This window comes from Hibiscus syriacus, unplaced genomic scaffold, assembly GCF_006381635.1.
Source record: "Hibiscus syriacus cultivar Baekdansim isolate YM2019G1 unplaced genomic scaffold, ASM638163v2 tig00112205_pilon, whole genome shotgun sequence".
NCBI classification, from domain to species: Eukaryota; Viridiplantae; Streptophyta; class Magnoliopsida; order Malvales; family Malvaceae; genus Hibiscus; species Hibiscus syriacus.
In genome coordinates, this window is record NW_024063266.1 from 188645 (window position 1) to 331892 (window position 143248).

Here is a 143248-nt window from a genome sequence, read left to right on the forward strand (position 1 = left end):
CTAATCCGTCTAAGCTGATTAGTTGTACCTCTTCCTAATTTACAATTATCATTTGCATACTAACTATATAACTAGTCCATCTCCAATATTACTTCTAATCCCTTGAAGAATAACTCCATTAGGTTAACAAAGAATTTCATTCCTTAAATCTGAATGGAACATCTCCAACATATCTAATTTACTTGTGCACTGTGCCTTACTAAATTTGTCACTTTAATATTACTACAAATAACTTTTACCTACAATTCTCAATTCTCTCACCCATTCACTACTCATGTATATATATATACAACTCGGATTAACCGATATCATAATGCATTTACTGTATAATAGAAAAATACTTGCTATTATCTCTGGATCATCAAAATCTTCATTGGTATTAATATTATACATTCGAGCAGTGGAACGTATGTCCTGTTGAGTAGAGGATTCAGGTTGACTTCTGCCTCTTCCTCTACCCCTTCCTCTTTGAGACATAAAAGTAGATCAATCCAATTGTGCATGCTCTTCTGTCCCCAATGGACAATCTCTCATAAAATGTCATGTTTCCCCACATCGGAAACAAGATCCAGATTTAACTCTACACGTCCCACCGTGATATCTTCTACAAGTCTGACAATGTCTCTATTGTGCTCTTCCATCACCAGACCCTACTGATTGGGTCTGTCTAGTTCTTGTCTGATTTGATTCTCTAACGGAGGATACCACCGATCCAGTCCTTGCCTGAGACTGAAAACCAGTATCTCTACCTCTCTTGGGTGGTGCAGAACTCGATGAAGCCCCTGTTCTTTTAGAGGGTTAGATTCTTTAATCCCCAAACCTTTTATTCTGAGCTCTTTCTAAAGCTTTAGCACGATTTACTATTTCTTGAAACGAAGACAAGTTCAGCACTATTAACATTTCTTTCAACCTCAGGCGTAAACCCTCTACAAACCACTTACACGCATCCTTCTATGTTGGGACCAACTCAGTCGCAAAACGACTTAACTTATTAAACTCGCACTCGTACTCATACACTGTGCGATTCATTTGTTTCAGATTCAAGAATTCTTGCTTCATTTTCCGAATAAACTGGTCTCCTATATACTTGTGCTTAAATTCTTTTAAAAATAAAGACCAGGTCACTTTATCACTTGTCAATCTCAGAGTAACATTAGTTCACCAAATTCTAGCTTGCCCACGAATCAAAGAGACCACCCCATCTAATTTCTCCACATCAGAATAGTGAAGTCCTTCTAACATAACATTTACATCATTAAGCCAAAGGTTTGCGGTAACAGGACCTTCTTCGACTTCACCCCTAAACTCTGGAGCTCCTAAACCCCTCAACTCCTTTGCAACATTCATTATTGGAGTTGAAGTAGCAGGATGTTGGAAACGCGTCAATATAACATCTAATGTTCTAAAGAACACATCTTGATCAGCTATAGGCACTCCAGAAGGTGTCAGTTCTTCACCTTGTCGGGCCAGGGCAGGTGAATTACTACTTTCAGCGGGTCGATCATCTCCCGCTTGACTTCGAGAACTATCATGTCCGGACATCTATAAAAACATACCCATATCATTCTATAAGCAAAACAACACACTTTATAAGACACTCTAGACTTCGGTTTATGCCGAGAATCGACTAAACCGTAGCTCTAATACCATTAAATGTAACACCCTCTACCCGTACCCGACCCGGATATGAGTCCGAGGTGTCACATTGACTTTTCAAACTTTAACTCTTGACGAAAACCAAGAAAATTTAAAAACTTTATTAAAATAACATTGTTACTGTACACAAGTTAACCAAAACAAGACAAAACTGATCAGAGCATTTGTAACTAACACTTTTCTTACATGCCAACACTATACAAGACAAAAGACATACTTTATCCGTTACTTCTGATCTGATCTTCTAGCAGTGCTGCTGTTTTTGCCACTCCTATTTCTGTTCTTCCAAATTCTTGGTACCTACGTGTAAATCACTTACACGTTAAGTCACAGACTTAGTGAGGCAATAAACATATAATGTGACTTTAACTAGTAATCATACATAAACAATTACTACCATCATTTCACACAACTCACATACTTTTACATATAACAAGTACATACATACATACATACATACATATATGTTATTATCATTCATATCTCTTATCTCATATTCCTATGATCTTTTATATCCATATCATATATCACACATAACATTTCACAAGGAAACAAACATATCATCATATCCAGTTTATTAATATTATCTCTTTATTAGCCTATGGTACACATGCGAGAACTGTAGATACGTGAGTCTATTGAGGTTGTGCACCACTATGATGTCACTACAGCTCGTATAAATGTCCCGAAGAACCTATCCAAAGGTCATAAAGATCCTCGGTAACTATCCAGAGGTCATAAAGATCCTCGGTAACTTTCCATAGGTCCCGAAGAACCTAGGTAAACTATACATATGTTCCTTAGAACATAGGTAAACCCTCGACTCTTGGCATGCCAACTATACCTCTAGCTCTCAATAAACATAACATGGGCATTTTCACTTATACACTTTCATTGCTCTTATGATTACATATTACTCTTCTTCTGTCACAAATCACATGTGCATATAGTCACATAGTTTACTTTCATGTAATTCATGTCACTTTTCATGTAAACATATGATTCACTTTCACGTATCACATATACTTTCTCTTTCGTATAACTCATGTCACATATACTCATGCATACATACAATTCACATATCAAATAACATTTGATGAGTTACTTATTACCATAGTAACTCCGTCACTAGCTCATCGCAAGCCAATGCTTATTCTATAACATAAGTACAATGAAATTGCACTCACCTTAGCCTTTCTTGATTTGATTTGATTCTAATTCTTCAATTGATCCGGAACAAGCTTTTATTATATATCTACATAATAATAACACATTGATACATATCAATATACTAATTGATATATTCTAAGCTATCACTTCATAGGCTAAAAGAACGCCATTTTCATCTTTTAATAGAGGCATGCATCGATGCACTACACTATGTATCGATGCATCCCTTGACAGGTGCATCGATGCACTATCCATGCATCGATGCATAAATCATATTCGATGTTTGCATTTTAAGCAGGTGCATCGATGCACTCCTTATGCATCGATGCACTAATTGCATTCGATGTTTAATTATTTGAGAGTGCATCGATGCACACAACCCAGAAATGATACTTGGAGCACGAAAATCCCTTCTTTATTCTCTTAACTCTTCATATTTCATCTCTTTTTCTATTCTTAACTCTTATACACCTATTTAAACTAATCTATACTCATTTATTTCATCTTAAACCCCAAAATCCTATCCTCCTTATGAGATTCAAGAATTATACCAACTTTGCAACATGATTTAATTCCAATTCTAACACTTCATATGTCTTAACTAGATTGATGACAAGTTAAATTTAACTTTCAATTCTTATTATAAACTCTATTTCAAGATTTCACTCTAGAACTCCAAATCTTTAATCTTCTCTAACTCCTTTATCTTTTGATTTTAAGATAACTTAAGCTTTCCTTAAACTTAGTTATCATCTAATGATCAAAACCCATACTTAAAATCAACAAATAATCAACTAATCAGAAAATTTACCTTTGCTATGGAGACACGGGAGGAAATGAAGAAGAAGAAGAAAAGAAGAAAGCTCTGGAGAAATCTCTCCTTTCACACGTATATAAATCCTTACCATATCCTATTTTTAATTCATTTCTTGGTCAAATGACCCTTTTGCCCTTTAATACCTTTATAATTACTAACATCTTTAAGATAATATTTCCAAATAAATCATTTAATTTTTCAACTATTCCATTTTAATCACCAAATTCTGAAATATTACAATTTGGTCACTAACCCGGTATTGAGGATGTTACACTACAAGTTTACTTGAAAGATGGTTTTGTGTTTTCTATGATGATGATGAGTCATTCAGACATGAGGTGATGAATATTGTTAAAAAACACAAATGGGAGAAATTGCGAGACACCCTAAGGCCATGGCACTGGAGATGGTCAAAGAGTTCTACGCGTACCTAGGAGACCAATCCCAGTACTCGGTATACGTCTGAGGCATGCTCATCTAATTTACCCCTCAGTCATCAACCGCTACTTTAAGCTCAAGAAGGTTGAGGACCTGCACAAGAAATTCATTGTCGGAGAAAACTCTGAAATGTATGATGGGGTGCTCAAAGACCTATGCTTTGGTTGGGCTAAATTTAAAGAAACTGCTCCCAACTGATTTTCTCAAGGGTAAGTTGATGCCCACATTCCACAATTCAACTGTGTTACTGAGGCAACTGATGCTCTTTCATTCCATTATATATAGACGACCAATCAACATCGACAAGATTATCTTCGAGAAAATCCACGCATATGCTAAGAGGGCTAGAGGTAGTTTAATTTTCCCAAATTTAATTATTGCCTTGTGTAGGGGGGAAAGTCCCCGGGAAGCCCCTTGAGGAATTCATCAAGTCAAAAGAGGGCATTATAAAGAAGAAAGTACCCAAGTTAATGAGCTTTGATGATGCCCTAGGCGAAATTTTAGAGCGAGGGGTGAAAACAGTTGCAGCGGCAAGGATGGCTGCAATTGTGACTTTCACTCAAGAGACCAAGGAAAGGCTGAAGCGTCTATAGGGCCATATGGAAACCTTCTTTACATATGTCAAGGCAAGGGATTCTATGCTCAATGATTTCTTGAATGAGCTTATACCAATATCTAATGAAAATTTGCTATCATTCCCTGATGAGATTTTGCCGAAGCCAAAACCATCAACACCAGAAGGCGAGAAAACATTTTATACCTAAACAGAAAATGTTATGTCCAACTATCCAATAAATTCATCCCCAATTGCTACTTGTTGAGTTAATCGATCGACAAAATAGCCAAGAGGGGGTGAATTGGTAATAAAAATTTTGGTGGAAGCTTTTGTAGAAAATAGAAAATAATTGCACAGAGATTTAGAATGATTCAACTTTCTCAACCAAAGTCTACGTTCACTACGTTAGCTATCCACACTAAGGATTTTCCACAAATTCACTAATTTGTCTTTCTTTTGAGGACAAAGAGTAACCATACAAATCCCTCAAGAATTATACCCCAAATTCTTGAGAACATTATCTCCCAAAAAGAACAATACAAATTTCGCAAACTCACAGAAAAACCTCACAAGGCAAGATGTTTGCACAATTCTAGAACAAAGAAAGAACACCCAAGAATAATATAATTGAGCGCAATAAGTGTTCTTGAAAGAAAAAATGAATATCGAATGAAATAGGCTTAAAAATGCTCAAACTTAAGGTTTGATGCTTTCTCTTTGATTCTCTCTCAATTCTTCTTAATTGTTGTTGATCCATGGCTCCTAAGCTTGTTTAAATACACCTTGTGTAACACCCCAACTCATATCCGACCCGGATATGAATCCGAGGTGTCACATTGACTTTTTAAAGCACATACATTTATGAAAACCATAGTAAATTTAAAACTTTTATAAACACAAAACTATATTTACATTACCAAATTCAAAACATTACACCTTGATCAGAGCGTATATGCTAAATGACTTTATTTACATGCCAACACATATATTACATAAGTGGACATACTGTATAAGGTGCTTCTGATCTGATCTTCAAATGATGATATACTACTCCTAAGACCGATCTTCTTTCTTTTCTGTACTTACGTGTAAATCACTTACACGCTAAGTCATAAACTTAGTGAGGCATAAACTTATAATGATAATGCATTTCTTATGAGTATGAACATGTAACGTACTATTCATATAAAATCCTCACTATCATTCATGATTTCATTTCACTTATATGATTTATTATAACCAAAGCTAATACGATAACCTATAATGCAATACACACATTTTTCACATTATTTATAGGCTCATGTATATACTGAGAACTTAAGGTATTCTAGTGCATAGAGGTTATACACATCTGCTGTCACCATAGCTCGTATAAGTTCCACTGAGTGTCATATGAGATTTGTCCCGAAAGACCTATGATTATGTCCCGAATGACCTGTTAATATGTCCCGAAAGACCTATGAAACCCTCGACTCTTGGCATGCCAACTATACCTAAAGCTCTCATATCACACCACATGGGAATTATTATTATTCATATGTTCATGTATTCATATCCTTTCTCTTGTATCCACATATATCTTTCCTTTTATCACATAGTACATGTACATATAATTATCTATCTCGTATCATATAACATGTGTACTTTCATCTATTCATATGAATCATATGCTATTTAACAATTACTATGCACACACATATATATATATATATATATATCATATATAAATTATGCATATATTTATAATAACCATTATGTATGCATGTTCATAATGACTATGCAATAATTATTAATCATAGGAATAGACTTATCACAAGTCATAATTCCTTTGAACTACATCTCTAGTATGCACTCACCTTAGCCTTGTTTCTTTGAATTGATCTTAATCCTTCGATTGTTCCGGAATGAGATTACGCTTAGTATCTACATAATCATACATGGATTCATATCAGAATTGTAATTGATATCCTCTAATCTATCACTTCTTAGACCAAAAGAAAGACTATTTTCATCTTTTAATTAAGGTAGGTATCGGTACCCTCTACTAGGTATCGATACCTTAATTGCATTCTGTAAATTTTGCTTAAAGATGGTATCGATATTGTTCTTCAGGGTATCGGTACCCTCTGAATTCCTTCTTAAATTTTGCTTTGGAGGTATCGGTACCTGTTGAATGGGTACCGATACCCCTAGCCCAGAATCATATTTTCAATACGAAAATTACTTCATTTTCAGCTCAACCCCTTTATGTTTCACCTCCTTTAATATTTCTTAACTTTCATACACATACTTACAGTTATTACTATTCAATATTTACTTTTTTAAACACAAAATCATATCCTTTATATGGCATTCAAAAATTATACCACATTTTCTACTTGTTCTGAATTCAATTTTAACACTTCATATCTTTTAATTCCACTAATGACAAGTCAGATTTAGGCTTGAAATCTACTTAATACTTTCCTATCAAGATTTCACTTTTCCACTTTATTTCTTTAATCTTTCCTATACCCCTCATCTTGTTGTTTTAAAACAAATTAAGCTTTCCTTAAGCTTAATTATCATCTAATGATCATAAATCAACCTTAAATTTATCAAGAAATTAACTAACAAGAGATCTCACCTTTAGCTTGGTTCTCACGTATGAAGAAAGATGAAGAAGATGATAACACTGGAAACTTGTTTATGGTTTCCTTCACTTCCACGTTGGTTAATTTAATACTCTAACCCAAAATTATCTTACCATCAAATGACCTTTGTGGCCTTTCATTCTTTCTTCTATACAATTTAATCCTACACAACATTCCCATATAAGTCCTTGAACTATTTAATTATTCTACTTTAATCACCAAATTCTGAAACTCTATAATTTAATCATTACCCCCGTATTGAGGATGTTACACCTTGGATCACTTCTGAACGTTGGGGATCAATGGTGAAGTCAATATAGTTGTTATAGTGTAAATATCAATTAATAAAATAGTTGGGAGCGTGTGTTCATCGATGCATACACAAGGTGTATTGGTACACTATGTGTAAAATTCAAATATTTTGACCGTTATAAGACTTAGTGCATCGGTACACTAGGGGTGCATCGGTACACTAATTACATTCGATGTTTCAAAATAGCCAGGAGTGCATCGATGCATGGTCTGTGCATCGGTACACAAAATGCATTCAATGTTTCAAAATATTCAAGAGTGCATTGATGCATGGCTTGTGCATCGGTACACAAAATGCATTCGAAATGGGTATGCATCGATGCATCATGTAGTGTATCGGTACATCACTTTGTAAATTTGATTTTTGGCTCGATTTTGGTTCGAAATACTTTGTAAAATTGTTTCAAAAAATATTTTAAGTTTAAAACACAATTTTACACTTTAATAAGGATTTGAAATTGATCTTTGAAAAACTTGGAGTAATATTTTGATATTCGAATAATTGAATCAAATATACTTAAAAATGATTAGAAAATCTTAAAATTCAATAATACTTAATTTGTTATATCGAAACATCAAAATGTTTTCAACAATCTCTCTCTTTTTGATATATCAAAACATTTAAGAAAATTTTAAGATTTTCTTTGAAAATCATTTTTGAAATCAATTTTGTAAAATTACTCCCCCTTACTATATTCTCCCCCTTTTTGTTAAATAAAAAAGACTCTATAAAATGTTTTTTTTAAACAATCGTTATAAAAAATTTAGCTAATTTATTTTATAGATATAGCTTAAACTGCTATGATCACAATCAAGAGAAAGGTTAGCCATTAGTTTCATAAATCAATATTCATAAACAAATGTGAGATAGTAAATTGGTCACATTCTAAATGATATAAATGATGCAAAAATGCAATAAGTTCAATTTAAAAATTCAACCAAACCAAGTATTCAAGTTTAAACATCCAACATCCATAACAAATTCAAACATCCAAAATAAAACAATCCAAAAACATCAAAACGTTTAACAATAAGTTCCAAACCCAATCCAAGAAAACTAAAGCAAGATAGGTCTAGTCATCCAAAGAAGGATCTGGAGGAGGAGGAGGATAACGTGCTCGCATCTCGAGTGTGAGCGCATCTAAACGTTCATTCATCTCCCGTTGTTGAGCCCCCATAGCAGTTAGATGGGACTCTATGGATGCAAACCTTAGATCAAATGACTCCTAAAATGATCGAAAATATAGAGGCATTTGATCCTCTTGTTGTTCCAGCTCGTGCTCGGGAACTTCATCGTCAATATCTTGCATGAGTTGTTGAAGCTCAGGATCATCATCATCTGCTAATGTTGGTGGAGGTGGAGCTCGTGAAGAGCTTGCTCCTGGAGTTTTCTTAGTTGTTCGAACCCATTGAACAGTTTCCTTATCCTTTTTCCATCCCGATTTCTTTAAGTAAGTACGATTAATTTGGTTTTGGAGAGGATGAGAATATCAATTGAAACCTTAAGCCCTAGTTTGATAAATAGATTAGAAAGAAGACAACCGTAAACTAGATTAGAAATTCAAAGAAAATTTTGAAAAATTGTGTGTTTTTGATTAAATTGGTTGTAAAATCTAGTTTAGAATCATCATATAATCAATGCACGATACTTAGTTCAACCTAGAACTAATCAAAACTAGTCCTAAGTTCAAAAATCAATAAAACAAGGGTTTTTCAAATATTACCTTGAAAATTTCGGATTTTGTGAGAATGAGATGTTGTTTGCACGGATTTAATGATGTTAGTAGGATTTGGAGTTGAAATGCAAGAGGATTCTGAATTAAAATAGTTGTTTTGAAGCAATAAGGAGATTTGGAGTTGAGAGGAGGCGTACGATGTGGGTGTGTTTTATTTTAAGAGTTTTGAAAATAAGAGGATTTTAGGGATTTAGTACCCAAAACCCGATGGGTGTATCGATGCATAGCAGAGTGCATCGTTGCACATTCAAGTGATGCATCGGTACACTCTCTAGTGTATCAATGCATTATGCACAAAAATGTCAAAAATATGTTTTAAACATTCAAAATGCTAAATTAATCATCTCTAGTGGTATTGGCAACTTATAGATAAAAAATTAACAATGTTCAATCAATCAAATATATCATTAAACATTATTTGAACATATAATTAATTTTCAATAAGAATCATAAACTCCCCCTAACTATTAGCAAAAAATGTAATCGGAAGAGTTATTTTTATAAGCATTTTTCAATCTTAATTAAAAGTGCTAAAAATTATTTTAAACACTTAGTGAAGATAGGTCATTTAAACCTAATTCTCTTCTAAGTGTCCAAAATCTTTCTTTATCTAAAGCTTTTGTTAAAATATCCGCTAATTGATGCATAATATCAACATATTCTAGAATTATATCTCCTTTAGCGACATGATCTCTAATGAAATGACGTCTAATTTCAATGTGCTTAGTTCTAGAGTGTTGGATGGGATTTTTAGTGAGACAAATAGCACTAGTATTGTCACACTTGATAGGTATGGTACTTACTTCAATTCCATAATCTAAAAGTTGTTGTTTTATCCATAAAAGTTGTGCACAACAACTACCGGCTGAAATGTATTTCGCTTCAGTGGTAGATAATGCAACACAATTTTGTTTATTTGAAAACCATGAAATCAACATATTTCCTAAGAATTGACAAGTACAGGATGTGTTTTTCCTATCTATTTTGTATCCTTCATAATTCGTATCAGAGTAGGCATGCAAGCTAAAGCTAGAGTCTCTAGGATACCAAAGTCCTAAACTAGGAGTGTCCTTAAGGTATCTAAAGATTCTCTTAACAGCTAGTAAATGTGATTCCTTAGGGCATGATTGAAATCTAGCACATAAGCAAACACTAAACATAATGTCCGGTCTACTTACAGTTAGATAAAGTAAAGAGCCAATCTTTGACCTATACAATTTAACATCCACACATTTACCTCCTTCATCTTTATCAAGATTTGTAGAAGAACTCATTAGAGTGGCATGAGGTTTCCTATTTTCCAGTCCAAACTTCTTGAGAATATCCTTGACGTATTTAGCTTGATTGATGAAGATGTCATCTTTTCTTTCCTTGATTTGGAGTCCCAATAATATGAGAGCTCCCCCATAATGCTCATCTCAAATTCACTCTACATTAGCTTAGAAAATTCTTGGCAAAGAACATCATTAGTAGAACCAAATATTATATCATCAACATAAATTTGAACTACTGATAAATCTTTACTTTTCTCTTTAAAAATAATGTAGTGTCAACCTTACCTTTTGAAAAACCTTTTTCGATTAAAAATTTTGACAATCTTTCATACCAAGCTCTAGGAGCTTGTTTTAAACCATAAAGTAGTTTTGTTAATTTGAAAACGTGATCTGGAAATTTTGAATCTTCAAAACCAGGAGGTTTTTCCACATACACTTCTTCTTTTATAAAACCATTTAAAAATGCACTTTTAACATCCATTTGATATAATTTAAATCCATTGAAATATGCAAATGCTAATAACATTCTAATTGCTTTCATCCTAGCTACGGGAGCGTATGTCTCATCAAAATCTATGCCCTCTTCTTGAGTATAGCCTTGAGCAACAAGTCTAGCTTTGTTCCTCACTATATTACCACTTTCATCAAGCTTATTCCTAAATACTCATCTAGTACCTATAATAGATTGATTACTAGACCTTTCAACTAATGTCCATACTTTACTTCTCTCAAATTGATTTAACTCTTCTTGCATAGCCATAATCCAATGTTCATCATTTAATGCTTCTTTAATATTCTTAGGCTCTATGCATGAGATAAATGCAACATAATTACATATATTTCTAAGAGAATATTGAGTTGTTACCCCTTTGGATGGATCACCTATAATTTCATCATCCTTGACATTATTGTACTCTCTTAGGTAAGAGACTTCCCTTTCCTCATTGGTCGGATTCTCGAGAACATCATGAGTTTCCTCATCTTTCATGTCTTCCTTTGATGATTGTTCTCCAACATCATAACTAACATCATTTTTGTTTACAATACCTACATCATCATTCACACAAGAATCCTTCCTCAGAAGGGGAATATCATCGAAAGCAACATGTATAGACTCTTCTACCACAAAAGTTCTTTTATTAAATATTCGATAAGCTTTAGAATATAAGGAATAACCCAAAAAAATCCTTCATCACTTTTAACATCAAATTTGCCAAGATTTTCTTTACTGTTGTTTAAAACAAAACATCCAAAAGGATAAAAATAACTAATATTAGGCTTTTTATTTTTGAAAAGTACATATAGAGTTTTCTTTAAAATTGACCTAATCATTACTCGATTTATAACATAACAAACGGTATTTCTGGCTTATGCCCAAAAATATTTTGGCAAATTGTTTTCACAAAGCATAGTTCTAACCATTTCTTCTAAAGTTCGATTTTTCCTCTCAACAACTCCATTTTGTTGAGGGGTTCTTGGTGCTGAAAAATTATGGCTAATACCATTAGAATTACAAAACTCAGTAAATCAAAGATTTTCAAATTCAGTTCCATGATCACTCTTAACACTAGTTATGGAGTAACATTTTTCGTTTTGGATTGTTTCTGAAAAAGTGATGAATTTTTCTAATGCTTCATTTTTAGTACTTAAGAATAGAACCCAAGTACATCTAGAATAGTCATCTACCAATACAAAACAATATTGTTTTCCACCCAAGCTAACGGTTCTAATTGGCCCAAAAAGATCAATATGAATCAATTGTAATACCCTACTAGTTGATACATTATTAATGGACTTAAAGAGGCTCTTTGATGTTTTCCTTTAGCACATGCATCACAGATTTTATCTTTATCAAATTTTAGTTTTGGAAAACCTCTTACTAAACCTCCTTAAATTAGTCTTTTTAAAACACTCATGCTGGTATGTCCTAGTCTTCTATGCCATAACCAACTACCATGTTCATCCTTAGCAACTAGGCATAAATTAGTCATATTTATTGAATCTAAATGCACCATATAAATGTTTCCTATTCTATGACCATTAAGCATAATCCGATTAGATGCAATGTTAATGACTTTACAACTATTTGTTTCAAATAAGACATTGTATCCTTTATCACAAAATTGAATACTACTCAATAGATTATACTTTAGCCCATTCACATATAAAACATTTTGAATTTGTATGGAAGAGGTATTACCTATAGTACCTATACCTTCAATGTGACCTTTTGAATTATCACCAAAAGTCATTTCTCCTCCATTTTTGTCGTTAAGCTCGATGAATTGGCTCTTATCTCCGGTCATATGTCTTGAGCATCCACTATCAAGGTACCATGAGTTTGAACTTGTTTCTCGTGCCTTGTAGCAATGCTCCTTTCCCTACAAACATAAATTAATTTTTTATTTTTGGTACCCAATTTCTTTTGGGTCCATATTCATTAGTCTCCAAAATTCTAGTCACCTTGGGTATCCATTTGTGTAGGATATCCTTATCTTTAGTAGTAATGAGTTCTTTAGGAATCCATATACTTTTAATGATTTTTCCATTAGAGGTTCTTCGGGGACCTCTATGATTGTAGTTTTTAAAACTTTTTCTAACAAAGTTGGATTTTGAGTTTTCTTCATTTTCAAAACGTTTTGTTCCAACTTTATCAAAAGAAGTTTTAAGATCATCAATTTTCTTTGATGATCATCGTTGACCTTTGAAAGTAAATTATGCAAATTAGAAATTTCTTTTCAAACTCATTTAGTTTGATTTGAAAATCTTTAATTTTACTTTAAAGATCATTGTTGGTCTTGGATATGAGATTATTTTCATTTTTCAATTTTGAAATATCACTTTTGTATTTTAAAAATAATTTCTCATAATCCGAAGCCAACCCAGTATATTCCTCTACAAACTCGTCAAAAGAATAATCTTCAAAATTAGATGAGTTAGAGGTTACCTGAGAGTTTTCCCCGATGGCCATCAAGCACAAGTTTGCTACTTCTTGTTCCTCTTCATCGGAACCTTCATCATCGCTCCATGTAGCAACATGAGCCTTGTGTTTCTTCTTGGTTTGACCCTTTTTCTTTAATTACGGGCAATCGTATTGACATGACCAGGCTTTTTACACTCGTAGCAAATAATAGGGTCTTTCTCCTTCGGTTCATTTTTGAAGCCTTTGTTTCGTTTGAATTTTGTTCCTCGGTTAGGCTTTATCAATTTTCTGAACTGTTTGGCAAATAATGCCATCTCCTCGTCATCATCATCTTCATCTGAATCACTCATCTCTTGTGGATTTAAGAGCAACTCCCATGTTCTTCTTTTTCTTCGTCTCTTTCTTTGGCCCGTTAATCTTCTCGAGGTCTACCTCATCTTAAAGCATCCTTTCATGAGTGAGGAGTGAACCAATTAACTCTTCAATAGTTAAAGACTTTAAGTTCTTAGCCTCAATGATTGTCGTTTTCTTTTATTGCCAAGCTTTCGGAAGAGAGTAAACTAACTTCCTTATAAGCTTCTCATTTGGGATGATCTTTCCATATGATTTGAGACTATTGACAATCGTTGAAAATCTATCCATCATAGCTTTGATGTCTTCATCCGGTTTCATCCTGAAATTTTCATAGTTATGAGTTAGGAGACTAATTTTATATTTTTTACTTCGTCTGTGCCTTCATGAGTGACTTGTAGTTTATCCCATATCTCATATGCGGTTGTACAAAATGAAACTCTCCTTTATTTATCTGGTCCAAGAGCACAAAATATGATATGAATAGCCTTTGAGTTGAGCTGGAACATTCTTGTCTTTGTTTCATTCCACGTTCTTGAATGAGTGGAAGGTATGATGTATCTATCTTCTATGATATTTCATGCTCTCATGTCACTTGCTTGAATGAAGTACCTCATTCTATTTTTCCAATAAGCATAATTAGCTCCATTGAAGAAATGAGGCTTGTTGACAGACATTGAATCAAGACCAACGTTGAAGTTTGAAGTGGAGGCCATTGATGACTTGATTATCGATCGAATCGACTTAAGAGATAATTAAACCTTCAAATGAGTGAGGCTCTAATACCAATTGTCGAGTTAATAGATCGACGAAATAGCCAAGAGGGGTGAATTGGCAATAAAAATTTTGGTGGAAGCTTTTACAAAAATAGAAAATAATTGCACAGCGATTTAGAGTGGTTGGAATTTCTCAACCAAATTCTACGTCCACTATCTTAGCTATCCACACTAAGGATTTTCCACAAATTCACTCATTTGTCTTTCTTTTGAGGACAAAGGGTAACCTTACAAATTCCTCAAGAATTATACCCCAAATATTGACAACACTCTCTCACAAAGAGAACATATAAATTTCACAAACTTACAGAAAAACCTCACAAGGCAAGATGTTTGCACAATTCTAGAACAAAGAAAGAACACTCAAGAATAATACAATTGAGCACAATAAGTGTTCTTGAAAGAAAAAATGAATATTGAATGAAATAGGCTTGAAAATGCTCAAACTTAAGGTTTGATGCTTTCTCTTTGATTCTCTCTCAATTCTTCTTAATTGTTGTTGACCAATGGCTCCTAAGCTTGTTTAAATACACCTTGGATCACTTATGAACGTTGGGGATCATTGGTGAAGTCAATAGAGTCGTTATAGTGTAATTATCAATTAATAAAATAATTGGGAGCGTGTGTGCATCAATGCATACACAAGGTGCATCGGTACACTATGTGTAAAATTCAAATATTTCGACCGTTATAAGACTTAGTGCATCGGTACACTAGGGGTGCATCAGTACACTAATTACATTCGATGTTTTAAAATATCCAGGAGTGCATCGATGTATGGTCTGTGCATCGGTACACAAAATACATTTGATGTTTCAAAATATTTAAGAGTGCATCGATGCAAGGCTTGTGCATCGGTACACAAAATGCATTCGAAATGGGTGTACATCGATGCATCATGTAGTGCATCGGTACATCACTTTGTAAATTTGATTTTTGGCTCGATTTTGGTTTGAAATACTTTGTAAAATTGTTTCAAAAAATATTTTAAGTTTAAAACACAATTTTATACTTTAATAAGAATTTGAAATTGATTTTTGAAAAACTTGGAATAATATTTTGTTATTCGAATAATTGAATCGAATATACTTAAAAATGATTAGAAAATCTTAAAATTCAATAATACTTAATTTGTTATATCGAAACATCAAAATGTTTTCAACACTACTCATTTTTCGTGGTTGTTGAAGAAAGAGAAGATGAGAATGATGAGCTCAGCAACCCAATTTCCTCGGAGTATACTCAGGTGCTTCAACTAGAATTGTTTGAGGAAGCAACTGTCCAACCTGAAGATGTTGCTGAAGACGCTACCACCGAACCAGCCACCGAGCATACCACCAACTTGTTACCCTGGCAGAAATAAGCCAACCTTTGGAACACTCAGCTGAGAACCCACTAATAGAGGAATTGCCACGACGAGTTAGTCCTCTCAGGACCAAGCGACACCTCAAGCGTTCAGTTGGTTGTGCACTTGTTGATATTTCATCACTGTACATGCTCGACGATATAGACTCCAATAGCCCACCCCCACTCAAGAGATGTAGTACTCGAGCGTCTAGCAAAGTTGCCCCACCACAATGGGGTACCTCACCACCTTTGCATTTGTATTGCATTTAGATTAGTTTAATTTACTTAGTTTTCATGCATTGAGGATAATGTATCCCTCAAGTTTGGGGGAGGTATTATGCTCGTACTTAGTCATTTGCATTGATAATGTTAGCAGAAATTTTTTTATGGCATTAGTTAGGATTATGATAGTTACTTGGAATAAGATGATGATGCCCGATGGTGATAAAATATTTTGTCATGGTTATAACTTAATGTACATGACTGTAGAGGAAGATAAACCGACCTTGGGACATGAGTTTTTGTAATTCTCTGAACACGATTTTATGTTTTCTATGCTTGAGGAACATAGAATTTTTTATGAAAGAACTTTTTTGCGTCGTGGCATAAAATTCTGGTAATGAACTTAACTGATAAATTAATGCGTGAAAAGACTAAGTTAAACTATTTATTGTTAATGTTTTAATTGTGTTGCAAATAAATACCTCATAATAGTTGTAGAGAGACACTTCTTGTGTGACAGCATTACCTGGAAACCCTTGAATAAATGGCATCCTTAGCACATGAGTGAATGAAAGTAGTCACGTGATGACTCTGTCTGACTAGCTTGGGGATGGAAGGTATGCTCCCACTAATCTAGAGTGTGGGATGGTAGTGATGATAGGTTGACTCCCTTTGTGCAATGTTTAAAAAATTATTTAGTTAAGTGTTGAATAAATACGAGTAATTTTGTGTTTAATGAATAATTTTATGCCTTGGCAAAACAAAAGAACTTACATAAGGACTTTCCAATTTTGTTAAGCATACACTAGATACAATCACGCACACATGCTTGCAAAGGATCTCAACCTAGGGAAAGGTACTTGACATCTCAATTAGTCTAACATGTTGAAGCCACGATTTTGATGAGGGCTAAAATTTTATACCACTTGACTGCCCTAATTAAAATTTGGCCGTAGCATTTTATTTTCTGTTTTTCATTATCCATTGCTTGAGAACAAGCAATAGCTTAAGTTTGAGGGTGTGATAACTCCGTAAAAATATTATATTTTAGGTCTTTTTAATTAAGTTATTGTTTGTCCAAAAGTCATTGCCATAGCATTTTAATTGCATTTAGGACATTTCATGCATGTGGTGGATAAGTTTTGCCTCGGCTAGTTTTTCTTTCAAACTGATGTTGCTAATGATAAGGGTTGAGTGTTGGTTGTGATGATGTAGGTGATAAGAAATTATCGAGGAGGAAAATATTTATAGAGACAAATTTTGTGCGAGGGACAAAGGAACTGAAGACGATGATCGTGAGGAATCTTTAGTCACGGTAAGTTCTATCTTGAAAGTCTAACACAGTACGAGACAAAATTGTTGACGTCGTGTGGCCAACTGTCCAGTGCTCCTCACGTGAACCTCTTTCCCTGCTAAGGATTTGAGACCACTACCAGTTGCCATATTATTCACGAAATGGGCATGAATTCAATGGTTGTTGGGGAAATTTCAAGGACTCTAAACCCTAAAAAATCCCACTATGAATAGCACATTATGCTCACCATTTTAAAAATCCCTACTCTCACCTACCCTAAAAGCTTTGAAATATGCGACTGCAATAACTTCTCCACTGTTCCCCTCTCGTCTTTTCTTGGTGTCCTCCATAGTTGGGCTTTACCGGAGTAGCGGCTAGGCCCTCAAGAGAGGCTAGTGCACTGGAGAAGTCATGGTGATGGTATGATGTCACGGTAACAACTCTTTTTTTTAGTTTACTTCTCCTTGTTCTTTATTTCTTATCTTTTAAAGGCTTGTACTTGATGAATATTTTGGGATGATTTTAGTCACACCATGAACTGTTTTATTTGGTGTTAGAGTTGTTCGGATGATATTTTATTTTATGTTTAATGTATGATAAGTATATTTATGTTTATTGTTGTTTTTTCACTATTTTAATCTTATGCCTTAGCATTGTAAGAGCTTTTGAGAGATTGTCTGGTGCATTGGCATAATATTCCTAGCCTTTGTAAGAGATGTTGAGATATAGTCGTTTTTCTAAGAGTTGATACCTAATATCGAGAAAGTTAGGTTAGATCTATGTGAACAAGGGAACCAATCCGAGATGGTGGAATTCTAATCCTCCTTAGAGATAAGGAGAGAGTTTCAAGCGACTAAAAGGGATAGTACTTAATCGATAGGCTAGGGTCAGTGTTTACGCTGAGAGGTATTGTCGTGACAATAGTTGTATCAGATTCCTTACTAGAGATAGCTTCGGAACACTTTAGTAAATCCTGTCGGACAGCATAGGCACAACATACTTAGTTCATCCTAGGCATAGAATAATTTCTCGCCATAGCAAATCCAACCCAAGTGCTCCGTTAGAAGTCTGATTGTGTGAGGTTGTTAGTCTATATTCAAAAGTCGAACATTTTTTTCTTTAGCAACTTTTATTTACTTACTCTTGCAATTAATTTTTTCCTTGGCAATTTTTACTTATTTACTCTTGCACATTTTTCTTGCCATGACAAAAATTATATTCTCACTTCACTTCACACATTTCTTGCCTCAGCAAACTTTTTCCATCTATTCATACCATCTGCCATAACATATTTCTCATTTGTTTATATCATTAGATATAGACGCTTAGGATTAGTTAGTGACGACTATTCCTTGTTGTAGCAATCTTTAAAGAATTCTCCCAATCCCTGTAGAGACGATACTCACTCACTATTATATTACTTGCACCAAATGATTATAATTGCATAGATTTACGTGTCATATCACACACATTTACACGCGATCAATAACCGGTTTCGTTTACCTTTGCAAATCATGCGGGTTCGATCTTCATCCGTGTTGTGCAAAGCTACCGATGGTGTTAGACGACGGAGAAGTGAAACTGTATCTGCATAGGAGAGTGAGAGAAGCATGCCATAGATGTGAACATAAAGGGAGGAGTTGGAGTTACGGGTCAGGTTGCAAAAAGTATAACTTGCATGTTGCATGTGTTAGGAAAATGTTGGTGGAGAATTGGCATGAATTACACTTTGGACATGGCAAGGGTAGTACAAGGAAACTGGAGACAAGAATCCCAAGCTTGAAAAACACACTTCAAATGCCTCATAAAAGGAGTAAAGGGAAGGCAAAGAAATGCTGTGAGATGGCTGCTTTGACTCTGCAATTTGTGATATCGGCTGTGCTTGGGGATCCCACTGCTCTCATTGCTGGGGTCATTGGAAGTTTGATGCAATAGCTTGAACTGTTTGTGTTCTTGGCTGCTCAGTTTAGTTCAATGTAGGTCCCTTTAAAGAGGAAAAAGAACAAGTAGAGAGCAGAATGTTTAGCTTTTTCTGATGCACCAATTATCTGTTGTGAATCAATTCTCTATGCGCATGTCATTATCCCGTGCACTTGCATGAAAATGTCTTTTTCCTTCTACTCTGTTGGGCTTATTCCATTTAAGATCTAACAAGAATCATCCTCGAACCAATTTTTCATGTTAATCACTTGCAATCTTATCTCCATAACTTTATCAGCAGCATATTTATCAAAGGGCTCTTCCAAAATTTGCCTCCAGCTGCTGTTGCGGATCCTTAAATAGATTATTTCATGTTAATCACTTGCAATCTTATCTCCATAACTTTATCAACAGCATATTTATCAAAGGGCTCTTCCAAAATTTGCCTCCAGCTGCTGTTGCGGATCCTTAAATAGATTATGTTTGTTTGTCTTTCGAATATGAAAAAATAAATCATACTAGTGTATATTTTCGAAATTCTATTTAAGAGATATGAAACTTTTTACTATTCCATCCAACACATACGTGGATAGCTTGAACTAAATTACGTATTACCAACTATAGCCTACCTACTGCTCGTTGACACATGACAACAATGTTATGTCACAAGACATTAAGACCAAGAAAATTTTCTGAGTTGTATACATGATTTTTATTATGATGAATTGGGAAAGTGATTAAACGCAGAGATGGAGAGTTACATTATATTTTTTTATTTATTTTGGGTGACTTAATTCCCATTTATGTAAATAGAAAATATAGTATATAATTTAATTAAAGTAAAGGACAGCAATAATTGTACATAAAACATAGTAAATATGGACAGCTCAAAGTGTAAATATCCTATCTTGTTCCCCATATAAATACTAACCTTCTCATTCCCCCATCAATTGCAATTCCCATCACTGTGAAAATTTCTGGAGATTATGGGGAAGAAAAGCTTAGGCCGTCAGAAGGTGGAGATGGTGAAGATGAAGAACAATAGCAATCTCCAAGTGACCTTCTCGAAACGGCGTTCGGGTCTTTTCAAAAAGGCCAGTGAACTCTGTACTTTGTGTGGTGTTGAGATTGGTATCATCGTATTCTCACCAGGGAACAAAGTTTTCTCCTTTGGTCACCCGGAGATCGGCAACGTTATCGGTCGGTACATCAACGGCAACCCTGGCACTATGCATATCACGGAGGCTCATCGAAACGCTCATGTTCGTGAATTCAACATGCAACTTACTGAGGTTTGATTATAACCCGAGACTACTTTTGTTTTATTTGTTTTGTTTTGTTTGACTGTTGGTTTGATTAATAGTAGGGTTTTTTTGTTTCAGTTGATGAGCCAAATCGAAGTCGAGAAAAGGGGCGGCGAGGAGCTGAACCACATGAGAAGGGCGAGCCAAGGGCAGTACTGGTGGGAGGCGCCGGTCGAGGAACTTAGCCTGCCGCAACTCCAGCAGCTGAAATGGGCGTTGGAAGAGTTGAAAAAGAACGTTGCAAAGCAAGTGGAAAAGCTTCTGATTCAGACTACGAACTCCCAGCAGTTGTTCATGGGGAGTTCGAGTGCTGCCGCCGCCGCCGGGGTGTTCCCCGATAACATCGAATTCGACGTGAACATGATGCCTCACGGATACAATCCTCCTCCTCCCAATATGATACCTCCTGGATTCAGTTTCAACCCCAATCCTGAAGGATACAATCCTTGTCCTCCTGGATTTGGACATTCATTCTTCTAAGTGATTTAAGTCACTTTCTTTGGAATAAACAAAGAATTCAGTTACAGCGTGTTTGGTTTTATGTATGTATTTTTAGCCTTCATGTCTGTATTTAATTTGGTTATGAACTTAGTAGGCTAATAACAGCGTGTCCAATGTTTTTTAAACTCCCGTCTTCGTTTCTGTTCAAATTCAGGGTTTGTAATTATGTTTTCCATGTCATATACAGAGTGAATTTCTCTATTTTCTTTGTTGTCATTTGATGATATTATCGTACCACAAATTCTATCCAAAGATGGTATGAAATGATATTGCAAGGTGAATCTTTGTCATTTGAGACAGACAACAACGTTGTCTGAACTGTCCGTAGATTTTGTGGATAATCCATAATGATGAGCTCGCCTTAAATGCTACTAATTTCATCGTGTGGTTGAGGTTCATCAATCACGAATCAATGTAATAAGATTTTGCAGTTTTCAAGTTCAGGGGAATTAACCCTTTAAAGCGATGCTCTTTTATCATCTTTCGAAGATCAAACGCATATATACATTTAGTCGCATTGTTATTCTTCTTAAAGATTAAAGATTTCGGTAACCTACAAAATCATGGATTAATCAAACAAAGTGAATTTAATTAGTACAATAAAGATGGTTTAGGACAATAATTAACTTGAAAAATAACATACATCGGAAACAACTCTATGGATATTATTTCATGTTCTAAACCGAACTTCAATCGTTTATAAAAAATTAAGAGAAAAAAAGATAACTTTTAAAGAAATATTTTATTCTTTTATGTGTTTGAGCTTGAATCCTTGTGTATACAAAATATATATGTCGGGAGACTCACCCACCTCATGTGTACGACATGAGTCGGTACGGATTAATCAAGACGAAACCTTAAATCCAAAAAAAAAACAAATAACGGTGGAATGCACTTATTACAGAAATTGCTTTCATCTTACGTGATCGAAATAGGTGAAAATTTTGAGAAATATGAATAGATGTTAGATTAGAAATTAATAATTAAACGATATATATTTTAATAAAGGCATAATGCAACAAAATAACCCTAATGTTTGACAATAGTTTTAAATTTACCCGTATTATTTTTTTTGGAACATTTGTGCACTAAACGTTTATTTTTGGGTTAAAAATAACCCACGTTGGATGAAATCCGTCAGTTGGGGTGTTGACTAAGCGCGCACGCGTGGAGGGGAAAGTTGATGTGGAAGTCCATGTCATCGAGATCTCTGACGTGGCACTACCACGTCATTTTTAAAAAATTATTATTTATATTTTTATATTATTAATTCGAACCAATCGTCACTCTCTGATTGGTGCACAATGAAAATAGTTAAATGCATGAAAGGTGACTCAAATCTGGGTCTCTCGGGTGAATTACTCCTCGTTTTGCCACCAGACTAGGATACTTGCTAGAATAATGAATGAAACAAATTATATTTAATAGATACTTCCGTCTGAATTTAAAAAAAAAAACAAAACAAAACACGTGTGAATTTTCTCCTCTGATACCAGTCGAAGGGTCATACCTAGAAAATTCACAGGAGATGTAATTTATGCCTTAATTGGCTACATAACATATGTAAATGATAGCAGAATGAAGCTGCCAATGCAGGCTAACCTCATTACAAGGATAAAAAATGAGAGAATCACAAGATCCCACTCATGCTTAATGGTTTAAAACGAGGGTTAACCACTAACTGATTGAATAAAGTAATACCGACTTCAAGTAGGATTAAACAGTTTTCAAGCTACACATATTCTTTAACAAGAAAACCGAAGCAATATACACCTTGGGCAATTAACTGTCTCAAAGGTCGATTAACCGGAAAAGCAACTGCATTCATAAATCCTAAAACCAGTCCAACTCCCAATCCCAAAACCAAACATCATTGCAAGACACGAACATGTGTGCTCCGATCCTAGTAGAAGTATTTTAATCATAAAGTTATGATGAAAATCAACTCCTTAAACCTATTAAAGGATCTAAATTTAGTTCAATTTAGTTGGTCGTGTCAACAGTGAATCGAAATCAAGTGTCCACAATGCAGTATCAACATAAGAACCCTCAATTACATTACATCATAAATTAATAAAGAAGTGCCCGAAAATTAATACTTACTTGATGCCGAGATCAATGTGCTCCTGTATGCCGAACTTAAAGCAGCCAATATCACTGAAGTTCCTCCTCAAAAGCTCATATTCCTTAACCTTCAAACTACTCTCGAGAAGCTGCATAGCCTTCTCTCCCCTCACCGTCACGTAGCAAGCAATCTTCTCATTACGCCTGATTCCGAAGGATCTCAGTGTACCTAACTACTCATATCAAAACCAATATTTTCAATTTTATTAACCACGAATACCAACAAAAGTAAACTCAAAATCAGCATTTGTTTTCCAGGAATTTTACCCTTGGAGAAGACGGGGCTTGACCACCGAGTTGTTCTAAGACCTAAAAAGGACCAAAATAAAGAGAAATAAACAGAAGGTAAAATATTTGGGGGAAATGAATAGTTTTTTTCTTTTTGGTTTTTTTGTTACTTGTCTTGGCGACACGGGTTAGACGATCACCGCTTTCACCGACGGATATATTGAGGACGAGCTTTTGAACTTTAATCTCCCTCATTGGGTTCGACAACTTCTTCTCTGATGCCTTTCATAGTTCCAAAAAAAGAATCTTTTAAACCAAAAAGTTGTTGACACACGCATTCACGTAAGATAAAAGATGTAGAAAAGAGGAAGATGTACCATGGCAAAGAGACGGAGGTTAAAGGCAGTGGCAGTGGCGGTGGCGGCAAAGTGACGAAGGGGCAACTCAGTGAAAAAGTGGGGAGTTAGGAGTAATTCACCCGAGAGACCCAGGTTCGATGCATTTAACCATTTTCATTGTGCACCAATCAGAGAGTCTGATTGGTTCAAATTAATAATATAAAAATATAAATAATATTTTTTTAAAAATGATATGCCAGTATCACGTCAGTGATCGATGACATAGACTTCCACGTCAATTTTTCCCTCCATGCATGTGCGCTTAGTCAACACCTGAGTTGATCATAAGTTGATTGTCAGTTTTCATTCAGCGTGGATTATTTTTTATTCAAAAATAAACGTTCAGTGTACAAATATTCAAAAAAATAATAATACATGTAAAGTTGACACTATTGTCATACATTAGAGTTGTTTTGTTGCATGATGCTTTTAATAAAAACTCAATTATATATTTATTTATTTATAAACACACAAGGACGGTCCAAGTAAATTAGAGTACTTTGACAATAGATTTTTTAATAATGTGATTTTAATTATTGCTTAAATATAAAATAAGTGTTTAAATTATAGTGTTTTTCACTAATAAATGCTTAAATTATTTTTTGAATAGTTCTGGTGTCTAATATTACAAATGTTATCATTTTAGGTGCTCGAGCCGTTAATGATGTTAATTTTCTCCATTAAGAGACACATGTCACAATCTGGTAATTTTAAAAAATTTATATAAAATTTTAAAAAAATATATTTAAAGAAACATACACAAAATTTTTGAAATAATCCCAAAATTTTGAAAACCTTCATTTTAACTCCTAAACCCACATCGGTCATCGCCCTTTATCGTCGATGAAGCTCCACCTGACCTTACCCTCCCCGGAGACCAAAACCCCGATAAAATTGTGATCGATTGAGTATCGATCGACGGCGAATTGATGTTTTATACCTCGCGAATCCTAGGATGAAAATCACGATCCCACACAATTCTGACGACCAGTCGGCGACAACTATGGAGGCATATGACTAGAAGGAGAGCAGAGACTACGTCGACAACAGAAGGCGTGGTTGGAAAGAACGATGGTGGTGGGTTAGGGTTAGGACTAAGAGATTTTAGGAATCTTGGGTTTTTTCAATTTAAGAGAAATTATGGTTTTTTAATATAATAATATCTTTAATATTTTTTAAAAATAAATTTCAAAATTACTAGATTGTGATACGGGTCACTTATCGGAGAAAATTAGCGTCATTCACGATCTGAATACCTAAAGTGGTCATGTTTGTAACGATAGAAATCGGGATCATTCAAAAAATAATTTATACACTGAAAAGCATTATAGTTTAGACACTTATTTTATGTTTAACCCTGTAATTAACTTTGTACCATGTATATGGTTGGTTTCGTGTGAACAAAGTTATATATTTGTTAAAACGAGGCCGTGGCCTTGTATATCCGAATAAATACAAACCCAAAGGGAGTTGTGGTTTGAGACACGGCTATCCCAAACGTAAAGTTTGTTATAATAAGGCTTAAGCCCAAAATCTTAACATTATATGTTGATTGGATTGATTTAAACTATATATTTAAAATAAATAAACTAATATGTATATTAAAGACAATTAAGTTGATAAAATCAGAATAAACTATAAACCAATTAGAAATGATTAGGACAATCCTAGAGACCTAATTAGACGTGATGGTATGGAATGGGACTGTCTTGACGGCTGTGTTGTGTTGGATTCATCCAATGCATCCGAGCTGTGCTGTGATTCTGTGAACCACTTCACTTTGGAACTGCCACGGTCCCCACTCTCCAACTCTTTATTGGATCATCCTATCTGTTAGATTATGTTAAACTAGTCACACGATTAGTACAAAACGACAAAGGATTTGCCTAGTTTTGGGGCATGGCATATTGTTCTTTGAATGTAGGTGCGCATGCAGCTCATATACCTGTGTATCTGTATGTCAATCAATCCCCAAAAGTCTGTCCTGTATGTAGAGGAATTTTAGCCTCAGCTTCACTGTCTAATATAGATGCTCTTTGATCCTATTTTGACTCGTTTGCTTTTGGTTTTAATGGGCTATTTATTATTAATTAGTTAAATTTTAAGGTTTCTTTTCCAGTAAGCAAATATGTCAAGCTTAGCTGTTCACTGAAATGCATATATATACAAGCTGAATCTCAGTGGTTTGACCCTCACCTGCCTCCACGTATTTATCCCTTCCGTCTCTGCAGCAACCCAGTTAATACTACAGCCTGTGTTCTCACTCTTCAATTTTCCTTTCTGCTTTCAAGTAGAAGAAGAAGAGCCAAGCCCCAGAAATGGATCCCTGCCCTTTTGTAAGGATCCTGGTGGGAAATTTGGCTCTGAAATTCCCACCATCAACAAACACCTCACTCTCAAGAATCCACCTTTCTACTTCTCCATATTTTTGCAAGATTAAACTCAACAACTTCCCTCATCAAGTGGCTACAATCCCCTTTATCGTATCACAAGACAACAACAACAATTCTTCTTCTTCTTTTTCTTCTCATAAATCGTTGGACGCTTGTTTCAGTCTAGGCAAGTCTCAGATCGATAGAATCGTGAGGGGTTCGTCGTGCAAAGTTATTGTCGAGGTTTATTATGGTCCTAATGGGAGCACTTGTGGATTGGCTTATAACAAGTTGTTGGGGAAGGTCACGGTGCATTGGATCTACGTGGAGTTGAATCAAGACCGTGTGTGGTTCTCAATGGATGGATTGCTATAGGACTTAAAGAAGCAACAAGAATGGATCATCTCCACTGTTGTGTTTAACTGTCAGAACCGAACCAGACCCCAGATTTGTGTTCCAGTTCGGTGGGGAACCTGAGTGTAGTCCTCAGGTTTTCCAAGTTCAAGCAAGTCTTAAACAGTCTGTCTTCACTTGCAAGTTCAGTTTCAGAAACTCCAACGACCGGAACTCGGGATCAAGGTTAGTCATGGTTTGCTTATTAATAAGTTTCGGGGGGGATAACACGTACTAGTTTTGACTTTGTGTGTTGTCATTGTGCAACTACAGATCATCTTTGTCTGAATCAAAAACTTAGAGGAATTGGCTGCTTCCTTTGCAATCTGATAAGGTGCAATCCTCCAAAGAACGAAAAGGATGGTCGATTACAATCCACAACCTCTCTGGCTCTCCCGTGGCAATGGCATCAATGGTGACACCGTTCGTGCCATCTTCTGGCTCGGACAGGGTCACCCGATCCAACCCAGGTGGATGGCTAATTCTACGTCCAGGTTGTGGAACATGGAATCCCTGGGGTCGCCTCGAAGCCTGGCGTGAGTCTGGTTTCACCGACGCTCTGAGATACCGATTTGATCTCTTCCACGACGATATCGCCGCCACAAACGCAAGCACCACAGTTTCAACTTCCACCATCAACACCAAGCATGGAGGGAAATTCATCATGGGCACGACGACCAACGTAGCAACCCCATCAATAACCCCACAAAGCAGCGGTGACTTCGTGTCTGGGACTTCAATTTCACGTTCTGAGTCAAGAACTGGATCCGGATCAGGGCCAGACTTCGGGTTCGGAGCACCCATCTCCCCATAGAATTCGTTTCGGGCGGTGGTGTTAGTGATGCCGTTGACGGTGGACAGCGTGGGGAAGTGCAGTAGACCGGAAGTGGAAGTATGCATCACGTGACATGCACGGAGGATGCAACAGCTTTTGTGGATGCATGTCTGTCTCTCGAAAGCTAAGGAAAAAGCTGAGGTAGCAAACTCAGGAGTTTGTCGTTTAATGTAGTGAGGTTTTGTCATTTTAGATTGGTTCTTTTGGCAGATAACTAACAGCAGTCATTATTAGTCTTTGTTAGACTTCTGGTATGCTTGTAGTGCTGGTGTATGCACGAGTATATGCTCTCATGTGTATGAGCATTGAATAAGTGGTTAGTTTGTTAAGTAGTTAGCTAAGGCATGTATGCAGTTAGAAAGAAGATGTTGAGCTGTTATTGGCCATTGTACACTAATAAAATATTGATCATGCTGATATGAAAGATACGTCTTTCTTGTACAATCTTCAGTTCTCTCTACTTCTCATTATGGTATCATTCGCCAGAAATTCTGGGATTCTTTTCTAAAACTTTCGTTGCTCAATTCTTGATTGGTTGGCCATGGAGTCCTCCAAGAGATTTGCACATAAGAAAGTGAATGTTGTCCTAGATGAAATGAACTTTCTGCTATGGAAACAGTAGATTCTGCTTACGGTGCGAAGTCACCGGCTTTAACGGTTACTAAACGGGGACCTGAAGCCACCATCGGAGACAATTCTTGATGACAATGGCGTCGTAGCTGTAACACCCCAACCCGTACCCGACCCGGATACGAGTCTGAGGTGTCACATTGACTTTTCAAACTTTGACTCTTGATAAAATTCAAAGAATTTTTAAAACATTTCATTAAAGTAAAAGAGGTTTAGTTACATAAACTGACCACAATAACCAAAATCAATCAGAGCATATTTAATTCAACCAATTAGTATATGCCAACTATACTCAAAATAACCAAAAACATTTAAATCCTCTATTTTCTGATCTGAAATTTTGTAAGGGAGGTGCTGACCTATCTTACTCTTCTTCTATTCTCTTCTTGCTTTTGTACCCTACGTGTGAAACAATCACACGCTAAGTCGAAGACTTAGTGAGGCATAAAAACTTATAATGCACTTTATAACATATATCAATACATGCATGTTCTGTTCTATCATGTTATACCAAATTACATGCTTTCTTCGTATCATATAAAATCATATCAGATTAATTACAGTAAATACATACATACACATAACTCATCATTAACAGTTTATCATGTAATCACATACTTTTATGTTTAACCTTTTCAATCAAACACTATACACACACAACATCATATCATTTCTATAACATTTATCATACCACTAACATATATTTGTTTATATCTCTTGATTAGCCCATGTACATATGTGAGAACTATAGATATGTGAGTTTATGGAGGTTGTGCACTAATGTTGTCACCACAGCTCATATAAATGCACCGAAGTGCCACATAGAATTGCATCGTAGTGCCGCATAGAATTGCACCGTAGTGCCATATAATAATGTCCATAAGGACCACATATCATTCCTTAAGAATCATATACATATACTAGGGATCAAGTATGTGTCTCACCAGACTTCACACATGTTCCAAAGAATACATATATATCCCGAAGGACCACATATCATTCCTTAAGAATCATATACATATGCCAAGGATCAAGTATGTGTCTCACCAGACTTCACACATGTTCCAAAGAATACATATATATCCCGAAAGACCACATATCATTCCTTAAGAATCATATACATATGCCAAGGATCAAGTATGTGTCTCACCAGACTTCACACATGTTCCAAAGAATACATATATATCCCGAAGGACCACATAGACCCTCGACTCTTGGCATGCCAACTATACCCCTAGCTCTCATGACACATAACATGGGCATTGTCATTTATATCATTTCATATTCACACATGCATATTAATTATCTTTTATCACATGTCTGATCTCTTATAATCATGTAATCACATAGCTCATGTCATTTATTGTAAAATCACATATATCATGTAATACATATAACTTATACACTTTCTCATATGTTCACATGGTTCACATCACATGAATCATATCTTTTCATATAGATTATGCTTTATTCTCTTATATTCCCATACATGTAATACATATCAAGCATGGTTACACAACTCCTTTCGATATAACTTGCGTGTACCTATATTCTTTTTCATATACTCACATAGTCATACAGTATAATATTTCATATAACCTCATGAAACAACTCACATGGATACATACTCAAATACTCATAGTTACATATCACTTAAATTATTCATATTTACCTAATCCATGGTCATATAGCTTTTATCACCAAGTCACTTATCTAATCTCTTATTCTCATATGTTCATATTTATCATATAACACATAAGTTTTATTACATATTTATATCTCATTCCTACATCACTAATTCATAATATAATTTACATCATATCATCTACCTTATTCTGTATTTCTTAGTATACACTTACATTACCTAACCTACATTATACTTATAAACCTGAATATATTACTTCTATTATTTCTTTTATGTACAATTTAATCTATTTACTTAATTCAATTCCGTACAACTCCTATAATCATTTCATATCACTCCATAGCTTCTATTATACAACTAACGTATCATAATTTTATTTAAGCATATGAATCTTTCTCCTCTATCTTATCTTATATGCTCATAGTATCACTGAAGTTCAAGTCTCCTAGTTAATATATTATTTATGTAACCTTTGCTTACTTAGTTCATATCCTTTCTCATAAACTCACTTTTACCATATTCTCATGTTATTACTTAAATTATCTCATAACATGTATTCACGTAGTAATATTTCATTTATATATCAAAGATCTTATCACATAACTTAACTTTTATATTCATATAATTTATTATCATATCATATGGTTTATATCATCATAACATATCACACATTCACATCAACCATATAATACATATATACAATACATGTCAACACGTATAAATCATACACATATATACTTCTATTTATGAATTCATGCATTTTACTATGGAAAATAGACTTGTCGCAAGTCTTATTTCCATTTAACATCATATAATACTAATATGCACTCACCTGGCCTCACTAGTCCATTCCAATCTCTTATCTTCCCTTTTTATCGATCTTACTTGTCAATGATTCCGGAACTCGTTTAGGCTCTGAATCTACATAATTATACATTTTAAGACAATTATTAGATACCTAAACGTTGTAATTTGATACCAGCAACTTAAACGAACTTATTAAACCAATATTTACAATTTTCCTTTAGGGGGAATCGGTTCCCTCCTGTGGGGGTATCGGTTCCCCCTTGACATTCTGTAAATTCTGATTCATTTGAGGGGGTATCGGTTCCCCTTGAATGGGTATCGATTCCCTTTGCCCAGAAATCACATTTTGAGCTCGAAAATTACTTCATTTTCAGCTCAACACTTCATACTTCACTCCCTTTAATATTCATAACTTTCATACACATACTTAAACCAATAAATTTTCATTCAATATATCTTCAACTTAAAAATTCATTCTTCCACATAGCATTCAAGAATCATACCAATTTTTCCATGTTATCCAAAATTAATTCTAACACTTCATACTTCTTAATTAGATTGATGACAAGTCAAATTCATCCATAAAACTTCAACAACCATACCATATCAAAATTCCATCTTAAAACTCATATTACAAATTCCTTCTTAATTCCTTTATCTTATTGTTTAAATCCCATATAAGCTTTCCTTAAGCTTATTTAATACCCAAAGAATCAAAATCCACTTAATATTTACAGTAAATAACTATAAAAACCCAACTTACCTATTGTAGCTAAGCCCCACGTGAAGAAGAGAAAGCAAGAAGAAGAAAGCTTCCAGATAGCTCTCTTCCCACGTTTTTCACTCTTATAAAAGGGAAAGAAAAAAATATCTTTTAAAGGAAAAAGACCATAATACCCTTAATTTCCTTTAATAATTACTAAATAACCTTCATCATATATTTCCAATAATCATTGAATTATTTCATTCTTCTACTTTAGTCATCAAATTCTGAAACTTTTCAATTTAGTCACTAACCCGGTATTGCGGATGTTACAGTAGCTGTCAATGATGCCTTTGAAGAGTTCGTTGCATAGGATAGTGCGTTGGCATCCTGGCTCATTTCTACCATCAGCCCACACCTCTTACCACAATTTGTAGGAGCAGATTCAGCTGCTGCGGTGTGGAATACAGTGCAACAGTTATTTTCCAGCAGGTCCACGACTACTGACATGGTCTTATATTGCAAGCTACAATCGCTGAAGAAATGGAATGATAGTATGCGAGTCTATCTTACCCGCGTAAAGGAAGTTTGTGATGCACTTGCTTCCTATGGAAGTGTTGTTTCACATGTCGGTCACATAGCCAGCGTCTTGAAAGGGTTGCCCAGAGAGTACCAACCATTCATGGCGGTTATTACGATGATGAAAGAAGCTCTTTCTTTGGAGGATTTTTACACGGTGCTTTTGGATGCTAAAGCTCAGCTAGCAGGCTTCGATAAATCGGTGGATTTGCTACCTATGAGCGCTAATGTTGCTATGCGCAAGGGTGATTTTGACAATGGTCGACGTGACTCCAGGGCCTCACGATCGGCTTTAGGAAACCGGCCAGTTGGTCGTAGCCGAGGACGGACTCGAATCCAGTGCCAACTGTGTGGCAAACTAGGTCACCTTGTTGACCATTGTTGGCACCGATTCGATGAAGATTTCATATGTATGACCTTTGATTCTCGTACACATAAGAATCAGTTGGCTAACAGTCATTATTCAGCTGTCGAATCCCTCTGCTCAAGCTGTGAATACTGCAAGGGACGTTCTCACGCAACAGCAGGATCTTCGCAGACCAATATTGCCTCCAAATCAGCGGACCTTTGGGTAGTCGATTCGGGTGCAACGCACCACGTTACTCCTGATGCTTTCAATATCGCAAACTCTACTGAATTTCGAGGCCCAGGTAAACTCACTGTGGGAAATGGAGTTTCCCTTAACATTACCAATATCGGTAATTCAGTCTTGGATTCTTCAAAAACCTTATTTTTTAATGATTTGCTGCATATACCCCGTATAACAAAAAATTTAATTTCGGTATCCAAGCTTGCTAGGGACAATGCAATCTATTTTGAGTTTCATGCTGCAAATTGCCTTGTACGTGATGAATCCACTAGAGAGGTTCTTCTGTGCGGTGAAAAAAAGGGTGGATTGTATATGTTTGCTTTTGGTTATGCACACAAAGAAGAACATCGTGCTGGTGTGCATCTTATAGCAACAAATTTATCTCAAGACCAGTCTGAGCTGTGGCACCGGCTTTTAGGGCATCCTGCTCAGTATGCATTAGAAAAAATAGCTAAGGAAATCAATGTAAAACTTGATCCTGAAATTAATAAAACATGTGTGGCTTGTCACATAGGGAAAAGACACAAGCTTCCCTTTGCACCTTCTGTTACTCAGTATACAGTCCCTTTTGAGTTAATTTTTTCAGACTTATGGGGTCCCCCATATGTGGCTTCTAATGGCTTTCGATACTACATATCGTTCGTAGATGCATGCACTCGGTTCACGTGGGTTTACTTCCTAAAAGATAAAGCTCAAGCTCTACATGTGTTTCAATTATTTCACAAGTTTGTTCTAAATCAGTTTGGAGTATCAATAAAAGTTGTTCAAACTGATTGGAAGAGAGAATATCGACCATTCTCTACATTGTTAACACAAGCAAGTATAGTACACCGGTTGTCTTGCCCACATACTTCAGAACATAACGGTGTCGTCGAACGAAAGCATCATCACATAGTGGAACTCAGATTAGTACTGCTTGCTCAGGCATCTCTGTCTGTCCAGTATTGGTCATATGCCATGGTAGCCTCGGTTCACCTTATTAATCGATTGCCCACTAATGTCCTTGATGGGGTTTCACCCTTTGAGAAGCTATACAGCAAGAAACCCGAGTATTCCACACTGAAAGTGTTTGGATGTCAATGTTTCCCGCATCTAAGGCCTTTTCAAAATCATAAGCTGGTGTTTCGTTCTCAACCTTGCACGTATCTTGGCTTCAGGCCTAAACATAAGGGTTATCAGTGCCTTGCGAGTAATGGTCGGGTTTATATATCACGCCATGTTATATTTAATGAACTAGTGTCAAGCTCAATGTGGCAAGCTTAAGAAATACCAATTGTTTCTAATACTACAAGGTGGCGTCAAGCAATTATTCCAGTCGATGATAATGTGCCTGAAGAGGAGGATGAAACTGCCGCAGATCAAACATAATAACAAACGCCGCCTGAGGTTGTTGCTGAAACCATACCTACCTTAGACATTGTCGAAGAAGTTATGCATGTCCTAGAAATAACTACAACAACCAGCTCAGGTCTTAATACAACTGCTGCAGATGAGCATGTTGGCAATGGAACTGATACGTGTGATAATCTGTCCAGTGGTTCTGGAAATGATTATGTAGGTTTGCTAAGGCAAAACTACCACCTCATGCTAAATCGCAGCAAATGCGGGGTATTCAAACCCAAGTCTTTCTCTAGCTATTTTGAGGATGAAATTCCTTCCTTAGTCCAAGATGCACTGCAGTCCGATAACTGGAGAGCATCAGTTCAAGCCGAACATGATGCCCTTATAAAGAACAATACGTGGTCCATAGTAAAACTACCTGCTGGCCGTGTTCCTGTGGGCTGCAAGTGGCTATTCAAACTCAAGCAAAACCCTGATGGATCTGTTCATAAGTATAAAGTACGATTAGTTGCAAAGGGCTTCTCACAAGTGCCCAGTTATGACTTCACAGATACCTTCAACCCGGTTATTAAGTTTTCCACCTTATATATTGTGCTAGCTCTAGCTGTAACGAATGGGTGGGAATTGAGACATGTGGACATTAATAATGTGTTCCTCAATGAGGATTTAGATAAAGATGTTTTCATGAAACAACCACCGGGATTCGAGCAAATGGTTGAGGATGGAACCCCTCTTGTTTGCAAGTTACACAAGGCGCTCTATGGCCTTCGACAAGCGCCCAGGAATTGGCATACCAAGCTTAGAGGTATCCTTATTAGAATGGGGTTCACTGCGTCCCGAGCAGATCTGTCATTGTTCATTAACAAGGAACATGGTTGTGACATTTATATATTAGTATAAGTCAATGATATAGTTATCACTGGGCTATCAACATACAAAATTCAAGAGGTAGTGAAATTGCTTAGAGAACAATTCTCTCTCAAAGACTTAGGACTGCTTAGTTATTTTCTGGGAATAGAGGTACATCGATCACATGGCAGCGCATATGGTTACAGTCAAGCGCATACTGAGATACTTGGCTGGTACTATTAATTATGGACTGTTATTTCGACCGATAGATGATTACTTGGCAGTTGTTGCGTTTGTTGATGCAGATTGGGATACGAATGTTGATGATCGTAGGTCTATCTCTGGCTATGGCGTTTTTGCAGGTAAGTGCCTTGTTGCTTGGAGCTCTAAAAAGCAAAAAACTGTGTCAATATCAACCATGGAGGCAGAGTATAAATGTGTAGCAGACATTGCAGCTGAAATAACTTGGGTAAATGCTCTACTTGCTGAACTTGGTCTTCAGCAGTGACAGGAACCGGTGATATGGTGTGATAACTCAGGGGCAGTAGCGATGAGTGCAAACCCCGTCTATCACGCTCAGTCCAAACACATTGACATGGACGTCCACTTTATCCGGGAAAAAGTTGATGTTGGCCTGTTAAAAGTAAACTACATTCCAGCCGCGCACCAAGTTGCATACGGGTTCACCAAAGCTTTTTCCAAAACTGCTTTTGAAGAAATTCGCAAAAGCGTATGTGTGGTGCCTATAGTGTAGTTACTGTAATAAAAGAAAAGAAAAAGTAGGAAGAATGTTAGACTTATGGTATGCCTGTATTGCTGGTGTATGCACGAGTATATGCTCTCATGTGTATGAGCATTGAATAAGCGGTTAGTTTGTTAAGTAGTTAGCTAAGGTAGTTATGTAGTTAGAAGGAAGTTTTTGAGCTGTTATTGGCCATTGTACACTTATAAAATGTTGTTCATGCTGATATGAAAGATACGCCTTTCTTGTAAAATCTTCAGTTCTCTCAACTTCTCATTAGTCTTATACATACGGAGTGACCATGCATCATATTCTTCTCCCATTGTGATCAGTGAAATTTATTAATTTTTGGTACTTCTATATTTTGTTCTTTGTATAACATACAATATATATATATATATATGTATGTTTTACTTTGTCCAAACATCCTATGTTGTACACATAGAACTTGCCATATAACATACAATAAATGTATATATATATATATATAGTAAAGGAACTTGCCATAAATTATACATATTGCATCCACTGACAACATCATATATGGTCTACATTTTTTACTTCAAAGTAGAAACCGTATTCTCTAGAAACAATAGAAGCTCTCTAAAAACCGTGTATGTATCAAAATAGAATGCAAACATAGCAACTTTAAAGCACTTCACAATAACTGAACAGCCATTCAATCAGATTTTCATTCAGCAACAATATCTTCATTGTTGCTCCCTTATGCTGTAATATCTGGCAATGTACTCAGATCCACAGCAGCATCTTTCTCTTCTTGGGAAAGCTAATTGTCGGAAGAATCGATGGGGTCAATGTTACCTCCATCCACAGTCTCATTAGAGGTGTGTCTGAGCTTTCATTTGTTCCCCTGGATTCATCGTCACCACCATGTTTCTCATACTGAGTTGAATCAGTTTTCTCCTTAGTTGTGTAAGACTCAGAACTGTGCCCTTCAGCCGTTGCATTTATCCTGGGGGTATTCTCTGACATGCCAGACTCTGTATTAGTCGATGAATTCGAGGATTCTGTTGTGGTCGAATCTACCATTTCAATTTTGCTTTCATCAATTGCATTGGAACCGGGCTGCTGCCCATTTGAAGTCATCTCATTGGCTCTCTCTTTATACTTCTCTTCAGTGACCATACCATCTTCGGTTGTATATTGTGCTGAAGTCCCATTCTGCAGTGAACCTGGCATTTCTGTGTTCACTTTTGCATCCGTGTTGCCTGTTTCTTTACTCACTCCTGTAGAGTTAATTCTTGCCTGCTCAACAGAGTCAGTTGTATTTGGAAGAAAGATATGCTCAGAGTTGGCTGATACAGTCTCGCGCTCGTTTTCTTTAGTGTATGTCATTTTCAAGGAATTATCACTGTCGGAGTGTTTACCTTCATCGACCTCCAATTCTGATTTGTTTTCATCATTATTAGAAGAACTACTACCTTCAGAGTGTTTACCTTCATCAACCTTCGATGTAGACTTGCTTTCATCACCATCAGTTTTCTCCGTAGCATTGGCTTTGCTCTCCTGTTCCAAAATATCCCTTGTTATGTTTTCACTAGAATTTTCCGTTTCTAGTTTATCAGCTTCAGTGCTAATAGTTCTCATGTTGTGGGACACAGCACTGGAAGCATCATCTGCCTTGTAATGCTCCTCTCTCGCTCCATGTGCCTCCCTCTCACCTCCATCAAGATTCTGATCATTTTCTGAATGCTCACTTTCTTCTTGACCCTCTTTTTCATCGTTTTCTTTATCATCACCCTATGCTTCTCTCTCTTTCTCCTCGTCCATAAGTGCTCAATCATCACGTAGTTAACCCTTAAAATAATTACCTTGATAAATATGTATCAAATTGAACAGTGTAATGGGCTAAGTGTCCCTCTGACCAATGACCTAATGGACGTCATAACAGAGGCCCAAAAGCCTTGGGTTTATAACATATTTATGCATCCAAAAGAATTCAATGAGGACCAAAATAAAATAGTGATTCCAAACTACGTTAACGATATTAAACATGTTGTTGTCCACTTGTGTTTCTGGAGCCGACAGATTGATATTCTAAAATATAGTAGTATGAAAACGAGTTATAATATCAAGAACTAGTATTTTGCAAAACAAAATCAATCTTGTCCACGCAGTTGATCTAATTCTGCTTTTCAAAAAGTTTCTTGTACTCCTCAATCTCAGCAGATAGTGCCTGCCTTTGTGGGTCCCAATCACCCTTGACTTGTTCCAGTTCCCTCCGCAAGCATTTGACTTCATTAACAGCATCGTCTCGAGGAGAATAAGATCCAAAATATATTAAACATGATATAATCATCTCATGTATACTAAATCTGGGTACCCGGATTTTCGGATACTCGATTTTCGGGTACCCGGAACTTTTGGGTCGACGATTTCTCGGCCCGTGTCTCGATCCGGATGTTACGGGTATCCGGTAATCGGGTATCCGGATTTTGCGGGTATCCGGTAATCGAGTACCCGATACTCGGTTTTTAATTTTTTATTTTCAAATTATTAATTTAAAAAAATCTATACAAAAATTTAAATGTTCGAAACTTCGAATTACATACTCTAATATCCGAACATAAAATTTAAAAGTTCAAAATACAAAATATAATAATTCATAATATAAATAATTCATTATATTTTATATAATTATATACCGGGTACCCGGAAAAACTAGATTTTGTGACCCGGGCCCAACCCGGGAAATGTCGGGCCGGGTACCCGACCCGGCCGGATAATTTTTTTTAGAGAATTACCCAGTTTTTTTAGATCCGGGTCGGCGGATCGAGTCGACGGGTCGGATAATTTTGCACACCCCTAATGTATACAGACACCAGTTCTAAAAAAATACAATGAATAGGTATAATTTAGTTTATAATAAACCAGTCATTGCTCCTGCAATCTGAATTTCTCATTTTCGATTAGTCGAGTATTATATTGTTCAAGACTCTTGATGTAGTCAAGTCCGCCGACACTAGTCCTACAATCAGGGCCGGCTCTGGGCAGGGGCAAGAGGCCGCCTAGGGCCCATAATTTTAATTTATATTAATTTATTATATTTTAATTAATTAAATTAAAAACAAGATCTATAAATATTAATATATTATTTTTTTAATTAATGCAAGAGAGCCCATAAACTTATTTTTTATTAATTTATTGTTCTCATCATAACGTTAAAAACTAAATTAATCATAATGTTAATTTTGAAAATTATAGAAATAAAGGGTTCGAAGCTAGTATAGATATTGCTAAAAGTTTTGCATTAGATATGAACATAGAGCCAATTTTTTCGACTAAGCGTCGTATTTTTAGAAAAATACAATTTGATGAGAATGACCATTAAGAAGAAATACAATCAGCAGATGAGTCTTTTAAAATTAATTACTTTTTTTGTTGATATGACGATCGCTACTTTGAAAGATTGATTTGAGGAGTTAAAGATTTTTGAAAATTATTTTAGATTTTTAATTGATTCTACAAGGTTGAAGTCATTGGATGACAATAAATTAAAAGAATGTTGTAATAATTTTAAGATCATTTTTTCTCATAATAATTAGTCGGATGTAGATGCAGATGATTTTTATTCTAAAATGAAAGTGTTGCAATTTACTTTGCCAACTGTATTCATGTCAGCGCTTGAAGTTCTTGAGTTTGCTAAAGCTAGAGATTGTTATCGTAATGTTTCAATTGCTTATCGAATCTTATTAACAATGCCAGTAACGGTAGCATCCGCGGAAAGAAGTTTTCAAAGCTGAAATTATTGAAGAGTTACTTGAGGTCAACAATGTCACACGAAAGATTGAATGGAATAGCTATGTTATATATTGAGAAAAATATGTTGGAAAGCATTGATGTTGACACTATCATCAATGATTTTGCATCAGAAAATGCTCGAAGGCAATGTTTTTTATAAGTATTTATATGTTTAAATATGTTTTTGACATTTTTGATATTGTAATGAATTAATATTTATTTAATTTAATAAAAAATTAATTAAAATTTTATATTACATAATTGTTAATATTCTTTTAAATTAGGGTCCATTTTTTTAATTTTGTCCCGGGCCAAGAAAAAATCAGAACCGACCCTGCCTACAATTGTGGCCACAATGTTACACAGTTCGAATTTAATTTTATGTTTGGATGGTCTTAATTAAATTATTCTAAAAAAGTAATTAATATAAAAATAATTATAATTACACTCTCGTAAAAGTATACAAATATGACTCTTCCACGAAAATATCAAATAAAAAAATGAAGTATACGAGTATATATTTTTTAGTTTTTTGATAAGATGAACTTGGTCAATTAAATTATAAATCATATTATTTAATATTTTTTCGAGTCCATTGCATACAAATCAACAATCAAATGCATAGTCTTTAGACAAAATATGTCAATTTAAATTAAACATGTTCTTGTTCTACGCTTATTAACACAATTTGCAAGTGTTTTGTAGCCTGGGACAAAGTCAGGGTTTTGTTCCTTTCAAAAAAAAAAAGTCATACAGGCTAAAACTATTGTGTAGTTTTTATTTTGTCACGTCATTCTTTATTTTTTTTAGTTTTCGACCATTTGGTTGTTGTTTTCGATTATATTTTTTCTTATGATTGGATTTGATTGTCACGACTGATCAAGATGTCAATTATTTGTCATCATATTGATCTTCTGTGCTTTGGATCCTTGGATTGATTTGGATATACATTTTGCGTTCGTTGATAGTCTTCTCACGCCACTTGACTCTGATTTGCGATTTGTTGGTAGTCTTTTAATAGCTTATTCCTTTTTGTGGTTCGTTTGCTGATGCAGTCAGATTGTTCGTATCTTTATTTTGTTCGAGCGTTGATGTACAAGAGATTAGACACCAAGGAATGACAAAACGACATCTTCAGGCTTGCAAAATTCAGGGAGAATAGGAAAAAGGATCTAGGTAGCATTAGATTTATAAAGGATAACAATGGTGTTCTTTTAGTGAAAGATCATGATATTTAAGAGGGTTTGAGGTAGTTACTTCTTTGGCTTATTTAATAACGGTGCCTCTCCCTGTAGAGATAGTAACGTTGATGGGTCAACCGACCATCATACTACGGCCAATGACTGCCCTACGAGTAGGATTGGGATTTAGCAAGTCAAAATGGCCCTTAGAAAGATGGGGAGGGACAAAGCTGTCTGTCCAGATCAAGTTCCTATCACTGTGTAGTTGACCCTAGGAGAAGAGGGAGTTAAGTGGTTGACCAACATCTTTAATATTATTTTAAAGACTGCCAAGATGTCAGAGGAGTGGAGAGAGTCTACAGTGATACCAATCTATAAGAATAAAGGAGATCCCCAACGTTGTGGTAACTATAGAGGTATTAAACTACTCAGTCATACCATGAAGTTATGGGAAAGGGTGATATAGACTAGGTTGAGACAGGTTACTACGGTTTCGGAAAACCAATTTGGCTTTATGCCAGACAGGTCTACTACGGAGGCTATTCATCTATTTCGATGGCTTATGGAGAAATATAGGGGGGAAAATAAATCTTCACATGGCGTTCATTGACCTTGAGAAGACGTATGATAGCGTACCCCGCGATACGATCTGGAAGACTTTGGAAACGAGACGGGTCCCAACAGCTTATATCCGGGCTATTCGTGATATGTATTGTAGATCTACTACATACGTCAGGACTACAGTTGGCGACACCGAGGCATTCCCGGTGGAAATCGGACTCCACCAGGGGTCAGCTTTTAGCCCTTACATTTTCGCCTTGATTATGGACGACATCTATTGTGCGACACCAGACGGTGTTCCATGGTGTATGTTTTTCACTGACGACATTGTCCTAGTTGCTGAAACAAAAAATGAGCTGAATAGTAGACTAGCTACCTGGAAGACTGATTTGGAAGGAAAAGGTCTAAGGATCAATATTGAAAAGACAGAGTATTTATGTTCAAACTTCAGTGGGAACCAAAACGATAAAGATGTAGAAGTATGCATCGAAGGAGACGTTCTCCCCTCAAATGATTGTTTCAAGTACCTAGGGTCTATGATACATAAAGATGGGGGTGTAGATGATGACGTCACACACCGTATAAAGGCGGGATGGCTAAAGTGGAGGGTTGCTACTGGAGTTTTGTGTGACAAGAATGTGCCTCTAAAACTTAAGGGAAAATTTTATAGAATGGCAATAAGACCAGCGCTGTTGTATGGATCAGAATGTTGGGCAATCAAGAAGGATCACGTAAGGAGGATGGAGGCCGCAAAAATGAGAATGATTCGATGGGCATGTGGTAGGACTCTGTGGGGCATGAAATCAAACTTTGCAATTAGAATGTCATTGGGGGTGGTGTCTGTATCCGAAAAATTGAGAGAGGGAAGACTACGGTGGTTTGGGCATGTCCTTAGGCGAAAATCGTCGGATGCGGTCAGGAGGGTAGAGTCGATTACGGTCGACGGTGCCAGAAGTCGACGGTGCCAGAAGGAGAGGACGACCAAGGAGGAAGTGGGTAGACTGCTTGAGATCTGATTTGAAGGATTTAGCCCTTACCGAGGACATGACCTCTGACAGGAAAGTATGGAGACTTAAGACCAGGGTAGCCGAGTAGTGTGGGTCACAACCATAGGGTGTAGCATCTCTGTCTTCTTTTTAAATGTCTTTGTAGTAATTTCCATGACTGCTACTTTTTATATGTTTCTGTCATTGGAATTTATGAAGGCTTAGAACTATGGTAGCGGAGTAGTGTTGTCTTATTTTAGGTTTTAACCTATTTGACTTTATTCCTTCTCGTAGCTTGCTATCGCTGACTACTGTGTATCATTCTCTTCATGTTTCCTCCTTTTAAATCTAGCCGGGACTTACGTTTTTGTCTATATGCAGAGATTTTTACGCAGGGATTTATTTGCAGGGATTACTGCCCATTACAGACGCGCATATGAGGACTGCATATGAAGACTGTTCAACTATGTATTTATTTATTTATTTATGCATGCATGCATTGTATTTTATCTTTATTTTTAATTTTCTGACTGCCGGAGGTATTCCACGGAAGCTGCTCTCAACCTGACGTTAGGGGCAACCTACTACCCTACCTCCCCCTTACCTCATTGCATATGAGAATAGAGTTTTGTTGTTGTTGTGTATATATAAAAAGTTTTAGAATGAGTCTCTTATATTTCTTTGTGTTTTATCGTTGACCTGTCATAACCGTTTTTAGGTTGGAACAATTATTTATTGTTTTAAAAACAGTTACGACTTTTAATTTTGGAAAATGGGTATTTTTAATAAAATTGGATAAAATTGGATAGAGTCGCCATCAACCTTTGAGTTAGGTAGGTCGAATACCTAAAAACGTCTTTTAAAACAATTTTAAGAAAAATCATTTTTAAGACGAAAGTTGGTTTGCATTTACCAAAGGTTCGATTAAAACGAGTTCGGGAGTCGTTTACACGTGTGGAAGGATTAGCACACCCACATCGTCCAAAATTGGTACTGTTTCGCTTATACGTTGTCGTAATGGTGGAAATCCTGAGTCAAATATCAAGTTAAAATATAATCCATTTATTAAATATTAATAACTTGCTTCAAATTAATTAATTAAAGAGCCTATTTATTTGAATAATAGATCTAGCAAAAACATGAACTTAAAGTATTAAATGGTAAAAGCATAAACTCAAAAGACTAAAACGGTTAAAACAGAAATTTAAATGACATAAATAATAAAAATAGAAACTTAAGTGACTAAAATAAAATAACAGAAACTAAAGTGCCAAAATTAAGAAAACATATATATTCAGATACTGGAATGAAAAACATGCATAAAAATTCAGGAACTAAACAGAAATTATACCGAAAATACATAATATCACCATAAAAGAGTCACCGGCCATCGTGTTGCTGCGCCGCCATACCGCCGTCCGATCGTTCTGAAATTTTAGTATGTTGTTCGTGTTGACATCGCGCAACTTTTGACCGTTCGGAATGTTGATTGGAGCTTCCGATCGCCGGCGAGAGGCCAAAAACCGTCCAGAGTTGTTTTCTCCGATTTACCACCGTCCGATCGTCCTGAAATTTCAGTATGCTGTTCGTGATGACATGACACAACTTTTCACCGTTTGGAATGTTGATCGGAGATCTCGATCGTTGGAAAGAGGCCAAAAACCGTTCGATTTATTTTCTCTGATATTCCGTAGTCCACCGTCTGATCGTCCTGAATTTTCAGTATGTTGTTTGTGCTAGTCTCGCGCAACGTCTGACCGTTCGAAATGTTGATTGGAGATCCCGATCGTCGGCAAGAGACCAAAAATCGTTCGGCTTAGTTTCTCCAATCCATCGCCGTCCGATCGTCCTGAATTTTCAATATGTTGTTCGTGATGGTCTTGCGCAACTTTTGACCGTTCTTAATATTGATCAGAGATTTCGATCACCGACGAGAATCCGACAGAATCACTGAAGCATTTTTCCTTTTCTCTCTCCCGTATCTCTTCCCTCGTTTTTCTCTCCCCTCCTCCACGTTTGGCTCCCTTCCATTTAAAATTTTCCAATTGCCTCGTGTGGTAAAGGGTAGTGGTGGAGTAGGTAAATGTTTGTTAGGTTTAGTGGGCAGGGTTTATTTAGTTTATTTATTGGTTTAGTGATTTGAGGTAGGTAATAATAATAATAATAATAATAATAATAATAATATTAATAATATTTTTCGATCTAAACAAAAATGAGTGTCTACATGACCTAATGAATTTTCTTTTTGTTCGTAACTTTTTATCAATTTTCATCTAAAATATAAATATTATTTTTTTATTTTACAAACAATTATTCATTATTATTCCTTAACCCGTCAATTTATTAATAGAATACTAAACTATAGATAATCAATCAACTGCACTTAGCAGCAGGGAGAAAACCAAAGTGAATAGCTTCGAGAACATTCCATGACCAGCCAGATTACTAGAGTATTCTTTTATGTTCTAACCAGCATCCCCTCCCCCATAATTCACACCGACAGAGTTTTGTCTGAATCAGCAGCTTTTTTCTTATTCTCTGCAGTTAAAGCACTCACCTTGATCTTGTCGGGGAATCAAATCTCCAACCATAAGAAGGGAAAAAATGTATAACCCCTTAAAATTACAATGCCTTTGGTAAGTGAGATATAATATCGGTTTAAAGATAATTTTTCATAATTTAATATTTAATATTTGCATTCTTTACATTTTTTATACTTAAATTTAAAATCTCAAATTTTTTAAAAAAATAATAATACTTTTTTTATAATTAAGATCGTTTGGTTCGTGCGTTTAATCCTACCTTCGCTTGCTTACGTTAGCGCTGTTATTACGTCTTTAAATGGTCCGATTGAGACGATAAAACCACACAAGAGCCAGAAACAATTATTGACGGTCAGGAGTCAATTAATGCATGTGGTAGGAGGGACCAAGTAGGGTACCCAAATGCTGACATCTAACCTAACCGATGTTATTTGTTTGCCATATCTAATAAACAACACACCGTCATCCTCTTCTTAATAAAACATCCCTTAATTGCATTTGTCAATTCCCATATCCATTTCAAAGCATGATTTTTGTTACGTACCACGTCACAAAACCTCTGTCGTCTCAACACTAATTCTGACGTCACCACTTCTCCTACATATATTTATATGTCTTTGTTCAATGTCAATGTTGATATGTATTTTGTCTCTTATACAATAGTATTGAATTCAAATTTTATTTGTATACTGATTTCAGTTTGATTATTATATTATATAAAAATATGTAAAATGGCAGAAATCTGGGGACTCCATCAAGGACACTGCTTACTTGCTAAGGATCTGGGCGCGAGAAAACTCGTCGTCGAAGCTGAAACTAAGTGATGGGTTGAAACCCTAAATAGGGAGAGGTTATATGACATTAAAAAAGCGATTTTTCGAGACTCTGAAGGATTGAAAAAAGATGGTTGGATCATTGAATTCAGACATACTTGGAGGGAGAGAAAGCAGTGCGCCTGGCGAACATGGCGTTTGAAAAGAAGGAAGGAAACCATATTCTTTTAAACCCACCAGAGGACATTAAGGGTCTGCTCCAAGCAGATAGATTAGGTATAGAAATGTTCAGATGGTAACCTTTTGTTGAACGGAGCCGTTTTGTCTAATGTAAAATCAAATACATTTAATATTTATTAATTAAAATGATTTTGAACATAGACTTTTATAAAAGTTAAATCTTATATTTAATTAAAAATAAAAAAGATACTAGAATTTCAATAATAAAGATGTAATTTCATGTCCCTATCCATAGTCGATGAATTTTTTAGATGCGGTATATTTGACTGTTGTTTGAGAATAATCTGACAACCATCAATTTTGGGTGCTCATAAGTTTTGTGTGGTGATGATATGAGTTTAAAACTATAACACACACCACAGCAAATTAAGTTTAATGTTAGTGACGTTTACTCTAAAAGCGTCGTTAGAAACACCGTTATAAATTTATTTTGCTATAGTAACACGAGGGTGTTAAATTTTTAAGAAACTTACTGATCTCTAAAGAGACTGATTTTGAATTATATTTATCATACAATCAAATAAATTGTGATACCAAAAGAATTTAATTACACTTGGAAATATTCGAAGTTTAATGTGAAATTTATTAAATGGTGCAAATTTTGTCAAAAGATAGGCCACCTTTCGGCTTAACTTACGAATAAAGTTCAGAGTTTATATCTAAAAGGGCACACAACAGCGTTTTCGTCTGTTTGTTTGGCTGTAATTGGATTTCTAGAAATTGAATTCTGAAAAATGAATTACTGGAATTTGAATTCTGAAAAATAAATTACATTTCTAGAAAACGTTTTTCAGAAAATGTTTTCCGTAAAATGAATTACATTTTTCTGAAAAACATCTGGAAAAACGTTTTACGATGTTTGGGAGATGTTGTTTAAACATTTTTCCACTAGTTGCTGAGTTTTTTAAAAATGATTTATTACAAATATTAAATACAATAAATAATATTATTTATTATAAAACTTAATATTATTATTTTAAAATATTAAAATAATTTATTTATTATTAAATATTATTTTTATAATTTTATTAATAAAATTTTAAATATAGGTATTTTATTGAAATAAAATATTATAAATTATATTAATTATTTATTAAAGTAATAGTATTATATTATATTTTAAAAATATTAATTAGTATATTTTAAATATTTTATTAAATATTATTAGATTATTATATTAATATTAAATATATAAATAATATTATTCATTATTAAATATATAAATAATTTATTATATATTATTAAAATAAAAATATAATATATGATATTATTATAATATAATTGATTGTTTTGTTATAATATTAAAAATATAATATTATATTATTAGAAATATTAATAAATATATTTTAAATATTTTAATAATTAATATTTTGATTAAAATGATATTAAAATATTTCATTAATATTAAATTCATAAAATAAAATTATTTTGAGTATTTATTCTTTGAAGTGAAAAGTTTGGAAAATGACTTACGAAAAATCAGACCGTAATTTATTTTCCAGCAAAACACAAAGGAAATTTTGTTGACCAGAAAAATATTTTACGTTGACCAACCAATTTTCCTCCAACCAAACACAGGAAAACATTTTTCGAAAAACGAATTACGTGAAACAAACACGGGAAAACATTTTTCAAAAAACGAATTACATGAAACAAACATGGGATTTCGGGAAAAATAAATTTCGTAATTCATTTTACGGCAAACAAACAGACCCTTAATTATCTTATCACTTCTCTTTGATTGTTGAAGTTTAAAGAATTTTAATTTACTCACTCAACTGCCAAATTGCTCATATTTTAGTCATTTTATCGTTAAATAATTAATGATGTTATGGTATATACTAAAACAAAGTTGTTTTATATTTATATAAAAAAATTAAATTTTAATCAAAACGATGTTATTTTGATTTAAATACAAAATTATTTTCCTATTTTCCTTCTTTTACTGTTGCTTCCTTCATTATTATTATTATTAGTATTCTTCTTTTTTGTCTCTCTCTTTTCAATCTGAATAAACCTAGATTCCAGCTATCACATTTGTCGAACCATCATCATCAGAGTCCAACAACTCTCAAAATTTCATACTGAATATGTAATACCATTGTAAATGACAGGGTGATCATTGTAAATATTAAAATACGATGAGTAAAATAGGAAAAAGAGTAAAATTCAGTGAAGAATTATATAATTTATCATTTTTTTCCTTCTCTTCTTCTTATTTTCTCTTTGTCGGTCACCCCTCATTTTTATTCTAGCCATCGTCCACCGTCGTTGAAGGTGATCGTTCGGTCTCAAATTTCAAGGATCGATTTGTCTCGACACCCTTTGTCTGAATATGGTGGTTGTTTCACCAGAAAATGTCACAAAACCTGTGAATATGGACTGAAATGTTTCGAGTTCCTCACTTTCAATCTCAAATTCGTGGACTTCGGAACAAGTTTTGACAAAACGGAGGCCGGATTCAGACTCAAGGTGTCGAGGCGAAGCGACCCATGAAATTTGGGAACAAACAACTACTATATACGACGGTTAACGGTGTCATCCAACTACCTTATGTTTTTATTTAATATTTTTAATTATTTTATATTAAAAAATAAAAAATACCACATTATCCCAACGTTTGAGAAAAAACGAAGAGTGAAGAAAATGATTCAATCTATAAGTTTAATAAGCAAACGATTCAATGAGAATCGATATAATTTATCCTATTAAAAAATTATAATGATCAAATAACAACGATTAAATTAAAAATAATAACGAGTTACGCAGGAAATCTCAGACAAGCTAAAGATGATTATTATAATATTTGTGAAAACACCTAAACACAAATTGCCAGTACAGCGTACACGTAGGTATATGATCTTCATGATATAAAACTATAAATTATATAATTAGTCATAGAGATCAGCTCGATAAACTCACAAATCACAACTGTATAGATTGGATCCTTATTTATTAGCATTTCATCATTTTTCATCCACATAAGGCACTTTCTTAAAAAAGTTTGCTTTTGATTTACTCATTTGTTTCTCTCAAAGCAGCTCTCTAGCAAATTTGCTTCCCTAAGTAATGGAGGAGGTTTATCGTATTCCTTCCTCGTTTCTCTAACGAAAGCCCTAGCTGTTCCTTTATCTTCTGGTTTTGATTTTTGAGGTTGTTTTAATAGAGAGAGGTTGAAGTCGAATGGCGGTGGAGTACAGTTGTTGCGAGACGGGTTTCTTTATTCACATATTGGTGATTGTATTGCTGGTGATGTTCGCCGGCTTGATGTCGGGCCTTACTTTGGGCCTTATGTCGATGAGTCTCGTTGATCTTGAGGTTCTCGCCAAGTCTGGGACTCCCAAGGATCGTAAACATGCTGGTAAACTTCTCCGCTTCTTCATTTTCATCCGTTTCTACTGTTATTGAGCTTGCGTAAATAGCTTTGCTTTGCTTTTTTTTTTTTTTTGCTTTGATTGAGCTAGTTTTCTTGGTAATTTAGCTTGTTCTTTGAATTTTAAGGGTTTCTTTCGTTGGAAAATCAAATGAATGAAAGAACCCAATCTGTGAATATTAATTGATAAGGCCTTACAGCGTAGTTCATGAAATGCAGCAAATTTGAACTTGAAGGGTAGACTTTAAAGTTAGTTGACAAAACTGGATTGTGCTTCTTAAATTAAGTGATGGTTATTGAAATTATTGTCAGATATTGCTGTACTCTGCATGTAAAATATTCGGATTAAAAGTTACACATGCTGATTTTATCCATTTTTGGAACAGAAAAAATATTGCCGGTTGTCAAAAAACAGCATTTGTTGCTTTGTACACTACTTATATGCAATGCTGCTGCGATGGAGGTATATGTTATAGATACACCTTCGACCTGTCCTGTGAGCTGGTTTCGTATGTTTGAAAATGTTATTTAATGTTCGGAACTTTTTTTGTTATTTATATCAGGCACTTCCCATTTTTCTTGATGGTCTGGTCACAGCTTGGGGTGCTATCTTGATTTCAGTGACCTTGATTCTTCTGTTTGGTGAGGTGAGCATCCACCTTGGCTTATTTTATTTGAAGCGCTTTTGAACTCGGTTGAGTTAGAAATCCTTGTTAAACACTGAACATGACTATTTGCGATATGAAAATTTTGATATGTTGCTCGGATATTATTTGCTAAACTTTTGGCTGAGCAGATTTTTCCCAGAAGGTTGCAACCGTTGGTTTAAAAAAATTGTTTTCCGACCATTATGGCTTTGGACTTGCTCTTAGAAAGTGAAATTACTTATAGCTGTTAAAAAAGGAATCAAGTTCTATGAATGCCCTAAATCCTAATTGCAATTTAACTGTTTGTGCAGATAATACCACAATCTGTTTGTTCTCGATACGGTTTGGCAATTGGTGCAACGGTAGCTCCATTCGTTCAAGTTCTTGTTTGGATCTGTTTTCCTGTTGCCTATCCGATAAGCAAGGTGATGATGTTGCCAGAAATACTCACCTTTAATGCTTTTATGACAGTGAGAAAAACCATGTAATTCCTGCAGATTGCTCTTGTGGCTGATCTTCTCTGTTTTTTTTTCAGCTGTTAGACTTTCTGTTGGGCCATGGACATGTAGCACTTTTTCGAAGAGCCGAGTTGAAAACCCTAGTAGATTTGCATGGAAACGAGGTTTGCATCCAAGCTTTTCCCTATAGTTGTTTAAATTGCTTGTTTCTATAACTAGTTATTATCTTGGTTGTTTCTGTTTATTAAGATCAATGTTTGTTTGACCATTAATTTATCACTGTTGTACTTTCTGACCTCTCTTATTTTCAATTGTAAAATTCTTGATGTATCTTTGCCTTTTGAAGTGCAATGCCTTCTTTCGTTCATCGTAATAACTTTCAGATTTACGATCCTTCTGTTGGACCTTTATTAGGCTGGCAAAGGTGGAGAACTGACCCATGATGAGACAACAATTATAGCTGGAGCACTTGAGCTCACTGAGAAAAAAGCTAAAGATGCCATGACTCCCATATCTGAAACATTTGCAATTGATATTAATGCCAAGCTTGATAGGTATGGTTTTCTGTAAATAATCACGAAAGATGGCATTTGCTTATGTACTTCAACTTTCATTTGATTTTATAAACTACCATTACATGCTTGCTATGGGCAGGGAATTGATGAGTTTAATTTTGGAGAAAGGGCATAGCAGAGTTCCAGTTTATTATGAGCACCCGACAAACATTATCGGACTTATTCTGGTAATCATTTTTCTTTGACTAAAATTAATATCATTATGGTTTGCCGAGTGTTGTTCTTTAATTGTTTCCAACTTATCATTTTTACTCTCCTTCAAACTGCTCCCTTTAACATGAAATTTCTAACTGGATGATGCTCTATGACATGACGGGCTTTCTGGTTAACCCCTGCTGATGGTTGCATAAATCTTTAATGCATCCCACCACCCTTGTACCTCCATTTCTCTTAAGATTTTCCCTTAAGTACTTATTATCTGGCGGTACATTTAGTTCGAGTACACTTCTGAACATTTATAAATATTTTTTTTTTTACTTTTTTGACCTTTCCCTATTCCTTAAGCTTTACATTTAATTGTGTTTTTATTGAACACTGATTATCTTTTAATCTCATAGGTAAAAAATTTATTGACAGTTCACCCTGAAGATGAAGTGCCTGTGAAGAGTGTCACTATACGAAGGATTCCAAGGTATCTTATAATAAATCAACTCTTAAAAGAAATGGAAAACTTGTGTTGTTCTGCAAAGAGATTCACTGTCCACACTACACTCATTGGTTGATCTTATATGTGTATATATGTTCTTGGTACAGGGTTCAAGAAACATTGCCATTGTATGATATATTAAATGAATTCCAAAAAGGTCATAGCCATATGGCTGTTGTCGTAAGACAGTGCAAAAAGACACAGCAGCTATCTTCTAACGACTCTTCTTTGAGTAAGTATCACCCTCTTAATTGGAACATTCTCTCCGAATTTCCATTTATTCCAGTTAGCCTTCCACGGAAACTTGTTTTCTATATCTGTTTGATCCTCTCTCTTAAAATAGGCCCTTTGCCGGAAGTGAAAGTTGACATTGATGGTGAGAAACATCCACAAGATAACGCTTTAAGACGTAAACGTTCACTTAAGAAGTGGAAGAGCTTTCCTGCTGCACATAATTCTTTTAAAAGTGGATCTCGGAGCAGGAAGTGGAGAAAGGGTATGAATTCAGACATCCTACATTTAAATGGCAACCCACTCCCAACGCTCCCCGAAGAAGAGGAGGCTGTTGGCATAATAACAATGGAAGATGTCATTGAAGAGCTTTTACAGGTACCTATCACGATTATCCTGCTTTTAATTTCATTTCTACGACCCATTTCTCACACATTTGCCTTATGTGACCTTGGCCAGGAGGAGATATTTGATGAGACGGACCATCATTACGAGGATTCATGACATTTGCCTTGCCTTGTTGCGTACCGAGTATTTGTTATTTCTCAGCGTAGTGTAATTTGGTTTGTTAGAGCTTATTATTGGTACATGTGAGGCTGTACCAGTTGTATACAAAATGCATTACGCAATTGAGTGAAGCGAAACTATATTTTTGAACCATGTATGACAAAAACAAGCAATCCATTTATAAATATAAGGTTATTTAAAAACCAGAAGTTATTTGTGCTTGTCGACCGTACAAACACTGAACCGAGAGGATTACATCATCTATTTATTTATCAAATTCCAGTGCACACCTTCACAAATACTCATTTTCATCATAGAATAAGGAACAACCCGTCTCTACTAACTACAGCTGATCCAAATGGTACATGAATTAATTGATAAAACTAACTTATGTAAAACCTTTGTATACACTAGCGATGTTTACTTCTTTTCTCCTCCTTCCTCTTCTTTTTCTTATCTATCGAGTTTTCTTTAGCTTCGTGCTTCCTTCTATGTTTCTTTTCTGAACACTTAGAGGGATCCTTCTCTTTCTTCCGTCTATGTTCTCGAAGATCCTCATCGGAAGAAGATTCATCAGACCTCAATGAAAAAGGCTTCTCGGGACCTAATGTGACACGATGTTCCCTCACAATAGGGTTTGTTGAAACCATTTCCGGGGAATCAGAATTTTTGGGTAGGTAAGGTCCTGTTTCATCCATCCTTGAACCTATAGAACCTCGACCACGCTTTACCCTATTGTAATAAAACAGGTTCAAGTCAGTCAATAAACCACTGATTTTCATACATAACAGTTTTTTGTTTCATATAAATGTGGGAAGAAACATTATAGCCGGTTGCCGGTACAAACCTTGACTGAAGAAATTTCTCAATATCTTCATCTCTTAGACCTTCATCTTCCCCTAAATAAGAACTCTCGTTCATTATCTTGCTTGATGAGCATGAAGCACTCAAATCACTGTCATGCTTTTCACTGGTCCTTCTGGAGGAGTTTCTACTGTTCCTATAACTCCTGCTGTGCTTGGTATCATTTTCCGATCCTCCTTTTAGCCTATCATTTAGCTCCAGCTCCTTTTGTCTTGCACGCCACATCTCATTCACTTCAACAGCTCGATTAGCTAAGAAAGAGGGGGAAAGAAACATGCACAGGCAACAAACACACATTAGCAACAAAATGTGAAAGAGACAAATCTACAAAGGAAAATTTTAACCCAAGATGCATAAGAATATCAATAGATGTTATTGCTGGTCCAAAACCATCCAAATACAAGGCAGCAGAAATTGCAGGGTGAGAGGGGGTATATCAAAAGAATGTCATTTTATTTTCTACTTTTTACAGGATTTATGTGCAATAATTGTACTTTCAAAGGGCACCTAAGCAAAACACTATTTTATTTAGGCATGTAAAAGCTCTTAGTTCTTCTTTCATATGTCCATATTGGAATTTATAAAACTAATCAGTGTCGTTAGTAAACCTAACTTCGCTCTAGAATTAGACAACAAGTATAGGTAGTGAGAACCCACCATCAAGTACAACATTTAAATCTAGAAGCATACAGAAGAAAATGCAAGCTTGACAGAACAAAAAGATAACTAACCTTGCTGTACACCGAGCACAGTTGCAGTGATAAACCGAGAATTTGGCAGACCCCTTACTTTTGGCTGCTGACAATACACATGAACACCTTCCCTATCTGCTTGCCGCCTCAGTTCAGATGCTTCTTTCAAGAGAATAGCAGCTATTCTGTTTTCAGTTTCCAGATCCATCTAAGCTGCAAAAGCATATTCAAACCCAGACGAGTTAACATATTTCCCAGTAAAACATGCATAATTCAAATTCAACAAAAGAAAATATTACAAAGATGACTTCTACAAACCCAACAATTATTTATCCAGTTTTTCAAACAAACAAAAAAACCAAACAGAATCCATTCCAAAGCTATGATCAAATATAAACAAAAATCAAATTTACTTATCGAAAGCATAGTTCAACTCATTTGACCGTATCCACATGCATCGGCACATCAAAAGAATATCCCTTTCATTATCCTTAAACCCCAATGAAAACCCAGCAGTTCAAATCGAAAAAACTCCACAAAGAAATTAGAAATTCGTTTTCTCAGAGACGATTTAAACAGTAAGATTTCTCCACAAAATAAATATCAAGAATAAGAAAAAGAAAAACTTTACCCAATCACTTGACGGACTGATGCAATCCTGAAGTGAAAACACGAATAAATTGAAACAATCACACCGTTTCTCCTTCAGTATCGAAAACCCTAATCCTAAAATTTATTCTAATTAAGAGGAGGCTTTTCCACTTTCCCTAAATATATACTCCTTATTTTAAAATTAACGCGTAAATGTTATTGCCTTTCATTCGCGTGGATACGGTGTCTGCCACGTCGGTTAATAACAAGACAATAGATAGGTCCCAGTTGACGTGGGATAAGGGGACTAATTTTTTTTATCCAAAGATCACTATTTTCTCAAATTAATACCGAATTTTGATTTATTTTTAAAATGAATGTTTATATTAACCGAATACTTGTAAGTTTTTTTTTATAAATACTTGCATCTTTCAAAAGTATAATTTATTATATGTTATAGGGATGGTCATGGGTCGAGTCGAATTTTTGATTCACCTGACCTGATTCGAAAAATTTTAAATCCTCCATCAACCCGAAAAATATACTATTCCACCTAATTCGAATCCGACTCGAAATAATATATTTATTAAAAATTATTTTTTATTCAATAAATATAAGAATTTAATTGAAAGAAAATAATATATAGAGATATTAATACAATTATCTCTAAATATATAAGATAAAATTATAATTTTTTAAGGTCGGGTCGGGTATTTTCATCTTAAACTCAAAACCGACCCAACCCGACCTGGCACAAATCAATTTTTTTTGAAAAATTCAACCAAATCAAATTAGGTAATGTCAAAATCGTCGAATTCGGATACCATGCACATGCGTATTTATTTTACATGATATCAATGAGAACGTTTTATTGACTATAAAAATACAATTAATGAACTATTCTTTCTTGAATTCGAAAAAAATAGTAAAATCTATTTTATAAACTATTTTAGAAATTGAAAATATTTTGTTCATTTGTCATCAAATTATTTTAAAATATTTAAATTCTTTTTAGTAAAATTAAAAACTTAACTTTTTTTCTATATAAACTCACAATTCAATTACTTTGTGTATAGACAAAATTTTTATAAATAAATTATTATTTACATTTATTTAAGTTCAATTTTATATTGTTTTCATCAATTATTTTTATTGTATTAATTTTAAGTATCTTTTATTCTTCTTTCAAATTAATCATTTTATTTACTAAATTTTTTATATTTTTTAATTTTATTTCAAATGAAAAAAAATATTACTTTGACTATACTAAAAAGAATAGGGTAAATTATATGTTTAGTACCTAAACTATCAGTTGTTATCCGCTTTAGTACCTAAATTTTTAGTTTTTTTTTAAATCATACCTAAAGTTTAATTTTTTATTTCATTTTAGTATTATTCAAATTTTAACGTGAAGTTTTGAAGAAGAAAAAATTAAAAGTTTAGGTATAAAAATAGACCAAAATTGAGAGTTTATGTATTAATGCTTTAATTTTTAATATTGTAATATTAAAATAAAAAAAACTAAATATTAATATGATTTTAAAAATTTAAAAGTTTAAGTATTGAAGTGAACTAAACGGTAGTTTAGATAATTTCGGGATTTTTGAAGACATTTTATTTGTTTTATATGTGGGGAAGAAGTTTGATCAGTAAAGACGTAAAAATACAAAATATTTTAATCTCTGGGATCGCGAAGGCTAGGGGCGTTAGGGTTTTAATCTCTGGTTTGGCTTAAGATAAAAAAGCCATCACCTTTTGTTGTATTGTTGGCCGCATAAGAAAATAACCTTTTCCAAGTAATTTTGGGTGAAAAGGGGGGAAATCTGAAAAATGTCTCTGATGAACAATCTATCAACTTCAACGATTTCTTCGTCTTCCTCTGCTTTCTTGGCTCCTATCAGTTTCGATTCAAGGTACTATTTTTCTGTTTAACTTTTGGTTGTTGCTTAGAAAACAAAAATTCCATTTCTCATTCATCTTATCATTTCAATAATTTTGTTTGGGGTTTTCTGTGTTGGATAATACGGCAGAACCCAGAGTGTTGCTTTTCCACTGAAAAACATCAATGTTGTTAAATGTATTACCAATCCTCAAGAACAGCAGACTGGTGATTTTCGTACTCTTTTTCTTCATTATTATTACAATATTTATTTGGCATATGGAAGCTTGAATTATGTTGTTTTGAAGCTGATGTTGAGTAGTTGAGTTGGTAATGTTGAGTAGTTGAGCTGTTACTTATACTTATGATTAAATGGAGCTATGTCTGTTGCTGTTTGTTTTGAAGCTTACAAAACAAAGGTTTCTCGCAATGCAAACATTGCCAAGCTTCAAGCTGGTTACCTGTTTCCGGAGGTCTGTTGTACTTCTCATTTGTGTAATGCTCCTCTTTGTTGCCATTGGTGTTATGCATGAACTTTTCCCTTGAGACACAAATTATGTTTTCCATGTCCTGTTTTTGGAAATGCTTGGCTTTTGATTGTATTATTTAGATTTATGTAAGAAGGCATAGTTCGCTCGGTTGTTGTCTGGGCTTTTATTTATTTGCTGTTGAGTTGAGAGTAGTTCTTTTAAATGTTTTTCGTGATAGGTCGCCAGAAGAAGAGCTGTGCACTTGCTCAAGTACCCAAATGCACAAGTGATTAGCCTTGGAATTGGCGATACTACTGAACCTATTCCAGATGTTATTACTTCTGCAATGGCTGAGGTAAATATTCCTTGTTTTTTTTTCTTTCGAGGGTTAAATCTCTGTTTCTAGACAATATTTCTCGGCTCACTACCATCATTAAAACCTATTCAAGCCCGTGTAGTAGGAATTCTGCTGCAAAGAATTTGTGTTTACAATTAGTGCCTGAATCAATGGATGAGTACAAGAAATTAAGCTGATATCCATTTGTATTATTTTCAATTTTGGCAGAGGTCTCATGGATTGTCTACACTGGAGGGTTACAGTGGATATGGAGCTGAACAAGGTGAAAAAGTATGTCGTTATGTTGAGTCTTTATTGTAAATAGTAGAGGCTTCGAAGTTGAAGCTAATAAGGTTATTTTTTGGTTTTACCAGTAGTTGGGGAGGAGTGTATCAAGTTATTTTCCAAACTACAAATTAAAGGCCCAAATTGGATTAATTGGGACAATAAATAAGTCCACTAATGTTATACAAAGGGATTTTGTTTTGGTTGGATGTGAAATACTAATTTTCAAGGATCAACCTTCATGTTAATTTCTTCAGGCATTGAGATCTGCACTTGCTTCGACATTTTATGGCAACCTTGGCATTGAGGAGGATGATATATTTGTGTCAGATGGTGCTAAATGCGACATATCTCGCCTTCAGGTTTGATTTGATAATTCTTTGAAAGTATTTGCCTTACCTCTTCTTGAAGTAGTTGATGTTTGATTTAAACTTGTCTAACAAAACTAATATTGATGGATTTGATTTCACTCTGGGCCAGGTTGTTTTTGGATCTAATGTTACAATGGCAGTGCAAGACCCATCATACCCGGTAACTTCTCTTTGTCGTGTAAATTTATCAATCCTTTTCAACTTATCATACTCTTATGTTAAATTGGTCTGGTCGTCTGGTGTATGAAGCTTCAATGAACAAACTTTTAGTTTGTTTATTTGAAAGGAGATGGACTTGTGGAATTCGGATTTAGATATTTCCATCACCCTCTTCAAATTTGGCATCACTCAGCCTCGTCATTCTTGTACTTGTTATGTTCGGCCCGGGTCTCTTACAATGACTGAGTTTTGTGTCTTTCTAAATTTTTCTATTCTATGCAGGCCTATGTAGACTCCAGTGTTATCATGGGTCAGACTGGACAGTTTCAAAAGGATGTTGAAAAGTTTGCGAACATTGAGTATATGAGGTGTACACCAGAGAACGGTTTCTTTCCTGATTTATCCACTGTTGTCAGAACAGATATCATATTCTTCTGTTCACCTAACAATCCTACTGGAGCTGCTGCGACTAGAGAGCAGTTGACTCGATTGGTTCAGTTTGCAAAGGACAATGGGTCTATCATAGTTTATGATTCTGCATATGCCCTGTATATGTCAGATGATAACCCACGTTCTATCTTTGAAATTCCTGGAGCAAAAGAGGTAACACTGGACTTAACAATTTTTTCTTACCAGTGTTTGTTATCGAGTGCGGTAGAGATTAGCCCTATGTGTGAAGTGTGAATTTCCTTGTTATTGTAGGTTGCAATTGAAACAGCTTCCTTTAGCAAGTATGCTGGGTTTACCGGAGTTCGTCTCGGTTGGACTGTTGTTCCGAAACAGCTTCTGTTCTCAGATGGATTTCCTGTTGCCAAGGACTTCAATCGTATTGTTTGTACTTGCTTTAATGGTGCGTGTAATATTTCCCAAGCTGGTGGCTTGGCTTGCCTTTCACCGGAAGGGCTTGAGGTTAGTGTCATTGCCCGGCTTTATTGTCAAAACATTGAGAGAAAACCTTTTTGAATTTTTTTTGTCCAGCTTCGCCAAATCTGAAATTTTCATACATGGTCTGTTTTGTGAACGGCTGAATGCTAGCATCCTGATTTTGGATTTTGTCTGCAGGCAATGCAAGAGGTGATTGGCTTCTATAAAGAAAATACCAAAATTATAGTAGAGACATTTAACTCGCTTGGGTTTAAAGTGTACGGAGGACAGAATGCACCATATGTGTGGGTCCACTTTCCGAGCCGAAGTTCATGGGATGTGTTCAGCGAGATACTTGAGAAGACCCACATTGTTACTACGCCTGGAAGTGGTTTCGGACCCAGTGGTGAAGGTTTCATCAGGGTCAGCGCATTTGGTCACAGGGAGAATGTCTTGGAAGCCTGCAGAAGATTCAAGCAGCTTTACAAATGAATCAGTATCATTTGACCCTGTTGCCGCGGTTTTAGACCCGAGATGAAAGGCTTTCTGCTTTTATAATTTTTGCTCACTTTTCTGTTCGTAGCATTGCTTATAATATCGTATCGGATTCTATGCTAAGAATGCGGAGCATTTGTTCTGTAACATTCACTAAATCTGTCTTTTTGAGCACGTACCAGAAATTTCCTGAAAATCCTTTCAAGATGTGATTAATGCAAAATAGCATGATGTCAATGAAATCCGAAACTTTCAAGATCAGTCTTAGATCATAATGCTGGTGATGCCAACTTTGATGTATTAAGAAAGTGCTACATGATATGTGAATTCTCTAAAATAATAGCTGACACGATTCCTATCATACATTACTTGTGTTTCTTAGATGGAGAAGTGATAAAATAATATGGCAGATTATAAATTCAAGTGTTTTCTAGTAGAAAAGCCTTGGGTTGTTCTGAAATTTTTCATGTTCCTTTAGTTTAATGAACTGGAGGGGCTCTGTAATATGCTGGCACAGTTGCAGGGAAAAACATTTGTCTAATTCCTTCTGCTCTGATCAGAGGGAAAATAATGCCTGATGCACCCTGGAAATGTACAAAAGCAGTCAGTAAAGAAAACAAGAACGAGATCTCATAATAAGGTTTAAAAGATCAGATACATACAGAAACCAGTCAAACCCCAGTCCAGATGCGTGCTGGAGAAGGAAACGGAAGTAACAGACGATCGACACCGTATATTGCCACAGAAAAGAAATGTAGCACTAGGCTTACGGGATGGGGATTTAGACCGGAGAGTAGAGATGTAGGTCCAGTTGAAAACGAGCCTCCAAGGCTCATAGTCGAAACACGCTTCCCACATTTCCTCCATTGCCGTATCAGGTGAGACACTAAATACCTTGTACAGGGTGCCGGCCAACGTGTTTATGGTAGATGCCACTGGCTGCATATCATAAAACCGATACCATTCAGTATGTGGAAGGAAAATTGTTCATCCTTGTCTTTCTTTGAATGGATTTGAAGCTTACCATCCGCAAGGATAAAGGATTCGAGATATCTGCTAAGAGCGGATGCATCATGAAGATTGTGGAGTGGTCTCACAAGATCCCTTAGGAGAACAATATCCGATAGCGCAACGGTCATTCCTCCTCGTTCCCCTTACTGACTGCTGTGATAAAGGCAAAGTATAGTTCAGGAGGATCTGACATGCATATAATGGTCGTTGTTTCAATTCTCAGTTTATTAAGCACTAGGATTCAACTCGTACGTAAACCAACACAAGTACCTGAGGAGCCACCGTAGTTTTTAAGTAATGGGCCATTTCACCATTGGAAACAGAAGGTACTTTTCGGCCAGGTACGTTGACCAAGCACCGGACCTCCGTGCTGCTAATAGGGTAAAACAAGATAGGTGAAGGGTCTGCCAATATAAAATGTCCACTATTCACATGCGGAAGCTCGCAGTTCTCCAGAACCAGACCGACAAAACACAAAGGGACATCAACCTGAATCGAACAGCAAACATCTTTATACCGTCAACCAGAGTATGTTAATGAGAGATTCCTCACCTTAGGGTCGCAAAGAGCGCGCCGCAGATTCGAGAAGCCACCGTACCATACAATGGTAAGGGAAGCTAGGCTGTCAACTCTTGACCATCCTTAGTTTTGTATTGAACTCCTTTGATGGTCCCTTTTTCTTCTAACAGAGATGTGACTGAACCTTGTTCTAAACTTACACTGTATCATAGGATACGAATATTATAAGAAAATAAAAGGTCCGGATAACATCAACGATCGAAAAAGAAGAATATTATTACTTGGGAAGAGTAGCAGCTCTGTGGCGCATCCTTTGAATGAACCGTCCATTATGAAAGCTTCTGCCAGCAACAAGAGAACGAAAGTTTTCGAGGGGGTACGACAACTTCTTACTCTTTCCATCTTTGAACAAAGCGTAACCGTAAACTCGTTGAGCATTGATCTTTTCAACACAATCTGAGGGGGCAAAACCAGTGTCAAAAGGCCTTAAAACCAGTGTCAAATAGCATATTCAAGTGCCATTGATTACCTTCAAGATCCAATTCAATTAACTTAAGATAATCCCCTGGTTGTAGAAGTTCACCAACAATCCTGTCAGGCTCCTTTAAGTCCCTCTCGATCACATGCACTCGTCGTCCGTCCTGAAATCGGAAAAAACATCTTAGCAACGAATGTTTTATCAAAGAAAAGATGTTAACAAGGGAAATGAGTGATGCAGGGACCTTTCCAAGTGTATAAGAGAGCAGCACCGGCAACTCCAGCGCCGACGATGATAATGTCGGTCGTATTCGCGGCATCAACCTCCCCATTTCCGGTTAACTCTACACAGAAGCAGCAGCTTTTCTTTGTTGATTATTCTATTGCACAAGAAAACAAACCCCAGAAAAGAAACTATAACAATGAATGTTGAAGATCATCTATGATGAAATGAGGCAGCTGAAGGTACTTTATATACAAAGCTTTATTTTGTTTGTTTTTAACGAAATTTGTGTTTAAATTCATGAAAGGTTCTGTTTTCTGTTTTGTTGTGAATTTTTTAACGCATTACTGCCTAACTTAGAGGTCTCCTAAACTCAGTTTGGCAGGTTTCCATAGTAAGTTATAAAATTTTAAAGGGTTAAATTGAAAATTCATCATTTATAGGAGCTAAAATAGGATTTTATCATTATCATAGTTAACCTTTTAAAGGAACTGAAATTGAAACTTTTATCATTGAAGGGATTAATCTAGCTCTGTCCCTTATTTAAATTAGGTATGATCAAATTAGCTTGATTATCTGACTTCTGCTCAATGCTCATTTGAAGTTTGATATTTAATTCGGTCAAAATTTGTAATCGGTCCTTGTATTTTAACAATGTGATGTTTAGTCCATTACTTAAAAAATTAAAAATTAAATCTATGAGACTATAGCAGTCAATGTAATTTTTTTTACTTGTAAAATATATTTCAAAGTCAAGAGTTTAATTAGTTTTATTCTAAAAATACTTATTTTTGTCTAATATATTTCAAACAAGTGTTCGATTTTATGTCCCAATGATTTTGTTTGTTCTTGTTTCTCAGGATGTGATCAAAAGCATGAAGAAGAAATGGACTCAGAAGAAATTTATAAAAACTTTGTTCTTAGGATTTGACAAATTTCGCCCCCTTATTTCCCTCCACATTTTCACATATTTTAAAGTGATTTCTCATTGCTCAACTTAAACAACTGAATCTTTAAGGTTATGGCAGCTAGGAGTCCAAGGGTTGGGCTTAGAAAAGCTCTTTGCAAAAGAGACTCAAGGTATGTTCATGGAAATGCTTTTCTGTTTTTCTTCTTTGAGACTTACGTTTTTATTTTGTTCATCAATTTGTTTTTTATAGTGATTATAGGTCAAAATTGGAATGCCCCCGTACTGTTCCTGCTAAGTCTTCAAAGTCCAGAGTATCAAAATTGGCTATGATTTCATCCATTTCACAGAAGATGTGTGAAGCAAACGTGAGGGCTAGACATGTTGCTAAGCAGAGTTCAACTACATCAAATGTGAAGGCAGCAAAGCAATCATCTACTAAGGCCTTGGTGTTTCACTCTCCAAATAAGGTGGTGAAGTTGAAGAAGTCTGTAGAATTGAGTAGTTCATTAAGGAAGATATGTGCAGGGATGCAGAAGCTTGAGATGAACGATGGAAGTAAGAAGAATGCATTCGGGTGTAATAGTAAACCTTTAGATGCTCCAAGGAAATAGTTGAGAGGGAGAGAGGTTAAGAGCCGAGTGAATGATTCTTTGCACTGCCAGAAGCCGAAGACTCAGGAAGCTAAAACTTTAAAACGTTTGCAGAAAAAGAACAGCGACAAAGACTTGTCGCTGTCTGAGGCCACTGTGTCAAAAACCGATTGAAAAAGACTCGGTTGAAAGTGCTTCGAAGAACCCTTCAGATAGATTGGAGCAAGCAATTGACGAGAATGTCAAAATTTCATCTCCCTCTAGGAGTAAGATGACCTCCATTTCAGTCTGAAGGGGACAATGAAATTAATGAGAGGTGCAGCCATGAAGAGAACATTAAACCATGTTCTAAGGACATTGAAATCCCTGAAGCAACGGAGAATGATAACAAATAAAATGCAACAGCTTCTGATGAAAACAGGTATGGAATTCATAACATGTTTTTTCGTACTTCTGTTCCTCATTATTCACCTGCATTCGCCATTGAATTTGTACAACATTTAATTGCAGACAATTGAATTGTGCTACGGGCAAGCCGGTGAAAAAGGAAGTTGGGTGGCATGAAACTTCTAAAAAATTCAAAAAGTAGTTTATTTTGTAACTAAAGTCGTATTCTTTGTTTGTGTAATATCTGTTTTATGACAGTTAGTGCGTCACCATTTGGTTTTCTAATATCTGTTCGTGATTATGCATGGTACTACAGTAATGAATAAGGCAATGAAAGAAAACTCTACAGCAGATAAAGGTGCTCAAGGGATGAAGTACAGAAAACCAAAGAATTAAACTCCCAAGCCTTTTCGACTTAGAACCGATGTATGCATCTTTTTTTGAGTAGATATTATTGAAATGAAAAGAGGCATAAATTGTTTCCATGTTATCTGACAATTTTCTGTCTGTTCAGGAAAGAGGAATTTTGAAGGAAGCAAACTTGGAGAAGAAGGATCTTCAAGCACCATTGACAGAAACAACCTTTCCAGGACCCCAAGGTGGAAATTCATTGAGGAAACATCGGAATGTAGAAGTGAGTTCTTTGAGCTTACACTCATTATACCATGGAATAATCATTGCACTGGACTAATGGTTTTCCCCGTCTGATTGCAGATAAACGAAATCAGTGACCATGGATCAGATACAGAACACTTCAAGATCAACCAGTAAGTCAACTTTCTATTTGCTTTCCATAGCTGTTCATTGCTCGTCTAGGTAATTTGCTGAAGTTATATTGTACTTTGTAGCAAACCATCAAGACTTCTAACTCGAAGAAATCAAAAGGATCAGCGGAAACAAGATTTCTTCTGGTACTCCACAAAAAACGTAATGTTCCTATGCATCAGAAAATGACATTTCCATCACTGACGGAGAAAGGTCAAGACAAGGCAGCTCAAAAATCCGAGGAAAGACAAAATCCCGGTTCTTACAGGGTGGGTAGCATCAAGTAGGAAGAAGTTGCCCAGATGCCCCAAGGAAACATCAGATCCTAACAATAGTGGAACTTCCTTAGCGAAGGTGTCATCTCAACGAAGAAGGCATACAAACATTCCAAAAGAAGCAAACTTCCATAGCCTTCATGTGCCAAAAAGCTGCACAAAGAGAGTAGCATAATGCACTGTGTATCATAACCGTCTCGGTCACTACTGGCCACCCTTTTTCATTTAAGAATTTATTTATTTGCTTGTTTGAATTATTTTACTTGGCAGTGTTGAGGGAATTCCAAGTTCATTTGTAAGTAAGCCTTTGGACTGAGAAAGATACGGTTTTTATAGTATGAAAATGCCACGAACGCAAAGGGAGTAAAATCGCTGTAGTTTTTGGAATCTGCTTTTGAAAGACCAGCATAGATGAAGCATGATGAGCATACCGGAATCTATTCCGCGGAAACATGGAATATGACAAATGATGATCATTTTCAACATCAATGCTGGAATTGTAACAAATGCAACTGTTAATCTGATGCTTACATTGCACTGGAAAATGAGTTGAGAATTACAGAATTTATGTGATTAAGTATAAGCAAAGAATTTACAACAGGCTTCTCTGCCCGATAGCTTCGAATCAAATACTCTGAAATTATCTATAATTTACTGCCATTATGGACATGTTTCCTATATAAATTGAATAGTACCAACATATCTGCTGCTATAACAGGACTTACTGCCCAGAATTAGCAGGAACAAACTTGAGTGATACGCTATTGACACAATGGCGTTCGTTTGTGGGCGTTCGAAACCCTTCACCTTTAAATACATGGCCTAAATGCCCACCACAAGCTGCACAAGTAATCTCAATCCTCATCCCATCTGGGTCCGGCTGTTAAACGAAACACTCTCACCATTAATGAAATTTACTTGAAAGATACACCAGTTTTAAGATGGTACGAAGAAAACATTAGAATGTATAGAAGAAACGTATACAGAGAGCACAGAAACGGATAAAGGAAGCTCACATTACGATTAATGGCTCCAGGGAGACCTTCATAGAAAGCAGGCCAACCACACCCAGAATTGAATTTCTTTACCGATCTGTAGAGCGGAGTGCTACATCCTGCACATTTATAAACACCCTCACCAAAGAAAGTGTCATATTCTCCGGTGCCTGGATACCTATACAGCATCAAAGTATTGCTATGAATTTATCAATGAATATGAGTTAAGCTATGTTGCTCCATGAAGCACCAGTGTCCCACACTTGGATATGGTATATGAACTTAAGATTCTTAAATACATGGAAAAACTTGGAAAAAATCTAACCATACAAGTGTAGGATACATACCCAAATCCGACACTTAATCTAGAGTGGAGAAACATAGGACTTACGTAGCATGAGTCGGAGGAAACTATATTGAGCAATTAAGCATTTGGGAGAACATATGCCACAACTTTGAATGAACTTCCTAGAAGCTATTCCATGAATAAAACAGCTAGAAGAAGAGATTTTTGCACATTGAAAGCTCGAAATTATCCAAAAATGTCTATTCTCCATGTAATTTATTAGAGTACAAACTTTAATGGGTCCAAAAACAATAAAAGTTGAACTTTTTTATAATTTTCCATCGAAAGGTTATAATCAACAATGTCAATTCATTATAAAGAAAACTTACACGGTGCCCTTTTGTCTCAAAATTCGAAACTGCTCGGGGGAGAGAATAGCACGCCACTCTTCCTCAGATTTATGGACGGACCTAGAACCAGCCATGGCCACGACCACGCTCCCACCGTACCTACGCTAGCTTTAGTGGAGGAACCTTCCGAACCCAAATGGAGAAAGTAATGGCCTTTGTCGAAGAAAATGGAAATCTCAAGCCAGTATTACAAGGAACAACAGAATTAGAACCGATATATGGTGGTGGTACATAGTAGAGCTTTGGAGGAGGAAGAGAAGGGTGTTGTTTTAAGGATATCAAGCCCCATCTGAGAGTGATTTCCAGTTTTTTTGCGAATGAAGGGTAGATAATGCGAAGCGAATAAAAGGAAACCCCTTTGTATCGTTTAGTGGCTTGTAGACCGTCAACTATAGTAAATATAAGACCAAATCTTATATTTTGATGATTGAATCAAGTTACTGCGAAAGCCCTACGGATTACATTATTTTTTTATTACTCATATACAAACTTATTTTTATTCCATCCTTACAAGGGGACTATCCATAATCCATGGCGTGCTTCGAAAACCCGGACATGGTGTTACATAACATTCATATCAAACAGTATCATTACAATGAACTGAACTAGGACCAGTGCCTTCAATCAAGCAGACAAAGACACCCATACAAGATTGTCTGGCGGGAAGAAATGGCACACCGGGCTCGATCCGGGCTCGATTTTAAGCAAACGAAACGACACATGATCGAGGTCCCATTGAGAGGTATCCATGTGACAAGCAGCAATAGCTTTCACCTTATCTCCATTCTCAGCACCTAGTGAAACCCGAAACAGCCTGGTTTCACTCTTTTGGGTGTGACAATAAAACACGGCATAAGGATATGGCAAAGTATGGCATGCAATCATTCTAGAGGAAGGGATCCGTTCCGGAATGTCCGAAATCGTATAGTTCTGTAAAGGAACCGTCGGCTTTCGGAGCAACTTGGTAGTTAAAACTTTAATGTTCGTGTTCGAGCCGAACAAAGAACGAGCATAGTCGAGCATTGATTCCAGGGAAGTGGCGCAGAACCTTAGCTCACCTTTGAGGGGTTCGAGCTCACATTGTTTGATTGTATATTCCACGGCTTTGGCTTGATGAGAGTCATTCGAGAACTCGAACAACTCGATGATTTGTGGGAGTTTTGTTGAGAGAAAGGGATTGAATCGGCTTCCTTTCGAGAGAGAAGTCGAGGGGAAGCCAAAAGGTCTTTGCTGGTGAAGTAGACAGTCATTGTTTTGCCTACTTTAAGGTCTTCCATCTTGAAGAAAATTTTCCCCGAAGGATCTATATGGTTGCCATGGACGGTACTCGAAGGCTGCTGCAGATAATTCGAGCTGATCGAACCTTGTTCGATATGGTGTCTTCGAGTTATCTTCCGAGCATTACATACCTGTACAACCTGCAATCAAAATTGAAGAAAGAAGTTTCAAAGTAGGAAGATAAAGGCTAGTCGTCCAGCATAAATCTAACAAAGCTTAGGTTGATCCGTACCATCAAAGCAAGAAGAACAGAACATGATATGCACCAAGAAGCATAACTAGAACCCATGTCTCCCTAATTTGTTTTTTTCTTTCCCTTCTGCTTCAGAAACTAAAAAAAAAAAACAGTGCTCAACTACACAAGAAACAATATTATATTCCCAACTTCCACAGAAATAATGTAATTTTAAGCAATAAAATATGTGAGAAAATAATCGACTAAACCCGGTTCCAATGGTCAGGTGTCGGTCAAATTTTTATGTCATTCGGCATTGTCTGGCTTGTTGGCTCTATCATAAAAACCAGGGGCTGTCAGCAAATATGGTTGAATCTAAGTTAACCAGGGTTGGATTGGCCAGAAAAAAAAAACAGAAAAGATGAGGTTTTAGGGCGTTAGTGGGTTGAATTATGATCTGCAGAAGAGTTGACTATATAATAATGTGTACACTAAAGCCGAACGTACCTTGTCCGGTACAGAATGAACATATGCATGAAATAATGTTCATTTCTTCATTGCAATGATTAAAGTAGCATATTGCTATTGAACAAGAGAGCTGATGGTCCATTGAAACTCTTATGGAAGAGATTCATTTCTCTGATATATTTGACATTATAATATACCAGATCATACAGATTCATATCTGCAATTTCATTTATTTTTCTTTTTTCTTTTCGAAAGTTACAGATGTTGAGATATAAATCCGAATTAAATATTAAACTATATAAGCACAGGTTTTGCACATTGTATCATATAATATTATCCACATAACATGGAAAACAGGTACCCTTTTCTTTTCTTTGCCTAAAGTTGACAGTGTGAATGATTGACCTTTCTTTAGACTCCAATGAAAGTGATTTTATCACTCCCCAACACAAAAGCAACCAATAGAACATGGACTAATGGGATTAAGTGAAACTTCAAGGAACTTCATTAAAGCTGCTCACAGTGCTTTTAACCTTTTGCTTTACTTAGTTTTTTTTTTTTTTTAATTTCCTTGATAGTGAAGCAACCAGAATTTACAGTTTAAAATGTGTTATTTTCCCATCAAAGGTACAATCAAGCTTACATGTTTGATGGGCAAATGAAGTTGACTCTAGCACATCAGGCCAAGACAGTGATCATGTGCAGAGCAAATCACAGCATAAGTAGCCATAATAAAAAAGTAAAAGATTAGACCAAACTAAATGATAAAAATAATAATAAAAGTAAAGATGCTGTGAGCATTAACCAAATGTAAACCAGAAAAAGAACAACTAGACAAATTCTTTGATAAGCACAAAGTAGACAATTGTGTTTCAAGATGACTTTAGCCCTGGAAAGAGCCAACTTAGAGTTGTCGTGGGGTCTCAACACTCTATCTAACCTTCAAAATTCCTCCATTTTCCCGTCTTCAAAGTCTCAACCCCTTCTCATTGCACTTAAAATAACTTATTGTTTTGGTCATCACATAATCAACAATAGGATCATGCAATATATATATATATGTGAACACATAGGGCCATCTTCATGATTAAAATAAGAACATATCACTAATAAAGATGAACAAATCTTTGAATCGAAACCCTGTTCTATATTCTATCTTACCAAACAAAATGAACACACACTGTCACACACGTGTATATATATATATATCAGTAAAATACTGATATAAACATACGGATATAGGCTATGTTTCACATGAAAGGCATTAATTGAGTAAAGGTAATCATAACAATAGGGTCAACTTTCAACAGAAAATTTTGAAGTTTAAAAGTTTTTTCATGGTGTGTAAGCATCACTTTGTATTGCATCATTGCTGACTGACTGGCATTATATACTTTTCAGCTAAGTAATCTTCATCTGAGAGTCAACTTAAGACTAAATGGTCCTGAATTTGTTCTCTATAAACCAATAATATATATATATATATATTCTTGTTATCCGGTATTTCTCCATCAAACAACAGATAATGCTGTTCTCTAGTGTGTCGCTGTATGTGCATGAAAAGGACATCACATCAACTGTTCATCAGAAAAAAACCTAACCTGGTTTGCTCAAGCATTAGCCTTTAGATGTTGATGAAATGATTAATTTGTTCAAGTCAACGAAACACTACAAAGATTTTTTTTTCCTGCTATACTTGATTACCTTCCTTAAATATTTAGTGTTTGGTACATCATCCTCCAAATGTGGCATGATAGGATAATGTCCCACTCAGAAATCCATTGCCTTTTGCCATTAATTGAGTCTTCTTCAAAGCTTGTTTTGCTGTTGCAATACAGATTGCAGATATGACTTAATTTAATCAACAGGCTCGAAATACGTCAAGTACAACTGGGTGACAAATGAGATTCCAATCTGGGTGCTATCCTTTGAATATCTTATCAGAAAGAGGTTCACAATACATAGAATATAGGTCAAAAAGTATGTTATTGCTTTTAGTATTATCAGCTGCCTTCCCACCACAAAACAAAATTTCAACAGTGCTTGCCATTAAAACGTGTAGGAACATTGTCCACTATTGAAAGTGACAGAAAAAGGGTCAGTCATGTGCACGTTACACACTTCAAAGGCTGTCTCACGGTTCAAAACTTAACTAATCAATGCGGGATAATTTCCCCGAAAATGTTGCCTGAATTCTCAACTGGCTACTACCATAGCTATGAAGACTTCCTCTGCTTTCCTCATTTTCTGCTTTCTTCTCCTGGTAAGCAAAACCAATAATCCATCAGTTCCTTTTCATATATCATTTGTGTGTTAGAGTATGTGACTCGAATTCTGTTTTCAATATTCGTCCCGTTTAACTTAACAGTACTGTGTTTATTTGATTTTGTTGTTGGACATATAGTTTGTAAATCTCATCCATGCAAGAAAAGAACCAGGGGACTACCGGAGAAGTGTGATGAAAGATCAACCGATGCCCGAAGCAATCAAAGGGCTATTACATGAAGATCCGACAGGTTCTGGGAAGAAAATGAAGCAGTTGTCAAAGATTTCGACAGTAGGCATAGCCTGATACTATACCACAACAGGCCCGAGTCTAAGCAACAAGACAAGGCATATGCAAAGGGCGTGAAGGATGAGGAACAAAATAAATCTGATATAAGAAACTAGACAGCTTTTCATATTTGTCTGATATGTATGCAGCAGCTTGGTTGTTGTGATTAGTATTTTAGAGTTTAGACAATCAGAAACACTAGCTGTTTCTATTGGGGAATAACATCCATCCTTTTCTTAGCTGTTTTTCAATCTTTAGCTACTAATCAAAACTTACTGCATGAGAGTCTATGAAAAAGGCTAATTCAAGCAAATTGAAATCTATTTAGCTACTGTTAAATAGATTAAATAAAACCTAATCATATTATTTAAATCAATTATCAATTAAATATTAATTTAATTGAGATCTACACTCTTGTCCGCAATTTGCTGAGAACGTTTAATGAATTAAGCCTAAAATCCACATTACTTCTTGTCAAGTTTTGGGCCTCATGTACCAAATAGTCAAATTGGCCCAATAAATCAGGCGGAAAAATATTAGCTTATTAGGCCATCTCCAAAAAGTAATTTGAGATTACGAACAATGTTACAGTACTGAAAAAACCCATCACGTTCACATGATGAGTTTTTCAAATAATATTTTTTATTCGAACTTGTGACGTCAACTTGATGAGTTCCAAAAATATATATTTTTTATTAGAATTTGTCACGTCAGGATGACAAGTTTTAATAAAAAATATATATTTTATTAAAACTCATCACGTCGACCTGATGAACTCCAAGTCACAATAACAAATGTCGTATATCTCAAATTAATTTTAGAGATGGTCTAATGGGTTAATTATTTTACCCACTTGACCTATTGGGTCAATTTTGTCCGGGCTATACGAGGCTCTAATTCTTCTAACAAGAGGCCTATTTGACCCAAAGCTTGGTTTTGGGGCGAAACATTACCGGTTTGCGTGCTTTGGTCACTTATGATCTGGTCTATTAAGCATTTTTACCAAATAAATTATAGTAATATAAATTTCAACCATAAAACTCAGTCTCTACCACAAATGATAGACAGATATTGTTGAACCAATGGTACTATGATTGTTTGGGTGTCAATTTTTACAAAGAGAATTACAGGACATGCTCCATAAAATTTGTGATTCCTAGTAGATTTGGTTTTGCTTTTTAGAAAGACAGAGCATGCCCAATAATGGTAATGAAGACAAGTGGAACTTGTCATTTACTTTGCTCACTCTTCGATTTGAATTATTATGGATCCTTTTCGTGTTTACAATGTGGGAGGTCTTTGTCTTGTCACATATTTTAGTAGTGGTGTCTCTTTGATTATCCAGTTGGACACCATGGTCTTTTCTAGGATTAATTACATCACACATCTTTTTAATTATAAAAATTATTTATTGTTATGTAAATATTAATATGTGTCACTATATAACACGGGTGACCACTAAATTATTGTCAATCTCATTTTGACCATTGACGTTTGATTTGATCAATCAGATTACTTAACTATTTAAATGCTTCAATCAAATCTCTGGACGTTAATTTCTAACGGTGGTCGATGACGTGACAGTTAATAAAATTGGCATAATTATATATTTAGTCTTAATATTTACAAATTCTATCAATTTAGTCACTATTTTAATTTAATTAAATAAATTCAACCCTTCAATCCAGAGGTGTCACGTGTTAGTAGATTATTATGACATATTTTATTCTAATTTATTTAATTAAAATATTAAAAATTAATTAAATTAACCCTTAAATAAGTTTTTCCACCAATCATGTATCACTTGAAAATATGGCATAATAATTGTATTATGATATGATAAGAAAATTATGCAAGTATACACAATCGAACAAGTAATATAGTAGTAACTTAGGGGTTGTTTGTTTATTTCAAAATGATTAAGCTCTGAATGATTCAAATGTTGAATGATTCAGATGCTCTATATGAATTAGTTTGAATGTGACATGTTGTTTAATAATAGCTCTGAATTATTCATAATGTACTTTTGTGTTAAATCAGTCAGCACTGAATCATTCAGAGGTGCGAAACAAACGCGTTGAATGTTGAACTGTTCAGTATTCAACGCTGAATGGTTCAATTAAGAGGCAAACAAACAGCCCCTTAGTATTGTCTCCACAGAGATTGGAGGGATTTCAATTAAAGTTTATGCACTAAACATATAAGCAACTTTGTATAGTTATATATGGTGGTATGAACACTTGATTAGAATGTTGTGGCAAATTAATAAGTATTGTCGAAATGATTTTTTAAAAAATAAATTTAATTTTTAAATAATGATTTCTAAAAGATATTGTCTCGATTAATTTGGGGTTAACTTTTAAAGTAAAAAAATATAGTTCGAGAAGTCGTCATCAATCTTTGATTAAAGTGTGATTGGGCACCAAAAAACAAATTTGTCATTTTAATAAAAATATTAATTTTAATTGAAACAACAAATTTATGGTATGTGTTACCAAAAATTTGAGTTCGGAAGTCGGATACGCGTGAGAATGATTAGTACCCCCACAGCGCCCTAAATCGGTATATAGTCAATTAATTAGTTGTTTTTGCAATTAAATTTACGAATTTGAGTTTAATTTAATTCAAGATGTCATACAAATAATGTTCCTTGAATTTTAGGACAAAACACAATAATATTTAAAAAAATTAGGGTTTCACTTGATGTGATATCCTTTTATTTTAAGACTACTGAAAACGACATCTTATTCTTTAAGACAATCACTTCCCCTAATCTCCAAAATAAACGGATATGCACTTAGTCAAATTATTTTGATCGAATCAAGAAATGCTTGTGAGGATATCATGCAATTTAATTTAAAATAGAACCTAAGCTAATAGGTACCAAATTACTCATTTACATACATAGCATGCATAAAAATAATAATACATATTATTTATTAAAGTATATTACACTTAGTAAGCAAGGATTAATAATATAGCATATATGTATAAATTTAAAATTCATAAAAAAGTAACACAAAAAAATTCTAAAAATAATTATATTATATCTATAAAGTGTAAAAACACACACACACACATATATATATATATATATATATATATATATATATATATATATATAGTTAAAGATAATAAAATAAGACAATGAAAAGTATAGGGACTAAAACATATTTGAACCATTCGAAATGAGGATTAAGTCATAACATTGCAAAAGAACAAGGACTAATCATGCTAATAAACCGATATTATTCATAACAGTATTTGAAGCAAGCAAGGATTAAAACATAAACATAAAAAAATTAAAAGCTAAAAAAATTAATTTCATTTAGAGACAAAAAAATAAACCTTACAAAGATAAGACCCCTCTCGTGTCATATACCCAAAATATTAACATAATAGGTCGTGACTAAAATATAAATATGGCAAGATATATATGATCGAACACAACATTAACCCATTTTCATTTCATGACCGAGATAAAGAAGTTACAAGCATGAGGAACCTAGGGTGCTATTAACCCCTAGAAGTTAAAAAACAAGGGTGAGGGCTTGGGGAAACAGTGTCGTTTTAGGGAGTTTATGTACTCCTTTTAATTTTCAGAAAACCCTTTCCTCCCCCCATTTTCAATTTAGTCGAAATTAATGGAGAGAGGGAGAGAAGAAATTCTCTCAACACCCCCTCTCGTAGGAGAGTTCCACTGTCGCTCACGGAAGTCGGGCTCAAGAGTTTTAGCCTGAAATAATCTCTCATTCTCCTAACCTCAAATCTAAAGCCTATTTTTCCTAAAACCAAACAGCAAGCCCTAGATCTAGAATTTACCTTTGAGCAACTTGGATTCCGACGACATTCAATCTCTCTAAACCAAGAACGACGAGGCTTTGAAGAAAATCATGTAACTTCTCTCATTTCTCCCTATTTTCTTTTTCATTTTTTTTCGAATGCTCTTTTTTCGATTTTTTCTCTGTTTTTTCTTCCTCGAACCTTCCCCCGAAATCTCTTTGTTTTTGCTTTTATCTTTTTTGCATGCTTGTTTGGTTGGGGTTTGGTGGAGCTATGGTGATAGGGGCATGGCTCGGTTAGGATCCCGGATTTTCTGGGTATGGCTCCCAAATTTTCGGGATTTGTTGTTGATTTCCCCTTTTTTTACTGATTTTTTGATTAATTTGGTTTGTTGATGATTGAACAGGGATGGCTTGATCAACGCGATTGGAGGCTTAGCTTGGCTTTCCAGCGGTGGGGTTTCAGCTGGTAATGGGCAAAGTGAGCGGCGACGACACTTACAGGCTAGGCATATGAGGCAACGATAATAGAATAGGGTTAGGGTTTGAAAACCCTAAAACATATGGGTTACTTGTGTTGGGCTTCGGGTCTTGGTCGGTTGGTCCTTTGTAATTGGACCCAAAATTGGGCTTGTAAAGCCTGAAAAATAATAATAATATGATAAAGACATGGACAAAACGGTGTCTACAGCTGCCCTCTTTGCACATGCTTGTGTCAACAAGAATAGGGCAAAGATAAAAAAGAAAAATCATTTTTGTCTGATTTCATCCTGATGTTGTATCAAGTGAGACTGAAAAATGAACGAAGGATTTAATCATCCTGCTCAAAAGGCTTATTGATGACCCGAATGACTTACTAATTTGGAAATAGTTTACTAGGTAATAAACTTTGGAAATTGTTTTCTCACTTTTCAAAAATTTCATTTTATGAAAATAGTAAATGATAAACTTTGAAAATCATTTTCTCAATTTTCGAAAATAATGTGAAAACATCCTACCCGATGACCTTATGGATGACAAATGACTTATCATCTTACTCGAAAGGTTTATAGATGACGCGAAGGATTTAATCATCACGCTCGTAAGACTAACTGATGGCCCGAAGGACTTACCAATTTTGGAAATAGTTTACTAGGTAAGAAACTTTGGAAATCACTTTTTTATTTTTCAAAAATTTCATTTTCTGAAAATAATGAATGAGAAACTTTGAAAATCGCTTTCTTATTTTTCAAATCAAGTGAAAACATCCTACCCGAAGGTCTTCTAGGTGGTCTGAAGGACTTATCATCTTACTCGAAAGACTGGCAGATGACCCAAAGGATTTAATCATCATGCTTGAAAGACTTACTGATGGCCCAGATGACTTACCAAGTAAGAAACTTTGAAAATTGTTTTCTTACTTTTCGAAATCAATTTTCAGAAAATATTTAAATGAGAAACTTTGAAAATCGCTTTCTCATTTTTCGAAAATCATGAGAAAAACATATTGCCCGAAGGTCTTATAGATGGCTCGAAGAATTTAGGCATCATGCTCGAAAGACTTACTAGTGACCTTAAGGACTTACTGGTGACCTTAAGGACTTACTAAGTAAGAAACTTTGGAAATAGTTTTCTTACTTTTCAAAAATTTTATATTCAAAAAGATTAAATGAGAAACTTTGGAAATTATTTTTTTCATTTTTCGAAAATCATATGAAAACATCTTGCCTGAAGGTCTTATAGATCCCGAATGACTTATCATCTTATAGATTTTTAATAATATATATATATATATATATAATAATTTTAAAATTTTAAAGATACGAATAGAGATGAAAAGAACAGATTCCTTTCTCCCGTTGTGCGTACGTAAATATTCAAATGGAAATTTCATTTTGATTATATTTTAATTGCATGTTAAACACGTGCTAATTTTAGTTTCGATGCTTTGAAGTTGTAAATCTTAGTGTTGACCATGCAGAGAGATTACGTGGTTAATTGTAAAGTTCAATAATGGTGCCGACAAAGCTTAGCATTGTGTCCCACGGTCTGGTAAAAGCTACCTTAATCATGCACGTTAAGCTCTACTTCCAATGATTTCATTTTAATGCTGTGTGTATATATTATATAGCAAACAAACACCGAGCCATGCAATCTTTCATCTGATCCTCAATTGTTGGGAAATATAACATCGATTGTCGTTGGACCAAGTCAGCTGATCCACAATTGTAAGAAACAGGGTTAGGATGGATTTTAACGAAATAAAAATAAAAATAAAATTACGACAATCATGAAATTATTAATTTAAATCAAAAGTAAACGCTATCCATCAGCAAACAAATTGGGAAATCCTCAACATGTTTGGAATATATTCACGTCAAAGAAATAGGATGGAACACGTGAAAAACCGCCGAAGACAAACTTAAATTATATTCTTGAGTAAACCCTAGTTGGATTTAGTTGTTAACGCATTCAAGAATCTATTCGTAAATTTGAAGAACTTGCTCACCTGTATTCAAATTCTCCACAACGTTGTACAAAAGAAACTATTCCTCTTCCCCCTTTATGAGTTGTTCTCCGAATACGTACTACTTTTATGAAAGATGTCATATTACGAGACAAAATTTACTTATCGAGTATTCCTTTGGTTGTAATATTCTAATAAGATAATTTTTTTAATATGAGTTCGTTGACGGGGATAAAAAAATAACAAGATTGTTTATTTTTTAACAATCATAACTCTTTTATATAATTGATTTAAGATTCAGTTAATGTATGTATTTATAACTCTCTCTCATCAAATTATAAATACAACTTTACATGTATCTACACTTTACTTATCTTATGATTTTATAACATAATTGGTCGCTTAATTTATGTCGTGTTTTATAATAACAATATACGTTGTAAATATATATTCACAATGGCATAACATAAGCAGGGCTAGTGGCAGCCATGACCCCCCCAAATTTTTAAAAAAAATTATAGTTTAGACTCTTTAAATTTTCAAAAAAATTAATTTTTGTACCCTCAATTTTTTAAAATTTCGAGAGTCTACGGTGATACCAATCTATAAAAATAAAGGAGATCCCCAACGTTGTGGTAACTACAGAGGTATTAAACTACTCAGCCATACCATGAAGCTATGGGAAAGGGTGATAGAGGCTAGGTTGAGACAAGTTACTAGGGTTTCGGAAAACCAATTTGGCTTTATGCCAAACAGGTCTACCACGGAGGCGATTCATCTACTTCGACGGCTTATGGAGAAATATAGGGAAAAGTCTAGAGATCTTCACATGGCGTTCATTGACCTTGAGAAGGCTTATGATAGCGTTCCTCGCGATACGATCTGGAAGACTTTGGAAACGAGACGGATACCAACTGCTTATATCCGGGCGATTCGTGATATGTACTGTAGATCTACTACTTACGTCAGGACTACAGTTGGTGACACCGAGGCATTCCCGGTGAAAATCGGACTCCACCAGGGGTCGACTCTTAGCCCTTACATCTTCGCCTTGATTATGGACGACATCTATTGTGCGACACCAGACGGTGTACCTTGGTGTATGCTTTTCGCTGACGACATTGTCCTAGTTGCTGAAACAAAATCTGAGTTGAATAGTAGACTGGCTACCTGGAAGACTGCTCTGGAAAAAAAAGGTTTAAGGATCAATATTGAAAAGACAGAGTATTTATGTTCAAACTTCAATGGGAACCAAAACGATGAAGATGTAGAAGTATGCATAGAAGGACACATTCTTCCCTCAAAGGATTGTTTCAAGTACTTAGGGTCTATGATACATAAAGATGGGGGTGTAGATGATGACGTTACACACCGTATAAAGGCGGGATGGCTAAAGTGGAGGGCCGCTAGTGGAGTTTTGTGTGACAAGAAGGTGCCTCTAAAACTTAAGGGAAAATTTTATAGAATGGCAATAAGACCAGCGCTGTTGTATGAATCAGAATGTTGGGCACCCAAGAAGGATCAAGTAAGGAGGATAGAGGCCGCAGAAATGAGAATGCTTCGATGGACATGTGGTAGGACTCTGTGGGATATGATGACAAACTCTGCTATTAGGATGTCCTTAGGGGTGGTGTCTGTTTCTGAAAAATTGAGGGAGGGAAGACTACGGTAGTTTGGGCACGTCCTTAGGCGACTACGGTCGGATGCTGTCAGGAGGGTAGAGTCGATTATAGTCGACGGTGCCAGAAGGAAAGGACGACCAAGGCGGAAGTGGGATGACTGCTTGAGATCTGATTTGATGGATTTAGGCCTTACCGAAGACATGACCTATGATAGGAAATTATGGAGGCTTAAGACTAGGGTAGTCGAGTAGTGTGGGTCACATCTATAGGGTGTATCATCTTTGTCTTCTTTTAAAGGCATTTGTAGTATTTTCCATGACTTTTACTTTTTATACTTTTCTGTTATTGGTATTTATGAAAGATTAGAACTGGGCTTGATATCGTTGTCTTCTGTGTATCATTCTTGTCATGTTTCCTCTGTATAAATTTAGCCGGGTCTTATGTTTCTGTCTATATGAAGAGATTCTTTCGCAGGGATTATTTTGCAGGGATTACTCCCCATTACAGAAGCACATATGGTATTAATGACTGCATATGAATACTGTTTAGCTATGTATTTATGTAATTATTTATACATGCATTGCATTTTATCTATATTTTTAATTTTCTGACTGCCAGAGGTCTTTCACGGAAGCTATTCTCAACCTGGCGTTGGGGGCAGCCTACTACCCTACCTCCCCCTTACCCCATACATATGGGAATTGGGTTTTGTTGTTGTTGTTGTTGATGACACTGATAGATAATATTGAAAAAAAAATCAACACTTTTAGGATCGGAATTCAACTATAACTTCTTGTGAGGGTCAAATATAGTTTTTTTATTTCATCGTATTATTTTAAAACTTTGAAAGTTTTTGAAGAATTAAATTAAAAAAACACTAATTTGGGCGAAGTGTTATTTTATCCATGACATGTATAAGCCAACAAACGGTGCGTTGGTATTAACTGGAAGTGACTATTGAGCATTGACAGACTTTTTAGGAAAACTGAGAAAAAATGATAGTTTAAGTATTATCTCTAATAAATGGAAACTTGAAATATCTAAGTGCAAAATGAACCATAGTTTAAAGGGCAAATCATTAATAAACCCAAAGAATTAAAAAAATCAACGGGACCCAGATTGACATGTGGCGAAGATATTGCTCCTCTCTGCTTCCTCGTTGCAGTAGGTGATTAGTTTCCTACAGAGAGACTGAGAAGATAAAACATAAAAACAAACAATTTGCACTAAAAATTTTAACTTTTCTTTTAAAAATCAAAGTGTTTGGGAAAGAACTTTGATGATTCCCGTAATCTGAACTTGAAACATTAGTTAATGGAAAAAGGGATGCCCATTAAGCCGTAACACACAAAAAAATAGTAAAAGAGAAACAGAACAGAATAAAACAAAGAGAGAGAGAGAGAGAGAGAGAGAGAGAGAGAGAGAAGAGATGGAGATGGAGAGTTGAAGTGTCAACTAAAGAGGAATACATTCCCTGAGGGCAGAGTCAACTGCTGAATTTATTTTTGGCAAGAATCATAGATATTCATTTAGTTTTTTTTTCTTTTTTCCCTTCAGATTTTTGGTGTATAAATTCTGGGTTTATTCTTATTTTCATTCAAGTTCCGTTGTTGAATTCTGATTGTCCTAGTTCAGGAGGAGGAGGAGCTAAGTTTATCATCTATCCCAAGTGAGTTTCATAGCTGCTTAAAGGTTCTGATCTTGATCATCAGTTGGTTATGTTTCATAGCTGCTTTCTTAATACGTAGAACATGTTAGAACTTTAAAATTACTGCTTTACCTGTAGATTCTGGGAATTGTTTACGTTTTAATTTTAACTGTGGCATATGATTTCTTGTCTTAGTTGCTTGAATGACTTGCTTGAAGAATCAATTTGACGAGGATTCGGAAATCGATGCCGAACCGCCCTATCCGGTATCATGCAATGTGCAGAATGTCGAAAGGTAGTATTACCAACTCTTTGGTTCCAAATTCTACCCCTTCTCTTTGTTGTGCCCCTTGCTTTAATGTATGAAGGCTTCGAATTCTTCTTGTTGCAGGCTTAATATGAAGGCCTTCTCGAACGGAGATTTCTATGTTGGTGATTTTAAGGAAGCTCTTCCCCATGGAAAGGGGAAGTATACATGGTCAGATGGAACGGTGTATGAGGGTGACTGGGAAGGAGGGGAAATGACAGGTAAAGGAGTGTTGCTTTGGCCATCGGGAGAGAAGTACAATGGCAATATATCGGGGGGTTGCCTTCACGGTTCTGGCACGCTAACATCGACCAATGGATCCTTATACAAAGGACAATGGAGGATGAATATACAACATGGATATGGAAGAATGAAGTACTCCAACTCGGATGTTTATGAAGGAGAATGGAAAGACGGAGAGCCTGAAGGTAATGGTAGATATTTTTGGAACAACAGAAACAAATATACCGGGAATTGGAAATGTGGGAAAATGCATGGTAGAGGTGTTATGGAATGGGGAAACGGTGATCAGTACAATGGCTGTTGGTTAAATGGCTTCAAACATGGGTCCGGGATTTATCAGTATGCAGACGGAGGATACTATTTCGGAACATGGACCCGAGGCCTTAAAGATGGAAAAGGAGTATTCTATCCTGCTGGAAGTATCTCTCTGGGGTATGATAATGGTCCTAAAAGAGGGTTATCTCAATGTTCTTTACTCAATTTGGAGGAACGTGCAGTCAAGACACGGAGTGTTGAGCGAAGTTTTTCTGAGAAGATCTCGGTAAGTGGAGTTTTGAGAAGTTCAAGTCGAATATCGCACAAGAATTCCGAGAGTTCCAGTCATTCTGATTCTGCTAGAGAATTTGTATGCCACAATTCCTCGGGCACATTCTCCCTTGGTTCTGATGATGGTCAGAGTGTGGCACAAGAAAACACTGCCATAGTTTACGAGAGGGAATACATTCAAGGAGTTATGATTAAAGAGAGAGTAAGAGATTACACTGAATTATCACAGAAAGCTGAAAAGAAAACTAAACGATATGACAAGGAAACAGAAAAGATTCCGTGTTTTGGCATTTTCAAAGGCAAAAACAGCTATTATCTGATGCTTAATTTGCAACTTGGTATAAGGTAAACTGATTGAGATTGTATTTCCTTCCTTTTTTGACAACTCAGCTTAATGAGATATTAAAATGAATGATTTGAAATTCACAGGTATACCGTTGGCAAGATAACACCAGTGCCTAAGCGTGAGGTTCGAATTGCTGATTTTGGAGATCGAGCTAGAATTACTATGTTTTTTCCTAGAAGGGGTTCACATTTTACGCCTCCACACAAATCTATTGATTTTTACTGGAAGGATTATTGTCCTATGGTTTTCAGGTATTAAGATCCTGATGCAAATGCTCCGTGCTCATTTTTAGATTCTAATCATCTGCAAAAACGATGCAATCACAATCTTTTATACTTCTGTGCTTATTTTTTGTACCATGTTAAGGAATCTGAGGGAGATGTTCAAGCTAGATGCTGCGGAGTACATGATGTCCATTTGTGGATACGATGGTCTAACCCAGATTTCTTCTCCGGGGAAAAGTGGCAGTATCTTCTATCTATCTCAAGATGATAAATTTATGATCAAGACATTGAAAAAATCTGAACTCAAGGTTTGAACACATATATCCGATTTCAAACAGGATTTGCCATATGCTGACAGAAGCTTAAAAGCTAAAAGTTCACTTTTATTCGTGTTTATAATCATGAGGTGTAGCATTAAAAGGTGTCCTCAAATGTTACATAAGTAATCTTCTTCTGTGTAGGTTTTACTGAGGATGCTGCCAAAATATTACAATCATGTAAAAGCTTATGAAAATACACTCATAACAAAAATTTTCGGTGTCCACCAGATTACTTTACCGGGCAGAAGAAAGGTTTGTGTTATCCATCTGGCTTTATTTATACATGGTGCTCCTAGCTTATGATTGATTTTCTGCTTCTAGGTGCGGTTTGTGGTGATGGGGAATATGTTTTGCACAGAACTCCGGATTCATCGTCGTTATGATCTAAAGGGATCAACTCATGGAAGATGTACCGATAAAGAAAAAATTCATGAAAATACCACATTGAAGGATCTTGATCTATCATATGAATTTCATATGGACAAATCATTGCAAAAATTCCTTTTTCAGTAAGTTCCTCTTCATCATCCTCTGTAACATCACTTGCATAATGGTACTATAATTTTCTCATAATCGGCAAATTGCAAATAACATTTGAAGAATTATGTTTTATGTCATCCACTGTATCCTTGATGTTCTGATAAAATTCCGGAATTTATCAATGTTTAGATAATAAAAGTAAGTTTTTTTACAGTGACCTTTTCCCCCCTAAACCCGTCTATGTAAGGTTTTGAGCACTTACATCAGTGTTTTTAGTATTCTTTACCTACTAAAACCGAAAACATATTATGTCTACTCGAAAGTGACTATAACTCTGTGTCCACTTGATTTCTGACAATCACGGTTTATTTTCTTCATACTGCAGCCAAATTGCTGTGGACTGTAACTTCTTGAAATCTCAACAGATAATTGATTATAGCCTTCTACTTGGGTTGCATTTTCGACCTACTGAGCAACTAAATGGCCTGCTGGAACCTCCGAATATTGAGAGCTCACCAGCTGATCAAGGTAGCAGTCGTATTCGATTTGACCATTTTACTTGAAATTTATGATCTTTTTGTATCCCAATAATGTTTTCATATTATCAAATTCATTGAATATCATGCAACTTATGGTCTGCTTTCATTAGGTCTGACCACGGAAGGAGAAGTGTTATTTCCTTCAAAAGGTTTGCTGTTGGTGGCCCACGAACCCAGTTCTGTTAACACCGAACCCGGTCCTCACATCCGAGGAAGACCGTTAAGAGCTTTCTCTCTCGGTGACAGGGAAGTTGATGTTTTAGTGCCTGGTACTGGAAGGTAGCTTCTTTCATCCCCTTCTTTTTGCACAAAGGACTGAAATATCGTCCACAATGCTATGCTATACTTGTTTTTACATGTTTCATTGTTGAGACTTGTATTATTTAGTACTGGAGACCATTTCTTGGTCAGGTTACAAGTACAATTAGGAGTGAACATGCCCGCACAAGCTATCCAAAAGCTTTCCCGGGATGAAGCTGATTCAGCCGAAGTTGAACTTTTCGAGGTTTATGATGTGGTCATCTATATGGGAATTATTGACATTTTACAAGAATACAATGTAAAGAAAAAGGCCGAGCATGCATACAAAGCAGTGAAATTCGACCCCTTGTCAATATCCCTTGCTGAACCCGAGCTTTATGCTCAACGTTTCATCGATTTCTTACAGAAAAAAGTTTTCCCAGAACAACCCTGAAAAAAGAACACTTTTGGGGAATATCTGATGGTAGAGAAATAATCAAGCATGCTTATGCAGGCATTTTGCTTTCAATAACTGATAATTACATCCTGAAATTGTAAAACTTTAGCAGCAAGAAAGTCTAGAATACAAGATGGTTGTTCCTTTCTTTTCTTGCTTGTTATTTTCTCGCATTGCAAGCCAATCCTTTATTTATTTGCATTATCAACAAAATTTACGTTCGATTCAAGTATAATGCTTTGGTTCAAAACCCCAAATGTTCTTCGCGCATTTTTACAATTAGAGAATGGCTTAAATTTTACTCAGAGACCCGAAAGTAAGCCAAATTGTATCCTTGGGTCCTTTAAAAGGCATTCTTTTTACCAATGAGCCACAACCAGTCCAGGGCTACCCCTGCAAGTATCCCAGTTACTATACATAATCCTAGTATATTGCCCAAGGCATTTTGCTCGGGGCCCTGCCAAAAAGCAAGAACAAAAAATCGTTAGAAATTGCTAAGATTTCTAACAAGTTTTCATGTTGCAAATGACAATGTTGACACTAACCTTGTAATCTCTAGGTGCTGAAATCAATACACAAACTGTAAGATGACCGTTTACTAATCCCAGAAAGGATACGAGAAATATCATCCATCCCTGGTCGCCATACTTGCCGGTGAAGTAAAAAGCTGGGACAAGTAAGAAACTACAGTGTTGCAATCATAAGCCATTTCCTGGACTCTATCTTCAGCAATTCCACCAGGGGAAAATATCTTGATATCAGATCCCATCTGTTGAAAACCGCTACCAGCACAAGTGGATACCATGTACCCAGTTTGTGTTTTCCGGTGTTTTCGTACAAAAATCCGGGGAAAATCAACAATGTCAAGGCGTATATCAGAAACAGATCGAGCGCATAATCTATGTTCTGATAGAATAGTTGTCTGTTGCTTAGCCTCTCAACCTGTTTCACACTATCTTCAAGATGAGAAAATCGGAAAACAATATAAGAAAAGTTAAAGAGTTTTGACAAGTACTATGATAGAAGAAGGTTATAATACTCACTGGGTCTGTTTGTGTTTCGATACGGGCAGCTGCGAGATCACCTAATACAGTTTTTGATCCTTCTAAGGCTACTTGGCGCGGAAGTACTTCACTACCGGCAATTTGGGGAAGAAATATGTGTACAGAAGGATACAAAGCAACTGAAAGAATGTAGAAATGGCAAGAAATAACACTGCAAATCCATAGCAAACTCTAAGCACATAAACCACTCAGGTGTTTGTGAAATAGAAAAAGAAAAGTCACATACTTGTCCCTTTACGAACACCATATCCAGACATTTCAAAGGATGCTTTTGTGATAAGCCTTACACCAGAGGTTAAGGTCCCAGCTGCAGCCAAACCGGCAAGGAAGGACTGAATCATAAAGCCAGATAATTGAACATTAAAGCAATAGTTGGAAACCCTCGGACAAATAAAGCAGCCGAAGTTGAAAACCAACCTGCATAAACACACGGAGCATGAAAGATAAATCGCCAATCATTCCACCTTGAACTAAGGCATTCGCAGCTCCGAAAACCGGCGACGATTGTGCAAGTACCGACGAAAGGTCCAAGTCCTTCTCTCCCTTGTTAGGAAATAAACCGAGTACAAGTAATTTCCCTATAACCAGATTAGTGAGAATGCAAAATAAAAGCCGAAAATTGATAACGGAGTTCAGCCAATTGTGCTTACGTCTCCGGGCTGCTGCAGATCTTTTACTAAGAGAGAAAATTTACAGGTGTTTACAAAACACTCACTACTCACAAGAAAGCTCTCTAGTATAGGAAGAAAAAAATGTTTTGTGATGATTTTGAAGTTAAATGGGCTAGGGTATTTATAGTTGAAACTTAGGACTAATCTTGTAAATACCTTAAAGTGTGCAGTGGCTAAATGTGTGATTTAACCATTTTTTATTTTAATTTAATATTGGGGCACCGAATTCGATGCCCCCCTTTTGCAGTCGGTGCCCCCCCTTTTTGCAGCTATTGTTGACTTTACAATCTCCCACTTGTAGACTGATTTTAATCTGACTTCACATATCGATCAATGCAGCAGCATTTCTAGTCTTGTTATTCTAGAATGCCAACTGAAGCTGAACACAACTTCAGTTTGTCTGTGGTCACCGTCTTTGTTAACATGTCTGCCGGATTTTGAGCTCCACTAATCTTTTCAAGTTTCAAAATCCCATCTTCCAGAAGAGACCGGATAAAATGATATCGCAATTGTATGTGCTTCGTCCTGGAATGAAACGACGGATTCTTTGCTAGATGGATAGCACTTTGACTGTCACAATACAAGACATTGTTTTCTTGTTTCTTGCCTAACTCTTCCAAGAAACTTTGGAGCCAAACCATCTCCTTGCTGGCTTCTGTAACAGCGACATATTCTGCTTCAGTTGTGGGAGAGCAACTATCTTCTGTAGTTGAGAAACTCAACTCACTGCAGTACCTCATAGAGTATAGACATACCCTGTAGTGCTCCTTCTGATGTCAACATTTCCGGCTAAGTCAGCATCTACATAGCCTGTCAGTATCGTATCTCCACCTTTGAAACAAAGTGCTTTGTTTGTGGTACCCCGTAGATATCTGAGGATCCATTTGACTGCTTCCCAGTGTACCTTGCCCGGATTATTCATGTACCTGCTAACAGCTCCCACTACATGAGCAATATCTGGTCTGGTACAAACCATGGCATACATCAGACTTCCAATTGCTGAGGCATACTGCACCTTCACCATGTGTGCACGTTCTTCCTCCGTCTTTGGTGATTGGTCTTTGGAGAGTCTGAAATGAACACCTAAAGGTGTACTTACTGGTTTAGCATCTTGCATGTTGAACCTGGAGAGTACTTTGTTGATGTACTCAGCCTGTGATAACATCAAAGTCCCCGACTTTGTGTCTCTTTTGATCCTCATCCCAAGAATCTGCTTTGCAGCGCCCAGATCCTTCATAGCAAACTGCTTCGACAATTTTTGCTTCAAGTGTATAATCTCTTACATGTTTGAGCCTGCAACGAGCATGTCATCAATGTACAACAATAAAATAATGAAGCTATTGTCGAACCTCTTGATGTAGCAACAATGATCTGCATGGCATCTGGTAAAATCACTACTACCCATGAAACTATCGAACTTCTTGTACCACTGTCTAGGAGCTTGTTTTAAACCATACAAGCTCTTCTTCAACTTGCATACCAGGTTTTTCTTGTCTGCCTCTATGAAGCCTTCTGGCTGCCTCATATAGATTTCTTCCTCCAAATCACCATGAAGAAAAGCTGTCTTTACATCTAACTGCTCAAGATGTAAATTCTCTGCAGCTACAATTTTCAGCACCAGTCTGATTGTAGACAGTTTTGCAACTAGAGAGAAATTTTCATTGTAGTCAATACCTTCTTTTTGTTAAAACCTTTGACAATCAATCTTGCTTTGTAGCGTTTGCTCCCATCATGCTCTTCTTTGATCCTGTAAATCCACTCGTTATGGAGCGCTTTCTTGCCTGGTGGTAATTCAGCTAATTCCACGTCTGATTTGACATAAGCGAGTCCATCTCATCTTTCATGGAAGACTCCCACTTGACTGAATCATCTACCTGCATCGCTTCATCATAGCACTCTGGTTCACCATTGTCAGTCAGCAACAAGTAGTGCAAAGAAGGTGAATACTGTTGGGTTGGTTTAGGAATTCTGGATGAGCGTCTCAGTTCTGGTGTGCCTGGTTCTTCCTCTTGAACTGCTTCAGGATTGATCTGAACATCATTTCCAGAAATCTCCTCGAACTCGGCAAATTCTTTTATTTCAGCTTCGGTATTACTTGATTCTGCGGTTGATCTGTCTTTGTACATCACATTTTCATTGAAAATGACATCTCTGCTTCTGATGATCTTTCGATTTTCGTAGTCCCAAAACCGGTAACCGAACTCATCACCACCGTAACCAACAAAGACGTATTTGTTGGACTTGGCATCAAGTTTACTTCTTTCAGCAGAGTTTATGTGTACATAAGAAATACAACCAAACACTCTTAAGTGTGAAAGGTTTATTTCTTTCTTGCTCCAAGCTTCCTCTGGTATTTCGCCATCCAAAGGAACTGAGGGCCCACGGTTGATCAGGTAAGCTGCAGTGTTGATAGCTTCAGCCCATAGAAATTTGGGCAATCCGGCATGTATCCTCATGCTTCTGGCACATTCATTCAGAGTTCTGTTCATGCGCTCTGCTACGCCATTCTGCTGCGGTGTTATGGGAACTGTTGTCTCCATCTTGATCCCATTGTTTGCGCAGAAATCTCTAAATCTACTGTCTTTGTACTCTTCTCCATTGTCAGACCTCAACCGCTTGACTTTCAAACCAGTCTCATTTTCCACCATGGCCTTCCATTTTCTGAAGGTATCAAAGACTTCTGATTTCTTCTTCAGAAAATAAACCCACACCTTCCTTGTTGAATCATCAATGAAGGTGACATAATATAGTGAGCCTGCAAGAGATGGAACTGGGGATGGTCCCCATACATCAGTATGAATCAATTCTAACCTTTCTGCCTTTGGAGTCTTGCCAATCTTTGTAAAGCTGACTTTCTTTTGTTTGCCAAAGATGCAATCCTCGCATAGTCCGACATCTACATTCTTTAGATCCGGCAGCTTCCCTTTTGACAAAAGGGTCTTCATCCCTTTCTCGCTCATATGGCCAAGCCTTTGGTGCCATAGGTTTGATTTTCCGTCAGCATCTGCTATTGCAATGATATTCTCTAAATTCGAGGTTACATAGAGAGTACCAGTCTTCTTCCCACGAGTAATGACGAGTGCTCCTTTGGTAATCTTCCATTCACAGCCTGAAAAGTTGTACTATAACCTTCTCCATCAAGCTGTCCAACAGAAATCAGATTTCTTTTGAGGCCAGGAATGTGTCTCACTCCTGTCAGCTTCCAGGTGGTCTGATTTGGCAGCTTTAGTCGGATGTCTCCTTTTCCGACGATCTTCAAGGTTTCATCATCAGCTAGATGAACCTTCCCAAAATCACCACTGACATAGTTCTCCATGATTTCTCGGCATGGGGTGGAGTGGAAAGATGCCCCTGAATCCAAGATCCATGATTCAATCGGACTGTTGACGCTTAGAATCATGGCATCACCTGTCTCCTCTGTCATGTTTGCAGATTCCTGTGCGCCGGTATTTTTCTTCGGTGCTCGGTAATCTCTTTTGAAGTGACCCTTCTTGCCGCAATTATAACAGGTAAAATCTTTATTACATGTTCTTGATTTTCCCCGTCTGGATTTGGATCTGCCACGATTTGAATTTCTTTCTGAAGTTCTCCCTCTAGACTCCGTGTGCAAGGCTGAGGAGGTTGATGCTTCACCCACTTCTCTTCGTCGAATTTCTTCACTAAATACCAGATCCCGAACATCGTCGAATTTTAATTTGTTGTTTCCCGACGAGCTGCTTACTGCTGTAACAGTAGCATTCCAACTGTCTGGTAGAGATGATAAGAGAATTAAAGCTCGAACTTCATCATCGAACTCAATTTCCACGGAACTCAATTGGGTTGTGATTGTGTTGAGTTCATTCAGGTGTTGAGCCACTGATGCCCCTTCCGCCATCCGCAAATTGAATTATCGCCTCATCAAATGAACTTTGTTTGAGGTCGATGGCTTCTCATACATACTGGAGAGAGCCGCCATAAGACCTGTCGTGGTCTTTTCCTTTGCTATGTTGAAAGCAACATTGCGGGATAACGTCAGTCGGATAACTCCGAGGGCTTGTCTGTCGAGAAGAGCCCAGTCTTCATTCTTCATGCCCTCTGGTTGTTTTCCTGAGAGGGGTTGATATAGATTTTTCTGGTACAGAAAATCTTCAATTTGCATCTTCCAAAATCCAAAGTCCGCACCATCGAACTTTTCAATTTTCACCTTCCCTTCGTCTGCAGCCATCGCTCCCACTCGAATTTGGCTTCGTTTGGATCGTTTCTGACAATTTCTGCGAACCGTCGTGTATTAGAACACCTCCGTCGACAAATTCGTATCGCCGACCGAATTTTACTATTCACAAAATTCACTATTTACGCGAATAGTAACCCGAATAGTAACCTCTCAAAAAATTGACAGAATTCACAACCAAAAAGCTCTAATGCCAGTTGTTAGGAAATAAACCGAGTACAAGTAATTTCCCTATAACCAGATTAGTGAGAATGCAAAATAAAAGCGGAAAAAAAATACCCGAAAATTGATAACGGAGTTCAGCCAATTGTGCTTACGTCTCCGGGCTGTTGTAGATCTTTTACTAAGAGAAAATTTACAGGTGTTTACAAAACACTCACTACTCACAAGAAAACTCTCTAGTATAGGAAGAAAGAAATGTTTTGGGATGATTTTGAAGCTAAATGGGCTAGGGTATTTATAGTTGAAACTTAGAACTAATCTTGTAAATACCCTAAAGTGTGCAGTGGCTAAATGTGTGATTTAACCATTTTTTATTTTAATTTAATATTAGGGCACCGAATTCGGTGCCCCCTTTTGCAGTCGATGCCCCCCTTTTTTCAGCTATTGTTGACTTTACATCCCTGATGTGGCTACATCTAACTATCAAAGAAATGGTGGAGGAAATGGAGCTTAGTTTGAACCAACACTTTTTGGTTATATATAGTCAATCAAAACTTGCTACTATGAGCAGGAAAGTACTTGCAAAGTAAAGTAAATATCCAGATATGTTCATCCACCTAGTATTGATCGTTGATTCGTTGTATGTCAGAATTGTCGTTGTTCCAAATGAAAAGAGTTGATTAACGAGGGGAAGCATCCTTAGAGGATGGTAACTCTTCAAATGCAAAGGAAAACGCTATCAGATTGACCGTGTTAAAGGATCGAAATATCTGAATTCGACCGCTTTCAATCTGGCTCAATCTTATAAGATTAGATATGTGAATTCACCATATACCACGTACTTACCGGGAATAGATGATAGTAATAATCTCCCATTGTGAGCAAGCTATTCCAAGAGATGAGAGATCCGAACCCAAGAACCCAACAAATCACGATTGCCCTAAACTTTCCCTGATCATTACATGCATTAAATCGGCCTAAGCTCCATTGATCTAGCAATGGGAGAAGACAAATCATAAAAGAAAGCACAAACCTCAACCCTTGAAAACGACTCTCCTCCATCAACAACACCATTCATGTCTGTTACTATGAAACAGCTGCAGCTTTAACAACACTTCGGCAAAACAGACACTATATGTACAAAACAAAAGCCTCAACTGGTCTGAGTGGATTGGTGCCATGACTCATAAGATAGCTACTGTCATGAGAACGGGTGTCCTGTTATGGTATGTGTTTGGTTTGCATGAATTAGCTAGGCGCGGCTTGATATATACTAGGGGGGGTTCACTCTTTTAACCGTTTATGCTTATCCATTGCGAACTGGCTTCATTTTTTAGGTAATCTGCCAACAAATCACAGCGTCGAGTTAGGTAAAATAATAAGTATGGCAAAATTCTTCCATCAATATTTGATATCGTTGTATTCTCAATAATGTACATCTAAAAACTTAATTACGTCAAAATAACTCGTGTCGATTGATCCTAAGGGTTTGGCGGAGAGCTGTTTTTAGTTCCTAATAATAATGAAATGCGAATTGCGGTCGGTGGAGATAGGCAGACACGAAGGAACAAAGCAGCTGTGAATATTACTGCCGGTAGGGGAGAAAGAAAGGGTTGCGTTTCTTTCACCTACAAGCAACAATATTTTGTAAGAAAAACACGAGTTTGATGGTTTGTTTTTCTTCGGGTTATCAAGGTTTTGCATTGATTAATTCAGATTGATTTGGATCTCATATCTAATTTTAATGGATGAGTCTTTCAATAAAAATATTTTACATACATTAAAACTCAAATTCGAACCATACTTAAGTGATATCAAACTACTTATTCAACATAATTTTATTTATTCTATAGTTTTAGTCACCGAGTAAACTAAATATAAAAAGATGGACGTGAAATAATATCCCATGCAACTTTCCAACAGGGCCAAAGGTGTGATATATACATAATTACAAATAACATTAAATTAGGGACTAAGGGGTGAGTTTTGCTGGACCATGAATACCAACAAAACTATTGGAGAATCCAATTAAACAAGTATTATTCCCTTGCTTCGCTTTGGGTTAGGATTAATTAATTTGTATAATGACAGAAGATTATCGTAAATATATTTGCATTATAACAATTATTAGATCGATCACCGACGATTATAAGCTTGTTATCAAAATGTTTATATTTAATATTCTCTTTCTACTTTTTAAAATGCTTTTCAATAAAATTAACTTAAACTGATGAAAATCTATCTAAAGTTTTGATCTTACAATACTTTTGCTCAAGAGTTTTCTTGAACTTCGGAGTTTTGGGGTGTTTGTTTATAAATATGAACAGAGACAAGCATCCTTTTGAGAAGACAAACAACATACCTCACACTCATTGAATGGTTGTTGAAAGAGATCAAAGCTGAACCTTTATATGAAATTTTATCAATTTTAAGTGAGTTTTATAGAAAATCAATTGAGAAAAAGAAAAATAAGTAAAACACAAATATTTTGATACTAATCTTACTATAAATGCAATATGTGATGAGAGACAATTTAACTAATAGCGACTAAATTGATATTTGAATTGAATTTTAGTAAGAAAATCAATATACAAACTGAAAATTTGAAAAAAGAAATAGACATGTTATCACATTGTTAACGATCTAACAGTGCGGTACTTACATAATATAAAGTTCAAAATTGAAATTGATGTAATTAAAAGTTTAATGATAAAATCAATGGACAGCCAAAAGTTAAGTGACTTTTGATGTAGTTTACCCTTATTATCTGCTCCCGATGGGTTTTGAACCCTATTTAACACACCCATTAGTTAGGGTTAAAGTCCAATTGAATAATACGAGACCCAATTTCATAAATGAAGTTGCAGTTCCATATCCATTTCCCCAAGCAATGGACCAAACGCAGGCTCATATTAAATGTATGTGTGTGTATACATATATCCTCTCTTCTTTTATATTTTATACATGAAACAGAAAACCTCCGTCTAAACTACTATTAGAACCTGCACAAACCAAGTGGTCTTCGTGGTAAAAAAATTATTATTATTATTTGAGAACTAGGATTCAAACACTATAAATATCAAGAGTATGAACGTTCATTGTCAAAAAGTTAAAAGTTGTCTTTGAACAAATATTACTTTACATTTACCCCCAAATTAATAATAAAAAAACTACTATTAGAACCTAAACCCCAATTATGTACATATAATACAAAGGACACTAAGACCCAAATTTTTAAGTAATCTCATCATCTATATTCGATGTATTGGCGGTGTATAATTCTAAACATCATTAATGAATCATATAACATTACATCATTAAAAAAATTTAAAAAAATTGGATTCGTTTAACTTTATTTTTAAAGATGTAACCCTTTCTAATTCACTAATAGTCCACAAAGTTATACACATCAACGGTGGTCGAGAAAAAAAATTTGGGACAAAATGAAAAAAAAATATTTTGGAGGGCAAAGTGCAATTTAACTATTGGACAAATTTATAAACTAATGATTTCTTAAAGGATTAATAATTTTTTTGGGGTTTTAGGAGACCAAGATCGATTATAACCTAATCTAATCTAATAGAGTAACGTAAAGTTGGGGCTTTCTAACAAATTTTGGATTTTGGGTCAATATTTTTATGATTGATCGAGTTAAATCATATTGTATTTAGAGATAACAAGTCTATATATATTTATATACTATTTAAGTTAAATCATGTTGGTCTATCAGTTTCAAGGCCTTGTCTTGACTAATTCGGATTGACCGGCATCACATACCAGGTTTTAGAGGGTAAGTCTTCCAACATGAATTCTCTCCATAACAAGAACTTGTCATTGAGACATTGTTTAAGCAATATCAAATTACTTACCGCTAGAACCAATCTATGTTTATATACTCCTAACTTTTAGAGCATCAAATATAAACCCAGTCTAATATATATATATATATATGATGCATATTTAATTCTAAGCACGATTAATGATCATTTATCATTCCATTTTCAAAATAAATAAATTTAATCTTATTTAAGAATATATAATTATCTAATCACTAACACTATATATAGTGTATACTGACCGTAAATAAAATATAAACCTAATATATATAATGCTTTATAAATTAACTTTTTCTCCCCTTTCAAGTAATAACATGACGTACGGATAAGGTTGTTAAAAAGGATTCTTTTATTTCTTCACTATACCTTTTTTTAAATTATTTTATTCTACAAGGCATACATAGATATGTGTATATATACATTTCACTTCACATGGGAATCAAAGCCCTCATGGCGAGGGATGGACCGACGGGTGAGTAGTCGCCCTGAAATTTTAAAATTATTATTTTAGATTTTTTATTATTTTTTTATTGAAAACTTATTTTTGTCTCTTTAAAATTTTATAAGTTAAAAATTTCCCCTCTAATATAGAATCTTGTGTCCGTCTCTGCTCATTACCTTCATGATTTGTATGCAATTTCATCGTATCCAACAAAGAAACACATAATTAGACATATACGTATATGCATGTAAAACAAAAAAAACAACAACATATATACACACTGAATAGGCAAGCAGTTGCAATGTTGCAAGTGCGTGTGAGTGCAAAGTTTTCTTTATTCGTAGAACAGATATGGAGGATGTAAAAGGTAAAATTAAGGGTTGATTTAATTATTAATTAATTATATATTAATACCATAGATCTATATTTCTGTTTGGGAGAGACAAAGCCTAGGACAATTATCATGGAAAAGAGGGCGACAGGAATGTCCACACGTAAAAGAGGCAGCAAATTAAAACCAAGTCAATGGCATCTTCTGATCTTTGTCTGTCAGGTTGGTCAAAAGGATTCCATGCAAACCTTAAAAACTACTCGCATTTTTTTTACCAAAAACAACACTGCCTGAAACTGAAACAGATCGGAAGAAGTGTTTGGTTGACGGGAATGAAGCCTGGTCCGAGATCATTTAGGGCTATATATATGTGTGTATCCAGAAACTTTTTCCGGAAAGAGGAAGAAAATTTCATGGAAATATAAAGATCAACCTAGATGACCTCGAGCCAAACAACATTCCCATCAACCGTTTCTCCTTTAATCTTTCTTCTCCGATGAACTCTCTGGACCGGAACCGTGAAAAATGAAAATGATTGAGGGGAATGAAGCCTGGTCCGATACCTTCACTTTGATCACTTCAAAGCTCAAAGCCTTCGCATCGAGCCAGCCAACATTCCTCTCAAAGTCACCCCATTTCCATCAACTTTCTTGCTTTAACAACCACTCAAAAGAAAACCCTAAGAGCTTTCTTCCATGATCAACAACCCCAGAGAGTAGAAAGAAGACGAGAAAAACGGACCAAACAAAGAAAAAGGGCAACCCTTGTTTTGTTTTTCATCTTGAACAAAACCCTAGTCTAGTCGGATTTATAGAGAGAGAGAGATACAGCTTAATCGGTGACACTTGAAAATGAGCCCCCACTTATCGTATAGCGCGTTCCTCCACGCTCTTCTTAAGGATGGAACCACACTAGTACACTATTAGTTGGTTTTTTAAATATTAAAATAACTTTGGCATCCAATGTTGTTTTTGAATTACATTGATAGTTACAAATGGATATTATATTATGTTGGCAAAGAGTTAGATATTTATTAAATAAAATTTTGAATTTGAATTTTGTTGTTGATAAAATTTTAATTTATTTAAGGATTTGATTTTATTCTCCAGATGTAACTAAAATTTATGTAGATATTCGATATTCAGGATTTTAGATAAATATGATCTATAATTAATTTACTGTTACAATCCTAAGATAATAATAAATAAAAAGATTAAGTACACAAGTGGTTCCTCAACTATAGATTACTGCTTTATTAACTCTCTCGATTGTTAAAAGTTACAAAATGATCGTCCAAATATAGAATGTTACTTTTTTAAGTCCCTAGACTATTAAAAGTTACAAAATGAGTATTCATTATGTTTCAAACTCGTCATTTTTCGTTAAAAATAGCAATTTTTAAGTTGAACGTTAACATGATGATTGAAATATGATAGTCGTTTGAGATTTTGGGATCAGATTTTATCATATCATATCATAATTAACAGGTTACATTCAGCTCAGAACATCTTCAATTTATTAACGAAAAAGATGATTTTTGAACATAATAAATAGTTGGGTAATCATTTTGTAGCTCTTAATAGTCGATGGACTCAACAAAATAACACTCTATAATCAGAGGACAATTTTGTAACATTTAATATATGAGGGGCTTAATAAAAAATAAAGATAGTTTATGTATTAAACGCGTTAAGTTTTAATGATGAGGTATTAAAATGAAACAAAAACAAAACGTTATGTATGATTTTGAAAAAATTGAAAGTTTAGGTACTAAGGTAGAATAAAACTTGATAGTTTAGGTACTAAATGTATAGTTTATCCTAAAATTTAATCCGCAAACCCTAATTGAATGTTGGGTATTGAAATGGGGATAATTTGGTCAAGCATTATATATAATATATAGAATAAATAAAATGCTTTGATAAGAGTATGTTGGTGGGTGTTAGGTCAGTGAGTAGATGGGGCAGTAATAAATAAATAAACATTTTAGTCATTAGGATCTTTGAATTCTTAATGTTTACGAAAAGAAACAAACAAAAATTAGTATCAATTATTTAATTTTTTTTTTTGTGTTTGGAGCATTGAGATTCTTAAGAACATGTCACTGCTCTTTCCAATGTAGGATTAGTTTGCCCCTTAAATCAATCTATTTTCTTCCCTAATTAATTAAAATATATTATTTCAATAATTATAACTCGAGTTTGATTTTAAAATTAAATCTATGGGTGATTACCGGTAAAATTAACCCCAACGTAGGCATGCAAAATTTACTGAAATCTTCATGTGACTATGCATTTGTCTTTTATGATGCATGTTACCGTTCATCCCATTAAACAAACATTACACCTATTTATAAATATATATATTCGAATAAATTAATATCATAATTAATTATTGTAAAATATAGGGTAAATTACGTAAATGATCCCCCGACTATAGAGTATTATTTTATTAAGTCCTTCGACTGTTAAAAGTTATAAAATGGTCCTCCAACTATAGAATGTTGATTTACTGAGCCCCTCGGCTATTAAAATTACAAAATGATCACTCGACTATTCATTATTTTCCGTTAAAAAGGTTGGTATTTTTAGTTGAACGTTAACTCATTGACTGTGATATGATAAAATATGACCTTAGAATCTCAAATGACTATCATATATCACTCATCATGTTGACGTCAAAGTTAAACAATTGCCATTTTTTTAATGAAAAAGGACGGGTTTGGAATATAATGAATAGTCGCGGTGACCATTTTGTAACTTTTAATAGTCAAATGGCTTAAAAAACAACATTCTATAGTTAGAGCTCCATTTGTATCTTTTAGTAGTTAAAGGACTTAATGAAGTAATACCCTATAGTCAATGGACCATTTGTGTATTTTACCCTAAAATATAATAAACATTTTTTACTAATCGAATGATAATTATAAGGTAGTATATGCTCAAAACACTTCCAATTCATTTGACAATGAATGTTCAGACACACTTAACATACCGTGTACTCGAATTCGGTACCTCTAAAAATAATAATCATCCTTTTAACCACTTATAACTAAGTTCCTATAAAATATAATTAACAATTAAAATAGACTCAAAGATGATTGGTATAAGAAATTTAAATTAAAATAAAATCCAAAAACATTTCACCTATAATTTATAGAAGATGAACGTTGAGCTTGTATACTCATAAGTCATAAATGCAATGGAATTTGATTTTCCCAAGTCAAGAAAATAAAAAATTAGACAGCAGACTTTCCCTTATCATTTGTCCCATTGCTTTCATCATTACCTTATTATTGGACCGTTCAAATTTCAAAAGTGAAATAAATAAAATAAAAACAAGTAAGCAGATAGTACTGGTTTCTTTATTAGTCCAATGACCTCTCTATCTATACATTCATTTCTCCCGTGACGGTTCCCTCCTCAAAGTTGCCAACCACTGTATATTAAGGGTAACTACATAAATGGTCCTTAATGTTTGAGTAAATTTTTATTTTCACCACTAATATCTCAAAAGTTACAAAATAGATCACTAATGTTTGAGTAAGAACCATGACCACACAACAACGAATTAAAAAAGAAAGAGTACAAAATCTCAAGGAGTGTCGAATGATTTTAGGAGAGAGTGAGGTTTCGAAATGATAAAGAGGGGTTTCTCTCCCCCTTATTTTCTCTCCGATAAACAGAATTTGGATTTGATTTTGTAAACGAGAAGTGGCACCAAAATTACAGTTTGGTATAAATTTACAGTCATAACCCTCAAATTTTTGGCACCTTGAAGAAGAAGAAGTCAAACGGTTAGTCAACACATGCCGAGTCAGTTACTATAGTAATGATTGTTAACGAATTATAACGTTAGTGATTGATTTGTGACTTTTGAAACATCAATAGTGAAAAAAAAATTTACTTAAATATTAGTGACCATTTATATAGTTTACCCTAATATTAATTTCCCTTTTTGTTTTATTTTTTCACTTCTATACAAACAAGATGTCAATTGAAAATTTCAATTGTTTTGTTGTCAATTATAAAAAAAATATATGTTTATTTTAATAATTATTTAAATGAAATGTAATTAAATAATATTAAAAGAGGGAAAAATTGAAGCTATGGAGACGGAATAGGACGAGTTGTCAGCGTGAGCGATGGAAATAGCCCGAGTAACGAGGAACCGAATTTAATGGCCGACGTCGACGCTTCAAACACGTCTCCCTCCTCACGCTCTCCGTCCAGTGCGTGACAACAATACTCATTCTCCATTTTCTCTCTCTTTTTTGGACGAATAAATGTTGGAAATAGTCTGCCTAATAAATATTTACGTAAATTACGTATTTAGTATTTAAAATTATCAGTTTTTAGTATTTAAATTTTTAAATTTTTTTAAAAAATATCTAAAGTTTAGTTTTTATTTTTTTAGTATCCGCCGTTAAAATCTTTAGTTTTTATTTTAACATATATGTTCAAAATTTAACTTTAGTTTTAAAAATATTGAAAGTTCATATACTAAAACAGACAAAAACTAATAGTTTAGGTACTAAACGTATTAAGTTTTTAATGAGAGTGTTCTAAAATGAAATGATAACTAAACATTAGATACGTTTTGAAAATTTTGAAAGTTTAGGTACCAAAAGAGACCAAAATTGATAGTTTAGGTACCCTAAATATTTTAGGATAAAATACATCTTCGGTCACTCAATAATCAATTCAGTTACAAATGGATCATTTTTTCTCTCTCTAAAATTTTATTGGGCAATTAAAAATAAAATAAAAGTGTAACGTGTGATGATATGAATTTAAAATAATTGAATGAATTTAATCATTCATATTTAAAATAAGAGTTTTGGTCTCTAAAATTTATATATTCTATCAATCTTTTTTTAATTTATAATAATTGAATGAATTTAATCATTCGTATTTAAAATTCCATCAATTTAATCACCCTTTACTATACTAAATACTAAGTGAGTCTTTCATATCAAAGCAACAACTTAATAACTACATTTACCATGTTATAGTAACATGTTACTTATAAAAGACTTCTATCACTGAATATTAATCAATTATATGGTTGAACAAGCTTGGCTTGCAGTTTTATACAATACTCATATGTAACAAAACCCATGATTCCAATATATGTCGATGGCTGATATAACCTACACTAGATGCTTATAAAATAATAACAAAACATTGAAGAGAGTATCAACTAGAAATAGATTCCATAGGAAAGACTTTGCATGCTCTCCTACATAGTCTCTCGCATAGATCAATGAACAAATCGTCCCTATTTGTGTCATTAGAGAACAAAACTATATAATAAATATTTTATCATGCATACATGAACTATAAATAAACAGTGTTTTAGGCATTTTTCATGATTATCGAGTTGAGAAATGTTTTTCGAGTAATATGAAGTAGGCTTGGATGTTGTAGGGTTATTACAAGATCATCGTACGTGGGAAGTTACATAATCAAAGAAAATCATGACGATTGACAACAAGTCAAAGCTTAAACCGGCATGACAGGAAAATGCAAGAACTCAATAGATTTGATTTGAACCATGCAGCTCGCACTGCTACGCTATAGCTCTTATCCCACACCAAAACCGGCTCCGTAGACCGACATTGATTTAAGCATTAAAAAGCGTAAAAAAGGTACAAATTCCAGCACCATAAGCTGGCAAATCGGTAAACATCTAACCCCAATCTCACCTTAAACAACATCTGGTCGTGCACCAAAACTACCTATGAATCATGTTTTGCAAGCAGGGAAAGTGGGACGTATGATGATGGAAGAGACGGACGGCTGAAATGCTCCCACATCGTACGCAGCGGGGGAAGGAAAACCTAACTCAGTACAGCCTTCCACGTGCTTCTAATAAATGCACGTTCCCACGTAGAATCACTGTTTTTTTTTTTTTTTCCTTTGTGTTTATCCGAGTGTGGGTCATCACAAAAGAGGAGACATGACCCTGTGGTGTCCTGAGAGTCTTACAAAGCGACACGTGGTGTCATATGATTTGATGTGTATTCCAAAACAGCCCCCCCAACGAGTCCAACACAAATTTTCTCTTATCTTTGAAGGGTCAATTATGAGTTAATGATGAAAGATGTGAGAGAGGAGAGAAAATGAACAGAAAAGATGTATCAGTCAGATTTAGCAGTGTCACCAGATGGTCAGGCTAGACGAGTGTGTTTGAATTGAATTCCTAAGTTAACTCGATTCTCGCGGACCGAAGAATTTTATGTTTATTTCGATCGGAATTGCTAATATAGTTGTAAGTCGTAAAATATAAGTTTTAACAAAAGGACTAAATTTTAAATATGTGAAGAGTATAAGAATTGATAGCAGAGTTAGACCATATCGTTATTTGCTAATAAAACACCCAGTGATTTCCATTCCCGCCAATTTTATATTGGTGTCTGGTATTGGGGACATATGGCTTATTTACAGCTGGGGTCCTACTCCATTTAATGAATCTATTTATAGTTTTGAGAAATGAAATTTGAATCTGAAATTGCTTTGCTTGGTACGACTACAATTATTATCTTTCATTTTTCTGCCACCAACCTTTCGTCTATTGTTATGGAGACCCTTCAAAGCCATATTTAATGAGTTTGGTAACTCATACACTATGAGTTCGACAATTCATCATAAAAGTAGATGTCATTTACAACTCATAACAAATATATATATATATATATATATGGTTTTAGCAAAACCATATATGAGGATAGCTATGGGTGTTGTAGGTGGAGGTTTAGGGGTTAAAAAACACTATTGGGGATGATGATCATGATTGGGCCATTAAGTAGTGTCTACTTCCAACAAAGTGAGAGACCAAGACTTGAGTTACCGACGAATGTAAACAAGAAAAGGTTTGGGAAATGGTTGACTGTGTTAAACTTTATGGAACAAGACAATAATTCTTCTGTAAGCTATAATATTGTATTGGAATTCAATTCAGTCCCAACTGTTTAGCATGCGAATCCACAACCATTGCACTATTTAGTTTGAACAATGTATAGGGTTTAAGATCATAGAATCTATGCCCCTGCCCCTGCCCTGCACCTCCATCCCCACCCCAAACTAAAAAGTTATCTCCTTTTCTGACTCACCGTTCCAAGTCAGAATCAGGTCTTCGACACCGTGTTTTAAACAACCTTCACTGTGTTTCTTCCTATGAATTGCAATAGTCTCTTATGGTAGACTTGGGTTGGGCCAATATGCTCATCTTTGCTTTTTTACACAACTTATGCTGGGTTGGACTGTGGGCAAAGTTCTTCAAACATTGTTTTTCCGCCCACAAGCATCGAACCTATAACTTTACTCAAAGACCACAATTGAGCATGGGGCCATAAGAGCAAAGCTAAGGTCATATTGTGCTTGAATACAATTTCCAAGATAAGCTATATGATATAAATTACAGGCGAAAAGTGATCATACCCCATGTACCTAAAAAATGAAGTATTATTTTTTAATGTGGCTCTTTGACCAACTTTTTTTGCCGTTGACTGTTATGGTGCTAACATGACAGTTCACGGTGCTGACATGACGGTTCACGGTATTGACGTAACAATCTACAGTAATTGATAACGTGATAGATAATATAACAGATGAGCTAAATTGGCAACTCGATAATGACAATTAAAAGCTTGGTTTTTCTCTCAACCTCAGCCTACCATCTCAGTTTGTGAAAACTAAAGAACTATCCATTACAAACATAATCAATTCAACTCGAAAAAATCAATTTTGTTGTTAATATTCTGTGGTTTCAACTCTCTTTGTCAATAATGTTAACTGGAAATTAATTGCAATAATATTTGTTATGCATGTAATCATGATAGATGTAATAGGATCGAAAACGCCTCCATGAATCTGCATGGGAGTGAAGAACTGAAGAATTTTGTATAAGAATCTGGCCAAAAAGAAACTTGAAACGTAGTTGATGGATTTTAATTAAAAGAAATAAGTAAGTAACAAAACAGTGGCATCAAAGAAAACCAAATAAGGTCCCTTTGAATCATACATGTAAATTACAAAAGCAGATTTCATGAAGGATGAACCTTGTAAGTGGAAAGTCCCTTGAAAGCATAATTCACAGCAGCAATAGCAGAATTCACAGCAGCTTCGATATACAATTTGGAGGCAATAGTTGCCCCTTTCTCCATCAAATTCCCCATTCTTCTAGCCTCATCAGCTGCATCGAGCTCGTCGACCCTCAAGTCACGTTCGGTTTCCTCTTCGAACCGCCTGAAGTCGTCCATGGCGGTCTCCATGACCGAGTCGAGATACTTTTCGGCTTCCTGCATGGTTATTTCGGCTTGTGTCGATTGGTCTTCGTGTTCCAGCGTGGCTGCCCATGCCTTGTAAGACTCGATCTCGAAGAGCTTCATTAGGTCTTCCATGGCCGATGGATCGAAGTTCTTGTCTCGTAAAGCTTGATCTGACAGGAAGGTGAATTGGGAGAGGAGGGCTTCCATTTGCTTTTTTTGATGAAGAAAGAAAAAGGTACGAATTCAAGCGCAGATCTACCTAGTGAACACTGTTATGCTCCAATGAACAAAAGCAAGTAGCGATTTTGATTTCTATGTAATTCTCTAATCATATCTCATTATATTACTAGCCTTTCTTATATGGGTAAAGAGTAAACCAGTGGACCGTTGGAACTCTTTTCATTTAATTAGGTGAAAGCTCATTATTTAAACATAATTCACTTTTAACTTTAATTTACTTTTAGCATAAACCAGGTGTCAAAGATTTGTTATTATTTTTTGAGATATTAGATTCGAGTACCATAAATAAAAGGATGTGAATACCAATGATTAAGAGATATTTTTAGACGGATAATTCTTTATATTTATCTCGTATTAATAAAAACTTTAATTTACTTTTAACATTGATTTTTTTAATCCAATTTGATGGTCTGAGGAAAGCCGAGAAGTGGCTGGCATGGGTTCCTTGTCCCAATCAAAGGAAGGGAATCTTTAACATGGTGAAAGGTAGAGCCATGGCCATTAGGGGTGGGAATAGGTTTAATAAGCTTGAGCCCGACCTATGATGAATTTTGTAGGCTTGTAGTCTGTCAAAGACTTTTATTTTGGTTTGGTCTGGATTTTTTAAAAGCTTGGTCTGGCCTGATAGCCTGTTTAAAAGCATGTTTAAAAAAATAAAACACATTCTATAAATTAATAGGCTAAATTAATTTTTAATATAAATTGAAATCAATATAAAATAATCCAAAACAAAAGAGAACCTCATACTTGAGGTAGCATCATCCAAATCTATCAAACCAGCATATTAACTATTACAAACAAAAAATAAAGCCTACATCTCCATTCCATTTGAATAGAATGGATACATCAAAACTTCAATGTGATTTGTATCTCTTCTTTTTTAACCTTCTACTTGAGTTGAATCTGCAGGAACTTGTATATTCACCTCATTATCATTTGTACGAGTGGATGCTATTGGTTCACTAATTTCCAAGAGAGAAGACATATGCTAAACATAGTAAAAATATCATTAAAACATGACACAACATAGGATAACAACAACAAGAAGAACCATTAAAATTGACATGCAAAACGAATACCCTAAATCTCATAAACGACGCAGTTTTGGTAAGTTAATAAATACAATTTTAGGTTAACAAATTAACCCTAGCCTCACTTTATTATCTCAACCGCTGCTCTCATCCCGCCGTTTCCTCTTCATCTCCCCATCACTCTCTTCTTCGAACCCTACCCTAAGTTAAACTCTTAACCAAATTCTACCCTATAACCCCGACCGAGAACCTCTAGACCCCTTAATCAACCTTATTTCACTCGACGATGAATCACTCCGACGAAGGCTCAACTACTCCCTAAGGTAAAAACGATACCTTCCTCACTCTCCTCTTTCTGTCACTACTAGAACACATGCAGACTAAGAAAGAATTACTAAACAAGAAATACTTCCAAACATGCTTGTTGTGTTCTTTGTTATTTTCCTTTCGAAAATGGGTAAGAAAACCCTTACATTGATTGTTTCCGTCGAATGGTTGTAGCTGTTTTTCGCCTATCTTGATGAATGCTCTCGCCTCTTCTGTTGAAAAACCGAGAACCCTCTCTGTTATTACCGTTACCCTTTCGAATGGTTGTAAACTTGTAGCTTTTTTTTTTTAATTCTTCAATCCCCCATGTTTATCTTCACTGATCCCTGTTTTTATTTCCCCTCCTTTTTTTTTCGTGAATCGTGATGGCATTGACTGATGAAGTGATGATTCTCTTCGTTTATACGGTTATACGGTGTCATCGAGTTGTGGGTGCTGCAGGTATGGGCGTGGTCAAGGCGAGAGTGATGGCTTCGGTGTGTGGCCGACAGGCATGGATGGGCTCGGTGGATTCGCGCGCCGGTGGCGCATTGTTTCGGGCAGAGTGCTGGCATGGTCTGCTGACTGCTGTGTGTTCTGTAATCTGTTCTGTTCAATGCATATGCCACGTTAAATTGTTCTGTTCAATGCATATACCACGTTAAATTGTTTTGTTCAATGCATATGCCACGCTAAATTGTTCTGTTCAATGCATATGCAATGGTCTGATGTCTCAATCCCCATGTTTATCTTATACCCTCTTCATGTGAAGAACTGGTCAATGATATTGATAACATCGATGGTTATTACCCCTCCTCTCACTAGTCAGTAGTCGCTATCCTATATTTGCCGAGTTTCTTCTTCCCCGTACCGTGAGATTGATAGAACCACCTACACATACACAAGAGTACAATTAGAATGCCATTTGTTTATATTCAATCTATCATGTTTCCCCCTTCTTTGAAGCTTGTCATATTGTCATTTCATTCAGGAATATGTGTGTTTCGACTCTGGATCATGAATCATTTATGACTACATGTATTTCCAGCTGATGTTTGACATTGCCTTCTCAATCATCATGGCCAGAATAGAAGGAGAAAAACCATTTGGAAACTGATTCCAGATTGTGAACCTTTACCGATTTTCTGCATTTCATTCGTTTGGTTCTTAAACTATCAGCATGAGCTTGAAATAAAAGCTATCAGAATCATACACGTTTTTGGAAATTGATTCATGTCATGTTCTCTGTTTTTTTTTCTGGAATATACTGAAAAGGAGACACACGTGTAATTTGTAAACCATATAGGTCCAATTTCCTTCTCTTTTCTCACTAAAAATGATTTATAGTTAAACCAATCCAATTTACATTTTTTCCAACTTTCACTGCAACTCTGCAAGATAATAGTTGTGTATTTTAGAGAAAAAGAATGTAACAAATAACAACGAGCCCGAAAACGTTGACAACGTTCGAGACTTTCGCTGCGGCCTGCGAACTAAACTGGACAATATATATTATTGGTACCCAAAAATATAATAAGTATATAGTTATATAAACAGGCCGGCTTATCAGGCTTATAAGGTTTTATAATAAGCCTGACCTATTTAAGTTAATAGACTTTTAAAAAATTAGAGCCTGACCTTTTTATTAAATAAGTCAGGCCAGATTTTATGTACTCTAAGCCGTAGGCCCCTGTAGGCCAACCTGACCTATTCCCAAGCGTTGCCAATAATGTAAATTTAGGTCATGATTCCAGTGGGGGGAAAAAGGGTCTGACAGTTCACGAGCACACACAAATTGGAATTTATATTTATATCAAAACAAAACAATTTGATGTGGACCTCCCTTGGATGACCGTTCAAAATACATCCACTAACCTTTTCTATTTTACATGAACACAATCATGCCCTCACCTATTTATTACCCTTTTTCTTTTTGAATAAAAATTATAAAACAATTAAATTAAATAAATGGAGTACTATTTAGTCTGTGAATTTATTATTTTTTAATTAAATCTTTAATTTTTTAATTATTTAGTCTTTAACAAATTAAAATCTCTAAGTATTGAAAGCCAAAGTCCACTGGCTTAGGGAGGGTGATAGGAATACTAAGTTCTTCCATTCTGCTGTGATGAGGAAGAGAAAGAAGAACACTGTCAGATCGCTTTATGTTGAGGATGGCTCTAGGCTGGATACTTTTGAGACCATGTCTGCTGAGATGGTGAGGTTTTATACAGTGCTACTTGGCATGGAGGACTCTTGTGTTAAAAGTTGTGATGTGGATGTTCTTAAGGGTTTGTTGGGGTATGAACTTCCCTGTTCTACTGCTGCCTCCCTAGTAAAGGAGATCTCTAATGAGGAAATCAAAGCTTCTTTGTTTAAGCAGGGGAATGAGAAGAGTCCTGGGCCTGATGAGTATATTGCATACTTCTTAAAAGTGGTCTGGGATGTTATTCAAGTTGATTTTTTGGCTGCTATTAGAGAGTTCTTCCAGACTGGTGTCTTGCTGCATGCCTTCAATGCTATATCCATTGTCCTAGTGCCTAAGACTCCTAATGCAGGTATGGCTAAGGACTTTCGTCCTATATCTTGTTGCTCAGTTGTATATAAAACCATTACTAACATCATTGTTAATCGTTTGGGTAGCTTCTTTCCAGACTTTATTTTACCGAATCAGTCTGCATTCATTAAAGGTCGTAACATAGTTGATAATACCCTATTAGCTCAGGAAATAGTTAGGGGATACTCTCGCAGCTCACTGTCCCCTAGATGTACTCTTAAAATTGACCTTAGGAAGGTTTTGATTCTGTGTGCTGGGATTGTTTGTTGAAAGTTCTTACTGCCTTGGGGTTCCTGAGGAATTTAGATTTTGGATCAGAGCTTGTATCACTGGTGCTAGGTTCTTTGTAGCATTTAATGGGAGTTTAGTGGGGTTTTTTTTAAAGGGAGAAGGGGGCTAGAGTGAGCTGGTTGCAACTGTTTTGGTTAAAATCTGAGGGTGGTTTGGGTTTGAAGAGCCTTGGTTGTTGGAACAATGTGTGCTGCTTCTTGCTGATCAGGAACATCTTAGCTAATGCAGGGTCACTTTGGGTGGCCTGTATCAAAGAATATGCTCATAAGGGGACTGCTTATTGGGAAGCCAGTCCTAAACCTCAGTTTAGCTGGATTTTGAGAAAGTTGCTTAAACTTAGGAATGATGCTGCTGTCTTATTTGGTAGTATAGTGAACTGTAATATGGTAAAAAGTAAGTGGGTGTGGGAGAAGTTAAGAGAAAAGAGGGAAAATGTCAGATGGGAACACCTTATTTGGTTTCCCTTACATGTCCTAAGAATGTCAATTGTTGCTTGGATGGATGTTTTGAATAGGCTCCCTACTAAGGACAGACTCAACAATATGGGAATGGAGTTGGATGGAGGTTGTGTTATTTGCTATGCTGGGCTTAAAGACATGGATCATCTTTTCAATGATTGTGTTTTTACTAGGGGAATTTGGAGCAAGGTGTTGCAGACTTGTAGAATCCTCCACATGGAATTGTGTTGGAGTGATTCTTTGGCTTGTGCTGTAGCCAACTTCAGGGGTAAATCTTTGTTGATATGCATTTTGAAATTGGCTTGGATTTGCCTTTTATACTTTGTGTGGGAAGAACGCAATCTTAGGTGTTTCAGGGGCTGTTCTAGGACAGCTGATGATATCTTTGAAAGTATTAGGAGATCGATTGGGGCTAGGTTACAAGGATGCAACATAAACAAGATTGACAGTGTTAATATTCAGCTTTGCTTGGAATGGAGCATTGGCTAGTGTTGGTGATTGTTGATTTGCTGAGGGCTTCTTGGTACTTCATTCGCAGATGTGTGCAGGTCTTTGGGCGGTTGCTTTTGGGGAGCTTGATCTTGATTGCATTTTGCTGCTTGCTTTCTTATTTTGTTTATTTTTGTTGTATTTGGTTTGGTTGTTACCTAGTCTGCTAGTAGGGGTTTGGTGCCTAATAGCTTTTGGTAGTTTGTATTGATTGTAACTCGTTTCTTTTGGGTAATAAAATCAAATTATCCAAAAAAAAATCTCTAAGTATCACATCATCGAAACTCTAGCGTTCTCTCCCCCTCTTTTTTTATTTTTAATTTACGGTTTGTGTCATTTTCTATAGATCAAATTAATCTTTTTTCCTTTGATTTTCTTTAATCGACGGAGACACCAATTTTGATGCTGGTTATTGACCGTCAATTTTTTTATTTGTTTCTCTTTTAGTTTTTTAATAAGAATAATTATGTCTTTGTGACACGTTTATCTCTATCTTTGTAGCATATTTTCTCTGCCTTTTGGTAGTTTTTAGTCGTTTGACCATTGTTTTTGTTTATCTATTTTCTCAGGGTTGAATTTGACATCGCCACGACTAATCAAGATGATGCTTATTTGATATCATGTTGATCTTTCTTGCTTTGGACATTCGGATTGATTTAGGGATAGTTTTCTCACATCGCTCGACTATGATTTGCGATTTATCGGTGGTCTTTCAGTAGTTTCATCCCCTTTTATAGTTTATTTGTCGATGCAATTAGAATTGTTCGTTTCTTTATTTTGTTTCAAACTTTTTATTAAGTTTTTTAACATTTTATTTCTTTGGTCATTGTGTGACCAATGTGTCTAGTTTTTGTGTCAATGGTTATAGGAAAATCCCCTAATTATATTTTAGTTTACAATTATCCTTGTAAATCTTCATTATAATTCTGAATATTTTCTATTTTTAATAAAACTAGCGAACGTTTATAAAAAAATATCACATCATCAAAACAATTAAAATCATTTTCACTAAATTCAAAATAACTAAATTATATATATAGGGGCATGATCAAATTATATTGTGTAAAACTCTTTTAGTTTTACACATTTTTAGACCATTTGATGAGAGAAATTAAAAGTTGAGATTAACAGTAAAAACTAACAATATATTTACTGAAAAAAATAAAGAGTTAATCTCAGCCTTTAATTTCCCTCAATCCAACGATCCTAAAATTGTGTAAAACTAAAAAAAAATTACAGTGTAATTGGATCCTAACCCATATACATATATCAAATTCAAAGATAAAATATTGATTTATCCATAAATTAAACTTTAAATTTAGCAAGTGGAATATGAGTGACTATCCTAGGCCTATCATTGGCCCAAAACGCATATGGTATTTTTGTACCTCCACGAGAGCCACCATGAGCAGTGCTCAGCTGGGCTTCGAATGGGCAGTCAAATTATCTCTTAACTTCAAAAAGAGATTCAAAAACTGTCATTTTTTATTCATTATTCATTTATTTTTGCTTTGGTACTTAATTTTTTTTCACTCTAATATTTGAATGGTCCTATTATATCAATTTATTAAAATATTAATAAAGTAAAAAATAAATGAATATCAGTCGATAACATATATTACGTGTTTGCTTATTCATATGATAAATGATAGTGTCATAAATGAATAACAGTCATTAATAATCGTTTGGTCTAATAGGATGAGACATTAAATTTTTTAAGTAAAGTCAGATGTTTAAATCCTGACTTTTGTGAATAGAGTAGGTTGAGTTAGAAAGATCGTCCTCGCCTTTACAATATTCGATTTTGATTATTCAGTTATTAGATAGGTGGTTAATTCATATAAAAAGAAAGGAGATTAGGAGGGAAGGAAAAGTTTGTCCAATAAGCTCAACACACCTAGGGGTGTGCAAATTCAGGTACTCGAAAAATTTTTGTTGGTGATTTTTTGACCCCGCATCCCGTCTCGGATGTTGTGGGTATCGACCCGGAAATTATCGGATTGGGACTCGACTGAGTAATTTTAAAAAAAAAAATACTCGATTTTTTTAAGTTCGAATCGACAGATCAACAGATTGAATCAACCTAATAGAATAGTTTTACATACCTCTAAACATAACAACTTAATTATTGTCTAAATCAAAGCGAACATCACCCATTGAAAACGTACCATAGATATGTGTATTCACATAATTTATCATTTTAATTAATTGGAAAGTAGATCCTTGACTTATCATTGGTCCACATGCTTTGCCTTCATTGGTCAACATGTTCTCTCTCCCACCAAAAGAAATATAAATTAAAAATAAAAATAAAAATAATCAAAATAAGTTAAGGACATGTAGGTAATGTTTGTTTTTGCATAGGTAAAAGGTCAGCAGTCAGCGGACCACATCTGCAGGCATCTGCAGCAGAATAGGTGGACCAAAAGTCTACAGTCTACAAGAAGAAGACTGTTTGTTTTTTAACGTCTGCAGACTGCTAAAATGAACTGAAATATAAATAAACTGACTTTTTAAACTTAAAAGAGTTTTGCAATACTGAGATTTAAATAATTTTAGGTTTACAATACTGAAATTTAAATAATCCATACAACTACAATAATAAATTATTTAAAATAAATCAATCCATATTTTAAAATAAATCAATCCATACTAATTAATTATTTAAAATAAATCAATTCATACAACTACAATACTAAATCAATCCATATTTTAAAATAAATCAATCCATTCTAATAAATTATTTAAAATAAATCAATCCATACAACTACAATAATAAATCAATCCATATTTTAAAATAAATCAATCTATACAAATAAATTATTTAAAATAAATCAATCTATACTAATAAATTATTTAAAATAAATCAATCCATATTTTAAAATAAATCAATTCATATTTTAAAATAAATCAATCAATACTAATAAATTATTTAAAATAAATCAATCCATATTTTAAAATAAATCAATCCATACTAATAAATTATATAAAATAAATCAATCCATACAACTACAATAATAAATCAATCCATATTTTAAAATAAATCAATCCATACAAATAAATTATTTAAAATAAATCAATCCATACTAATAAATTATTTAAAATAAATCAATCCATATTTTAAAATAAATCAATCAATATTTTAAAATAAATCAATACATACTAATAAATTATTTAAAATAAATCAATCCATACTAATAAATTATTTAAAATAAATCAATTCATACAACTACAATAATAAATCAATCCATATTTTAAAATAAATCAATCCATACTAATAAATTATTTAAAATAAATCAATCCATTCTTTAAAATAAATCAATTCATACTAATAAATTATTTAAAATAAATTATTTTAAAATAAATCAATCCATATTTTATAATAATTTATTTTAAAGTAAATTATTTTATAATAAATTATTTTATAATAAATTAATTTAAAATAAATAACCTTATTAAATTATTTAGAATTATTTTAATAAATAAATATATTTTATAATTGTTCTTGAAGATGTTTGAAGACCTTTGAAGACATAAAACCAAGTCTGCACCAAGAAGAGCTCGCGCAGACGTTTGAAGAGCTTATGTCTTCTAAAAAACAAACAGTCTGTGAAGCTTAATGTCTGCACGTGGTCTGCGCGACACATACATAAGTGATTTGAAGAGTTTGCACAGTGAAAACAAACACCACCGTCAACCAAGCAAGTGAGGTGACCCTTTTCTATATATAAAAATTAATATTTCAATTGCCACTTTGCCCACCACTTCAATTTCAACCTACTTATTAGTACCCAACTTTATTTTAAAAGATAAAAGTTTGAGAAAGGTAAAACAGACATGTACCAAAATAAAAGAATTTATAATATGTTGTCCTCGTTGGATTATAAAGGCAAAAAGTCACCAAACGTCCCTGTATTTTTAAAAAAAATCGATGTCACCCTCATATTTTTTGTTCTCTCAATGTGATCCTCTAATACGGAAAATAAACCCAATGTAGCATTTGAACAATATTTTTCGTCATTAGCCGTTATAGTACTGACATGCCAATTCACGATGCTGACATGACTATCCACATGTCATGTTTGAGTTATCAATTTAGTCAATCTGCTTTGTCACCCGCCACGTTAATCTACCACCCTAGACTGTCACATCGATACTGTAGACTGCCATGTTAGCATTGTGAACTGTCACATCAATACCGTAACGGTCAATGATGAAAAAAACGTTGGTCAAAGGGACACATTTGATTTATTTTTTGAGTTGTTGAGTCACATTGAAAAAAAAATACGAGAGTCATATTGATATTTTTTTCAAAAGTATAAAGCCCTCTGGTGTTTTTTGCCGGTTATAAATAATTGGAGTCATTAAGCTACCTCTTGTTTTTTTTACTTCTAATGTGATTTTTGTAATTACTGCATTAACTTTATAAATTTATTATTATCATAAAGTCAAAAATAACTATTTTATACCAATTTAATAAATTTGATTGATTATAGATATGAAACTTGATATATTTACTGCTAAAAATTATAAGAGTTATAATTAAATATTTTTTAGGTCAAAGTCTAAATTTTGTATTATATTAACTTACAACTTCCTAACTTTTAAGGGATAAATGTGTTATTTGAGGGGAAGATCACAATTTATCCCTAATACATATTTTTTTAATAAATTTAAGAGATTATAAGATGATATATATTTATAATATTTTTTAATTATCGACAATACATATATTATCACACCTATAAAAGTGGGTTTCATTTAATGACTTCTTAAAAGTGCAATGACAAGTTTTGTTCGTAAAATATTTCTCTAATCGACTTGTCGATTCAGTCGTAACCCTTAAGTCAAATTTAGAGGGTTACATACACGGCAAATGCGACTATTTACACGTAAGACATCTAGAAAAAAATAACATTTATTTTTACCATTGAGATTTCTAGTACATTATTGTCTAGTGATAATGGCCTTGATTTATTAAGTTTAAATATATTCAAATATAATTAATTTAAATTTAAATATTTAGAAATTATATGTATTTAAATATTATATATTAAAGGTTCAATATTGAGCGATTTGGAAAATAATTAAATGTCAGTACCTTGCAACGACAACTGTACATTGACCTTTCACCATTTGTTTATCTTTAATAATAACAGCACAAATTTATATAAAAAGAATACTAACGTTAATATAAACTATATACGGTCTAGGGATGGCAGAATGACTCGAATCCGACGGAAAAATTCGAAACTCGATTAAGTTCGGATCAGGTCGGGTTAAATGATATCGGGTCGGGTATAGAAGATTTTTTTGGGTTCGGATTCGGGGCAAAGTATTCAGTCCCGATTATATATATATATATATATAATATTTTATATTTTTTATATTAATTATATATATAATATTTTTAAGTTCAGGTTTGGATATAATATTTCGGGTTGGATTCAGGAACGGAACAAAAAAAATCTCCGACGGGACACCCCAATAAAAAAACCCATCGGAAATTGAGGACGGAGATTCATTTCGAGTTCGAAAATGGGACGAATGAAACCCACCCCGTTGCCATTCCTATTACGATCCTTTATCCATTTCCTTATGTCTCCTTTAACGTTGGTTAGCCATAATGGAAGAAATTGGGGTAAATTAGTTAGATTAAAAATAATATTAAATTCAAATATTTTGTATATTATTTTATCTCAAAGTAATTTAAAATTGGCTTAAAAAGAGTCCAAACACTATATAGTCGGTGCGTCAAATTTAAAAAAATTCGTTTTTAATCATAATTAAGGAAGGGTAAATCACACGCTAGTCACTAAATATTTGGTTCTATATTTCATCATTACATTGTAAAATATTTGATTTAATTATTAAATCATCAGCAACATGATGATATGGTTGTTTCTTTCCTTATTTTCCTACAAAAACTATCAAGTTATTCGATAATCACTGATAATCAATTATTGTCCATCACATGTCGTTATTTATGATAAAATCGATACCAAAACATTAATATTTTATTTTGTTTTTCTCAAATTAATTTTTTTACAAAATCTACTTAAAATTAATGAAAAAATTCTAAAAGTTTTATGTTCTAATACTTTAATTTTCTTTAATGACCGCCCAATAAAACTAATTTATAAGTATATATATTTTTATATTCTTGAATGAATATTTCTTACCGTTTAACTGTTTAAACAAGCACTGTAAAACTAAAAATAATAGATTTTTGTGTAGTTTTATAGTTTTAAAATGATTTTTAAAAAAATTTAAAGCGATAAAATATTGAAGATAATAAGACCAGTTTTATCGGTGTTTAAAATAATCTCAAAAGACTATCTTATTAATATCTAAAATAATCTCAAAAGATGATAGAGAATGGTTATTTAACAGCTAAATGACTTAATTGAAATGTAATAACATTTAATGTTAAAATTGAAGCGTATTAAAGTTCAATGCTAAAATATGTACCCAATCTAAAGTATAATGACTAATAATGTAGTTTACCCTTGAAGAAAATAAAAGAAAAAGGAGAGAAAAATAAATAAATAATAGTAATAAAGTACAGCGAGACGAGTGCGAGTGAGAGAGAGAGAAAGGGCGTTGTCAAAATTTAATAGTCAATAGTAAAAACACAGAGGGGCATATGCGTTGCCCACCATTAACGTTTGTCTCTCAATCCACACCCTTTCTTCCCACAACCCTCTGCAAAGCTACACCTTGTTGTTGTTGGTGATGTTGGTAAGTGGAGGTTTCCAGAGAGAGAGAAAGTGAATAAAAAAGAAGAAAAAGACCCAAGTTATTCTCAGGTAAAGAGAGAAAGGTAGAGATATTGTTGGGTATTTTCCCTTGTTTCCCCAGATGCACTTTCAATGGGGAAATATGAGGACCAAAATCTGCAGCAGCAAAGGGATCAGGGTCTTGAATCAAGGAACAATGAAGGGCGTTCGGGATTCTTGTGTGGAAGATTTTGGATGGTCTTGTCTAGGCTTGCAAGTGAGTTCAGTTTCAGATGTGTGTTTGTTTTGTTCCTCAGCTTGTCGGTTTTGCTGCCTGGGATTTTCTGGATCCTTCCTATGCGATCTTTGAACTCTGGGTTTGATGCTAAGCAATCTATTAAGCTCAGTGGTAAGACTTCTTTCAAATTTAGCTTCCCATATTCTCTGTGTGGTTAGGGCTTAATTCATGGTTTCTATGTTTCTAGCAAATGGGTATGTTGATTTTTCATTTTATTTTTGGGTTTTAATTTAGATCCTCTGTTGTTGAGAGCTGTTGGGTATTTCCCTGATTGATGTCTCATTTACCTTGTAGTTATGTTGATTCTCTGATGGCTCTTGTTATAAATTGATACATGATAATATTTAATTTACCCTCTGGTACTTGTGAATGACTTAGATTCAAAATTTATTTTAAATATGGAATTCTGGTGTTGTAGAATATGATGTTTAATTTGTTTTTCTTTCATATGTTGATGTTCTATGTGAGCAAATTGTAGTGTTTTGACTTGTTTTAATGGATGTTATCAGCACAAGTCCGAAAGGGGCATGGATTTATTTAACCTTGTAGAATTTCTGTGAGTTTATGTTCTTTTTCTTTATGACTATATGGAACTTGATTTTCTATTTTAGTACAATTTATTTTTATGATAAGATGTGGTTCGAATCAAAGTTGTGTCGCAGGAAGTGATTGTTTTTCTATATTTATAGTATTTCTCCTTTTAGCAAAAGAAGCAAACACTTAATGGTTTGTTTCAATGGTTTCCTCTCCTTTTTTCTTGTAAATGAAAATGTGAAATTTGTGAGACAAGTGCTATGTTTTTGTTTTCCATACCTTAAATTGATGACCGGTTGATCACATAGAACTGGTTATTTGATGTCGTGCCATTTAATCCTTTCTTTATTGAATCCAACGGTCTTCCTTGACTCGTTATTCCTTCCTTGATTAGAATGCAGTATGTGCCTTTTGCTTCCATTGTGTTTCCATCACAATGAAGACCTTTTCAGTTCAGTGTTAGGTTTCCGTTAGTAATTTTCCTTGTTTCTTGCTTATATATTCATTTATTCTTTACAGCCCCGGTCCATGCACGTTTTACTCTTCAGAAACCAGTTTTAGAGCTTGTTCAGCATATTGAAAAGTTGGAGTATGATATCTATGAAGAATTAGCCGTTCCGGATACCAAGGTTATAGTCTCAACTTCTTCCATTGCATTACACATAATTACTTGTATATTACGTGAAAACTTGATCTATAAGCTACTCTTTTTCAACAGGTGGCTATCTTATCCATGCATCAGTCAGATGTATCTAACTCTACTAACGTGGTGTTTGGTGTTCTTTCCAATTCGTTAGAGAGCCGAATAAGTCCAGTAGCCCTTAGCGTGCTGAGATCATCTTTAATTGAGCTGTTTCTTCGGCAATCCAATCTAACTTTGATGACTTCAATTTTCGAGCAGCCTTCTGACTTTGAGATTGTGAAGTTTCGTGGTGGCATCACTGTGATCCCTGTTCAATCTGCTTCCATATTTCAAATAACCCAGTTTCTGTTTAATTTTACTTTGTACAACTCAATATCTGAAATAGAGAACAAGTGCATTGAGTTGAAGGATCAACTTAAGTATGGACTACGCCTGAGGTCTTATGAGGTATGATATCACTCTCGAGCAATTCTGACACATGACAATGTCATCAATGCTTTGTTTTTGGGTATCATAACCCTAGTTTAGGAAATTAAGACCATGTTCCATCAGTACAATGAAACATAAATTCTGGGTTTTGGAGAGAGGGAAGGGGAAGGGTTTTTTCCATACGGTTTGTACCCTTTGATGACCTAATGTTTGAGTCCTATTTGTTTGTTTTGTTTATAATTATTTTTATTTGTTCGTTGCAGAACTTGTTTGTGCAATTAACAAATGAAAATGGCTCCACTATGTCATCACCAGTTATAGTTCAGGCTTCGGTGATGTCAGATAATTATGGTAACCTTCTGCCTCAGAGATTAAAGCAGTTGGCTCAAATCATCACACGCTATCCTGCAAGGAATCTTGGTCTCAATAACTCGGTGTTTGGTAAAGTTAAAAGCATTAGCTTATCATCTTGTTTGAAGGGTACACTTCATGCTACCCCTCCCACTCCTTCTCCGGCTTTGGCTCCAGGGCCATCGATTTCACCGAATCCTAATTCTGCACCAACTCGCCCTCCAGCATTGGCACCAAATATTGCTGCTTCTCCATCTGCTCGTAGTCCCCTGCATTCACCGGGTCATAGAAGCAGTCTTGACCCTTCTTTTCCTCCTTCAATTTCTCCTGCATCTTCTAGTGCATCAACTCACTCCCCTCCCCCTTATCCGTATTCTCGTCCTGCGGTTCCACCAAGCCATCCCATAAGATCTCAGTCCCACTTAATTCCTAAGCACACACCAGTAATGAGTCCCCAGTCACAGTTGTCCTCGAGTCTACCACCAATACCTTCAGTCTCTTATGGATCTCGGCCCGGCCAAGGTATGGAGCGTACTCCATCAGCGCAATCTCCGTCATGTAAGCATCCATGCTAAGTGAACTATGCGATTCTGCTTATGTTCTTTTTCCATTTTAAAATGAGTAAAGATTCATCGTGTCGCATCCTTGTTAATGGTGGTTTCAACCATGGAAATGCCAGTTGGACATGCATTTGTTTTTAATTATCAATCCAATTATAGCTAATTGTGATGATTGTTTTTTGTGATCATTGTCCTGCAGCTGTAGCGGTACGTGTGTTCCCTGCGGAATTCTGTTTGCTAGGAGTTTTGGTAGTCTTCATCTGTCTTCTTTTATGATTGAATTGATTCATTGTGCCATACCAACCGAAATCGCAATACATACGAAAAGTCCATGGCAGGTGATGTTCATTTTCCAATTTTGATATGGAAAGGGCTGTAGAACCACCTGTGAATAACCCAAGAAGCATCGAAGTTTTTCCTTTTCCTTTAGTCAATGCAATCGATCTATACGCGAACGAGATGGAAACATGAACTGCTGGTCAAAGCCGGAAAGTTGGCAGGTCACTCATCTGACTTAGCTTACAGTTCATCACAAAAGAAAAAATGTGGGGTGTTTTTCCCAAAGGGAATAACTCCTTGAGGTGGTTTGACTACTTGAGAAACCGGCATACCTCGTCGGTTTCAAGAACCATCTCCCATATTGATTCAAGTGTAAAGAATATGCTGTTTCATTTTGAGCAGCTATAATGTAGGGTAAAGGCGAAATGTAAAAACTAGTGTTTTCTAATAATGAAGGATATCTGAAAATTAGAGTATATACTTGTATGAATATGGCATGTTGTTGATTAGATTCTTCTAATGAACCTAGAATGGTTCGAAGTACAATCCGGTCTATTGAGGTATACATTATTCTTCCAATTGAGTTAAAAAGACCGGTGCTTGGCCGGAGAGTAGTTTCCGATTGCCGGCCTTAGCTTCATATTTCCAGGTAGGTCCAAGAAGACAGGATATTGCTGCTCCGCCAAGCAAGCAAAAGGCGCACAGAACCAGCCTGGATAAACCAATAATCAATTATCAACCCACGGTTTACATAAATCCCATGGAAACGAAACAAATATGAATCCAAGTTGTTCTTCACGAATCGTATCCACCCAATCTTAACTTAATTAGGTCCCCAAAGCAGCAGCTTCTCTAGTGTTATCAGATGTGTGCATCAGGAAATTCTGCATACCAGCATCTGTTAGCCTTTGTTTTTAATAGACATGTGAAAACATACAAAGACGTTAACTTGGGAGTAACTAAGGGTACTTGCGGGAGGAGCGGAGGAGAAACCATACCGCGGAGGAACTGGTGACGGATACAAGCTGCTGCGCTGATAACGAGGGTGGCTGTGGGTCCACCTCTTGATGACGGCGATGACGTACCTGGTCTAGTCCTACCGGAAGTGTGGCGATAACCTCTTTTTTTGACCAGTGCTTTGTTTTCATTGATTTTTTTTTGTTTCTTTTTTAAAATTTAACCGGGAATGTAAGAAGAGGACTGTATGACTATTTACATGAATATAACAAGTATACATATATAAAAACACCCATTTCTAAATCGAAACTATGACTAAACTCTATACCCTAGGGCTGAACACTAAGCTCAAAGCATGTAGTAATATTGTCTTCATGTGTTAAGTAACTGCAGATAAATAAGAAGCCATGTAACTTGTAAGAAAATTTTCTAGAAGCAGAAACAAAATCATGAAACAACTTAATTTCAAAGAAAACTTGTGTTTTTTCTTTGCCGAGTTGAGCTGGGACATCTTGCAGAACAGATATGTAAAAGAAAAAGAACAGTAACATTACCTGGGAAAGTTCCAATAACTTGTCATTTTCTCATCTATGTTTTGTCTTGAAAGTTAGTATAATATAGATTCTAACTATATACACACAAACACACACATACTTGCCCTCCTTTAAGAAAGCGTTGAAAAATATTACCATTATTAGCAGGCTGGTGAGTTTTTAGAGTAGACAGAGGCTATAGAATGAGCCAAGATGGCCACCAGGAGCTAGCTGTGGAGAAAATCATAGCATCTGGGTTACAGAATTTCTAGGTATATATGTTAGTAATATACATATATACATACACACACACACACATATATATATATATATGTAAACCACAAGCAAGGAGAAGATTAAGCTCTGACAATAGATCCTACCCTCACGAGAGAGATCACTTGCATTGGTTCTGCTACCGAGAAAATCGAGATACCCGTGCGTCCAGTAAGTGAATGCACGAAGAGGCCCCGAAGAAAGGAACCGAGTTCGCAATCGGGTAAGCCCATTCGCAAGATCGTCGACAAGGAAACCGATGTCCCAAAAAAACATTTCACCGGTTTGATCATCATCGGCGGTGGCAGTGTAGTTACCATAACCGATCTCGTAACGACAAACGGGACAGGTGTTGTGAATGCTCAACCAAGGTACGGTACAATCAGAGTGATACAAATGCTTGCACGGTAGCTCTTTTGCTTCGCCACCGACCTGGAACTCATCCCTGCAAACGGGGCAATGAGTGACGTTGATCAGATGGTTTTCCGTGATTTTCACCACCGGCAAAGCTTCGATCGCCGAAGCAGCCGCTGGTGGCGGCCCTGGCCTGTCGTTCTCAGTCAAGCCTTCGATGAAACCATCTATCTCGTTGCCTGTATCCTGGGGTGCAACGATAGTACTCGGCTGCTCGCGAGGTCGTTGAACGAGAGTGACCATGCTTTGACGCCTGGTCGAAGGGTCGAGAGCAGCGGCCAGCGTATCGAATAACCCGGTAGTCGTTTCGTAGGGTTCGAGGCCATGATCAGCTAGAAGCCTAGGCCTTGAGACATCCAGCTCGTGACTAAGTTGACGAAAACAATGGGGACAATAAGTTTCAAAAGGGTTTGAATTGGTGAACCTAATGGTTCGTTGGCAATGGAGACACCAGAAATAATGGTAGGTTCTCATCCTACGGACTCCATTAACTATAACACCAGGACGACGATGGCTGCTTAGAGACATATGGTTCAGTAGGCTATGAAAAGGGGGGATTAATTGTGTGTTTTTAGAAATGTTTTTTTTATCCAAATTATGGAAGAAGAATTCACGGCTCATTATATACGTGAGAAAGAGAGGAGAGAATACCTTGGAGACATGCAGCAAAGGATTCCTTTTCTTCTTGACATGTTCTGTATTTTCCTGGATTTGTGTTCTTCATTTTCCCCAGTTTTCTCTTGTCTTACTTGTAGGAAAAGCAAAGGATGAATTCATAATTGATGTTATCTGGTTGTATAGTTTTTGTTTATAGAGAGTTTAACTTGAATCAAAGGTTTTTAATTTTCTTTTCTAAGGTTATCTTCTGTTTGAGGTATGCTCCGAGTATTATAGTTGTAACGAATTACAAATTTTACTTATTTAAATGCTAAAATATTTATAAATTAAAGTTTAGAAATATATTTAGATGGTAAAGTACGTTGTCCCTTCACTATAGAATATTGTTTTATTGAGTCACTCGATTATTAAAAGTTACAAAATAGTCCCCTAACTATAGGACGTTACTTTCTTAAGTCCTTTGACTATTAAAAGTTATAAAATGATCATCCGACTATTCAATGTGTTCAAAACTTGTCATTTTTAGTTAAAGAATTGATGGTAGTTTGAGTTGAACGTTAATCTGCTAACTGTGATGCAGTAGTCATTTGAGATCTTGATTTCATATTATATAATATCTTAGTCAGCAGGTTAATATCAAACTCATACATTATTTTTTTAATGGAAAAAGACTAGTTTGGAACACAATGAATAGTTAGGTCACCATTTTGTAACTTTTAATAGCCGAGTGACTCAATAAAACAATACTCTATAGTCAGGAACCATTTTATAACTTTTAATAGTCGAAGTACTCAATAAAACAACACCCTTTAATCGAATACTATTTAAAATAATTTATTATATAAAAAACAATACAAAGATGGATAAATGAAGGATTAAATTGTCAATTCGATCTTAAAATTAATGGTGGCTGAAAAGTACTCTCACTTTCTGCTGGTATGGCCCAAGAAAATGAGCCCACAACGTGACAACGACTCAAAGAGCCGGCTGATTCCACTCGGTAAAAGGGCACCCGAGTCGACTCACTCATTTTTCTCTGGCCAATCGGATTGGGTTGGGTCAGCCGAGCCTTCCATCAAAAACCACCCCAAGTCCCTTATGCTTCTCTCTTTTAGTTTCTCTCACACTCCGTGAGAGGAAAGTATAGCCAACAACTTTCTCTCCATCCAAACACGCGAAAATGTCTCATATAGTCTTCCAAGCATCTCCACTACCCAAAACGTTGTTGTTAAAGCTGAGACTGCCGCCCCCGGCTCATCCTTCATCGTGTAGGTTCAAGAAGAGCCTAACGGTGAGGTGTTCTTCATCTTCTTTAATCGACGGTGATGATTCTTCCGTCGCTACTCTCGAGCGTTGTTTCTCGGAACCTCCGGCTCCGGTGGAGCTCGGCTCTTCGGGTTCGAGTGAGGTGGGGCCGGTTATGAAAGGAGGAAAACACGGTGCGTTTGGTGCGGTTACTTTGGAGAAAGGGAAACTTGATTTGACTCAGAAACATACCACGTCTAGCCCTGAGGTTGGTTTTCATTGTTGTATCTTTTGCGTAATGAGTTAATTAAGCTTAATTAGAGCAAGAACTTGCTTAGTATTCTGGCATCAAAACTTCGCAAATACTTAAAGGCTAGTTTTTAATATATATATGTGAGTTATCAAATATATATGTGTGTGTGGAGAAAAGGGTTGTCTTGAATTTAAATAACGATTTTAGATAACTTTGGAAAAAAAATTCAATATGAAAATGAATTCAGATGGAAAATTTAACTTATTTCTGTTATTTAAGCTGTAAGAAGCTAACAGAGAAACTTTCTGCTAAAAAGTTTTTATCTTCTTGTTAAATTAATGAAATTTGATATGTTTGCCTTTCATAACGTGTATGTTCAAACTAGGGTTTTAAGTATCAGTTTAAGAACAAAACCCTGCAACACACAATGGTGAAAATGGAATGTGCGTCGTACCGTTAGGTTTTATTTTTGTAAAACTCTTAAATATTTGCAGTGCTAAATTAGGAACGCAGTTATTTTTGTTTGAATCTTAAGGTATCCTGTTCCTACCCACATGTGATCAGCTTTCATGATTTACATATGAATTTAACTACAGTAGTTGGTTTGTTAAAATATCATTTACAAAGCTTTTATTGTTTTCAGTGTCGGGTTCATTTTTTTTATTGTAAATCAGATGTTTACTTCTTGGTTATTATTATTGGTTTCCTTGAGAACATTGTCCAAAATTTTGGAATGATCAGCTAATGCATTTGAAATTACAGCTTGCGACCGGGGGAGGTGGTGGAGATATTGGAAAGAAAATTAATCATGGAGGTGGGGATGGAGGTGATGATGATGGCGATGATGATGATTATTTCGATGACTTTGATGATGATGGGGAGGGAGACGAGGGTGGACTCTTTAGGAGGAGGATGTTTCTAGAAGAGGTAAGAGATCCGAGTCTAGCAGATTCATTATGCATATTTGACAACTTATTTAGCTAAATGCTTAAGGAATAAATATTCACTTGAATTCTTGGATTTTCCTTCATTTTCTTCCCAGCTTTTTGATCGAAAATTTGTAGATGCTGTTTTGAACGAGTGGCAGAAGACAATGATGGACTTGCCTGCTGGCCTCCGACAAGCTTATGAAATGGTTTAGCGACTTTTCTTATTGGTGTATTACATGGTCAAGGACTTTTTCTGTTTAGATGCTGACAAATCTTTTTGCCTTCAGGGATTGGTCAGTTCAGCGCAAATGGTAAAATTCTTAGCAATAAATGCCAGACCAACCACCAGTAGATTTATTTCTCGAACACTCCCACAAGGAATGTCTCGGGCATTTATTGGCAGGTAATCCTTGATATGCTCATGTTCAGCTCTTGAGAATGTCTCCAGCAATCCGGATGAAATGAATATTTGATCACAGCATATCGTTGAATCTGTCATGATACTTACGTATAATCTTTTTCTGTTTTTAGGATGCTTGCAGATCCTCCCTTTTTATACAGGCTTCTTTTAGAGGAGGTTGCAACAATCGGTACTTCTGTTTGGTGGGAGGTGAAGAATCGAAAGGATAGGTGATTTTAAATAGCATGATGAGATGTATGTTTGCCTTGTTTATCCATTTTGGTAAATCAAACTAATAGACTTGCTTTACTTTCTGTACAGGATTAAGCAAGAATGGGATCTGGCTCTAATGAATGTTCTCACAGTGGCAGCTTGCAATGCTCTTGTAGTTTGGTCTCTTGCTCCATGTCGTTCTTATGGAAACACCTTCCTGTTTGACTTGCAAAACACGTTGCAGAAGCTTCCAAACAATATATTTGAACGGAGTTACCCACTTAGAGAATTTGACTTGCAAAAGAGAATCCATTCTCTTTTTTACAAGGCTGCAGAGTTGAGTGTTGTTGGATTAGCTGCTGGAGCAGTGCAAGGCTCTTTGTCAAATTTTCTAGCCGGTAAAAAGAAGGAAAAGTAATTAGATTTCACTGATCTTCGGTTATCCTTTTTTTACATTTATTTGGAAAGGAGAACATTTTCTTCTTGTTAGTAGGCTTCTTTTACTTGTGCATTACTTGTGACTTTTTTTAACTGTTGGCAGGTTATCTGTGACAATTCCGTCAGTGAGTACCAATGCACTCGGTTATGGTGCATTCCTTGGACTCTATGCAAGCCTTAGATATCAGCTTTTATGTGGATTTGATCAAGCAGTTGTCAACCATTTTGATGTCATTGGTGTAGCGTTGTTCTTCAGCACAGCTTTAAGGTCTATCTCTCTCTTGCTCACATCCGCCTTCCAGATCCCTTTCTTTTTTTCTCTCGTTTTTTTTTGTGCCAAGTACTTCCGACAATTTTGCTCAGTGGTTCCTTTTTGTTGACGTACATGGAATTTGTGGTATTTTTTTGTCTCACCTAACCGGTCCTGTGTAGGGTTTTGAATGTTCAATTAGGGGAGAGATCAAGGCTTGCTTGGCTAGGTGTTGAGGTGGATCCGTTCATTCATTCGGATGACCTCTTGAAAGCTTACAACAGGCCTTCTGAGGATGGCACTAGGTCATCTTCTAAATGGTTTATATCCAAGAACGCCATCGTTTCCGGCCTTGGACTTCTCGGCATCAGGCAAGGAAATGCAGAATCCGTTGCCAATGGAGAAACTGGAGCTCCAAAGGCCCGGAGAAAGAGGATTGTCCGGAAGAAGGTAGCTGCAGGCTCTACATAGTTGGCTGTCCAATTTTGCTGCTTGATGAATCACATAAAGAGTAGCTCGTACATGATTTTTTTTTGGGGGGGGGAGGGAGAGAGTTCTTGACTGTTGGTATTAGTTTTTGATTGAATGTTAAATATTTGGTCATATTCAATGAAGTTCTACACTCCAAGTTCAGAGCCCTTAATAAATTGCAAGGGATATTGGTTTTTTGGTAGATCCTTGTTTACTGAGATGAACCACGATAGAAGATTAATTATTTTTTTCAAAAATATTATAAATGCTTAATTTTTTATATTTTTCAAAATTATTTTTTAAACTTAGTATTATATTGTTATATTTTTTGATAAAATACTTAAAATTTTCAAATTCTTTTTTACTCATAAACCAAAGGATGTCATGCACCTATACAGATCATTAGGAGTTTAAGGTGGTGTTTGTTTTTGCAGAGGTAAAAAGTTTGCAGTCTGCGGACCACATCTGCATGCATCTGCAGTAAAAGAGGAAGACCAAAAGTCTGTAGTCTGCAAGACGAAGACTGTTTATTTTTTAACGTCTGTAGACTGTTAAAATGAACTGAAATATAAATAAACTGATTTTTTTAAACTTAAAAGAGTTTTGTAATACTAAGATTTAAATAATTTTAGTTTTACAATACTGAAATTTAAATAATCCATACAACTACAATAATAAATTATTTAAAATAAATCAATCCATATTTTAAAATAAATCAATCCATACTAATAAATTATTTAAAATAAATCAATCCATACTAATAAATTATTTAAAATAAATCAATTCATATTTTAAAAATAAATCAATCCATACTAATAAATTATTTAAAATAAATCAATTCATACTAATAAATTATTTAAAATAATTTATTTTAAAATAAATTAATCCATATTTTATAATAAATTATTTTAAAATAAATTATTTTAAAATAAATAACCTTATTAAATTATTTAAAATTATTTTAATAAATAACCATATTTTATAATTGTTCTTGAAGTGGTTTGAAGACATAAAACCATGTCTGCACCAAGAAGAGCTCGTGCAGACGTTAGAAGAACTTCTGTCTTCTAAAAAACAAACGGTCTGCGAAGCCTAATGTCTGCGCGTAGTCTGCATGGCGCAGACATAAGAGGTTTGAAGAGGTGAAACAGTAAAAACAAACACATGCTAAGTTGTGGTTAGCAATTTAATGTTGAACGTATACCTTTTAAACTGAAAATTGCATTTTAAACTAAGGTTTAGTTCAAATTGCAAAAAAAAAAAGGATAAAGATAAAAAGGAATCGAATGTCTGTACTTTTTGTATTATTTTTTCTCTCAACGTGGTCCTCCAACTTAGAAAAAAAATCTAATGTTATCCTTTGACCAACGTTCTCTGATGTTGACCGTGACAGTTTATGGTGTTGACGTGATAATTCATTTTTCATGTTTGAGTTACCAATTTAGTCCATAACTAAATTTGTCGTGTTAACCGTCAGGCCGTCACACTATTAACCATTGTGGACTGTCACGTTAGCACTGTAACAGTCGACAACGAAAAACGTTGGTCAAAGGGTCACATAGGATTTATTTTTTCGAGTTTGAAGGTCATATTGAGAAGAAAAAAATAATATGATGATCAAGTTGTGCTTTTATTTAAAATACATCGACCTCCGATGATTTTTTTCTCCAAAAAAGAACATTTGTAGTACGATGTTAAAACCATTCAAATCAATTGAACAGAAAATTGACAATCATTGGGATTCGAATCCAAAATGCAACAAACTTAATTAGCTCTTAAACACCGAAATTATCCGGGCTATAAGTATCTCTTAGAAAGGAGGAAAAGTAAAAGAAATATGGAAGATTGTAAGACAAGAAAGTGCCAAAAACTATATTATGGTAGAGGCAAGGTATCGATTAGTTAAGGAAGTAAGCAAAGTCGGTCTTTTGGGATTCTGCCAGCAACTGCTCGTAGATTCACCAACTCCCTCACGGATTCTCTCCCCCATTTGAGCAAGTTATGTTCATTTAAAACCAACCAACATTAGCCTTGCATGGCTGTCTCCAAGTGCCTCTTGCTTGCAGCTTTACTCTACTATGGCATTGCCTCATAATCCCATTTTATTTTTCTGCATTTTCATCATCTTTGCATCAGGTAACTTTACCGTTTTTGTTGCATCTGTTTTCTTTACATGTTTTTGTGGTAAATTGTAAATGTAATCGCTTTGCATTTATATTTGATGACAAGGTGCAACAAAGCATGCAAATGCGAAAAATTTTACCCTTGTGAATCAGTGCAAAGACACGATATGGCCAGCGATAATCACAGACGGAAGCAACTTCCATGGCGAAGGGTTTATGTTGAAACCGGAAGAAACCGTCTTCTACAATGCTCCGAACGGTTGGAGTGGTCGCATATGGGGTCGAACAGGTTGCAGTTTCGATAAAAACGGCAATGGAACTTGCCAGACAGGCAACTGTGGCACTTCTGTTAATTGTACGAGCCCCGGTAGTCTCCCCGTTACCATTGCCGAATTCACACTCGGCGATATCGATTACTATGATGTTAGCCTCGTGGATGGCTTTAATTTGCCTATCGTGATTAAGCCTGGTGGTGGTAAAGGAAACTGCAGCACGGCCGGGTGTGACGGAGACTTGAGGCAAAATTGTTCGTCGGATCTCGTTTTTAAGAAAGACGGGAAGGTCAGCGGTTGCAGAAGTGCCTGCGATGCCTTCAATACTGATGAATATTGTTGCCGTGGGGCGTATGAAGATCCAGTTGCTTGTTTGCCTACGAATTATTCCAAGAGTTTCAAACAAGTTTGCCCTGCAGCATCTAGCTATGCTTATGATGATCGTGTTAGTATCATAACTTGCTCTGCATCAGATTACATGGTGGCATTTTGTGCAACAAGGTAAAGTAATATCATAGTTTCAAAATTGCACATATATGTATATGTATATGTATATGTATATGTATATGTATATGTGTATGTGTACGTGTACGTGTACGTGTACGTGTACGTGTACGTGTACGTGTACGTGTACGTGTACGTGTACGTGTACGTGTACGTGTACGTGTACGTGTACGTGTACGTGTACGTGTACGTGTACGTGTACGTGTACGTGTACGTGTACGTGTACGTGTACGTGTACGTGTACGTGTACGTGTACGTGTACGTGTACGTGTATATATGTATATATGTATAGTATTGAGAAAAGGGTATTTGCTGGTTTCAGGAACAATACAATATGCAGCTTTCAGGATGAGAAGCTTGTTTGCAGTGTTACATCAGAGGGCTTTGAAGCATTCTCTCAAACATGGAGGATTGTGATGCTGGCATTGCCGTTGGCTTCCATTTTACAGATTTTCTTTTAGCAAACTCTGCTCAAAGTTGTTTTGATTTGTATCATTTTGAAATCTAAATTCATGTTATGCGTTTATTTCTGTGTAATGAGAAGAATCGTCGCGGTTGATAAAAACACAGTGTATCTCTATGTTCGAATTTCAATATCTGCAAATCTTTTCTATGCTTATGCTTATGCTTATGCTTATGCTTATGCTTATGCTTATGCTTATGCTTATGCTTATGTTATGAGCATAAAAGAACTGATTTTTTTCACTATAGAACTACAAAGTTATATGGATGTCAAAAAACTGTCTCCTATCCCTCTGCATTGTTTCTGATTGCCTTTTTACCAGTTTGGCTTTTTTGATTCACTGATTTGGACTCCTCGTCTTCAAACGGTAATACGGTGGCTGCTGGCACCGTAAGTGTAACATCCTCCATGCCGGGTTAGTGATTAATTTGCAAAGTTTCAACATTTGGTGATTAAAGTAGAACAATTATATAGTTTAAAAATAAAGGTTGGTAAATATGAGATTAAGGTGAGGACCAAATGGTCATTTGCAAGGGGAATTTTTAATTAAATAAAATGTTATGGGGTATATATGATACCCACGTGTGATTTAGATTTCCAGAACCTCCCATTTCTTCTTCATTCTTCCTTATTTTCTTCTCTTCCTTCTCTCAACGTGGGGCTTGCATTTAAGGTAAGAATCTGAACTTGATAGTTTCTTTGATGTTTTATGATTGGAAATAAAAGCTTGGATGTTGTATAAGCTAAAGGAAAGCTTATATGACATTAAAACAACAAGATTAGTGTTTTAGAGAATGATTTGGAAATGAGTTTTTAGATGAGATTTTGATATGGATGAGTTTTTGATGTTTGAATCAGAATTTTGACCTGTCAATAAGCTAATTAAGAAGTATGAGGGGTTAGAATTCAAATTAGAACATATTGGAATTTGAGTTGGATTCTTAAATTCTACATGGAGAATTAGATTTCTAAGTATTAGAGGTATTTAATGGATAGTAATTAGTTTAAGTAAGTGTATGAGAGCTAAGAGTAGTAAAAGGATTGAAATAGGTATGTTTGAGCTGAAATGGGATGATTTCCGAGCTCAAATTAGGAATTCTGGGTTAGGGGAATCGGTACCCATTCAAGGGGAACCGATACCCCTTCAACAAATATGATTTCCAGAATGCTAGAGGGGAATCGGTACCCCAGGGGGGGGAACCGATACCCCTCATCGTATATGAAATTCCAGACTGCTTGAAGGGAATCGATACCCCTAAGGGGGGGAACCGATTCCCCCATGACAAAAAGAAGAAGAAAGAAAAGAAAGCAAGACTAAGCTATAAATTCTTTTAATTAGTAAGCTATTAAAGCTTAATTGCAATACATCAACATTTGATGATCATCTTAAAATTATGTTTATGTAGATACCGAGCCTACTCGAGTTCGGGAACAATCTACAAGTAGGATCGATCGAGGAAAAGGCAAAGAAGTATAGGTGAGTGCATATGCATAGCATGAATATAGTCGTATATTCAGTTCTAGACTTGTGATAAGTCTAGATTCCATATTTGACACATGATTACATTCCATATTATGATACATGACATGAATTTGTATTAAATGTATTACATGACATGAATTCATCTTATATGTATTACATGACATGAATATGCAGAAAAGTTCTATGCACTATGTGATAAAGGTATGTAAATGATACGCCTATGTGTTAAAGGTATGGAAATACTATGTCTACGCGATATGAACTACGGGAAATGTATAAGCCCATGTTATGTAGATGAGAACTATAGGTATAGTTGGCATGCCAAGGGTAGAGGGTATACTCGGTTCTTTAGGACATATGTATATCCTTTGGAACATGTGTGAAGTCTTGAAAGACACATACTTGATCCATAGTATATGTATATGATTCTTAAAGGATTCTACGTGGTCCTTATGGACAAAATTCTACGGGCACTTCGGTGCAAATTCTACGGGCACTTCGGTGCAAATTCTACGGGCACTTCGGTGCATTTATACGAGCTGTGGTGACAGCATAGTGCACAACCTCACATTACTCAAATACCTTAGGTTCTCAATATGCTATCATGGGCCAATAAACTTATTAATACTGAATAATGAATGTTACAGTCATACGCTTACAGGTATGGATATTGTTAAAGTATACTACATTGATTAGTTACATGTTTGCATCTCATCTCATATGATCCTGACATATTCATTACAATACATTGCCTTATTATTGTTGCCTCACTAAGTCGATGACTTAGCGTGTGAGTGTTTCACACGTAGGATCCGAGGAAATTAGACGAGACAGGTGAAGCAGCTTGACAGTATTACTCCTGCAACCATCAGATCAGAAGCAACTTATCAGTAGGTCATTTTGTTATGTAAATAGCAGTTGGCATGTAATTAAAGAGTTAAGTTGTGTATGCTCTGAATATTTTTGTAAACTTATATTACAGTATGTATATTATTGTATTTTCTTAATACAAGTCCCAATATTTTACTATTATTTATTAAGAGTTGTGTTTTAAAGTCAATGTAGTATCTCTGACTCATATCCGGGTCGGGTATGGGTTAGGGGTGTTACATTTAATGGTATCAGAGCCATGGTTTAGCCGATTCTAGGCATAAACCAGAGTCTATGGAGTCTGTCAATGGAATACATGCCAACTAATAGCGAGAACTTCTGATCTGGTATAGTATGAGTATGCTGTTTTGCTAATAGAACAATGTGGTTATTCTTATTAGATGTCCGGACATAATAGCTCCCGAAGTGAAGCGGGAGAAGATAGGCATGCTGAAAGCAGTAATTCACCTGCCCTGGCCAGGCAGAGTGAAGAACGGGCATCTCAAGGAGTGCCTGTGCAAGATCAAGATACGTTCTTCAGAACGTTAGACGCTATTCTGACGCGTCTTCAACCTCCTGCTCCACTAACTCCAAGAATTAATGTAGCAAAAGAATTGAGAAGTTTAGGAGCTCCCGAATTTAAGGGAGAAGCTGAGGAAGGTCCGGTGTCAGCGGATCTTTGGTTGAATGATTTGAAAATCATGTTAGATGGTCTCCACTGTTCCGAAGTGGAGAAATTAGATGGAGCTGTGTCTTTACTAAGGGGTCAGGCGAGGATATGGTGGACGAATGTCACCATGAGGATGTCAACCGACCAGTTGACTTGGTCTTTGTTTCTAGAAGAATTTAAAAGCAAGTATATTGGAGATCAGTTTATCCGCCAAATGAAGCAGGAATTTATGAATTTGAAGCAGATGAGCCGCTCGGTATATGAGTACGAATGTGAGTTTAATAAGCTGAGCAGGTTTGCAGCCGAGCTTGTGCCCACTGAGAAAGATGCTTGCGAATGGTTCGTGGAGGGCTTGCGCCCTAGGCTTAAGGAAATGTTGATAGTATTAAACCTGTCCTCGTTCCAGGAGGTGATCAATCGTGCAAAAGCTCTTGAAAGGGCTCAGAATGAAAGATTTGGGGACTCGAGAGTTCAGACATCAAAGAGGACGACTACTTATTCTGGTTCAACACCAACAAAAAGGGGAAGAGACTCGGGATTTCGATCACAAGCTAGATCAGAATCAGTTGCATCGTCTGCTAGGGGAGCAAGTCAGGCAAGACCTAGACAGACGCAGTCAGTGGAATCTGGTGTTGGGAGATCTACTCCGGGGCAAGGGAGACAGTGTCAGCAGTGTGGGAAAAACCATTATGGAACTTGTCGTATGGCAGCTGGGACTTGTTTCCGATGTGGAGAGGCCGGACATTTTGTCCGTGACTGTCCCTTGATTGTTGGGGAGCCGGCACCATCTGGAAGAGCTGGTTCTTTTTCACAAAGAGGCCGAGGAAGAGGCAGAGGAAGGAACCCGTCTGAATTCTCTGCTCAACCTGAAGTTCGATCCACTGCTCGAGTATACAACCTAAAGACAAGTGAAGACCGTGATGACCCTGATATTATAGCAGGTACTTTTCAGTTGTATGATAAATTGGTATTGGTACTGATTGATCCGGGTTCTAATTATTCTTATATTACAAGTAAGTTAGTAAAGGAGTTGGGGATTCCCTTAGAAGCTACGAGTAATGAGAATATAGTAACAACTCCGTTAGGCCAGAGTGCCCGGGTGAATAAAGTTTGTAAGGGGTGTCCTATAAAGATTCAGGGAATTGAATTCCCTGCTAATCTGATGGAATTACCCTTTGACGAGTTTGAAGTGATTCTGGGAATGGATTGGTTGTTTCGGTATTATGGAGATGTTAGTTGCAGATTGAAAAAGGTAACTCTGAAAAGTCCAGACGGAATAGAGATAAGTGTGAACAGTGAAAAGTTTAATCCGTTAGCAAATGTAATATCAGTGATGTCTGCCAAGAAATTATTGCTACAAGGATGTCAGGGTTTTCTGGCAAATGTGATTGATTCAAGAGCTCAAGAGAAAAGGTTAGAGGAAATTCCAATAGTTCGAGAGTTCCCTGATGTTTTTCCTGCTGAATTGCCAGGATTACCTCCGGATAGAGAGGTAGAATTCCAAATAGAAATAATGCCGGGAACAGCTCCGATTGCAATGGCACCTTATCGAATGGCTCCGAAAGAATTGCAAGAGTTAAAGAATCAATTACAAGAATTGCTAGAGAAGGGATTTATCCAACCAAGTGTATCGCCTTGGGGAGCTCCGGTGTTATTTGTTAAAAAGAAGGATGGATCAATGCGTCTTTGCATTGACTATCGACAGCTCAATAAGGTGACCATCAAGAACAAGTATCCCCTTCCGCGCATTGATGATTTGTTTGATCAACTAAAAGGAGCTTCGGTATTTACAAAGATCGATCTACGTTCGGGTTATCATCAATTGAAGATCCAGGAGAAAGATACTCCGAAGACAGCTTTCAGAACGAGATATGGTCATTATGAATTCATAGTAATGCCATTCGGAGTAACGAATGCACCTGCTGCTTTCATGGATCTTATGAACAGGATTTTTCAGCCATACTTGGACCAGTTTGTTGTTGTCTTTATTGATGACATACTGGTGTACTCGAAATCCCATGAAGAGCATAGCACACATCTGAGGATCGTCTTGCAAATTTTAAAAGATAAAAAGTTGTATGCCAAATTGTCCAAATGTGAGTTCTGGTTAAGGGAAGTAATTTTCCTGGGGCATGTGATCTCGGCAGTTGGGATTAGAGTAGACCCTCAGAAAGTTAAAGCTATAATGGATTGGGAAGTTCCTAAGAATGTGTCTGAAGTTCGGAGTTTTCTGGGACTTGCCGGTTACTATCGAAGATTCGTTAAGAATTTTTCGATGATTGTGCTGCCTTTAACAAAGCTAATGAGAAAGAACATACCATTTGTTTGGACTTCTGAATGTCAAGAAAGCTTCGAAGCTTTAAAGAGAATTCTGACGGAAACCCCGATATTGGTTCAACCGGAATCTGGCAAGAATTTTGTAGTATACAGTGACGCATCCCATAACGGGTTGGGGTGTGTATTAATGCAAGAAGGAAAAGTGGTAGCGTACGCATCGAGACAGTTGAAACCACATGAAAGGAATTACCCCACTCATGATCTAGAAATGGCTGCTGTAGTATTCGCTCTCAGGATTTGGCGTCATTATCTTTATGGGGAACGTTGCTACTTATATACGGATCATAAGAGCCTGAAGTACCTGATGACTCAAAAAGAATTGAATTTGAGGCAACGTAGATGGGTAGAGTTCTTAAAGGATTACGATGTGATAATTGACTATCATCCCGGAAAGGCTAATGTGGTAGCAGATGCTCTGAGTAGAAAGACGTTTGCAGCTTTACGAGCTATGGATGCAAGATTATCTTTAACGGGAGATGGTGGTCTTTGTGCAGAATTAACCCTTAAACCAGCATGGTTGGAACGAATAGGAGAATTGCAAGGTAAAGATGAAATGTGTTTGAAAAGAATTGAACAAGTCAAGAACAAAGAGATTAAAGACTTTGAGATTAAGTCAGATGGAAATCTATATTGTAAAGGAAGAATTGTAATACCCGACAACGAAGATTTGAAGAAAGAAATATTAACAGAGGCTCATTGCAGTCCGTTAACGATGCACCCGGGTGGAACCAAGATGTATATGGATTTGAAGAATCGATTTTGGTGGTCAGGGATGAAGCGAAGCATCACAGAATTTGTGTCTAAATGTTTGATATGTCAACAAGTCAAAGCCGAGCATCAAGTTCCATCAGGATTATTGCAACCGCTGTTCATTCCTCAATGGAAGTGGGAAAATGTTACGATGGATTTTGTTACGGGGTTACCCTTGACCCCGAACAAAAGAGAATCGATCTGGGTTATTGTTGATAGATTAACTAAGTCAGCGCATTTTCTCCCTGTTAGAACGGATTTCTCTATGGAAAAGTATGCAGAGCTGTATATTAGAGAAGTTATTAGATTGCATGGAGTACCTGTTTCCATAGTCTCTGATCGGGACCCTCGATTCACTTCTAGATTCTGGAAATCTTTGCATGGAGCGTTGGGGACTCGTTTAAACTTTAGTACGGCTTTTCATCCTCAGACTGATGGGCAATCAGAGAGAACCATTCAGATATTGGAAGACATGTTGAGAGCGTGCGTAATGGAATTTAAAGGATCATGGGAAAAGTATTTACCGCTGGCAGAGTTCGCTTACAACAATAGTTATCAGTCTAGTATAAAGATGGCCCCCTATGAAGCGTTATATGGAAGAAAATGTCGTACTCCATTAAATTGGTATGAACTCAAAGACCGAAGTGTTCTTGGTCCGGATTTAATTCAAGATGTAGAACAGAAAGTTCGAGAAATTCAGCATAACCTCAAAGTGGCCTCTGATCGGCAAAAGTCCTATTCTGATCTTAAAAGGAAAGAAATTGAATTTCAAGTTGGAGATAAAGTGTTTTTAAAAGTGTCTCCATGGAAGAAGGTGTTGAGATTTGGTCGGAAAGGAAAATTGAGTCCTCGGTTTATTGGACCATATGAGATTGTAAAGAGAGTAGGACCTGTAGCATATCAGCTAGTTTTACCACCTGGGATGGAAAAGATACATGATGTTTTTCACGTTTCAATGCTTCGAAAATATAGATCTGACCCTTCTCATATCGTGACACCAGAAGAGATTGAGGTTCGTCCTGACTTGACTTATGAGGAAGAACCGATTCAAATTTTAGCCCATGAAGTTAAGCAATTGAGGAACAAGACCATTCCTTTGGTCAAAGTGTTGTGGAGAAATCACAGAGTAGAAGAAGCAACGTGGGAGCGTGAAGAGGATATGCGACATCAATACCCTCATTTGTTCGTGCAATGAAAATTCGAGGACGAATTTTCTTAAGGGGGAGAGATTTGTAACATCCTCCATGCCGGGTTAGTGATTAATTTGCAAAGTTTCAACATTTGGTGATTAAAGTAGAACAATTATATAGTTTAAAAATAAAGGTTGGTAAATATGAGATTAAGGTGAGGACCAAATGGTCATTTGCAAGGGGAATTTTTAATTAAATAAAATGTTATGGGGTATATATGATACCCACGTGTGATTTAGATTTCCAGAACCTCCCATTTCTTCTTCATTCTTCCTTATTTTCTTCTCTTCCTTCTCTCAACGTGGGGCTTGCATTTAAGGTAAGAATCTGAACTTGATAGTTTCTTTGATGTTTTATGATTGGAAATAAAAGCTTGGATGTTGTATAAGCTAAAGGAAAGCTTATATGACATTAAAACAACAAGATTAGTGTTTTAGAGAATGATTTGGAAATGAGTTTTTAGATGAGATTTTGATATGGATGAGTTTTTGATGTTTGAATCAGAATTTTGACCTGTCAATAAGCTAATTAAGAAGTATGAGGGGTTAGAATTCAAATTAGAACATATTGGAATTTGAGTTGGATTCTTAAATTCTACATGGAGAATTAGATTTCTAAGTATTAGAGGTATTTAATGGATAGTAATTAGTTTAAGTAAGTGTATGAGAGCTAAGAGTAGTAAAAGGATTGAAATAGGTATGTTTGAGCTGAAATGGGATGATTTCCGAGCTCAAATTAGGAATTCTGGGTTAGGGGAATCGGTACCCATTCAAGGGGAACCGATACCCCTTCAACAAATATGATTTCCAGAATGCTAGAGGGGAATCGGTACCCCCAGGGGGGGGGAACCGATACCCCCTCATCGTATATGAAATTCCAGACTGCTTGAAGGGAATCGATACCCCTAAGGGGGGGAACCGATTCCCCCATGACAAAAAGAAGAAGAAAGAAAAGAAAGCAAGACTAAGCTATAAATTCTTTTAATTAGTAAGCTATTAAAGCTTAATTGCAATACATCAACATTTGATGATCATCTTAAAAATTATGTTTATGTAGATACCGAGCCTACTCGAGTTCGGGAACAATCTACAAGTAGGATCGATCGAGGAAAAGGCAAAGAAGTATAGGTGAGTGCATATGCATAGCATGAATATAGTCGTATATTCAGTTCTAGACTTGTGATAAGTCTAGATTCCATATTTTGACACATGATTACATTCCATATTATGATACATGACATGAATTTGTATTAAATGTATTACATGACATGAATTCATCTTATATGTATTACATGACATGAATATGCAGAAAAGTTCTATGCACTATGTGATAAAGGTATGTAAATGATACGCCTATGTGTTAAAGGTATGGAAATACTATGTCTACGCGATATGAACTACGGGAAATGTATAAGCCCATGTTATGTAGATGAGAACTATAGGTATAGTTGGCATGCCAAGGGTAGAGGGTATACTCGGTTCTTTAGGACATATGTATATCCTTTGGAACCTGTGTGAAGTCTTGAAAGACACATACTTGATCCATAGTATATGTATATGATTCTTAAAGGATTCTACGTGGTCCTTATGGACAAAATTCTACGGGCACTTCGGTGCAAATTCTACGGGCACTTCGGTGCAAATTCTACGGGCACTTCGGTGCATTTATACGAGCTGTGGTGACAGCATAGTGCACAACCTCACATTACTCAAATACCTTAGGTTCTCAATATGCTATCATGGGCCAATAAACTTATTAATACTGAATAATGAATGTTACAGTCATACGCTTACAGGTATGGATATTGTTAAAGTATACTACATTGATTAGTTACATGTTTGCATCTCATCTCATATGATCCTGACATATTCATTACAATACATTGCCTTATTATTGTTGCCTCACTAAGTCGATGACTTAGCGTGTGAGTGTTTCACACGTAGGATCCGAGGAAATTAGACGAGACAGGTGAAGCAGCTTGACAGTATTACTCCTGCAACCATCAGATCAGAAGCAACTTATCAGTAGGTCATTTTGTTATGTAAATAGCAGTTGGCATGTAATTAAAGAGTTAAGTTGTGTATGCTCTGAATATTTTTGTAAACTTATATTACAGTATGTATATTATTGTATTTTCTTAATACAAGTCCCAATATTTTACTATTATTTATTAAGAGTTGTGTTTTAAAGTCAATGTAGTATCTCTGACTCATATCCGGGTCGGGTATGGGTTAGGGGTGTTACAGTAAGCCAACGCTCTTTCAAGAAGCTTAGGAATCTCTTGACCATTTCCCTCCTGAATTCGAGCTCTCGAGTGAAGAGATCGCATAGTACATACTTGAAAGGTATGATGAGAAGAATGGTTGCGGATGTTAAAAACACTAGTGCAACCTCGGTTGTTATCTGCAAAAAAATGTTTAAATGAATATATTTGATTCCAAATTTGCCAAAGCAGTATAGAATCACAATGTTCTTGTCGTGTTCGCATTCGTTAATCATGGCATCGTACCTGAGGCTGACCGGCGAGGAGGATCGTGCGTAATTTCAGGAGAGTAGCGTTCGGATTCTGGAGAAAATACTCCACGTCTCGGATGCCATCTTTTACTGCTATGATCTTTTGAATAGTATTTGAAGGTGGCTGATCACGTATAGTGACTTTGCCGAAAGATCTACCGAGACGACCTTGCTCCTCGAGGCCTTTAAGCGTTAGCATGCAGGCGGCTAAGACAATCAAAGCCATCGGAAAAACATATGGCAGCAGGTTTCTAGAGCATAAATGTTCAACACATCAGCCTACCAGTGCTCAAATGTAGTGATAAGAGGGAAAATAACAACAAAAGGTAGCTGTACAAATAAGACCGCCGCCTTCTATCACAAGAAAAAGCTCACCCTTTAGCCATGAGCTAAAGCTCGAAAGTGAAGTAAAAATTTCTAAATGAAGAGACCAAAATATAGACCACGAACCTGAAAATAATTGTATAAACAAATGCAAGGAAAGAGAGTCAAGTGTGGCTCCTCCCAGCGTCTAAGCTTGTCAATATTCCGAGCAGTGATTGTAAAAGGAAGAATAAGTTCTTGTATAAAGAGAGAGCTTGAGTTCAATCGATGGACGTATAAGGTTATACGTAAAAAATAAACAGGACATGCTGAAACAAGAACAAACGCATGACAAGAAGCCAAAAAACATAGTAAAATCGATGCTGAACCTTGAAAAGGTCGACATTACTGGGTATCACTTCAAGTTTCGCCGCATCGATGGTGGCTTAAGTTTTTTCCACTGCCTGGTATTTTTGTTTGCAGATCCCTGCTGCCCTTTCAATGAGAGACTTATCAGCCACAACAAGATTTTTATTAAGCACTACTGCTGGTCTACTTGAAGAATGCTTCCAAAAACCAATGGAAGCACTAGAAACCCAAGACGGAGATCTCATCCACTTCCGTCGATGTCAAATACATGATCGCTGATGTCTAACGACGCCGATTCAGAAGGGCTTGTTCCTTCAGCTCGTTGATACCCCGCATCCGTAGCTTTTACAACTAATGGTCCACCCCAATAATTCACGGCTAGAGTTTGAAAGACGAGGTCACCATGGGGTGCATTTTGCAAAAAACGAGAAGTGAACAAGTTTGATTGGATCATCCAACAACTTTCGCATGAACTGGAGTGCTTGCAGTCTAGCAATGCCATTAACGGCACCGGTCGTAGCCTTTTGCTTCCCTTTTTGAGAACCGAATACTTGAGACAGCGATAGGTCATTATCATCCGGTCCATACTCACTACGAAACTTGTGCAGAGTTATAATTTCACCGATCGATGCGTGCCAACATCTCGCCTCAATTCACCTCCCAAGTCGACAAACTCCAACACCCATGTTTATGTTCTGTATACAAGTTCAAAAATATAATTATTTGTTTAAGAGGAACTCCAATGGAGAAAAAATGGACCTTCACCTACATGACTAAGTTGGCAAAATATAATCGTTTGAGCATAGTCCAACACCCTTTAATTATTTATTATGTAGAAACGAAAAAAGTATTTTGTTTCGTTGCTGCTTTCTAGCCATGTGATTTTGGGTAAATGGTGGGCCATCACTTGGACCCACTTTACTCCCTTCTCTGCAACAAAGGGATCCACCGCCCATGAATTTATTTTATAGTGTAAACCACAAGTTTTCAACTTTTAACCTCAGTAGTCAACCCTCCTTCAAAATTCAGCAGTGCATGGAAATTTATTGCCTAGTATCTGTGGTACTTGAAAGTAAGCCTTGTGGACGGGACAACATTTTTGAGTGAATTTGTTCCAAAATAGAATTTGATCCGACACGTCTCGAGCTTAATCAAGACCCTCTCTGGCTACCTGACATCAAGGTCTAGACCCAAAAAATGGAAATTAAGCTGCATATTTGAAATAGAAATTATATCATTGCATTCATGTATGAATACGTGCTCGAACATAGGATTGCATTGCCCATTACTAAGGCTTTAGAAATCTGCCCAACAAAATGGGGCTATATGAAAACATTAACCTAATACATCATTGCTTAGCCATGAAGCAGCCTTAACAATGAAATCAAATGTGTTTTAGCTCTTATTATCTAATAGGGACCCATGTTCATTGACCTTAAATCCTCACTTTCATAATTGTCATGTGATCTCTCCACATGCCCACTCATGTGGAAGCATAGCATCATATCATGTTCATGACACATTTTGACATTCTTTCGTATCTTTTCACATCATTACATTCAAGGACAGAGCTATCTTATTAGTGGGAGGGGCTGCCCCCTCATTTTTTGGGTCAAATTATTTTCCGGTCCTTCATACTTTTGAAACTAAGAAAATTAAGTCTTGTCCCAAAGTTTTTGAGTCTAGTTACTTATAAGGTCCATATTAGTTTTGGAAGTAGAAAAATCAAACTCTTAGCCCATTTTTTTTCAATTTAAATACTTATTAGGTCCTTATCTTGAAATTAGGCAAATTAAGATTGATCCTTATTTTTTTGGTGTAAATACTATTTACACTCTTGTTAATTTTAAAATTAGACAAAACAGATTCCGACTCTCTAATTTTAAAATTTTATACAGGAGGCTTGACATTTCGGATCCCATTTTATTATTATCATTTATATTTGTCTCTCCTGAAGTTTCATCTTGGTTTCCTCCCTGATCACACGGATTATATATCTTGTGAATTTTCTTTTTTCATTTTGGTCAGTTAATTTTGTACTGGAATGGGCGGGCATCGGTGGATTGTAAAATAGTGATATGTCCAAGGAAGCAATCACTTACATACAAGCAGTGTGGATTTGATGGATTGAGGGTTTAAAACCCAAAACTTGTTTGTTTTCAGATTGATTGAAGGGGAATGTTGAGAGTTACGTGTATGCTTGTGCATGTTACAGCTGAGATGGTTCTAGAAACGATCTAGAAGTTAGTTAGTTAGTTATCATAACAGATTGTTGTTATGAAATTCTGTTAAGCAGTTTTAGCTTGGTAAGCTAGTATATAAGGAGCAGAATATGTAAGGCTTGTGATCATCTATTAATGATAGAAAAGTGTTTGAATAAATTCTTGAAACTTGTTTGATTACTCAATAGGGAAAATGGCACTTGAGTTCTCTTTCATTGTTCTCCATTCTCTTATCCACAAATGGATCTGAGAAAAAAAGGAAGAAAAAAAAAAGGAAAGAAGGGGGAGGCAGAATTCAGGGGAAGAAAGAGGCACAGAAACACTTCACATGGTTCGAGTATTGCAAAAGTAAATCATAGGCCAAGAAGACGATGAGAAGTCCCTAAATGGGAAGATCAATTTTTTGTGCCCCCTATCCCTCCGCTCCCCAACCCAAAGATTTTGGTCATTTTTGTATTGGTTACTTGGGTTTTAAGGAAGAAAAAGAAAAAGGGGGTTGTAATTGGCATGTGCAGTGGGTGTATGCTATACTGTTCCTAATCTTAATCAAACTGGCAAAGTATCTCTCTCTCTCTCTCTCTCTCTCTTTGTGCTGTGATGTTTCTGCCATGATATATACTAAAGGCCAATGGGGCAGCCATTCTATGTTTTGATGACAGCTCTTGCCCCATGATTATGGAAGCTCCACTTGAAAGAACATCAACCCACACTTGTGCAGTGTGATAATGCTCATTACCAACAATAAATGAAGTTCCAAAGGTTAAGCTAAACTGCATACAAGGTAATCCAGGGGGAATGCCTCTTAGGAATGATGTAGTTTAAGACCAATGCCAACATTTTCATCCTGTAGGGAATTGAAAAACACCATCATCAAGAGCAGAAATCGACGGTGCACATCAGCACCCTTAACCAATGTTTCGGACTGGAATTAACAACTTCTGGTTTCTCCACAGCAGTTAAAGATAGAAGATAATGATTGATCAAATTGTTGGAAGTCTACCATCTCATTTCCAGAGCTGGGAAAGAAACCATCAACAAGTGGCTGCCGGAGTTTATTTCTTCTATATGGAAGATGCCGTGTCGTCTGACCATCTTCCGGAAGACACAATGTTGTCCGACTATCTTTTAAGAGCATTGTGAATTTTTCCATAATTGAGATAAAAAAATCGAAGACAACATTTTAGAATTTTTTTTCCAACTGCCCTATCTGGGGATTCAATTAGAATGATTTGAATTTTAAATATTAATTTAGAATATGAATTCTAATACAGACATGTTGGGGAGAATTCATAAAAAATAATAATGGGAGGAAATGACCTAACTATCCCTACATTTTATAATAATGCGACTAAATGACCGCGAGTACACGTAACCTATCGCCTTGCAGCGCAGGTTCATCTTTCCCTCTTTTCTTCTCTCTCTCATTGCTCAGTGCTTCGCTTTGCGTTTTTTCAGCTTGAATTTTCCTCTTATCCAATCAGCGGAAACAAAGGCAAAAGGCCAAAAAGGAAAGACAGATGAGCAACGAAGTGGAGAAAATAGAACTGAAAATACGGGGCTGTCATGGCGTCTTCCAAGGTGATTACGTCCACGTCAAGGACGAATCCCGACGTGCCACGTCAGCCATCCCTATGCTCTTCGCCCTCCACTCTCCTCGCTGGTCTCCAAAACCAACAAAACAACCAAAACCAATCTCAGAACTGCCTAGGCTCCATGACCATGGACGATCTTGAAAAACATCTATTCGTCGACGCCGCCGCAGCCGACTGCTTCTTCCGACGCCCACGCACAGTTCCTCGGCGCCTCCATCTCACGCGAAGGTAGTTTCTCGCTTCCGAAGGATGTGGCGAACAAGTCCGTCGACGAGGTTTGGAAGGAGATCGTCGCCGGCGGAGGAGGCGATCAGAGGCAGGAAGGTCAGCTGGAAGAGATGACTTTGGAGGATTTTTTGACGAAAGCTGGAGCGGTTAGAGAAGAGGATGTCGGGGAAGTTGTTAATCAGGTGGGAGTAGGTGCAGGTGTTTATCCTGCGGATCCCGTCGTTATCAACGGCGGTGGAAGTCAGTTTCCGGCGTTTGGAAACAACGGCAATGTTTATCATCAGCCATTGGTCGTGGTGCCAGCTGGTGGAGGCGCGATGAGAGGTAAACGACGCGCCGTCGAGGAACCTCCTTTGGATAAAGCGACGCAGCAGAAACAGAGGAGGATGATTAAGAACAGGGAATCCGCTGCTAGGTCTAGAGAACGCAAACAGGTCAGGCCCTCCTTTCTAAATTATGTTTGGTTGCCTAGAAAGTGAAGAGAAATGATATACTTAACTTTATCTCATTGAGATTTTAATTGTATTGCTATCCTTGTTGACATTTAGGCATATACTGTTGAATTGGAATCTATGGTTTCACATTTGGAAGAAGAGAACGCTCGGTTGCTAAGAGAAGAGGTATATATGCAGCTATATTATATGATCTTAGATGATCACATTCAAGAATTTCAATTGTTTCCCGTTTACCCAGCCTAGTGAACTACTTAAGTG

General features: G+C 35.7%; 13 protein-coding genes, 2 long non-coding RNA genes and 7 pseudogenes across 18 annotated transcripts; 11 read left to right on the top strand and 11 right to left on the bottom strand.

The window, feature by feature from the left end:
* The first annotated feature begins 4680 nt into the window (after positions 1-4680).
* On the top strand, positions 4681-19440 carry LOC120175333. Its single transcript, XM_039181974.1, has 3 exons — positions 4681-4822; positions 15833-15986; positions 18954-19440. The coding sequence occupies exons 1-3, from the start codon at positions 4681-4683 to the stop codon at positions 19438-19440; spliced, it is 783 nt and encodes a 260-aa protein (XP_039037905.1).
* A 954-nt stretch (positions 19441-20394) lies between these two features.
* Positions 20395-21209, top strand: LOC120175334 (agamous-like MADS-box protein AGL62). Its single transcript, XM_039181975.1, has 2 exons — positions 20395-20717; positions 20808-21209. The coding sequence occupies exons 1-2, from the start codon at positions 20412-20414 to the stop codon at positions 21207-21209; spliced, it is 708 nt and encodes a 235-aa protein (XP_039037906.1). The 5' UTR covers positions 20395-20411.
* Positions 21210-22910: 1701 nt separating this feature from the next.
* On the bottom strand, positions 22911-24050 carry LOC120175318. 2 transcript variants are annotated; one of them, XR_005521246.1, is made up of 5 exons: positions 23960-24050; positions 23753-23864; positions 23622-23663; positions 23334-23527; positions 22911-23133 (listed from the first exon to the last, which is right to left on the bottom strand). It is a non-coding gene; the product is annotated as an uncharacterized LOC120175318 (long non-coding RNA). The 2 variants fall into 2 exon arrangements; XR_005521245.1 differs by lacking the exon at positions 22911-23133 and having other exon boundaries at positions 23157-23527.
* Positions 24051-26289: 2239 nt separating this feature from the next.
* LOC120175335 lies at positions 26290-27708 on the top strand (annotated as a pseudogene).
* An 8507-nt stretch (positions 27709-36215) lies between these two features.
* Positions 36216-37736, bottom strand: LOC120175336 (dentin sialophosphoprotein-like). The gene is made up of 2 exons (XM_039181976.1): positions 37640-37736; positions 36216-37198 (listed from the first exon to the last, which is right to left on the bottom strand). Exons 1-2 carry the CDS (start codon positions 37734-37736, stop codon positions 36216-36218), a joined length of 1080 nt encoding a protein of 359 aa, XP_039037907.1.
* Positions 37737-48636: 10900 nt separating this feature from the next.
* On the top strand, positions 48637-52098 carry LOC120175307 (DUF21 domain-containing protein At2g14520-like). Its single transcript, XM_039181962.1, has 11 exons — positions 48637-48872; positions 49271-49347; positions 49448-49531; positions 49843-49956; positions 50067-50153; positions 50404-50543; positions 50644-50731; positions 51122-51195; positions 51318-51442; positions 51554-51819; positions 51901-52098. The coding sequence occupies exons 1-11, from the start codon at positions 48695-48697 to the stop codon at positions 51943-51945; spliced, it is 1278 nt and encodes a 425-aa protein (XP_039037893.1). The 5' UTR covers positions 48637-48694; the 3' UTR covers positions 51946-52098.
* A 133-nt stretch (positions 52099-52231) lies between these two features.
* LOC120175309 (protein FAM133-like) lies at positions 52232-54251 on the bottom strand. Its single transcript, XM_039181963.1, has 4 exons — positions 54136-54251; positions 53544-53717; positions 52796-53063; positions 52232-52680 (listed from the first exon to the last, which is right to left on the bottom strand). Exons 2-4 carry the CDS (start codon positions 53710-53712, stop codon positions 52359-52361), a joined length of 759 nt encoding a protein of 252 aa, XP_039037894.1. The 5' UTR covers positions 53713-53717; positions 54136-54251; the 3' UTR covers positions 52232-52358.
* Positions 54252-55789: 1538 nt separating this feature from the next.
* Positions 55790-59297, top strand: LOC120175306 (LL-diaminopimelate aminotransferase, chloroplastic-like). 2 transcript variants are annotated; one of them, XM_039181960.1, is made up of 10 exons: positions 55790-56008; positions 56123-56202; positions 56380-56447; positions 56683-56799; positions 57010-57072; positions 57324-57428; positions 57547-57597; positions 57879-58199; positions 58299-58505; positions 58659-59297. In XM_039181960.1, exons 1-10 carry the CDS (start codon positions 55926-55928, stop codon positions 58950-58952), a joined length of 1389 nt encoding a protein of 462 aa, XP_039037891.1. In that variant the 5' UTR covers positions 55790-55925; the 3' UTR covers positions 58953-59297. The 2 variants fall into 2 exon arrangements, with proteins under 2 accessions (XP_039037891.1, XP_039037892.1); XM_039181961.1 differs by having other exon boundaries at positions 56126-56202.
* Positions 59298-59434: 137 nt separating this feature from the next.
* LOC120175338 lies at positions 59435-62146 on the bottom strand (annotated as a pseudogene).
* Positions 62147-63487: 1341 nt separating this feature from the next.
* On the top strand, positions 63488-64059 carry LOC120175312. Its single transcript, XM_039181964.1, has 3 exons — positions 63488-63706; positions 63787-63839; positions 63921-64059. Exons 1-3 carry the CDS (start codon positions 63557-63559, stop codon positions 64024-64026), a joined length of 309 nt encoding a protein of 102 aa, XP_039037895.1. The 5' UTR covers positions 63488-63556; the 3' UTR covers positions 64027-64059.
* Positions 64060-64791: 732 nt separating this feature from the next.
* On the bottom strand, positions 64792-66110 carry LOC120175311 (annotated as a pseudogene).
* Positions 66111-66319: 209 nt separating this feature from the next.
* Positions 66320-67473, bottom strand: LOC120175308 (annotated as a pseudogene).
* Positions 67474-79964: 12491 nt separating this feature from the next.
* On the top strand, positions 79965-83480 carry LOC120175313 (phosphatidylinositol 4-phosphate 5-kinase 7-like). Its single transcript, XM_039181965.1, has 9 exons — positions 79965-80071; positions 80168-81217; positions 81302-81469; positions 81585-81750; positions 81904-82014; positions 82084-82271; positions 82628-82770; positions 82892-83060; positions 83193-83480. Exons 1-9 carry the CDS (start codon positions 79980-79982, stop codon positions 83473-83475), a joined length of 2370 nt encoding a protein of 789 aa, XP_039037896.1. The 5' UTR covers positions 79965-79979; the 3' UTR covers positions 83476-83480.
* Positions 83481-83821: 341 nt separating this feature from the next.
* LOC120175339 lies at positions 83822-90663 on the bottom strand (annotated as a pseudogene).
* An 11578-nt stretch (positions 90664-102241) lies between these two features.
* LOC120175340 lies at positions 102242-102673 on the bottom strand. The gene has a single exon (XM_039181977.1). It carries the CDS (start codon positions 102671-102673, stop codon positions 102242-102244), a length of 432 nt encoding a protein of 143 aa, XP_039037908.1.
* An 11767-nt stretch (positions 102674-114440) lies between these two features.
* On the top strand, positions 114441-118164 carry LOC120175350. Its single transcript, XM_039181984.1, has 5 exons — positions 114441-114966; positions 115909-116018; positions 116108-116479; positions 116725-117370; positions 117572-118164. The coding sequence occupies exons 1-5, from the start codon at positions 114711-114713 to the stop codon at positions 117646-117648; spliced, it is 1461 nt and encodes a 486-aa protein (XP_039037915.1). The 5' UTR covers positions 114441-114710; the 3' UTR covers positions 117649-118164.
* On the top strand, positions 115210-124851 carry LOC120175349 (protein RETICULATA-RELATED 1, chloroplastic-like). Of its 2 annotated transcripts, XM_039181983.1 has the most exons (9): positions 115210-115220; positions 121562-121959; positions 122707-122871; positions 122987-123079; positions 123161-123276; positions 123405-123503; positions 123595-123900; positions 124028-124192; positions 124357-124851. In XM_039181983.1, exons 2-9 carry the CDS (start codon positions 121627-121629, stop codon positions 124643-124645), a joined length of 1566 nt encoding a protein of 521 aa, XP_039037914.1. In that variant the 5' UTR covers positions 115210-115220; positions 121562-121626; the 3' UTR covers positions 124646-124851. The 2 variants fall into 2 exon arrangements, with proteins under 2 accessions (XP_039037914.1, XP_039037913.1); XM_039181982.1 differs by lacking the exon at positions 115210-115220 and having other exon boundaries at positions 121498-121959.
* On the bottom strand, positions 119338-120356 carry LOC120175351 (E3 ubiquitin-protein ligase RING1-like). Its single transcript, XM_039181985.1, has 2 exons — positions 119522-120356; positions 119338-119372 (listed from the first exon to the last, which is right to left on the bottom strand). The coding sequence occupies exons 1-2, from the start codon at positions 120354-120356 to the stop codon at positions 119338-119340; spliced, it is 870 nt and encodes a 289-aa protein (XP_039037916.1).
* Positions 124852-126455: 1604 nt separating the features above from the next.
* LOC120175315 (pathogenesis-related thaumatin-like protein 3.5) lies at positions 126456-128053 on the top strand. Its single transcript, XM_039181967.1, has 3 exons — positions 126456-126781; positions 126875-127541; positions 127867-128053. Exons 1-3 carry the CDS (start codon positions 126724-126726, stop codon positions 128003-128005), a joined length of 864 nt encoding a protein of 287 aa, XP_039037898.1. The 5' UTR covers positions 126456-126723; the 3' UTR covers positions 128006-128053.
* A 9886-nt stretch (positions 128054-137939) lies between these two features.
* Positions 137940-138747, bottom strand: LOC120175324. The gene is made up of 2 exons (XR_005521250.1): positions 138272-138747; positions 137940-138072 (listed from the first exon to the last, which is right to left on the bottom strand). It is a non-coding gene; the product is annotated as an uncharacterized LOC120175324 (long non-coding RNA).
* Positions 138748-138752: 5 nt separating this feature from the next.
* Positions 138753-139181, bottom strand: LOC120175341 (annotated as a pseudogene).
* Positions 139182-142137: 2956 nt separating this feature from the next.
* The window catches only part of LOC120175305, a 2293-nt pseudogene continuing 1182 nt past the window's right edge, over positions 142138-143248 (top strand).

Coding starts and splice junctions, on each gene's coding strand:
- LOC120175333 (XM_039181974.1), top strand. CDS start 4,681: ATGGAAACCTTCTTTACATATGTCAAGGCAAGGGATTCTATGCTCAAT. Junction 4,823..15,832: donor AAAACCATCAACACCAGAAG/GCGAGAAAACAT, acceptor TGGTTGTTGAAG/AAAGAGAAGATGAGAATGAT. Junction 15,987..18,953: donor ACCGAGCATACCACCAACTT/GTTACCCTGGCA, acceptor ATAATTGCATAG/ATTTACGTGTCATATCACAC.
- LOC120175334 (XM_039181975.1), top strand. CDS start 20,412: ATGGGGAAGAAAAGCTTAGGCCGTCAGAAGGTGGAGATGGTGAAGATG. Junction 20,718..20,807: donor TCAACATGCAACTTACTGAG/GTTTGATTATAA, acceptor TTTTTGTTTCAG/TTGATGAGCCAAATCGAAGT.
- LOC120175336 (XM_039181976.1), bottom strand. CDS start 37,736: ATGCTGTTAATGAAGTCAAATGCTTGCGGAGGGAACTGGAACAAGTCA. Junction 37,199..37,639: donor CTATCTGCTGAGATTGAGGA/GTACAAGAAACT, acceptor ACGATGAAAAAG/AGGGTCAAGAAGAAAGTGAG.
- LOC120175307 (XM_039181962.1), top strand. CDS start 48,695: ATGGCGGTGGAGTACAGTTGTTGCGAGACGGGTTTCTTTATTCACATA. Junction 50,154..50,403: donor TAGATTTGCATGGAAACGAG/GTTTGCATCCAA, acceptor GACCTTTATTAG/GCTGGCAAAGGTGGAGAACT. Junction 51,820..51,900: donor TCATTGAAGAGCTTTTACAG/GTACCTATCACG, acceptor GACCTTGGCCAG/GAGGAGATATTTGATGAGAC.
- LOC120175309 (XM_039181963.1), bottom strand. CDS start 53,712: ATGGATCTGGAAACTGAAAACAGAATAGCTGCTATTCTCTTGAAAGAA. Junction 53,064..53,543: donor TGTGCTCGGTGTACAGCAAG/GTTAGTTATCTT, acceptor CCTCTTTCTTAG/CTAATCGAGCTGTTGAAGTG. Junction 52,681..52,795: donor GAGAAATTTCTTCAGTCAAG/GTTTGTACCGGC, acceptor TTATTACAATAG/GGTAAAGCGTGGTCGAGGTT.
- LOC120175306 (XM_039181960.1), top strand. CDS start 55,926: ATGTCTCTGATGAACAATCTATCAACTTCAACGATTTCTTCGTCTTCC. Junction 58,200..58,298: donor AAATTCCTGGAGCAAAAGAG/GTAACACTGGAC, acceptor TTGTTATTGTAG/GTTGCAATTGAAACAGCTTC. Junction 58,506..58,658: donor TTTCACCGGAAGGGCTTGAG/GTTAGTGTCATT, acceptor TTTTGTCTGCAG/GCAATGCAAGAGGTGATTGG.
- LOC120175312 (XM_039181964.1), top strand. CDS start 63,557: ATGTTATCTGACAATTTTCTGTCTGTTCAGGAAAGAGGAATTTTGAAG. Junction 63,707..63,786: donor GGAAACATCGGAATGTAGAA/GTGAGTTCTTTG, acceptor GTCTGATTGCAG/ATAAACGAAATCAGTGACCA. Junction 63,840..63,920: donor GAACACTTCAAGATCAACCA/GTAAGTCAACTT, acceptor TGTACTTTGTAG/CAAACCATCAAGACTTCTAA.
- LOC120175313 (XM_039181965.1), top strand. CDS start 79,980: ATGACTTGCTTGAAGAATCAATTTGACGAGGATTCGGAAATCGATGCC. Junction 80,072..80,167: donor AATGTGCAGAATGTCGAAAG/GTAGTATTACCA, acceptor TTCTTGTTGCAG/GCTTAATATGAAGGCCTTCT. Junction 81,470..81,584: donor TATTGTCCTATGGTTTTCAG/GTATTAAGATCC, acceptor TACCATGTTAAG/GAATCTGAGGGAGATGTTCA.
- LOC120175340 (XM_039181977.1), bottom strand. CDS start 102,673: ATGGAAGCCCTCCTCTCCCAATTCACCTTCCTGTCAGATCAAGCTTTA.
- LOC120175350 (XM_039181984.1), top strand. CDS start 114,711: ATGGGGAAATATGAGGACCAAAATCTGCAGCAGCAAAGGGATCAGGGT. Junction 116,019..116,107: donor TAGCCGTTCCGGATACCAAG/GTTATAGTCTCA, acceptor CTTTTTCAACAG/GTGGCTATCTTATCCATGCA. Junction 116,480..116,724: donor TACGCCTGAGGTCTTATGAG/GTATGATATCAC, acceptor TGTTCGTTGCAG/AACTTGTTTGTGCAATTAAC.
- LOC120175351 (XM_039181985.1), bottom strand. CDS start 120,356: ATGTCTCTAAGCAGCCATCGTCGTCCTGGTGTTATAGTTAATGGAGTC. Junction 119,373..119,521: donor AAGTGATCTCTCTCGTGAGG/GTAGGATCTATT, acceptor TTTTCTCCACAG/CTAGCTCCTGGTGGCCATCT.
- LOC120175349 (XM_039181983.1), top strand. CDS start 121,627: ATGTCTCATATAGTCTTCCAAGCATCTCCACTACCCAAAACGTTGTTG. Junction 121,960..122,706: donor ATACCACGTCTAGCCCTGAG/GTTGGTTTTCAT, acceptor TTGAAATTACAG/CTTGCGACCGGGGGAGGTGG. Junction 123,901..124,027: donor GCCGGTAAAAAGAAGGAAAA/GTAATTAGATTT, acceptor AACTGTTGGCAG/GTTATCTGTGACAATTCCGT.
- LOC120175315 (XM_039181967.1), top strand. CDS start 126,724: ATGGCATTGCCTCATAATCCCATTTTATTTTTCTGCATTTTCATCATC. Junction 126,782..126,874: donor TTTCATCATCTTTGCATCAG/GTAACTTTACCG, acceptor TTTGATGACAAG/GTGCAACAAAGCATGCAAAT. Junction 127,542..127,866: donor GTGGCATTTTGTGCAACAAG/GTAAAGTAATAT, acceptor TGCTGGTTTCAG/GAACAATACAATATGCAGCT.